Source organism: Bactrocera oleae, chromosome 4, assembly GCF_042242935.1.
Source record: "Bactrocera oleae isolate idBacOlea1 chromosome 4, idBacOlea1, whole genome shotgun sequence".
Taxonomy (NCBI): Eukaryota; Metazoa; Arthropoda; class Insecta; order Diptera; family Tephritidae; genus Bactrocera; species Bactrocera oleae.
Window position 1 is genome coordinate 36,799,510 of NC_091538.1, and position 144,179 is coordinate 36,943,688.

Sequence of the window (144,179 nt, forward strand, 5' to 3'; positions counted from 1 at the left end):
TTTTTTTGAGCAACATTTGTCATCTGTTGCTTTTTAAACGCAATAATGTATATTTTCTGCTTTGTAGTCAAAACACTCGTTTTCACTTTAAATTGACTTATTTGACCAGTTACTCGAAACATAATATTCAATTCAATTATTGTAAATTTTTCCACTCTAACCCCAACAAATATTGAGAAATGAAAATACTTGAAATTTGATAATGGTGTTTTCGAAAAACCCCAGTAAATCACTAAAATGCAAAAACGTTTTCAATTTAATTTTTTATTATCAGGAGTGTACTTACATACTTATGTATCTCACAATCTACAGACTTTGTGGAATCATATCTTTTCCAATTCCAATCAAATTTGGGATATACTTAAGTCGAAAACTTTAATATTTTTATAGGCCTTCTGAAGATTGAGCGTGGGGTTTGTTTGCAGATATTTATAATAAATATCTGTACATGTTATATATTTACATTATCTTGAAGTCAATATTTGTGGTTGAGAAGGAGTTGAAAAAATAATATGTTATAATGAACAAATGTTCATGTGTGTGTGTCGTATTGCTCTCTTCAGTAACTTTAGTAACTTAAACCGTTTAAGTTGATTGGAATGAACTACGCGATCATTTCGGCTATTCACCATTCGCTTCCTAAGTGCTGTCGAGAGAAGTTTGTGTTCGCGCTTATTCGGTTATACAGTTGTATTGCATTTGATTATTCTCAGGTAGATTTGTTTATTTTTACCAGAAGTGCGCTCTTTCTTTTGCCTTGAGATGTAAGTGTGAACGTTTTTAGATTTCATAGTGTGAAAGAAGCATAACGAAACAGATATGTTAGCAGTTTTTATTATGTTTTTTATAATACCAATGATCCACAAAAGTCGCCAGAAAGCAATTAACGCGAATAAAGTCAAACAAACGAGAAAATAAACAAACTTTCTCGCTGTGTAAATAATATCGTTCCTTCGCTCACAAAATGAACCAGTGCCGCTGACTTCGTTTTGCAGTTTTACTTTTCATATTTCCTACTTTTCGGTGGCAAAAAGAGATGAAGTGAAATTGTTAAAAATCAGTTCAAAATGAACTTTGTTCAAATTTAGAAAATCCAATTAAACCACTGTGCCTATTACTACATACATACTTATGTATGTTGTAAAATCCCCACCTAAAAGGACTTACCTTTAGTGAGTTTATGTAAAAAAAGTGAATAAATACTAATATAAATTATAGTGCGTGCATAATAACCAATCAAATTTTATATATAAATAAATACAAACATAATGCTGTATTACAACAGCATTGATGGATCCACATCGCTGTATAATCACTGCCAAAAATGCATACTTATTTTGCGTTTATACGTTGACCTCAAAATAACAGGAGTGAACACAAAAGATGGGAAAAATCAAATAAAAATATTTAGCACATAATAATTCACTGACGGTGCATTTACATATGTACGTTGTTTTTACATAATCCACACAAGCCTAAACAAACGTCTTAACCACTTCCTTAACCATTTTGGGCTTATAAAGTCAAAGAAAAGCACAAAAGTCATTACGTTAAGTATAAGGAAATTTCACCAATTATGTTAATTTTTGACTCAAGTTATACATACATATGTATGTATGTATGTATGTAGGTATAATCTATATCTAGTTTTGGCTATAACGATCAACTCCTGAAGTAAACTATTACATACTTTAGTCTAAGCGGTATTTTATCTAGCGTGAGATAATTGAGAAACTTCAACTCAATATGCTATCAAAGCTAAATAAAACAATACATAAAGTTAGATCTTCGTTTATTCTGTTATCACGACAGTTAGTCCTTAGCTTCACTTTAGGTGCTTTTCTATGCCTGTTATTATTTGCCTTAATGATTTGATGCTAGTCAGTACAAACATGACAATCGATTGGAGTTTTGGCAAATATGGGAAGATATAATTAAATTTTAACAGAGTTTGTGTTGACTTTTGCCCCCCAATTTAAAAATCCCTGCTCTTAAATGTATGGATATGTATGCATATTTGTGTGTTGTTGTGGTAAGTACATGCATAGGTACATAAGTATGTGCGTATAAATGTCCGTAAAGAAAAGCGAATAATATGTAAGTATATATGTATGTATGTATATGAATTCTACTGATCAATTGATGCAGTATAGCATCAAATGTAAACTGAAAACAAATGACAGCCAGAATATTACATTCTTTATAAACGTATGTACATAAGTAAATATTGTACATAGATATGTACCATATGTATGTATGTTATGTATGTATATGAAGACGTTTAGGAAATATGTGGATATAAATATGTTGTAATTTGCCACGTTAACTGCTTCGAAAGAGATACACTGTTAGGGACAAGCAAGAACTTTTCGCGGTTCCGCTGAATTTTCGCGACTCTCTTTTGCATTGGATTTTATGGTCTCCCACATGCTCAAACCGGTCGCTTTCAGGGCATGCACCAAATGTACAATATAATATTCAAGAATATTCGATAATAAATAAGTATACATAAGTATATACATACATACATATACATAAATATGCATAAGATATATATTCACGTTTACATATTTAAAACGAATCATTACTATAGCGCAAAGAACGCTTATTGGTTCTGAGGTACAAATAAATTCAAAAATGAGCAAAAGCAACAGGGAGAACGGTGAAAAATGCAACGATAACCGCGAGAAACGCACAATAGATTTTTGAGACTTTTCACAGTGGTTTTCATAAATTCCTTTAGTTGAGAGAAAATCGTCGCCTAGACAACATCGCCCTCTATGTTCGAAAGAACCGAAATAATTATTTTGATCAAGTCGAATTGACTGAATACAGATAACAATAAAACTATTTGGGACTAAACGGAAATATAGAGCTAAAGGATACAATCGAAAAAGTGTGTAAACGAAAATTATTAGTATATTATACTTTTTTGAGAACAAATCCCATTTGCATAAAAGTTCACAATTACCTTCCAAATTTATCTTTATAAATTTAAGTGTACAAATTGAATATCAAATTAGGGCATGTGATTTGTGGAAATAAGTATTGTCTTAAAAAAATATTAAATCAAGCAAAGCAAATGATTGTATATGATATAATACAAGTACAACGAAAGTAAGAATAATATTTAACGGATTTTTCAGCCGAATATTCAGCGAAGAGTGTGCCAAAAATTTGCAACAAAGCAATATCTTTAAAATTAGATTAATAGAGGCAGCGCGGTATTGTTTAACAAATTGTCCTAGTATCTGTGGCACATTTGAGTATAGAATCTCTGAATCTTCAAATTCTGATAAATTAAAAATATATACAGCCGCAATAGAACAGTGGATATATCGAAAACTTTTCAAGGTGAGCTTATTTTTAGAAATTCGAAATAGCTGCGCAGAAGATTTGTTTTCGAACTGTGGCTGCTATTCATATTTCATTTTGAAGATTATTTGACAGAGGCAACTTTTTAAACATATAAATATATGTACATATGTATGTATGTAAGTGCATGTATGTAGATATTAGATAACATGTAATATATACTATATGTATCTACTTATATACATTTATTCCTAGTATATACATATGTACATATGTATATCTTACAGAAATTCTCACGTATATTTTACAAGCAAATAACTCGTATTTAGCATTATAGACATCATAGATTGTAATATTGGTCACACTGCAGCAGAAAATTTTGGGTGTGTTGTGAATATTTACAACAGATTTATAGTAATATTTTAATATCGAAACATTATAGAGTGACGAATCGATCAAACGCTGTTCAAATACAGTGAAGTTTTGCGATAACAAGCCCTTATGTCTGAGACACGTCAAACGTGCTTTAGAAAGATTATAATACAGTTCAAATCTTAAACTATTAATACAATAAACAAATACCTTGTGTTTATCAAATTTTGTACTGTAATTTTTGTGGTTATACCTGTAGAGAGCTGTAGAGGGCAGCGCTCAAAGAGATCTGACAAATTGAAGATAACTAATAACAACTCGACTATGACTTGTAACGGTACAGCTGAGTACAGTAGAGCATTTAATGACGTACCTAGTAATAGGACCGTAAAATATCTCAATTTTTGAAACAAAAAGTGAAGGGATCTTTGTTTATTTAATTAATGATTTAATAGGGTTTAAATAGGTTAGGTTAGGAGGTCGATCCCAGAAAGGATCCCACTTGGACAGCTTAAGACGCCGGTCCGTTGTGATACCTATAAAACTCCTATAATCTGGATCAAAAGACCCTTACAAGTCGACGAGCTTTGTGCTTACTACAAACTTGTTAAGACGGCCAATTTCCATTTCGGATAAGTATTCAGGTCCGCCAAAAGTGTGATTGCCGAGATATTTCAATCGCAGCCTAGCGAAAGCCGGACATTGGAGGAGAAAGTGCCGGGATGATTCCACCTCGCCCTCCTCCATGCAACTTTGGCAACTAGCATCGGGTAGTACACCAAGCCGTACCGCATAAGTGCCCATTGGACAGTGTCCAGTGAGAACTCCTACCATAGCGGCGAGATGCACTTTGCTCAGGGCGAGAAGTTTCCCCGACCTCCTGCGATCCACTCTTGGCCAGGAGGCTTGGTCGTCGACCAGCGTCTGCTGAGTGCACGCGAGGTCCATTGATCTAAAGCTAGAGCGCAAGACGCTAACGGAGATCCAACCCGATCCCATTCCGATGTGAGCGGGGCAAAGGTGCCCCCCCTGGCTAGCTCATCGGCTTTGCAGTTTCCAGCGATTCCGCTGTGACCAGGCACCCAAAACAGCCTGATGTTGAAATAGCCAAACGCTATCTCTAAAGAGGACAGATACTCCTTGACTAGCTTTGATTGCACGGTACGCGCGCTCAAAGCTAGTATTGCCGCGCTACTAACGGAGTGGATGCTCACTTCTACAAACGAGGCTGCACTACGCAGCAGTACTTCTACCGCCACCTTGATAGCAGCCACTTCCGCCTGAAAAACACTACAGTGATCCGGTAGCCTGAAACTAAGACTGACGGAGAGCTCCTTGCAGAAAGCCCTCCATGTACTTAACAGAGGTTCCGCTGCTAGTGCTGGCGATTCCGCCGCGCACTTCTGCCCTGCCTAAGCTGTCAGTCGGCAGATTCCTGCCCACTCCCCCTCGTTACCGCCCCTAGTGATGGTAAGCCGGGCACCCCCGGAATTTTTCTTCTCACCCTTAGGCGGAGGCGGTTTCGTCCCCATAGGTTAGGATGCCTCCCCAGGGAACTTTCCACTTTTGAAGAGGTCGGTTTCGACCCGCTTCCTCCCTCGTCCTTGGTTATAAAGTTGTTAGCATTCATTGTAATTGGGTCCCCACTCAGAGCCGCTATCCGTCTCCTGGAAAGGTAGTCGCCTTTAAATGGTCCCAAGGTTGTTTCGGCTACGAGGCCAAGACGAGGGTTGAGTTCTAGAAGAGGCCGTGAAGGCCGCAGGTCATTTAGCGTTATCCAGGATGCACCGCGTGGAAGCGAACCTGCTCTACATCCCTTGGTTTAAATAAGAATTACGAATATAATATAATATAATATATTTCTCGGAATTTAATTATATACACATATGCAAACTAGTATCCCTCCCCTATGGGGTACATGGGTATGTTCGTGTACAATTTTTTTCCCCCATATTTTTCTTATGATGCAATATCAATGTGTGTCGTGCCAGTTTGACGGTTAGTTGGTACAAATCAGCAAAAATACTTTAGAATTTTTATTGATGTGCAAGCAAAACGAAAAACAAAGAAAATTTTTCAGACATACAAATATACTCCCATTTGTTCAAGAACAAATGTACATATGTATATTCATACATATGTGCATGTGAGCACATACTTATAAATATTGTATTTATCATATATACTCACATACATATAAATATATATGTACCTACGTACATATGCATTTACGAAGAAAGATTAGGCTAAAGAACGGCGATAGCTTTTAAAGCTGGCTACTATGTTTACATTATATACATATACATATACACACCTATGTATGTAAACGTATATGTACATAAGTAACAAACTGTGTCTATGATTACGAGGCTTTTCTTATGGGACTACACTGTCGAATAAAAGTGAACGCTACAACCATTGGTTTTTTTTGAACCAGTGCAATATCTTTAAGTTATCAAAAGTTATGTCCGTAGTGGCAATGTAGAAATCAGTAGTTCTCTTTTGTTTTCATTTGACCAATGTTGCCATTGCTCAATTTGTATACATGATTTTGTAAAACTCAAACGGAAAGCTCAAAACTAAAATCCAACTATTAAAGATAGTTTACCTATTTATAAACATATGTATTCGACTGTGATTTTGAGTTTTTTTAAGAATATTTAAAATATATATATATTTATATAAGTTTATTTCTTAATTACTACAAAATAGCGATATTGACAACTATGCGTTCCAAGAGTTTGCTTTCTCACTCACGCACGGTATAAGCGGTGGTAAGTGTTCATTAACATTTGGTTCTCATAAGATATGTCGTATCAGCTGATTCGGTCTACGGTTTTACGTCGGTGACTGTTTGCAGCATGCATGTATATGTTATATGTATGCCTGTATACGGTTATCAGCCTGCATATGTTAACATTTACATACATACATATGTATGCATGCATATACTAATATGTTTAAGATAGAGATAATTAAAAATTTGAAACAAGTAAGGAAGGGCTAAGTTCGGATGTAACCGAACATTTTATACTCTCGCAAAGTCAAATAGTATACTCGTTTGAGATTTCTTTGTGGATTGACTGATATTTTCGGTAGAAGGTCAACTATAGGCACTGGGGTCCACATATTTAGTACTTAGGGGCTTAAACAGTTTTGGTTCGATTTAGACAATTTTTGGCCACAAGGTGGCATACTTTAATTGCATTATTCACGCAAAGTTTTATCCCGATACAGTTATTGTTGCCTGATTTACATAGTGGAAAGTGAAAGAATCAGATGGTGTTATATGGGAAGTAGGCGTGGTTGTAATCCGATTTCGCCCATTTTCGCACTATAATATGGAAATATAAGAAGAATGTTATGTAGCGAATTTGGTTGAAATCGGTGAAGCAGATCCCAAGATATGGGTATTCACCTAAAAGTGGGCTGTGCCACGCTCACTGTCTAACTTTGCACGCGGTTCCTATAAAGTCATCTCATACCATCCCAGAGATAAAATTTAATGTCTCTGGCGTGTTTAGTGCTTGATTTATCGCGCTTTTAGTAGTTTTTAACAGTACCGTGATATCGGGAGTGGGCGGAGTTGCCACCCGATTTCAACTATTTTCAGACCGTCAATAGAAGTGCTAAAAAAATTTTCTTCCAGTGAATTTTGTTATTATAGCATTAGCGGTTTAGGAGATATGCACATTAAACCTATTAGAGGCGGGACCACGCCCACTTTAAAAAAAAAATACCAAATAGCAGTGTTGTATCTTATTGCGGAGCTTAGTTATGGCAATTTATTTGTTTTTGATTAATGGCGTTTTGATGGCGTGGCAGTGGTCCGATTACGCCCATCTGCAACACCAACTGTCTCACGGTACCAAGAAACATGTCTACCAAGTTTCATAGAGATATCTCAATTTTTACTCAAGTTACAGCTTGCACGGACGGACAGATGGACGGACGGACAGACGGACAGACGGACAGACAGTCACCCGGATTTCAACTCGTCTCTTCATCCTGATCATTTATATATATAGAACCCTATATCTAACTCGATTAGTTTTAGGTGATACAAACAACCGTTAGGTGAACAAAACTATTATACTCTGTAGCAACAGGTTGCGAGAGTATAACTAGAGAGTTGTAAAAATTGTAAACCTTCTCATTTTTATACTCTCGCAACATGTTGCTACAGAGTATAATAGTTTTATTCACCTAACGGTTGTTTGTATCACCTAAAACTAATCGAGTTAGATATAGGGTTATGTATATATAAATGATCAGGATGAAGAGACGAGTTGAAATCCGGGTGACTGTCTGTCCGTCCGTCCGTCTGTCCGTCCGTGCAAGCTGTAACTTGAGTAAAAATTGAGATATCTGCATGAAACTTGGCACACATGTTTCTTGGTACAGTAAGACGGTTGGTATTGCAGATGGGCGTAATCGGACCACTGCCACGCCCACAAAACGCCACTGATCAAAAACAAATAAATTGTCATAAATAAGCTCCGCAATAAGATACAAGACTGTTATTTGGTACACGAGATCACATTAGGGAGGGGCATCTGCAGTTAAAAAATTTTTTTAAGTAGGCGTGGTCCCGCCCCTAATAGGTTTAATGTGCATATCTCCTAAACTACTAAAGCTATAATAACAAAATTCACTGGGAGCAAATGTTTTTAGCACCTCTACCTACGGTGTGGGTGAAATCGGGTGACAACCCGCCCACTCCCCATGTAAAGGTACTGTTAAAAACTACTAAAAGCGCGATAAATCAAGCACTAAACACGCCAGAGACATTAAATTTTATCTCAGGGATGGTATGAGATGACTTTAGAGGAACCGCATTCAAAATTAGACAGTGGGCGTGATACCGCCCACTTTTAGGTGAAAACCCATATCTTGGGATCTGCTTCACCGATTTCAACCAAATTCGCTACATACCATTCTTCTTATATTTCTATATTATAGTATGAAAATGAGCGAAATCCGATTACAACCACGCCTATTTCGAATATAATACCATTTTTAATCCCATCTGATTCTTTCATTTTCCACTATGCAAATCAAGCAACAATGGTTGTATCGCGGTAAAACTTTGCGTGAATAATACGTTTAAAGTATGCCACCTTGTGACCAAAAATTCTCTAAATCGAACCAAAACTGTTCAAGCCCCTAGGTAATGAATATGTGGACCCCAGTACCTATAGTTGACTTTTTACCGTAAATATCGGCCATTGTGTAAGATATATAATTGAAATTCATATAATAGAATAAATAAATGAAACTATAGATAATAGTATGTCTTTGTTTCAAAAATGGGTTGAATCCGATCAATAGTTCTTGTAGCCCTCATATATCTAATATAAATATTTTTGAACTTCCCCGTGACTTTATACCGCATATGTTAGTTATCTCAATGAAAATGAGAGAGCATGCTTTACTCATAACAAGATCAAATCGGATGAAAATTTTCCTTAGCCCCCATGTAACTAATATCAGGATTTTCGAACATTCGTGTGACTTTACTCCATTTGATTGGTGATGGTATGTGAGGTACCTTAATGAAACAGTGGGAGCATTTTATTAGTCTGTGGCAGGTTAGTAGTATGTGGTATTGGAAAAAATTAATAAAATCGGGTTAATACTACCCTCAAATTCCATATACTACTTATAATGATTTTCGTTATTCTAACCAGTTTTATGCCGAATATGTCGGTCAGTGGGTATTAATATTTTTTTTATATATAAAAATTGCTTCAAAATATGTTCTCGAGTATAGCTGAGCAATGTCAAAATTAATATATTTCTCTATCCCCAATATATATATGATTTTCGTCTTTCCACCTGACTTTACACCGTTCCGGTTGATCAACGTGATATTTTAACGAAATTAAGTGGAAAAGATTTCTTAAAAATAATGTGGTTTGACGATGAATTAGAATGAAATTAGTATATACTAAGTCTAAACATCACACCTTCATATAATGAATTCCGATTCTCTGGTTGACGTTTGCCACCTAAGCTTATAATATAAAATTGAGCCACTTTGGTTGAGTTAATATCACATTCATACTTATGTATATCTCACTTCAAGCAATAAAACTGAGACTAAGAGTATGGCCTTTAATATAAGTCAAGAAGATATCAAATTTGATTGTAATTTAATCACGATATCATTTAATAATGGATGTTTAATTCAACATTTTTTAATATACGGTTTGGAGGAATTTTCTGGTCCTTGATTTTCCCAGCTCACATGTATTACTTATGGTATAATTTTTTTCGTCAATTTGATAATTTAATTAAATTAAATGGACAGCTTTTCGTAAAAATCATGTATATTGCTGCATATGAATGAAATTAGTCTAGACTTTGTTTAAACCTTATAACTCTAATATACTGATTTCCGCTCCTCTGGTACAACAGCAACCTCGTATACCCCACATATTAAGTCTAACCCATTTGGTTCAGTTTATATCACATATACCATGTTTGAGTTAAATAGCTTCTTTTTATAAAAGTTAACATTTCGGATAGTATTGACACAAAATAAATCTATGATCAAAAACATAAGTTAATAAGATCCCAAATAATAATCGAGTAATGAATGTTGAATTCTTTCGCAACATTTTTATACTTTCGCAACATGTTGCAACAGAGTATAGTTTTGTTCACCAAAGAGTTGTTTGCATCACCTAAAGTGATAGATATATACATATATTTCTTCTAATATTTGGTGATAATCAGTGGTTAGGTATATTTTCTCAGCCATCATCTTGAACTTATTATAAAATATACCAGACAACAATGCTCAAAAAGTTTCTTAGAGTGCTGGACTTTGTATAGGGCAAAAAAATTTTTCTAGAAAAAATTGCGTGAAATAAATATTAGTAATGTAGTATCAAAAGGGCTAAAGACCCTTTTTATGTGGTTATAGATAAACTGCGATACCATCAGTTTACATGCTACTATCTATTATTTCAGTTTTGCGACACATTTTAATATGAAGGTCATGAGGTGAGCTGTAAACTCAAGAAAATTACATTTTTACCTAGCGCCGTTGGCAGCTTATGAAAGGTTTAGATATTAAGACAGAAAGAAGAAAATCTACATACCTGTTCTACATATGTGTATACCATACTTAATTATATGTAAGTTATTGTTAATTAAGCCTTCATGAGAGACAGTTCAAAATAGGTACCATAGATCCCTGCTTTAAAAAGCGTTTAACAAAAGTAATTTACGGAGGTATTTTTCGAGAACTTAATTTCAATACAATGAAATAAACTACTAATTTCTAAAATATAAATATAACTAAATATTATGTATTATTATGTTAGTGAATAGCTAAGTAATATATAGGTATACAAAAAGTCTCACGTTGCAAATACTGTTCAACATAGAACAAGGCGGCAAGATCCGCAAATTCGCTCTGAAGAGCATATAAGAGATACTCGAGGTCATAGGTCTCGGCGTGAAGACCCCGAGGTTCGATCTGTTGAGCAAGTTGCAAATACTGAATACAGAAATTTTGAATCAGAGACGTCTTAGACAAGGTCAAGTTCGCCTTCGTAGAGATAACCCACTCAATAGACAAATTGAAAACCAAAGGCAGTCCCAAGGAATCCGATTAACGAGAGAAACACCAAGTTCACAAATTAAATTTCGAAACTATTGCGCAAGGTCACCCGAATGCTGCATCCGCCTTCTTTTTAATGCAAAAATTTCCTTCAGAAGATGGAAATTACAATTTTTGTGCTACATGCAAAAATGCGATTGTTAAAAAGAACGTTCCAAAAATATGTTTAGCTAACGGTCTAGACTTTCCTGAAATACCGGATTGTTTGAAAGATTTAACCCCAATTGGAGAACGTCTCATAATGCCTAGATTGCCTTTTATGACAATCCGTCCGTTAGGCTATCAAGGTCAGAGTTTGCTCAAAGGTGCTGTTGTTAATATACCAATTTCTGTTAACAATATTGTGACATCTCTACCAAGGTCCTTTGATGAGGCTCATGTTATACAAATTCACTTAAGAAGGCGTTTGAAATACAATCATGATTACATGATCGATACCATACGTCCCGCAAAGATTATGGAAGCTTTGCAGTTCTTAGTAAATACCCCTCTCTATCGTGAGCACAATATACATATTAATGAAAACTGGATTTCAGAATTTAATAACCAAGAAGAAGTTCCGTTTGTTGTATCTGCAAAGGATTCCCGATTGATTCAATCTTTTCATGCGGCACAAACTTCTCATGATAATCCCTCAGGTAATAATACTCCCACGGGTCTTTACCTTCAGAACTAAATCCAGGCGGTCAAGAAACTCTTTTGGACAATATTCCTGTAGAAAACTTAGACTATAACCAAACTTGTTCAAAACTTTGTTCAAAACTTGATTCAACACGATGATGGTTACAAGGTTTTGAAAGGTGTTATGTCTTTACCTGCGCACTGGGAAGCTGAGAAGAAAAAGGCAATCGCTATGATTCGCCAATTTGGGCTTCCAACCTTCTTTATCACTTTATCGGCTGCAGAATCTCAGTGGGTTGAGCTTTTGGTCATCCTCTCTAAAACTGTTGATTCTAAAGATATTTCGGAAGAGGAAGCCAACAGTTTAACAACCCAAGATAGATATTGCTTAATTCGGTCAGACGCGGTTACTTGTGCTAGATATTTTGACTACCGCTATCGACAAATTCTTAAGCTTTTTAAAGATAACGCCGGCATTTTTGGAGAGTATTTTGTTACAAATTTCTACTGGAGAGTGGAGTTTCAACAGAGAGGTTCCCCGCATGTACATGTCATGTATTGGCTTAATAATGCTCCCAGGATCAACCTTCAAGATCCTCAGACATTCCCTGATGTCATTAGTTTTATTGACAATTATATTTCTACAGATGGTTCGGTTAGCCACTTAGGAAATTATTTGGGTTATCAAAAGCATAACCACAGTCGGTCTTGTACTAGGGTAATAAGAGGACAACAGTTTTGTCGTTTTGGTATACCATATCCACCAATATCTTCAACGCAAATACTGTTACCTCTTACAGAAACAAGTCAAAATTCAGAAAGACACAAGAAAAACTTTTTCAAAATTCAAAACGTTTTAAATTCAAATATGACTACAGAAGACATTTCTAATTTAAACGATTTTGAACACTTCTTGAATAAATATGTCTTTTGATGACTATTTGTTAGCCCTTAGGTCAAGTTTAACAAAACCCAAAATTTTTCTAAAAAGAAAATTACAGGATCGATTTTTAAACGCTTATAATCCTCTGATTTTGGAACTCCATAGAGCAAATATGGATATCCAATATTTACTGGACTTGCTGTTCATTTATAATTAATTATATTAACAAGTCTAACAGGGGAATTTCTAGGCTCTTAAATAAAGCTATATCAGAGGTAAATGCTAGAAATTATACTATTAAGCAAAAACTTAAACATATAGGTCACAAATTTATATCAGGCACAGATATATCTGCACAAGAAGCAGTATATTGCTGCATTGGGCTCCATCTTTCGGAAGCAAGTAATGCAGAAATATTTATAAATACCTCTCGACCTGAGGAACGTGTTCGAATGGTAAAACCTAGAGCGGAACTTCAGAACCTCTTAAAGACGGTAGCGGTTTTGTGAAAAAACGTACCAAACCTTGTATTATTTGGTATAGAAGGTTTAACCCAGATTTGGCCAGAGTTGAGTATTTCCGCGAAATGTTAATGCTTTACTATCCTTGGCGGAATGAACAGCAAGATCTCATTGAAAACGATAATGAGCAGACTTGCATAACACATCGTATTATAATTGAGGAAAATCAAAGAAAATATGATGGTTTTGAGCAAAGAGAACTTGAAAATGTTCTAGAAAGTCTTTATAATGAAATAGACTTGGACGAAGGTGCTCAAAATGAACTACCTATCGTGGAAAATGAGTTCAGACTGTTGGCACTTCCAGAATTAAATCCAAATATAAATTTGCTGGACTTGCATGGCGAAGATTCAACAGATAATGGCACTGAATCTGATTGCAATATTAGGCTTATTAAATTACCCCCTTTAATTCCAGTTGAGGGATTATTTTCTTTAGTTCAAAGTCTAAATACTAAGCAAAGAACCTATTTGACACATTTGATGCACCACCTAAAAGCAAATCTCCCATTTTATGAGTTTATTGGCGGCGGTGCTGGTGTAGGAAAGAGTCGTTTGATATTTGCAATATATCAAGCTCTTAACCATCGTTACAATTCTACACCTTGATCCAATCCAAGTTCCTTAAAAGTTCTTCTTTGCGCACCTACGGGTAAAGCAGCATTCGGAATAGGTGGAATGACCCTTCATTCAATATTCTCTTTACCTGTTAATCAGTTGAATAGAGAGTTGAGGCCACTCAGCAATGACACAGTAAATTCATTGTATTTCAGACTTATCGATTTAAAATTAATCATAATTGATGAAATATCGATATGTTCAGCTCTGTTGATGCGAGATTAAAACAAATTTTCAAAACAGACAGCCCCTTCGGTGGTATACCGATCATAGTGTTTGGTGATTTGAAGCAACTCTCACCTGTTGGAGATAGGTGGATATTCTCTCCTAATCCCAATGATGCATACAGCACTTTAGTTGGTTCCCCTTTGTGGGAGTTATTTAAACACTTTGAATTAACAGAGATAATGAGACAACGGGAGGATCAGGCCTTTGCAATTGCATTAAATCATATGGCATCTGGTACTATGACAAATGAGGACATATCACTCATTGAAACACGAGTAGTTAATTTCAAAGAAGTTCCCGATGATGCCATACATTTATTTTGGTCCAATGAAGAGACAAATAATTTCAATGCCCTTAAGCTCAGTCGAATCCCAACAGAAGCTTTCCTTTCAACTGCAAAAGACTCAGTTAAAGGAATTGGTATAAATGAAAGTGATAATATTTTGGAAAGAGTTAAACTTTTCAAAACTTCTGAAACGCAGGGACTGCCCTATGAATTGACACTAAAAACCTCCGCCAAATATATGATTACAGTGAACATAAACACGTGTGATGGCTTGGTTAATGGGCAGCTGGACAACTTATGCAAATTGATTTCCATTGTTCTTTTCCAACAATTCTGTGGATTAAATTTTTGGAACCTTCTGTTGGTTTGATAGCACGATCAAAAAAGCCTCATCCTCTAGAAAGTTCTTGGACACCAATTGAAAAAGTTCTAAAATCTTTTCAATATAAAAGAATTGAACAAATTTCAATTGAAACAATTGCCTAGAGCTTCAATATATGTCGCTTGTAGTCGAGCTACTTCTGCAGAAGGTCTATTCATAATAGGAAATGTTTTTCCTCCTAACAAATTTTCTGAATCGGATCCCGTATTTAGGGAACTGAGGGAATTGAACACAAATAAAGCTTTGACAACAAGTTTCAATTTTATGATTTCCCGAACATCAGGACATCAAATTTTATTCCATAATGTTCAGAGTCTTCACGCTCACATTCATGATATGAAAAGCGACTGTTTGATGCTATCTTCAGATATTTTATGTTTTGTAGAATCTTGAAGTTATCCTTGCGAAAGTTTTGATATACCAGGATTTACTCCAATTAACGAGCTGAGGATAGATAGCACTTAAACAACCAACAGAAATAAACGGGGCATTATAATATATGCAAAGCATAGTATTGCTTGCTCTATAGAATCAAAGGCTGTAAAGAAAATTTATTCAGGCCGCAAAGTTTTAGAAGCGGTTGTGTTTATATGTTTCAATATTAATATTCTGGTTCTATATAGAAATTCAGCTTTCTCTGTCAGATAATTAATTGTAGAACTTCAGGAAGTCCTTACTTCTAAGTTAGGCAATCAAAATGTGCTAATTGTTGGAGATTTTGACATTTGTTTAATGTCTACAGGGACTGCAATAAGAAATCTGCTCCAAGAAAAAAACTTTAGTTCCCTGCTTGGTGCAGAATATTCAACTACACCTGCCGGTACACAAATTGATTGGGCATTTTCAAACATGGTATAGGAATTTTGACAGTAGTTTTTAAGACAATTTTAAGAAAAATATGTAAATAATCTAATTAAGAAAATTTAAATTAATATATATATAATTTGTTATTATATATGACATTATTGTATAAATATATGATAGAAATTAAATAGTATAAGGAAAAAAGAAATATAATTTGGATATATGTATAAGAATCTCTATAAAAATTTATGTTTAATTTTGTAAATATTATATACAAACTAATATAATAATATTATATCATTTTTGAAGTTGTTAATATTTATTATTTTTAAGCTAAACATGTATAATAATATCGATATAATAAATAAAAAATGTTATTCATTGTTCAAAAACGATTTCTTTTCATACTTCTCAATACAGTTGTAATTCATTCTATATAAAATCAATTATAAGAGTATACAAAAAGCACAAGAACGATTTCTTATAATTTGAGTAAACTTAGTTTACAAATTGCTCTAATTATTTTCACTGTGAGTGAAAAGTAAATAACTAAGGCAACAGTTCCTACTTCTAATTATTAAAATATATAAAGAAGTCTCAAACGAATATACCATTTAACTTTGCGAGAGTATAAAATGTTCTTTTACATCCGAACATAGCCCTTCCTTACTTGTTTTGAAATTAAAATTATAATATAATATAAGATTAAAGATGTTAAAATAGTACAATTTCCGATATTGCTTCGATCGAAAAAAGAGTTGTGGAAAAATACATATTTTTAACACTAGAACTACGAATATACGAATATATATGGTAAACCTATTTCAAATAGGTGTCTCTCTCTCTAAAAATTAGAATCGTAAGAACAAAACTATCTATAATATTATTCTATACATAAATTTAATAAAAATCATGACATTATCGTAAAATATAATATTAAATAGGAATAAAGAAGAAATGGTATAAATAAATGATGCAACCGGTCATTTTAATCGGTTCGTAGTTCTAGTGTTAATGTTGGATGAAATTAAACTACTATTAACTCACCCTGTATGATATTTGCTTTAGCACCAAATCTATGTCAACCAAACTTGCTGGGAATGAATCCTTTCCGCATTTCCGTAGTTAGTGTGAAAATTTCTGAATTCGGATTATAACGCCCACTTCCAAAATATCGGCTATTGGAAACTAATAAAAGATCGTTATACCCTACGACAGAAATATTAAATTTCACATTCAAGATGTCGCATAAGGCTTTAAAGGAATTTGTATTAAAATTGAACAAAACGAGTGGGATCACCAACCCTTGAATGAAATCCTATAGATTTAAACCAAATTTAGTGCATAAGATTATTTCGACATTTCTACGTTTTATTCCGAAAATGCTCGAAATCGTACTACAACTACGCTTAAACAGCTATTACACACAGACTCTTTTGACCCTCGTTTTCGTCAAATTCTCTTTTGGTGTCGCTCTGTGCATTCACACGAGCAAAAAGAGTCCAGCAACTCGAGTCTAGTTTTTCTGAATTCCTTTTCACAAAATTTTCGTAAAGATTTGTGCGGCTCGACTGCGCAACACTTAGATCGTGTTGCATTTTTCATTTGTATGTTGGGATGATGGTCTCACATTTTGCTTGCAATGAATTACCATGAATATGGTAGAACAATATGCATAATACCTACCTATAGTTTCAAAGAAATACTTAAGACGGGAATTCCCTAATCCACCATAATGTATTGAATATCCGCTTCTAATATTTTCAAGGCCAAATTTATAACAGCAATTTCCTAATCTTAAGTTCTCTGGTGTTACTTAACATATGTACATATGGACATAGATTTAGTGCACTTCCATTGATAATTAGAAATATTACTGTTACTTGTAAGGGAGCGATATTTTTATTAATTTATTACTAGTAGATCAATACTGTTTCTCTCGCCTCTTTAAATGCGTAGGCAAATAACCGTTATCATTTCCATTTAGATGTTGTTCATTTGTTTTTGTTAAATTTTGTCTTAAATTCATTGGACAATGATTTAGCGCAGTTGTAGTTTTCGGTCATTATAGTCCAGTCATTTAAGCTTAAATTAGGTAAGAATCTCGGAATTCAGATACCCAGCTGTAAGTCTGTAAATACTTGTATATTGACACCCTAACAGTTGTCTCAAAACCTATATATGGTAGGGTGTACGCAACTATTAAATTTCAAGGTCAAAGGTCACAAAAATCGGTTTTTTGCGCTTTTTTTGTAAATATCTCATTTCCTATGGGTTTTTTGCTATTGGTATTTATTATCAATTATGTAGAATACAAAATTCTCTACAAATTTTGTTTAAAATTTTTTTCATACGGTGAACCGTTTTCGAGATAGAGGGCTTAGAGCGCGCAGTTACAGCATCACTTCAGGTCAACCGGTGCCTCCGATCAAAAACGCGCCATATATAGTTGATGAACTATCGATAAATCAATGATTATAAATATTTGTCAATTTTTATTAACTATTATATTATATTTTATCATTTTTTCCTAACCTATCCACTTTTTATTCAGTATTAATTTATTTAACAACACTTACCTGCCCATGAAATTGCAGAATTGTTAATGAAAATATAGGAATTATATTTGAATTTAAACCTTATTAATATTAATAACTTCTCACATGATAAAAAAAAATAAAAAAAATGTATTAAAAAATATCATTCAATACATTTATTTTTATTAAAAGTAAAAAAATGGAATAAAGGGTACAAAAACTACAATTTATAATTTTAATCATCTTCTTCCTCTTCATCGCCGTCTTCCGGCTGCTGGTAAATTTCAAACTGGTCTTCATTATCGTCTTCAACGACATTTGTTTCAAGTTCTTCCATGATTTCGGGGTCAAAAGTTCCATCTTAGTTAATGTCGCTCTGATATGGTAGAGCATTGAGACAAGCTTGCCCATTACATTGGCCACAAGCTAAAGAGCATTGCAAGCCCGCTTTCCTGCATCCGCATCGCGAACCACAACCACTCTTGCAGTTGCAAAAAATTGTATTTAGCAAATGTTCTGGAGCAGGTGGTAAAATTGTCATGATAGGCTCCAGAAAATCGTTTCGCATTGCCCAATCCCATACCTGGGGTTCCAAATAATGCCCTAACCAAGTTTGAACTTGATAATATACACGTTCGAAATGTTGATGAGCAGCTGCACTTGTTGGTGGAATATTTGAATGCTGCACAGGTTTATTAAGTTTTGTAGACTTGACGTAATGCATATAACGAAGATGATCGAGACTTTTCACAGATTTCGGAGCATTATAGACTGCCAATAAGGTTTGAGTTCCACTCTCTAATAATCTCTGGGCCGAACAATTTTCTTCCTCAAATGCTGCAGCTAGTTCATCCAAATTGGTCAGTTTCTCAAAAACTTTTAAAAATGTTTTTTTTTCCTTTTTAAAAAGCGCAGAAGTTGTGTTACACCCACTTAATGCGTGCAGAAATAAAATATGTGTTTTGGAATGAGGATAATTATCAAAACTTTTAGTCGAGTATATCTCCGTTTTTACATTGCCTTTCCCAACTTTTTTAAAGAAAATTTCTTGTTCGTAAGACAGTGTACGCCCAATTAAAATGATGAGTAAATCAATATCTTGTCCTATTATTTACAAATTTACAGACTTTAAAGAAGATGCACTTAATTATTTTCTAATTAAAATGTCATTAGTGATAATGGGAATATAATTATAGTAAGATTTAAGTTTTTCCCTTCATTATTTTTTAATTTTAGGAAACGGTGATCAGTATTATTGAAAAGATAAAGATTTAAGGCATGAAGAAAATGATAAAATATAATATAATAGTTAATAAAAATTGACAAATATTTATAATCATTGATTTATCGATAGTTCATCAACTATATATGACGCGTTTTTGATCGGAGGCACCGGTTGACCTGAAGTGATGCTGTAACTGCGCGCTCTAAGCCCTCTATCTCGAAAACGGTTCACCGTATGAAAAAAATTTTTAAACAAAATTTGTAGAGAATTTTGTATTCTACAATATTGATAATAAATACCAATAGCAAAAAACCCATAGGAAATGAGATATTTACAAAAAAAGCGCCAAAAACCGATTTTGTGACTTTTGACCTTGAAATTTAATAGTTGCGTACACCCTACCATATGTAGGTTTTGAGACAACTTTTAGGGTGTCAATATACAAGGGTATCTGAATTCCGAGGTGAACTTACTATAATGACTGGACTATTAGTTGTGTTTGGTCTAACAAACAACTACTCTCGGTTGTGAAGTTGCATTTAATATTTTATATTATTAAAAATTTAAATAAAATGACAAAAGGAAAATGCTGTGCATTTGAAAAAAAGAAGAATTATTTGTGAACTTTACCAAAACGGTACAAACCAAGTAAAACTGCTAATATAGAGAAATTTTCCCAAAAAAATGCTGCACAATGCCATCAAAAATATTAAGAGTGATCCCCATCTGTTAACTCAAAACCAAATTCGTAAGGCGCCGCCTCGCAAAACACCCCCCGCGAGGATAAAATAATTTTCAAAACTTTAAAGCTGATCCTTTTAAACTCTTACGTGCAAAAATGGTCGAAGTGAATGCAGAATTGGCCTTAAACGTGTCAAGTAGACTAGTGCGGAGACGGTTAAATGAACATAATTTGTTTGGGCGTTTGAGCAGGAAAAACCCTCTGTTGTCGAAAAAAAATATTAAAGCGCACTCACAGTCACAGATCAAAAGATTTACATTTTTGAAAAGGACACTGTTTTCGGACGAAACTAAAATAAACCGCATTGGTATAGAAGCCTGATGGGAAAACATTTGTGCATCGGGAGAAAAACCAAGAAACCAATCCAAGATATACAAAAAAGACCGTAAAGCGGTGGAGGAAATTTAAAAGTTATGGGGTCGTTTTCATGGCATGGAGTTGGACCACTAGTAAAGATAGAAGGGAATATAGATAAATTCTCATATCTTGATATACTAAAGAATATACTGGAGTCATATATATATAATGTTATGCCAGTAAGTTGGATCTTTCTGCAAAAATACTTGTATACGAGCAAAAGTGATGTAAAACTGGCTTACACAAGAAAAAATTTCACTTCCCGATTGGCCAGCGCAAAGTCCAGATCTAAACCCGATCGAGGAACTTGTGGAATGATAAAGGAAAGGTTGGGCAAAGAAAATTTAAAAATTTCGACGAGCCTTGGGCAGGAAGAATGGAACTCTATTCCTTTACACAGATGCCATAGGTTGATAGAGACTTGCCACGCAGATGTGAAGCGGTGATTAACAATAACTGTTATTCCACAAAGTATTAATCAGGTTATAATAATATGCTTTACAGATCTTTTACAGTGCACTAAATACATGTCGAAATCAATTTGGACTTTATAATGTCAAGTGAAACAAACGTTGGATTTTTATTATAATAAACTAAGCATTTTGAATTATTTTAGTTGTTAGTGAAGTAATGAATGGTGTTTGTATAATATACCGGTTTTACTTTCTTCAAATGTATCTATATTAAGTATTGTATTTTAGTATAAGAAAGTGCGCTAAGTCTCTGTCCATAGCTGTATACCATACACATAACCAAAAAGGTCTGCGTTCGGCCGACTCTTTTTTGTTTTTGAAGTAAAGTAAAAATACATGTAGCTCTGTGCGTCTGTATATATACGGACTAGTAACTCAGGTTTTGAGATATCGATGAAAAATTTGTCGCCCGCCCTTACCTCACCAATGCGCTGATCATTTGTCGGAACTGTCAATATCGGACCACTTTAGCATATAACTGTCATATAAACTGACCGATCACAATCAATATAAAGATCTTTTTATCCTCCTTTATGGGATAAAACATGTACCTGAGAAGCTATAATATGCTTCAGTGCAGCCGAAAGTTAACGCTGTTTCTTGTTTGAAGTTCAAAATGATAAAACAAAAATATATAAGAGTCAAGTTTAACGTCGAAGATGATTTATGATAATTTATCCTTTGTCGATTCAATGAATTCAAGCTGACCCACACCACCACCGCCAGGCAACCCCACACCATAATTTAACCCCGACCGTGTTTCACTTTACCAACAAAATTTGGTTTTCTGGGGTAGTTCCTGGCTTGCACCATACAATTTGTCGACCTTTTATGCCGAAAATGCAAAATTTGCTTCTTACATCACAACTAGTGCTTTGAAGGTATACCATACAGCAGCTTACCTCTGCATATGAATGAAATCAATCTTGACATTGGTCTAAACCCCATATTACTACCATAATGGTGTCTGATTTTCTAGTTCAGTTTTTTTCTTATGTACCCAATTTATTAAATTTTTAGCATTTTGGTTGCCTTTAATAAATATTATATTATTACATACTTATATGTACGAGTACTTACTATATAATTAATTTCTTGAATATTGCATTAACCTTTTTATACTCTCGCAACCTGTTGCTACAGAGTATAATAGTTTTGTTCACCTAACGGTTGTTTGTATCACCTAAAACTAATCGAGTTAGATATAGGGTTATGTATATATAAATGATCAGGATGAAGAGACGAGTTGAAATCCGAGTGACTGTCTGTCCGTCCGTCCGTCCGTCCGTGCAAGCTCTAACTTGAGTAAAAATTGAGATATCTTTATGAAACTTGGTAGACATATTTCTTGGTACCGTGAGACGGTTGGTATTGCAGATGGGCGTAATCGGACCACTGCCACGCCCACAAAACGCCATTAATCAAAAACAAATAACTTGCCATAACTAAGCTCCGCAATAAGATACAAGACTGTTATTTGGTACACAGGATCACATTAGGGAGGGGCATCTGCAGTTAAAACTTTTTTTAAAAAGTGGGCGTGGTCCCGCCTCTAATAGGTTTAATGTGCATATCTCCTAAACCGCTAACGCTATAATAACAAAATTCACTAGAAGCAAATGTTTTTAGCACTTCTATTGACGATATGAAAATAATTGAAATCGGGTGGCAACTCCGTCCTCTCCCCATATAACGGTACTGTTAAAAACTACTAAAAGCGCGATAAATCAAGCACTAAACACGCCAGAGACATTAAATTTTATTTCTGAGATGGTATAAATTGGCTTTATAGAAACCGCGTTCCAAATTAGTCAGTGGGCGTGGCAGAGCCCACTTTTAGGTGAAAACCCATATCTTGAGATCTGCTCAACCGATTTCAACCAAATTCGGTGAATAACGTTCTTTTCACGTTTTTATGCCATAGTGCGAAAATGGGCGAAATCGGACTACAACCACGCTTACTTCCCATGTAACACCATTTTCAATTCCATCTGATTCTTTCACTTTCCACTATGCAAATCAGGTAACAATGATTATATCGGGGTAAAACTTTGCGTGAATAATGCAATTAAAGTATGCCACCTTGCGGCCAAAAATTGTCTAAATCGAACCAAAACTATTCAAACCCCTAGGTACTAACTATGTGGACCCCAGTGCCTATAGTTGACCTTCTACCGAAAATATCAGTCAATCCACAAAGAAATCTCAAACGAGTATACCATTTGACTTTGCGAGAGTATAAAATGTTCGGTTACATCCGAACTTAGGCCTTCCTTACTTGTTGATTTTATTATTTTACAAGTATGTATGTATATTACTTGTGTCCGATCATGAGACAAACTTAAACTCATGACGACGCAGGTTGACAACTAAAAGTATGTACATACATATGTATGTACGCTTAAACATTCCTGATTTATTGTTTGAAAACTGAAAATACTCTGAAGACGGCCGTAAAGTTGAGTATCTCCACATCAAGAGCACTTACATAAATAAATATTAAATAATTATGCGTCACAGTATGCTTGATTAACTCACATTCCTTTCTAAAGAAATACAACATTATCTTTACTATGTCCGCATGTTTGCAAGTATGCATATAATCGAATTTCGGATACGAACGGGTTTTTTTTGTATATTCATAATATTTCGTATATTGAAAATAAATGTATTAATCAAGGTCAACATAACGGTCGTTACATTGTCGATGAGTCACAAGCAAAAATGTGGCTGCAATGGGTATTCATTGATAAGAAGAGGAGTGAATCATTCAGACTACGACTGTAAATATTCACGTAAGTTTATGTACCTACCCCCTGTCTTTAAATCATCTAGTTATAAGACTGGTATTTTTGCAATGTTTTGTCGTACGAGATGTTAATGGTAAAATTTCAGTTAGAATCGCCGAGTTTAGTACTACTTCAAAATATACTTACATACATAAGTACATATGTAGCATATATGTAAGTGCTTTTAAGTTTTTGCGAGGCTTAAAAGAACTGGAACTTATTTGGTGACTGAGTTATTACACTTTGCGTTCGTTCTTAAAAAGTCCTTTATAGGCGTGATTCGCCGCATATGATATTCTATACCCTTCAGTTCGCATCATTATTCTACTTGTATACCAAGGTTTAGGTGGTACAAATAAGCGTTAGATGTACAAAACTTGTATAATTTATGTACCACTGTCGATCATAAAGAGTACTGAAGCCGACATCGCTTGCACTCTCATAATATTAAAATGTAAAATATATTTCCAGTTCGATTTTAAAACATCTATCTGCGTTCCGCAATGATATTTATTTTCAAATGTCTGCGCAATATCCCCAGTCTGGGATGCCCCAAATATTTCACGTAGGTTGGATTTTAATTGTTATTTCGTGCTTCTAATGTAAGTGGGTGCACATATGTACTTATATGCATACGTACAAATGCATATAGTTATAAATAAATAAGTTTATGTGTGTACATATGCCTGTATACAAATTTACAGTACGTACAAATACATATTGCGATGCTTGACTTCGATTGTGTCAGTCAGATGCAGACGGACAGATTGAGAGGTAAAGCCAAACCTCAACTACAAGTACGCACTAAATAGAGGAAAGTTATTGCGCAACATCTAATTCAATTTTGTAATTAGACCTTGTCAAGCACTAACCTACTTTCGTCGGATTTTGACAACAATACAATAGCATTACTTTTAAAGACCAGCTTAAAATAAATTATCTACACGTGATTTCAGTGTACCATATTATTTTTCTAATAAAAACTAGTAAGGAAGGGCTAAGTTCGGATGTAACCGAACATTTTATACTCTCGCAAAGTCAAATGGTATACTCGTTTGAGATTTCTTTGTGGATTGACTGATATTTTCGGTAGAAGGTCAACTATAGGCACTGGGGTCCACATAGTTAGTACCTAGGCGTTTGAACAGTTTTGGTTCGATTTAGACAATTTTTGGCCGCAAGGTGGCATACTTTAATTACATTATTCACGCAAAGTTTTACCCCGATATAATCATTGTTACCTGATTTGTATAGTGGAAAGTGAAAGAATCAGATGGAATTGAAAATGGTGTTACATGGGAAGTAAGCGTGGTTGTAGTCCGATTTCGCCCATTTTCGCACTATGACATAGAAACATGAAAAGAACGTTATGCACCGAATTTGGTTGAAATCGGTTGAGCAGATCTCAAGATATGGGTATTCACCTAAAAGTCGGCTGTGCCACGCCCACTGACTAATTTTGAACGCGGTTTCTATAAAGCCAATTTATACCATCTCAGAAATAAAATTTAATGTCTCTGGCGTGTTTAGTGCTTGATTTATCGCGCTTTTAGTATTGTAGTGTTAACAGTACCGTTATATGGGGAGTGGGCGGAGTTGCCACCCGATTTCAACTATTTCACACCGTCAATAGAAGTGCTAAAAAAATTTGCTTCTAGTGAATTTTGTTATTATAGCATTAGCGCTTTAGGAGATATGCACATTAAACCTATTAGAGGCGGGACCACGCCCACTTTAAAAAAAAATTCTAAATGCAGATGCCCTCCCTAATGTGATCCTGTGTACCAAATAGCAGTCTTGTATCTTATTGCGGAGCTTAGTTATGGCAATTTATTTGTTTTTGATTAATGGCGTTTTGTAGGCGTGGCAGTGGTCCGATTACGCCCATCGGCAACACCAACCGTCTCACGGTACCAAGAAACATGTCTACCAAGTTTCATAAAGATATCTCAATTTTTACTCACGTTAGAGCTTGCACGGACGGACGGACGGACAGACAGTCACCCGGATTTCAACTCGTCTCTTCATCCTGATCATTTATATATATATAACCCTATATCTAACTCGATTAGTTTTAGGTGATACAAACAACCGTTAGGTGAACAAAACTGTTATACTCTGTAGCAACAGGTTGCGAGAGTATAAAAAAGTAAACTCAGCATAAATGTTGCTATTAATACACTTTTCTTGTACCTTGAGCATTTATGGCGCTCATGTGCTATGTATGTGGGTAAAACATTTGGAATAGTCCATCCTGATGTTTTCACTATGTGCTCTATAGTACCAATGGACGATTTTAGACATTTCTAGAAGAAGTAAATGTAATTCTTTAAAAAAAAACAATGTTACCAATTTTTGTTTTGTATGCCAAAAATGCGCAAACAAAAACAAAATAAAAATTGCGAAAGCTCCGGTTTGAATTAAGAACTATTTACTTTACTATTTTCGAGTTTTGTAGAGAAATTAACAAATATAAAATTTAATAGTTGTAATTTGAGATACGAAACGGCTTGCAGAGATACACAGAGTACAATAAAATAGATAATAAATAACCGAACCAAGATTATCTAATAAAATATATGTAGGTCTATTTTATGCTATCAAATAATTAATTTTTCTTATATTACACGTAGACTTCCAGGGCACGTCTTGCTAACATTTGAATTTTCCAAAATACTTACATGTTTTAAACAACCTAAACATGATCATTACTTCTTTTCCTGGACTAATTATATCTACAATATATTTAATAAATAAAATCAATTTTTTGATATTTTGTTAGATTAGGTTAAAGTTTAAATAATATTTTCGGGTATTCTAATCAATATATGCTTATACGTTGAGATTTGACAGTGCTAAGAAAAATTAAACTCGTTACAAATACCCGCTCTTCCTTAAAAATAGTCATAATAAATCTTTTTAAACAAAAGTTAGAATTACTCGTAAAATTCACTAAAAAATCTCAAAAATAACGCTCGTAGCTCTACGATCTAGTAGTTTTCAACACAACTGTTATATGGGAAGTAGGCGTGGTTATAATCCGATTTCACGTTGTCTAAGGAGGAAATAAGTACGTTAAACCGATTAGGGGTCGGGATCGCGCTCACTTTTTAAAAATTTTCAGCACACAGATGCCTCTAACTATTGCGATCCCCTGTACCAAATTACAGTTATGTATCTTAAGTTATGTATGTAAGGCTTAGTCTTTATAAATTTTAGATTAGTGAAATTTTGTATTCGTAGCAATAGTCCGACCCTGCCCATCTACAATACCACCTTTCTTATAGTACCAAGTCTCATCAAGAATTTTTCCTCAATATATACATACATATGTATACCCTATATCTATCTCGATTATATTTTTAGGTCATATAAACAACCGTTAAGTAAACAAATTATATTATATTTAACTCCCTCGCAAATTGTAAAAATGTAAGAAGTGTGAAATATATATAACGTTGAGGTGTTTTTTCTGGTGCTATTTATAAAAAAAAACTATTTTTACTATCTATTAACAAGGTATTCATTCATATTTTAGCAATACATAAAAGAACTGGAAACTATTACAAGCTGTTGAAGTATGGGCGTGCCAAGTCTGTCACGACTGAGATCTGAAACGAAAAAATAAATAAATAAAATGTTCGCTAAATTGCGGATGATAATTTTTTACACTATATTTTTGGACTTCACTGATTCTTTTAGAATTAGAAAAAAAATGTTATTTGTTGAATTTCAAACTTAAGACTTTTTGAAACTAACTATTTCGAGTAAAACGCATTTAAAGTTTCGGGTAAAGTTACGCCCAGTGTCTACCGGCCAGTTGATATATTGATATCGTGTCATTAAAATTATCAAAAATAAATAATAACGAAATTTCCATATGCATAACCATTATCAAATATATTTTAGACTTGTGCCATATAAGTATGTATGTGTGTTTGAAAATATATATTATATTTATTAGCTTTCTTCGGTTAAAACGCTTGGATTGATTTAATTCATACCGACGCGGCAAATAATTCTTTACAAGATTTTGATCAGTCGGTTTGTATGACAGCCATATGCTATAGTCGATCTAAACAATTTCTCCTGAGATACCACTTATTACCATTTGCTTAAATATATAATCGATGCCAAATTTCGTGAAGATATATCGTCAAATTAAAAGCCTTTCTATACAAGTACTTGATTCCGAACGTTCAGTTTGTATGGCAGCTATATGCTATAGTGGTCCAATATCGGCAGTTCCGACAAATGAACTTATTGAATAACCAAGATTGTATGCAAACTTTCAGATAGATATCTCAAAAACTAAGGGAATAGTTCGCATATATACAGACAGAAGGACATGGCTAAATCAACTCAGTTGGTCATGGTATGTATGTATATATTTTATAGGGTCTCCGACGGTTCCTTTTGGGTGTTACAAACTTCGTAGAAAACCTCATATATCCTGTTCGGCGAATAAAAATGGGAAAATACGTATACGAACTAATATGAAAGTGCTTAAATTTCCTGATATAATAAAATTACTTTAAGTGTATGGCAATGGGGCCAGAAGTATTAAAACACTACACATTGCCCGCATGTATAAAGTTGATTGTATATACATAATTTCTATCTTTATTACTTACGATAATTGAACAATTTTTAAGTTCGATTTGATTTGTTTTTATAACACTTGATGTAACTTGATAAAACTTCCCATCGATCAATATGTTAACGATATTAAATGCCCATGGTCTATAAAATGGCACAAAAAATGAGTTTGCATTTTCTACAATTAAATGTTATGCATTTTTGTATTTTGATTTTAAACATTGACCCTAAAATTAAATGAGGACAAAGTCAGTTTAGTATATATTCCCACAAACATGAACAGAAAACATTCGAATGTTCAGTTTTCCTATTAATTTCTCGTGGGTGTACAGAATTTTTTTATTACTATTAGTTTTTACAATTTTTCGGTGAATTCCTGAATTTTTATTTTAACCTTGGCTAATTTTATTATTTTGTTTTCGAAAAACTCGTCGTTGAATATTTTTGGTTTGTTGTACTATTTATTTCGCTATTGTATTAATTTTTAAGTTCATGAATAAAATTTTCTTTTCTCTTTCATTACAGATAAAACTGCAAGGAAAGAGGAAGAAAAATGGCTCAGCCCCAGTTACTACAAATCAAGTTGTCGCGTTTCGACGCCCAACCTTGGGGCTTTCGATTGCAAGGTGGTGTAGATTTTTCCACACCACTGGTTGTGCAGAAGGTTTGTACAAAAAACGTTTAATTATGTAAATACATATAATATCTCCACGATTTGTACACTTATGTACAAATATAATATTAATGTAGATGTATTAGTATGTTTATTTCTATATTTATTTTTTTTTTGAACATTTTAGCGTATATTTAAATAATAATTTTTCTCCGTCAAGATGGAGGTCGCTGTGAAGACGTAATAGAGTGATTTTGCGCACGTCTCGCTTACGGCTTTTATTAATAGTCTTGACCGCCGATTTGCTGGACCGGCCGTTTATACATATGTACATAAGTATGCATATCTACATTTATAAATCAAATGAGTCTGTTTAAATTTTTCAAAAATATGTTGCATTTTAGCGAGATATTTCGCTTTTAGTATTCGCAAACCAAAAATATCCTGTGTATATACATACATTAGGGTGTCCCAAAAAAAAAAATAAAGTTCCTTGTTTGTGTCGCATACCCTCTTAATTTGTTTCAATCATATCGAAACAATTGGAAACTGAGTTTGGTGTAGGTAGGATTACGATAAACCGTGCCGATTTGCATCGAAACTTGTCAATACTTGCTTATTACAGCTGGCACACGCGAACTACTTGAGTAACGGCGCCTACAACTTAATGAAATCTTATATTATTATCGCAGAACAACAAAATTCTTGTCAAATAATAATGTACATTGGTTTAGCTACGAGAATAAACATAATAGGCAAATAATGGTAATGATAAAAAATCTACACCACACAGGTGATGCACAGTCCATCTTAAACGATTTAAAAGCTCAAGGCTTTACTGTCTTAAATGCAATTAATAAACTTATATGGAAGACTAAAGAACCGCTAGATATGTTTTTAGTAGTATTCAAAGTTACCGAAGACATTAGGAAAATCCATCAGATCAAAATCATTCCTAGTACCGTTGTCAAAGTTGAGCCTATTAAAGCATCTTAATTATTTCCACAGTGCAAAAACTGTTAAGCTTTTGGACATACAAAAAACTTCTGCGGTAAATCACCGAGGTGTGTGAAATGTGGAGACAAACCTTCAACTATTGAATGCAGCAAAGCTGAAAAAGATCCTGCTAATTGTTGTAACTGCGGCGATTCTCATCCTTCAAGCTACAAGATATGGGTTTTCACCCATATAGTGCTAAAAGTAGGCGGTGCCACGGCCACTGTCTAATTTTGAACGCGATTCCTATAAAGTCATCTCATGCCATCTCAGAGATAAGATTTAATGACTGGCGTATTTAGTGCTTGACTTATCACGCTTTTATTAGTTTTTAACAGTACGGTTTTACTGGGAGTGGGCGGTGTTGTCACCCGATTTTACCCATTTTCACACTGTAGGTAGTGCTGAAAACATTTGCTTCCAATGAATTTTGTTATTATAGCTTTAGCGGTTTAGGAGATATGCACATTAAACCTATTATGGGGCGGGACCACTAAATTTAAACTGCAGATGCCCCTCCCTAATGAGGATAATAGGATTAATACTCTAACTTGCAACCGATAGAAGCGAATGCTCCCCAGGGAAGCGTATTGCGGCCAATGCTTTATTTGGTTTTTACCAGTAACATTCCAACTGAAGTTATGTAACAGCGACATTAGAGGATGACACCGCATTATTAGCAGCTGGAGAATTAACCTCAGTATCTACTCCATGAGTGTAGACAGCAGTCAATGCAATTACGAATGGCGCATCTAAATGGCGCATCAAATTAAACGACTCCAAAACAGTTCACGTCGACTTTACATTGAAAAAATCGGCATATCGTTCAATTTATATAAATAATATTCATATACCATATCATAACAGTGCTAAGTACCTAGGTATCACCTTAGATGCTAAGCTTCCCTGGAAAGAGCATGTAAAAAATAAGGAGTGAGCTTGATATGAAATTTGCTGAACTTTACCACCCAAAACAAGTTGTTAATATACAATCAAGCTCTAAAGCTAGTTTGGGCCTACGGAGCCCAACTATGGGATTGTAGAAGTCAAAGCTCTATTGCCTATTGACTTTTGTTAATGCTCCTTGGTACATTGGATTTGCTGACTTACACCTTGATCTAGGCGTGAATTCAGTGGTAAAGGAAATAATCACAATTGCAAAGTCTCAAGAACTTAGGCTTGGACAGCATGTTAATGAGGAGGCTTCCAGACTCATCGAAACAGCAGGGCGAGAAATCCGATTAAAACGCAAGAAACTTTCCGACCTAGCAAGGGAAGAGTAGCAGCAAATAATTAGAAAATAATTGTTTGTTAGTGTTTTGTTTTTATATACCGTCATCTAAGCGTGAATTCGGTGGTTCCCTAGCAAGGGAACAGTAGCAATAAATAATTAGAAAATAATTGTTTGTTAGTATTTTATTGTTATATACTAGGCACAATTTTAAAAACAAATAAATAAACAAAAAATGTTATAATTTGTGTTTCTTATACATTAAACACATATTTTTTGTTCGATAAACATGTCAGTGAAACTGCGCAGTCTTAAAAAATATATATTTTTAATAGGTACTGCGAAACACTAAATAACTGGATTAAAACTTTCTTTTAATAAACAAGTTTTATCACTGTAAATGTCAGTATTCTCGAGTGCATTATATATAAGGAAAAGGATCCTATACTTACAAAAAATTTTCCTAATTGTGTAAAGAAACTTGTGAATTTATATTGAATTTGAAGGGATTGCCCCGCCAATACACTTCAATTAAGTAAAACAAATTCAGATAAGTTTTTTATGCAACTACTACGGGAGCCAGGTCGACCGGGTGAAGTGGACAAAAAAGAAACCGATAAAGAAAAAAGGGCGCTCCTGAGAACTAATGAGGAAAAGAAACGGTGATCTAAATAAATCGCAAGGTCAACTCCATCGACATCATCATAGAAGAAGACTCATCTGATACGGGCACAATATCGTAAAAAGAAGATTGGTCAATTCAAGTCGGGTGCTTGCAACACAAAACAACAAAAATATCAACGCGGAAAGCCTTCATGGTTGCTGGGCAGGTGTCACTTAAGTATGGGGGATACTGTAATTGTTTTAGAAACTACTACTGAATTTCCCATTAGTAAGTCCTCAATTCAAAGAATTCGCACAGAAAAACGGGAATCCATTAAAAATGATTTTCAAAATGCGATGCAAAAGTTTATGACGGTTTATTATGTAATTATTGTCTGCTTTAGCTGTGCAAATATCAGAAAACTCATCAGGAAGACAACAGGCAAAGGCGGTTTGGAACGCGAAGAATTGTTAACTTTTGCCTGCCACTATCAAATGTATAAGTTAATATTAAAAAGCGTATTCGAATCAAATATCAGTCAAGTTCTATAAATTTTATCTTCTGGCAATTGGCTGTTTCCGAAATAGAAAACATGATCAAATTCTACTAATCTGAATTGCTCAAATGTATAGTCCAAGATGACTATGGAGTATTAATTGAGCTGTTAGTGATATAATTTAACAATAGACTTTCAGGTACCATGTACCAAGCCAGATGGACGACGGGGGCGATTTGTATAAGTTAACAATAGTTAATTAAGTCAGTCTCTTGAACTGCCAAAATTGCAACCTATGCAGTTTGGATTTCTGAATGACCGACAGCCGCAATTCAACACCTTGCAGTAGCCACCGACCGTGTGACCGGCGGATGTAACGCAATGCCTTACACAAGCTTAGGCGTCAGCAGAAACTTAGAAAAGCAGCGTCAATGGCAGTAGCGGCGATAGTAATAGTAGATTATAAATAAGAGAAATGTTATTTTAATAAAACAGTTTAAGAACGGAACTCAACTTGTGCTTATTTAAAATAACATCATTCCGTGGTAGTCGACAACACCGTCGCTATCGCATAATCGGAAATATTATTTAAATAGTTAGTGGGTAGTCGACAACACCGTCGCTACCAATCACAACGCACATAAGTATTCAAACTACTTATAGTAAAAGTAGCGATAGTAAATAAATAACTATTATTTAAATAGTTCGTGGTAGTCGACAACACCGTCGCTACCGAATAAAGGAACAATAAAAGTTTAAAGATAATAGAAATATAACTGGCGCCCAACGTGGGGCTCGTGAAAAGTGCTGTCAAAAAAAAATAATAATAATAACAAAACCCCATCGTCATTGTCGCGGTACATGAAATTCGTCGTTACGAGAAAAGTACTGAATTTAATCCGCAAATTGCCATTCCAACGTGGAAGAAAGATTACAAGCAACGTGCAAGAAGGAAGATCGGAACCAAGGAGGAAGAAAGAAGATCACAATCAACGTAGAAGAAAGAAAATCTCAATATAATTATGTAAGTTAAACCCCTTTTCATATCCGCCATATATCGACTCTTTAGTAGTATTTGTATTGACTGTAACTGTATGACTGTGTAACTGTCGACTTAAACTAACGAATCAAACGCGGGCAAGATATGAATGAACAGCAGTTGCAAGGTATTATCTATGCGGCCGTTAGTGCCGCACTGCAGGTTCAAAGAAAAGAATTCGAAGCCAGGATAGAGCAGCTTACAAACCAATTCACAACTGTGACAGCCCCCGAAATCAAGGCCTACGAGCCAATAAAAATTATAGACGGTGTCGAATGTCATGAAGGGCTGGATGCAGTTAAGTCGGTCCCAGAGTTCGATGGCTTACAGGAACTATATGTGTCCTGGCGGGAGGCAGCATCTCAAAGAATGTCTGATTACAGACGCCAGAGCGTAAATTATTTGACACAAGAAAAAAATGATGTATCCCAATACAAAAATCAACACGATCAAGCTGCTTATGATGCAGCGGCAGAAATAGAAGCTGAAAATGTAGCCGGCTATGAAACAGATACTCTTAATTTGTTAGCGGAGAAGGCGATTGGAATCCTCCATGCCAGTTCACATATTTTCCCTAATATTGCTACGAGGCAAATAGATCGGAGCAACGCTTATCGCCAGAATATGGTCTTCGAAGTGGGAGAAAAATCCAACAAGAGGTTGGGCGACAAGGTCATCCCATTGCATATTGAAGAGAAGGTTGACGCTGATTTAGGAACAACCGTTCTTATTAAGGGGAGGGTGGTTCACAAGGACAACCTCAAATGAAAACTTCCGATACAGTTATTTTGATACAGTTATTACAGAGGCGGTTATGAAGGAGGGTTTTAAGAGAGTTACAATAACCCAATTGCTTAGGATAGCTAGAGTTAAGGTTTTAGCGAATAAAGAAATAATAATTTTTGTAATCAGCTTCCCTAGAACTAAGTTACTATGTAAAAATATTACTATTTTTTCCCATATCGCATGCTGGCCGTATATTGCACTTGTTAGATAACATCATAGCTGACTGTGAAGGTAGCATCACCGCTGTTACTTCTTGCGTTGACACGCCAATGATAACGTTCTGTAGAGATGCCGTAAATGGAAGACGACGGTATAGTGGTGGTAAATGATGCGCTGGTCGAGGTTAGCGTAGATGATGGCCCTGAAATTTTTGTGAACGGCCCTTACCTTATTACGTTTAAACGCACCGCCTTTATCAATGGTACAAAACATGTCAACTTCAATGACTATCCGAAGAGACTTCCCCAACTGGCGACTTCAGCGCGACTCAACGTAACCTACCATCATGCCCTGCCAAGCTTACCATTCCTTCACAAGTTGAGTAAAAAGAACTTGCAACGCATCTCCGAACTACGCATACGAACAATTGCTACACCAGTCGTTACCGCCGTAATCTGTGCCATTATCTCCGTAACCACAATCGGATTAATCGTTTTACTGATGCGTCGGCGACGAAATAAAACTTCGGAGGCTGTGCGGCGAGTACTGGAAAAGTTGGGTATGGCCGAGGACGCCCATATTTTGGAAGAGGGAGTAGTTAACAATAGTTAACTAAGTCAGTCTCTTGAACTGCCAAAATTGCAACCTATGCAGTTTGGATTTCTGAATGACCGACAGCCGCAATTCAACACCTTGCAGTAGCCACCGACCGTGTGACCGGCGGATGTAACGCAATGCCTTACAAAGCAGCGTCAATGGCAGTAGCGGCGATAGTAATAGTAGATTATAAATAAGAGAAATGTTATTTTAATAAAACAGTTTAAGAACGGAACTCAACTTGTGCTTATTTAAAATAACATAATTCCGTGGTAGTCGACAACACCGTCGCTATCGCATAATCGGAAATATTATTTAAATAGTTAGTGGGTAGTCGACAACACCGTCGCTACCAATCACAACGCACATAAGTATTCAAACTACTTATAGTAAAAGTAGCGATCATAAATAAATAACTATTATTTAAATAGTTCGTGGTAGTCGACAACACCGTCGCTACCGAATAAAGGAACAATAAAAGTTTAAAGATAATAGAAATATAACTTTTATACTGAAAATAACACTTTCCAGTACTTAACTTAATATTACAAACAAGGATAAGTTCGATATTCGTTCATCGTGACATCGCACTTTAAGCCATGGCTCCAATGTATTTTAGCCCTAAAAACACTTTCTCAGGATATGTGCTTTTTGAAGTCAATGAAGACTTATGAACAAATCGATACAAAGATCTTGAAAGGTGCTTAACAGAAATAAGTCTACCATATATCGTATATAGCAGATGAAATAGCTGTTTGTGAATAAGAAATTAAAATAAAAATTGTTGAAAATTTAACCAAAGAGAATCCGTCAATCAATCTTATCTAAGGAAAAACATTGTTTGGTAAGTTTTATTAATAAATATGGTGCGTTTATATTATTTTTTAATAAATTAATAATTTTTATTTGTGTTTTACAGGAAATAGGCATTTACGTCTTCGTATTGATTTTTTAATTTATACTGACTTAAAAAGAAACTTATAGAATAATGTTTTTTATATATAATATTAAATAGTAATATTTTTTGGGTATATTAGTGTTTTATTAACTAAATATTAAGGCGTAGTTATTTTGGTAATACACACATATGGTATATTCAACTTTAGAACGCGCTAAGGAGTATCGGAACAATGCACATTTACGCGTCATTAACCAATGAGCCCCGAAAAAATAAAAATAAAACTTTGAACTGCAGTCCTTTTTATTTGATATAAGTTATTAACTGTGACCAGTTTGCTGGTAAGCAGTACCATATCTTCAAGTGTACGTAATGCCCCTATGCTGACGGCAATATTTCGTTGGTAGTGGACCTTTATTACATCAATCCACGAAGTTTCATTAATTGTCAGAATAAACACTTGTTGTATATACTCGTCAACATGGTTTGATAATGATTGAATTAACATTTGAATTAATTTGAATTAACATTAAAAAACAGTCTAATCCCACATACCGAATTTAAATTTACTTGTCATTTTTAATCCCAACCACCGTATTGAAAAATAGAAGAGAAAAATTTTAATAATATAAAGAAGAAATAACAAATAGAAATTATTTTTAAATAAATATTTTTTCGCGTTTGAGTACTTCATTCAAATTAAAAAATTTAATTTTTAGTTTATAATCCCAAATTGTTCGGGGTCGTACATAATATCGAATACAACACTTGCGGAAGTTACTAGTTACCTGGAATCGAACGTGCAGGGAGTCCGATTGTTCAGCCATAGCGTGACGATATTAAGAATTGTCTACTTATCTTATATTATCAATATTCTAACATTCAGATCTACAGTTGCAATGTATCTATTTTTACAACAAACTTCAACATTGTGTTGTTTATGTATTCTAAAAAAATTAACTACACAGCAATTTATCGTTTACTTATGCTATTCGGAGAAAACAGCTTCTCCAGATTTTATCATCTGTTTTGTCTTGTTTGCTGCTTATGTGATTTTCCCTTATCTTTTTTTTCGGGGCTAGCAATAAATTTACCAATTAAACATCGTGCTGGTTGTTTCAAGAATTTATTATGAATTAAAATGATATTTATATACTTATGTATACATATATATAGTTAACAGAAAGAAATAAGTGCTTTCCTTAAATATAAAATCGTATGCTCATAATTAGTTTTGTATTAATTTCTACCTTTGTCGATTTTATGCAATAAATGGATCAGCTGCTCAATTGATTAATTTTGCTAATGAACAAAAAAAGGCTTTAACTTTGGTTGCACACAGTACCCTTCTTAAATCAAAAACAGTTTTGCATACAAGAACTTGATTTTGATGGTCGGTTTGTATCGCTGCCATATGCTATAGTGATCCGATATCGGCGATTCCGACAAATAAGCAGCTTCTTGGGAAGAATAGCGAATATGCAAAATTTGAGTTCGTTACTTTAAAAACTGAGGGAATAGTTCGCGTATATACAGAGAGAGGGAGAGACATAACTAAAACAACTCAGCTCGTCACGTCAGCCTCTTAGGCTCTCCGACGCTTTCTTCTGGGTTGTTAGTGCCGTTTCAGACAGGGATGCAAAAGAGTCTGATCTTTTTCAAATTTTCTTTTGGTGTCGCTCTGGGCATTCACACGGTCAAAAAGAGTCCAGCAACTCGAGTCTAGTTTTTCTGCATTCCTTTTCACAAAATGTTCGTAAATATTTGTGCGGTTCGACTGCGCAACACCGCGCAACACTGCATGCTGCGTATTTCATTTGTATGTTGAGATGATGGTCACACATTTTGCTTGCAATGAATTACCATGAATATGGTAGAACAATATGCATAATACAAGTACCTACCCGCTAAATAGTCTCAAAAAAATACTAAAGACGGGAATTCCCTAATCCACAAGAATGTATTGAATATCCGCAACTAATATTTTCAAGGCCAAATTTATAATAGCAATTTCCTAATCTTTAAGTATTAAAAACTCATAATTTCTTTACTGCGTATTAAAAATTCATAATTTCTTTACTCCATAATCTATATCTTAATTTTCTCCTTATTTACAATTTGTCATAATATTTCTATTATTCTATGCATACATATTTGCATATTACATACAAAAATAGATAACAGAACTCAAATTTGCGATCGAATTCATTTGAAACCGAGCGCTCTTGCAACCATTCAAAGGATTTGAAAGTGAAAAGGAATGCTGAAAAGGGTAGCAGCGAGCTGTTACGAACAAGAACACAAAGCGTGCCACCCGAACACGAGTGGCACGGTCCCTTCGTCTTTCCTCGTCGTCCCCTCGCCCACAATAAACTGGTTTGAGACTCTTTTGCGTCCCTGTCTGAAACGGCACTTACAAATTTCCTGGCAAACTTAATATACCCTGTTCAGGCAATAATTACATATAAGTATGCCAGCTAGTTTTGCATGATTTCGATAAATGTTTTACATCCATGCGGCAAAGTAAACTTTTGTACTAAACGATGCTAAGTGAAATATTAATTTATCCAATACCTTTAAAAAAAATGACTCGAGGTCAGAGTTGTCGAGATACTAATTCAAAATTATTTACGGATTGCAAAACTTGATGATCTTCATAAACATTTGGTGCACTTTATAATAAAATTCATTCGATTCAGAATCGAAATGAAACTTTCTAGATTAACGCTTTTGCATGGTTGCCAGAGAAGTGTACAAGTTTTCTGGGACTGAAAAAAACTGACCGAATTAATGTTAAATTGAATTAACCAGTTAATCAAAGGAATTAGTTGTTTTATACTATCGCATCAGGTCAATGGGATAATGGGAATGGATGACATCTTATATAGGAGAAACTTTTCAACAAATTTCAAAGAAATGTATGCGTAACATTACCACAGTGAGATCGTTCTAAAAAAGATATCTTGAGTCCCCTATTTAGATTTTACAAAGGCCGATAAAAAGCAACTAAAAATAATACTATATTTTAACTTAGTCTTCATTGCAAATTTAAAAGAAATCTTAAATTATAATAAAACAAGAAAAAACGTTAACTTCGGTGCAACCTTAATATTAATATCCTTCACAAATACAAACGCCCCTTACAAGAACTTGATTCCGAACGTTCCATTTGTATGGCAGCCATATGATATATTGATCTGATATGACCAAATTCTGCGGAGAATAATTTGTTGCCTTAAGCGATAACCCGTGCCCAATTTCGTGAAGATAACTCGTCAAATAAACAAATTTTCCATGCAAGCGCTTTACTCCGATCGTTTATTTAATATCGCAGCTATATGCCATAGTCATCCGATCTATACAATTTCTTCGGCGATTAGATTATTGCCTTAAATAATAATCCATGCCAAGTTTCGTGAAGATACCTCCGAGTTTGTATGGCAGCTATATGCTATGGTAGCTCGATATCGGCCGTTCCGACAAATGAGCAGCTTCTTTGTGAGAAAAGGACAGGTGCAAAATTTCAGATCGATAGTTTAAAAACTGAGGAACTAGTTTGTATATATACAGACAGACAGACATACAGACACATAGGATCTCCGACGTTTCCTTCTAGGCGTTACAAACCTCTTGGAAAACTTAATATACCTCTTTTGCGGAATCCGGTACAATGTAGACATTACCTTTTCCCATATTCTAGCCTTTGTTTTTTAGTTTTCATTGGATCTTTGCATTCCTTGAATACTTTCCACAAATTTCCTATGGGATTTAAGTCTGAAGATTACGCAGGCCAATCCATAATATCAATTGTCTTGCCACTGTACCCATCTTGAAAGCATTTCCCACTTAGAAATGTGGAATAATTTCTTCAAGTATTTGGACGTTAAGGTGTTTGTTCTTTTTTTCTTAAATATATAGTAAATTAGTTTTGAATGTTTTACAATGGTTTTCTCATCATTTTCCACAAAATTGAATTTGCTTTTGTCTGATTACAATACGTTTTGCCGCTGTCTGAGGGTAGCAAGTTCTCACGTCCGTAACTGTATGTATGTATATGAAATATTTTATATTTAAAAATTGCAGTTATAATTGGGTTTGGGGTCAGGCAGAGTTTATTAATTTTTTAATCAATCGTTTTTATATCCTCTTGCTTGAAACTAAAAAACTCTACATATTTTGGTCATATCGCAAACTAACTGTAAAATAGTCATATCTCAAAAATGTTCAAAAAAATTTTTTTTTCAATATGTATATCATATCTTAATACACATATCTACCTACCCAAGAAATTTCATTATCCTATCTTGTGTTGATTACGTTAACTAAGGAGTGCTATTTGTAGTTGTGTCGTTATTGCTGAAATAAATTGTAAATTTTCTGTTGTATTCTGCGAAGTTGTGTCTCTTTATCTTAAAATAAAGTGAGCTTAATTATCTGTATTATTTGAAATGTATCACTTTCGGTGAAATAATTGTGTTATACGATGTTCTCAAAAATGTCCTTTATTTTCTTTGTTAAACTGGAAAATAAATCAAATCTGAGTTAGACGCTCTTTAAAGAAGATATTTTATATTATGGTCGACGATTTGACCGTAGGGATTTTAACAGCGCGCGAAAAGTCGACTTTCGATTTTAGTGTCGACTTGGAATTTTATGACTCTTAAAGTCGATTAATCAGTGCTAAAAGTCGACTTTTTTAAAAATTAAACAATTATATTTCCGTCAGTTATGTTATACTATGCTTATTTAAACCGGTTACCAAGGATACCAGCGATGATGTTTATTTTTGTCCAATCAAAAAGAGGTTAGTTTAACGATAAGGTATAAAAAAATATAAGAGAGTCGGTGCATGAAAACAACACAAACTGTACTACCATCGAATGCTATAACTGTTGACAGAAAAGTCGAAGTCATCGAGTGAGGATCGATTTTAATCGACTTGAAGCATTCAAACTCGATTCTAAAAAGTCGATTATTTTAAGTTAAAGATCGATTATTGACCAAAGTCAGAGTCGACTTTCCTATCCCTATTTGACCGTACAATTTTAATAAGTTTACTGGAATTGTTTTTTTTTTGAAAATAACATTTCTCGTTTTTATAACAGCGGTGAATATGTACACATACGCTCTCATAACATAACCAACCGGCGAATATTGATGAGAATATAATATGTACGCCAAACTGGGAATACTGATATGCCATTTGAATTATTTCTTCTAAGTTCTCTGGTGACAGTACTAAAGCATTCAGCTATTTCATTCTTACACATGTAAGCAATATAATTCGAATATAGCTCTGTTTAAAAGTCCGTTACGACTGACATCAAAAATGTGAGTGTATTGGTGAACCCATCAGCAGTTTCTTGTAGGGATACCATAGTATATAAATGCATAAGTATGTGTACATAAGGAGTAGCAAACTTAAAATTTTAATAGGATATACATACGTAAAAATTTTAATTCGTTTATATAATATGCAATTATTAATTTAATTCTTATACACTCAAATACTATAATAATGCCTCTCAGGTAAATGGCGGCAGTTTGGCGGAAAAGGCTGGGCTCATCCCGGGAGATGCTGTTTTAAAGATCAACGATGTTGATGTTTTCAATTTGCGGCACAAAGATGCGCAGGACGTGGTTGTACGTTCTGGAAACAACTTTGTTTTGACTGTGCAAAGGTACGAACAAATTGGTTTCAAGATATATGTAATAGAACCTTAATATTATTAATTTAATTTCTTTCATCAGAGGAGGCTCTACTTGGCGCCCACATGTAACACCCACCGGCAACATCCCACAGCCCCAGCAGAATTCTCCATATTTGCAAACGGTGACGAAAACTTCTCTGGCTCACAAACAACAGGATTCGCAACACATTGGCTGTGGTTACAACAACGCTGCTCGACCATTTGTAAGTAATCGGGTATAGGTATACTTATGTCCATGAATATACTATTGTCGTAAATCATAATTTACTTGTCATCACTAATGTGGTTTTTCTCTCTGACATTTCTGACAAAGTTGATTAAAGGCCCATTCACCGACAACTTTCTTCGCTTTGCGCGACAGTTCATACTAAAACAACGAAGCGAAGAAAACAAAGGGTATGCCACAATGAACCCTTGCTTTCAGTGTTTCTCTCTAATAAAAATGGCAACTGTTGCTTAGCGAAGTGTAAAAAGATGAGAGTAGCCCACCATTTTGCTTGGCTTCGTGTCGAAAACTTTTTATGTGAAATTGGCCATAAGTGTTAATTGCGTCTATAACCAACAGGGTTACTCATATGGGATTTGTTTGATGTTTTTTCACATCAGATAACGCTCATGAATGCTCATGTGCAAGCTTTTGGTATATTGTATACATAAAGGGTCTACCACCAAGAACGACGTGATGTTAAAATGGAATGAAACACTCAAATTTGGTCAAAATAGGTTCTGTTTTTTTGTTATGCAGATAATTTTATTCCATTTATAATATGAACCAAATGTCGGCCAAGAGGTCGCCAGAGCTTAGTTTGCATATCTCCACAAGTTTACTTTAATTTTCGACGACCCGGTGCAGCATATTGGTTGGAAATTCGACTATATCCTCGAGCGTTGCTGGTTTATTGGCGTTAACCTTTGATTTAATATCGCTATTTGACTGGGCCATATCTCGAATCGAAAATCGATGATGCCACCATACCACAATCCGCACCAAACGGTAAATTTTTTGGTTTGCGCTTGCGTTGTCTAAACCACACGAGGATTTGACTGATGAGCCAGAAATGAGCCTCATCTAAGAAGATGATTTTTCGATAAACATGAGTTTGTAAATTTTTCCGAGAACGTCAATTTGCGTAATGATCTTGGAGAATTTCCAAGCGTTGTAACAAAGTGAAACGTTACATATTGAAATGACAAACCTTACTGAATACACTGACAAAATGTGCCACAAATCCGTAAACAAACATGGCTGGAACGAGCTGTCAAAATCACGCCATCCCTATTGGTAGACGCTATGTATGTAAAAAATGTACGTGAATCATATATGTACATATGTATCTACTTTGAGAAATACTGATATGTGCATTTGGTCTCCGAATTTTTGTGCTACACGCAGGTGTCAATATATCTTTAAATATTATTATTAAAGTATAGTGTGTATGTATATGGTAACAAATCTAAGACCGTATTGTTTATACCTTAGATACGTCACTAACACCAGATATGTGGTAAAAATAAAAGAAAGAATAAGAGAAGTCGTTTTGTTAGTCACAACTTTTATAACACATTCAAAAAATTGAATAAAAACTAGAAAACTTAAGACAATTATAAAATTAAACAAAATTAAATTAGCTGAGTGCTTAAATTCAGCTCCCACATTATTAACTATCCTCCTATGATTGTATGTAAGACAAATTGACAAAGGACGAATAGAAATACATATTAAAACAAGCATATACTTCTGCAAGCATATAAAGGTATGCATACACGTAAATACATAAATATATACAGAAAAAAAAACTAAAAGTTACCAATAGCTAGTTTCTCACCGCTGTGCCGTACTATCGAGGTATTAAAGTGAAAACTATATGTACATACATAAGGACGTCCACAAGGTGATCTATGATAATGTTTTGGAATTCATGCGGTAAATTAAATTTCATCCTCTCTGGAGAGTTCTTTCACGAAAATTCAATTCTTTGCAAACTAATAAAAAAAATCTTCTCCCTTGTACACCAACATAATAATCGTCTCTGTTGAATCGTTTTTTTATTACCGTCCCGCAATTATCATATCGTGTTTCATTATCACTTTCGCCACGAAATTCTCTATGGAGTTGCACTACATTTCTGTATTCAATTCATATTCAGGTCAATGGCGGAGACGGTAACGTCAAAAGTATCGTCAATAAACAATATAACACGCCAGTTGGCATTTACAGCGATGAATCTATTGCGGAAACTCTTTCGGCTCAAGCTGAGGTCCTGGCAGGCGGCGTCCTTGGGTAAGTATATTCGAGTATTTTCTGAAAATTGCACATTTAAGCTTTGTAAAAGCATAGTGATTAGCACTGCAAAATAAAGTACGACTATGCTGTGCATCGAAAATGTAAATTAAAAGCTTTAAGCATTAGAAAAAGATAGTGAACCCTAGTTGTTGGTACAAGGCCAACTTTTTATAATAAGCACAACGTTTGTTACTTTTTTTTATAAAACACTTATATTATAACAAAAAGAAAGTACAGCAACGGTAGCGCTTACTATAGAAATTAACTATCACCGCAGAATATATAAAACAAGAATAAACTTCGGCTACATCAAATCTTTAATATACCATTAAACCAAATCTAAAAGCGTAATCGGCCAACGGTTTGCATCCGTGTTTTGAAATAAATAATCTATACAGACTTACTCGACTCAGCTTGTCTGGCTCATCATTTATATACATATGTATATCCTTATATAATTTGTATAGATATATGCATACATTTCAAATAAATATTTATATTGCCTTCTACTTCATTTTTCAGTGTCAACTTTAAAAAAAATGAAAAGGAGTACCAACCTGACAAGTCGGAAGTACTAAAGTTCTTGCGCGAAGAAGAAACTGGCGCATCGACTCCAGGTAACGACTCGTTCGCACACTATTTCGCTTTAGCTCACATTCTACACATTTTGAACAACGGTGAACATATATTTTTAGCTGATAGCTTACAGGATTAAATAAAAATATAAAAGTCGTTGGTGTAAAATGTGGAGGATTAATTTTGGTGTGAATAGAGGTTACTTGATATAAATTCCATAATTGAAAGGCTTGTGCCAAAAAAAAATGTTAAGCAAAGTCACATATGTGCACTATTTAATTCTGAATCCATTTTTAAAAACTGATTCGTTCGACCTTGAAACTCTTCTGTACCATGAGCATTACCTTAAAAAGGTACGACTCTATTAGAAACGGGTATTTAAATATATATGTATCTCAATTTCAATACTGATATATGGTATATATTTATACATGGCATATTTTGTATATATGCATATGTATATCTATTTGATAAATATTGTTTTTATCTGATGATATTTTTATTTATTTATAATAAGCAGAACAAAAATACAATTATCCTACTTAGGGTAGGGGAATACGACATTCAGCTTTGCATTCCTTATATTATGTTAGATTATGTAGGTTTCATGAAATATATTCACATAGTAAGACAGCTTTATTTTGCATTGTTTTTTCTGCATTAAATCAATGAAGGGATTTGAGACTGTTTGTGTTTGCTGACCTTTCGGACGTAACTAACTAGAACTCTTTTTATTCGTTGCATCTGTATTATTTATGTTATATTTTATATTTTTTGTTTCACGTTTTTACTTAAACTTGCCTGATTTCAAACTGCCAAACCAACGCCCCATTATCAACCACTATTCGTAAATAAATAAAACAAAAACACAGTGTTTCACCAAGACCACCAACAGCAACACCAACAACACCAACAACAATACCAGCCACAGGCACAGCATCATCAACATTATCAGCAACCATCACAACAACACTATCAGCAGCCATCTGCCACCAGGCACGTAAGCGCTCCGGTAAATTCGCCAAAACCCCCAAGCACTGGTGGTTTACCGACAGGCCAAAATATTTGTCACGAATGTGAACGCCTCATAACGTAAGTCATAGACATATATACTTCAATTCCTTTGCTCTATATACTTACAAGTATGTATGTATGTACATATGTATATTTGTACTTTTCTATATATAATACAGAATATACTTATACACCCATATATTTGATAGTGCTTGAAGCTATTAACGTTACAAGTTATCAGCATCAAAAAAATTTTGTATGTGAAAAACGGATTAAAAAATAAATAAAATAATTACTTTTAAATATTTTTATAACTGGCTCCAAGGCTTGATTTAAAAAATTTTAGATTATAATTGTGATTGATGCATTACATACACATACTTACATATCTCTGTAACAGCTAAATTGCCGGTAAACACAAAACTAAATTTGTATGCTTTTATGCATGCAACTAATATTATTAAAAGTATATATACATATGTATGTGCCAAAAACAAACAAAAACTTTCGACGCATTAAAAATTGAGATATCGTAATGCAACTTGGTACACGTGTTCCTTGGCAAAAAAGCGAGAATAAGTTCGTAGACGGACCACTGTCACGCTCACAAAACGCCATTCACGAAAACCTTTAAAATGCCATAACTAAGCACTTAGTTAAGATATTAACCTGTAATTCGGTATAGGGATAACAATAACAAGGGGAACCTCTGATATAAAAACTTTGGGCGTGGCCCCGTCCCCTAATAGGTTTAATGTATGTTACATATCTCCTAAACCACTAAAGCTACAATAACCGAATTCGCTAAGGACAAATCCTATAAGAACACGACAGTGTAAAACTGGATAGAATCGGATAATAACCCCGTCCTTTCCCCATATAACAGATTTGTTAAAATCTACTAAAAGCGCGAAAAATCAATAACTAAATGGGCCAGTGACATTAAATTCTACACCTAAGTTTATACAAAAGGGCTTTGGAGGAACCAATGTCAAGTTAAGACAACGGGAGTGGCACCGCCCACATATAGGTCAAAACCCATATCTCGGGACCTACTAGACTGATTTCGGCAGGTAGTACCTTCTTACATTACAGTGTGAAAATGAGCTAAATTGGACAAAAACCACGCTTACTTCTTATATAACACAATTATAAATTCCATCTGAATTTTTCACTTTCTAGTATAAAATTCAAGTACTAATCAAAGCATCCGTATAAAACTTTGCACAAATAGTGCTTTTGAGGTGTGCACGTTATGGCTCAAAATTGTCACAATCGAGCTACAACTGGTCAAGCCCCAGCTGCCGAATATATGGATATGTTGCTCAATATGTGAAATACATAATTAAATTCGAAAAAAGTCTTTTCCTGATAATATTATGCTTGTATGTTAAACATGGATTGAACTGGATCAATACTTCCTTTAGCCCCCATATACCTAATATAAAGATTTTCGAACTTCTGGCTGACTTTATTCCGCAAATATCACCAATATGTGAGTTATCTTAATAAAATTGAGTGACCGGTTTTTTCTAATAATGGTGTATCTTTGTTCCTAAAATGGATAAAATTGAGTGAAAACTTGCCTTAACCCCTAAATAACTGATATTTAGAACTTTGAAACATCCGGCCGACCTTTACTCCACATATATTGGATGGTAAGTGAGGTACCTTAATGAAACTCAAAGAGCATATTTTTCTGTTAATAATATGTTGTAAAGCCGAAAATAGATAAAACCAGGTCAATACTTCCCCTATCTTCCATATATACAATACGTAATGTCAGTTACAAGAGTATGAAATGTTCGGTAACACCCGAACCTAGCCCTTCCTAACTTGTTAACAATAACTTTTTTTATTATAATATGCATGAAATCGTATGGTTATAGGTATATACATATGTAAAGTATTTAAATGAATTTACTCAAACCCAAATTTAGTTCCTTTAATTTTTCTTAAGAATGTTTTACTTTAAGTAATTGTTGTGATTGTTAGCATAGCTTGGTTAGATCTATTCAATAGGATACAGATAGGTAGAGCAGAACAAAAATCTGGAATAAAGAAATAGCGTAGTGGACTTCATTGAAAAGAGTCCCTCACTAGTCGACACATACTTACTGTACCTTATATAATAAAAATAGTTGTGTTTTAATAAACAAAATTCGAATGAATTCAAACAGAACCACCGGCTCCGGCAAATTTCTATTGGACTCAAAGCCACGCCATCGGAGGCAATGAGCATCGTACACCACTATCTCACAAACATCAACATCCCATACAAGAGGAGAAACCACAGGATGAGTCCATTGGTACAAACTTGCAAGAAAAAAAGTTATGCTCGAACTCGGCACAGCGGGCCAGCCTCGCACAGTCAGCAAAACCTTCATCGTCTGAGCCCGCCGATCCGCGCGTCATCATTATGCCAGTGTGCCCGGCATTGCAAGGACCGGAATATAAAGCGGAAATGCAAGCAGCCGCCGCTGCCTTGCAGCACGATGACGCTCCGCGGCCATTGTCGGCCAGCGGTCATCCAACATGTGCATTATGTGGTGTTGGCATTGTGTAAGCGATTTGATGTACTTCGAGTGTATAATCGCGTAAATTTTGGTTACATTTGTAGATATATGTATTTGCATAAATTGAATGCGTTGTAATTATAGGCTGCAAATGTTTTTTTAATATTATTCATATTTGTATTAATCGTTTATTAGATTACTAGATATTGTCTAAATTTTTTATGTTTAATTCATCCTGGCATAACTGTGTGTTATTTTACATTTGTATGAATAGAATAACATAGTAGTTATTTGCAAACATAAAAAATGAGTAAGTAAGCGATTAAACTTAAATGTTTAAATTAAGCAGTGTATATGACTCAATTTATATGTATAGATTTACTGTAGTCAAAACCGTCTCACACAATCAAAAATCGCGTTCTTGCGTGGCACTCAAAACTTCGTGCAATTCTAAACAATTTAAGCATAACATGTCATTGTGGTATAACATAATATTTTACATATTAGTCAAGTGGAGGTAGTTTTTAAAATTTTAGGTCATAAAAGCTGTGGGATTAAAGGGAACCAACTTATCAAACCTGATAATATTTCGATTTTTTAAACATATTTAAAATACTTGTTGATGATTTGCCCCATAAGATTGACAAATATAATAACTTTACTTAATATTTGTAATCAAAGAAATCAAAATAAAAAAAACAAGAAAAAATGTTTACTTAGGTTGCAGCGAAGCTATAATACCCATAAAAAATACAAAAGATTTAAGAACTTTGTTCGGTCAGTTTATATGGCAGCTTTATGCTATAGAGACTCGATCTAAATAATTTCTTAGGAGACAATAACCAATGCTAAATTTGGTGAAGCAATTTATTCCGATCGTTCAGTTTGTATGATGGCTATATGATATAGTGGTCTAAAATCGGCCGTTCTGAAAAATTAACAGTTTCTTGGTGAAAAAAGGACTAAGGGACTAGTTAGAATATATATAGACAGACGGATGGACAGGCTAAATTGACTTAGCTCGTCACGCTGATCATTTATATGTGTATATACTTTATAGGGTCTCTGACGTTTCTACTGGTTGTTACAAACATCGTGGCTAACTTAATATACCCTGTTCAGAGTGTAAAAATAGTTTGTTCAAAATCATTTAATTGGACATGTTCTGCTTAAACTTTGTTATTATTTACCGAGTTCCAAGCTGTTGCCACAGAGTCCAACAATGAAATTCAGGTTTTAGGTTTTCTAGTTATTCTTCAATCATAATATGTATTTATGTCGAACTCTGAAGAACTACAACCATAAATATTATGCTTAGCAATTAATTATACTTTTTAAATCAACTAATGTCATAAACTTTTTCTTTTCCAACTCTTTTTTTATTGTCTTACGTTCAATTGAGATTTTGCTGATATTCGTAGACTTAGCCTTAAATAATGTAAAATACCTAATACGATTTATGTGATTTTTGTTCCTTTTACGAAGGGGTGTGTTTGTGCGAATCAAGGATAAGAATTTGCACGTCGAGTGCTTTAAATGTGCTACCTGTGGAACTTCCTTAAAGAATCAAGGGTATTACAACTACAATAACAAACTCTACTGCGATATTCATGCTAAGCTCGCGGCTCTTCAGAACCCACCATCTGGCACTGATGGATATGTTCCTGTACCAATAAAGCCGTAAGTATTTAAAGTTGATTCGTAAAACTCAATTGTTAGTGTTCGCTTTCGATTGTAATATAAGCAACTTCTGTAGTATTATAAATATTTTTACTTTTCGGTCATAGGCCACAAATAATTCATTATGTTTGGCTGCCGAAATATTGTTATTAAAGTATATATCGATAGAGATTAATAAAAGAAGACAAGGTTGAACATAGAGGTATCTAATATATACTAGGTAGAAATTAAGCGTTGACGGATCGAACCATACACTGAAATATAAATGAAATTTAATTACATTTGATTCAGCACATTTATGAGATATATGTTTACATATTTTTTTATTTTTTGTTTAGTAAATATTATATCGAAAACTAAAATAATAAAATAGGAATAAAAAACTTAATGAAATAGAAGTTATTTTCATAAGAATAAAATTATTTATTTACAAACTAATTACTCATCTTGTAATTTTCAAAAAATGTTTACAAATTTCAGCAATACTCCATTTAGGCTTATGAAATATGTGAAATGGCAATCAGTCTTTCTAAATAGAATTCTCACGTTTTCTTCACCTTAAAATATATCCGTTATACGTATAACAAAATAGATATGGGCCATTGGCGGTTACTTCATAGTAATAGTGATAGAAATAAGTGATCTCAGGAAAAAATGTTTATATTCTTGCAACATGTTGCTACAGAGTATAATAGTTTTGATCACCTAACGGTTGTTTGTATAACCTAAAACTAATCGAGATAGCTATGGAGTTATATATTATACATATATTTAAATGATCAGGATAACGTGACGAGTTGAAATCCGAGTGACTGTCTGTTTGTCCGTCTGTCCATCCGTCCATGCAAGCTGTAACTTGAATAAATTGGGGTATCGTACTGAAACTTGGTACTCGTGTTCCTTGGAAAATAAGGGAGGAACATTAATCCCAAACCTATAAAGTGCCATAACTAAGTACTAAATTAAGACTGCAATTTGGCACAATGACTCGTAGTAGCAAGGACCAACTGTGGTCTAAAAAGATTAAAAAATAGGCGTGGCTCCGACCTCTAAGAGGTTTAAAGTACATATCTCCTAAACCACTTAAGATACAATATCCAAATTCAGGACCCTTAAGCACGCCTACCGACTCTGTAAAAGTGGATGAGATCGGATGATAACCCCGCCCACTTCCCATATACCGGTTCTGTTAAAAACTACTAAAAGCGCGATAAATCCATAAATATATACATCAGAGATATTAACCCGAGACGGCACGAAAGAGCTTTATAGGAGCCGGGGTCAAACTAAGACGATGGGCTTGGCACCGTCCACATTTAGGTGAAAACCCATATCTCAGGTAATATTACATTGAAATTCCTATGTTCCAGTGCCACGCCTTCTTCCCATATAACACAATTTAAAAATCCATCTGATTCTTTCACTTTCAAGTATACTAATCAAGCAGCAATCAATGTGTCAGGATAAAACTTTGGTCGAATAGGGGGCTTAAAGTCCTTAGTCCCCATATACCTAATATAAAGCTTTTCGAACTTCCGGCTGACTTAATACCCCATATTTCGGCCAATAAGTGAGTTATTATAATTAAATTGAATGAGAGTGTTTTTCTCCTAACTGTGCATCTCTGCGCCAAAAATGGATAACACTTTTCAAACATTCTGTTGATTTTATTCCTTATAAATTGTTATTAGTATCTAAGGTACCTTAATAAAACTCAGAGAGCATCTGTTTCTGTTAATAATATGTAGTAATGCTACTCCTATCTCCATATACCTAATAAAAGATTTTCAATGTTCCGGTTGGCCTTCTATCGTATATATCGGTCAGTATGTAAGATACCTTAGCAAAATTAACTGAATGTATAATATTGGATATACTTTAGTTTAATGCCGAAAATATGTGAAATTATATTATACTACATTTTAATTTCCGTTATTCTTACAAACCTTATTATATTAGTGGTTTATCGCTGAATAAAAATGGAGTTGGTCTACACCTTGGTCTTAATGTCATATCCCTATTAGGATCTTAAATTTAGCCTCTTCGGTTATGTTTGTGTTAGATATATCTCCTTTGAGGATCATTTTAATATAATTTTTGCTGACAAGAAATAAAATAGTTATAAAACTAATTGAGTCTATGACTTATATTATAACTTAATAAAGTACCAAATTTGATTGTAATTCATTCACGATTTTGTCGAATAATAAATGTTCAATTCTTTCGAACATTTTTTAATATAAGGTTTTGCCGATACCTGAAGGTATTTCCCCGGCTTTGGTACTTGCAAGTTGCAAGAGTTTGAAATGTGCGAATACACCCGAATTTATACTTTCTTACTTGTTATTTTTATTATATTGCAAGTAATATTTTGTAATGATATTTTTATTATTTCCTCTCCTAAGTATGTATGTGTGTTATAAATATGTAAAAATTTGTATATGAAATTTCTCCTATTACTGTTACATTGTAAGCTCTATTTCTCTTAATTTGAGTTAATGTCATTGTATTGTGCATTACATTGGGGGATTTTTCTCACATATGTATGTATGTTCATCAACTCCATTAATTATTTTTTCTTAAGAGGAAATATACATACTGTTTCGTTCTGTTCACAAACCCTACACTATTTTATGGTCGAAAACAGTCATGTACGGATCACGTTTACTTCGAAGATAACTATCAGAAAACGCTCATCTCCGAGACTCGTGAACATATCTGTTCAATAAACATCGCCGAACACATTTGATCATGCAATTTAAAATAAAGAACCTGCGGCGAAACTTATGAATCATTAGCTAATAGTTACATACATACATAATTCTTTATTGGATTGGTTAATTAACTGAATGAATGCCTTTGAACAATCTACTTTTTCAGAAACACAAAGTTAAGTGCCAACACCATCTCGTCAGCCCTAAATGCTCACGGTTTTAGCGACGTCCCTGTGACTAATGGAGGAAGTGTTGCCCCACCTATTGCTCCGGTAAGCATATACTAAGTAAATACATTATTTCTGGCTGTTCATTTTTGTCGTGATTGCTAATACGCGCTAACACATACGAGTACATACATACAACCACACCAAAACAAGTATTGAAAACGAGCGAGGTGCAACTTATCTTCTCTAAGTGTTAGATTTTATTTCCTATACATATAAACGGTGCAATAAAATTATTTCCCGCTTTCATTTTAAATAAACTTAGTTTCCTGCATATGAATATAATTTATAAACTCCAAAATTGCCAAAAAGCTAACTAACACTGTGAAATAAAATGACCGCTTAAGCTTTAAATACTATCGTTTTGGTGGGTAGCCCATTGCGTATACTTTGGGACATATATAAGTAGTATGTATATATTTCTGTAAGTGTTCGTTATTTTATATTTTTCTTTTTCGCTTGGACTTTTGCATGACCGAGTTTCGATTTTGATACGTTATAGGTGAATCATATTCATTTAATTTTTTTGGAATATTCATTTTCTTTAAATGTTTTTGTAGATATCTATGTAGGTAAATCTAGTAAGTACACGTGAATGTAACGATGGTAAGACATGAGACAGTATTGTGCGATTTGAATTACATAATCAGCAAACAAGTGCACTATGTATGTATACTCATATAACAAAGTGGTAAGCCATTAATTAAATTGAGTGTAAATAGTTTTTAATGGCTCACTGACTTCGTTTCGGTTGGCATCTGGTTATATTGAAGCGCTAAATTTAAATTTCTAAAAATACAAAAATCGAAGAAATTCACATAAGGGAAACACAACGATCTTATTCCTCTCTTCCACACTAAATACCGAATAGTCTATTATCTAGTGAGCCAAGTGAAAAGGTACATGCAAATTCACGAAGAGTATGCACATAAGCGCTTTTTAATACACATAAGGGAGGAGCTTGGAGATCTGAGAATACATAAATTAGGAGGAGTTATTTAGAGATTTAACAATAGTACAATGCATAATACCCTAATAGTCTGCATATAATTTTAAAACTGTTTTTCTCATATATGTAATCGTAAATTCTTAAGATAACTTGGTCGTTGGGGTTATTCATACTATGCAGAGACTCTATAGTCCTCCTCCATATAAAGTAAACCTAACACGAACAGAATTTTTTAGTCTAGTTGCATTAATAATATTTATCAGTTTTTATTTACAAATAGACTTTAGATTTTAATCAATTTAATTAATTAAAATTTATTTTAATAAAGTATAGAGATCTTTCGATTTATTTTTAATGTTGATAAAAACTAGTTGTTTAAAAGCTGAGATAGACCAGGATTGACTCACGAACATTCCAGTCAATTAATATAATTATCAACTTATGACCTACTTGACCATGAATGTGTACGTGTATGTAAATACGTACCCATACTGTAATAATCAGAGATACCTCATACGATTTCCTGACATTTAAAAATAAACATTTCGGTTAAGAAGAGGAAATAGCCAGTGAAGAATGTTTTTGTGTCAGCAAAGCAAAAATAGTTTTAAGTTTCGGCGCCCTTCATGTAATATACTCATTATGCCGTCTTTGTACTTTGTGCTTTCGTTGTCACTTACGAGTAGTGACAATTAAATCGTGAACTGTCAGTTGGAAGTATTTCGATACAATTGGCGAACTTTTAGTTTGCTTTTATACAACTCGTCCGAATGGTGGTTCGCACTCCTACGGACTGCTGCCGAGAAAACAATCAATAATCGCAGTCAAATTTTCCTTCAAACGCTAACGATTTAAATTACTTCTAATCGCGACAATTATTTTCTTATTCTCTTCAAACGTAAATCAACGATTTTTGGGCAAGTGCGGTAATAAGTAGCAACCATAGATACATTTTCAGAGAGCTGTAGAAATGCATTACATAACACCACGACTATTACGAACAAAAAATGATTAATTTATACTGTGCGCAACTTTTGGACTACTGCTTCATGCCACTAACTGATTTTTATATGAAGAAGACTATTGAAGCGTCTCCGCCCCATGCCTAACTTCGTAACCTTAACTCAAAATGAATAAAAAAGGAATTCATAATATATAATTTATAATATATATACATATATATATATATATACATTAATACCTATATGATATTAATATTAAAACTTCAGAGTATCTATATCTTGTGAAGAAAAGAGCTGGGACGTATCCAAAATAATAATCAAATTTATTAACAACGTAAAAGGTTTCAAAATTACCTTCACCAAAATGCTAAAATCAGTAAACTAACTTGTGAAAATTTGATAATTCCTCCTGTAGTAGTCTGCAACTATACACGAGATGGATCCGTCACTTAGGGGGTTTAGTGCCCATATCTCTTAAACTGTGACCAAACTTGATAGTGACATTGTATTTCGCCTGAATATCGAGTAATAATATTCGAAAATTTTATTTTATTAACTTTAAATTGCTTAAAGACAAAATTGCTAAATTTCATACCTCATGAACTGCTTGACCGACTTTGATTAGAACATTATTTGAAAGGCATCAATATTACGTCATTTCCCGTATAATTATTTCTACCCCTGTGGTTGATCTTATCTTAAAATGATTGATCGATAATATTTCGCTAGTAAGTCGATATCTTAATAACAAATGTTTAATAAAAAGAGTTTGGCAAAAGTCTCGAAATAGTTCACCCGTCTTTAATTCCTAAAAGTACGAGAAAGATGCGCTCACACAAAGTTATTCCTTAAAGTTCAAAAATACTTAAAATATTTTTTCAAAAGTTTAGTGTATACCGAAGATTTTACTTACTACTGCATACTCAGCCAAAAATAGCATATGCTAGAACAAATCTAAATCGGATTTTACTATATTGTTAGCAAAGACATACTCGTATTTCCTTAATAAAACTATAAAAAAGATGGGGACGATAAACAAAAATGATTTATTTTAAACTTATCCAAATACCCAAAATCTTTCGGTTAGTAAATAAAATTTGGAAAATCGAGCATTGAGAAAAGTTATAAAGATGTACGACTATACCATTATTCGAAAACTCCAGCCATTCTGTTAAACTCATTTCTTTTTATCTATATTTATAACTGGAGCTTTCGACATAGTCTTACATCAGAATGTAAATTTTTAAATATTTAACACAGAATATTCAAATACGTAGTACACGTAAAGTACACCTAATCTCAGTTGTGCTGGATAAAAGCTTCCAGCTCAAATCAAAGATAATCTTATGGACTTCTTTATTTGTTCTTATTTTCAAACAACTTTCATTGCATAGGAAGGTTTAAATTTCTGACGGGATTTCTTCTGAAATTATTAATTTTCCTAACGCACTAATATTCTGCTGTTGCAAATTAACTACAATATATTTTTAAATAGATTTAGAAGAAGTCTTTTACTTAACTTGAATTCAAAATTTTTAAGGAGGGTCAGTAGTAAAGTAGTATATTTTCATCAATGGGCATCACTGTAAGAGGTATACATTTTTTTCACTAAGTAATTTAAGGAAAAAACCATATATATATATTAAATTTACGTATCATATCCTAAAAAGCAATTAAGTAATTCGAATTTGTGTTTTAATTTGTTTGATTTGCATTTTGCATATTTTATCCTGTTGGTTGCCATATGCTTACTAATCAACTAACATTGCTTCCACGCCGCTATTGGTAAAAATAAACAACGCACACAGACGGCCGAATCTCACGATGGCATTAAAGAAATACAAGGGAATAATATTGACTTGCCATTACCGCCACCCACATCATTACAGCAGTTAGGAATGGATAATGGATCTGAAATAACTACTTCGAATAGTTTGTCCGCCTCAACCGCAGGTCATCTGTCACAAATTGAGGATATGATGGAAGGAACTATCAACTCGTGTCAAGCTTTCTCATCACCTTCTTTAATATGTGGCATCAAAACAGATAATAATGCGACTATACTGATTGCAACCACACCCCCACCACCTCCACCACTTCCTTCATCTTGCCAAGTAAATCTGCGCCAACAGAAAGTGCAACAACAAAACGAATATGACATGAACTCTCAAAATCAGTTTGACAGCGGAGTTGGCGGGGTCGGTCTTGGGGGTATTAGTCATGATAGCTCAGTTGGGCAGACTGGCGGTGGTAAATATTCTCTGTCAGGTGGAATTTATAGCAAGTTTTTGAAAGAGTACTCCAACAAGTTGCTCACTCTAAACAAACAGAACAACAACAACACTCTCTCAAATACCAATATAAGGAATGATGTCCTATCCCCAAACATCAATGCTAATAGTTATAAAAAAAACAATCTTATCAATACATACCACAGTCCCAGCAAACAAACGACACAGGCACCAGCACAATCTGCACCACATTCACTTCAATCCTATGGTTCCACTACAGTTGGTTCAACAAAAACACAATCCCCAGAAAATTCGGTCGTTGCTGCTCTATCGCCCACATTCGCTAACCACTTGAAATTTAATTCATGTCAGCAGGTTGCAAAACCAGCAGCAACTTTAGAGCAACCTCCGCCAAGTACACCGGATTCTTTTTCCACCGCTAAAGCAAGTACTTCAATTAGTTCAGCAATCACTGACTCGACGCTCTTGAATACTATCAACAACAGCAATTTAAGCAACAATAATAGAGAAACTACTACAACAACTCAAACTATTCACAACAAAGGTACAAATTTCACATCAGAAATGCTGGCGAATCCATCATTAGCACTGGACACTACGTCGAATGACCAGCCATTTGGTGAATACGTTACCTTAACTGGCAGTATAATCCGCAGTGTTGTGCCACCTGGTAAGGGTGTAAACATCAATTATAAGGTAAGTCTTTTAGTTCATCACGTGCTCAGAGCATTTGTAGGCATTTGCAAGGCTTGGTTTAGAGCTCCTTTCCTTGTTGCTTTTTAACCATCTTATTATTTGTGAATATGAGTCTATCCTACCCCAAATAATTAATAAAAAGTTTAAACATGGATTTATCTTTTAGCCAACTCCTCACATGAATGCTTAATAAATTATTTTTTATAGGTTAATCAGGGCTATACTAGGCCATTTGGAGCTGGTCCAGTCGCTGCCCCGAAGTCTCCAGTTGCGTATCCGCCGCAAAGGCCGGCTGTCAATTCGTATGCTACGTTGCCGCGCACAAATATCGGTCAACAAGGTAAGGGTACTAAAGATTATCAATATTACGACGACGAGGACGATTATTGTTCAGGTGATATGGAATGGATTTAACATGAATACAGTCACCAAGTTTATAAAATTTTGCTAACAACTTTTCTTCGATTGGAATTATAGAGTGCTTAATATCAGACAAACTAAATTGCAAATGTTGTACATAAAAACGACACACAAAAGTGATCTCATTTTAATATTTGTTACATACGGAAATAGAAAAATTGTTAGAAATTGAAATTTTCGTGCAATAACAGAAAATTTGATTACCTTGTTGGTACAGAACCGTGTACATAGTTCAGCTATTTAGAGTATTACTTCGGATACTTTATTTTTGATATTTTTTGTGCAAAGTATCTATTAAATGTAAGCGTTAGAATTTCTAAAATTATCCAGTTTTATAACTGGATTTTCAAATAAATGGCTAAAATTATGATTTGTTCGAAGCTATAATCGCGTGCAGAAATTGTTTCTACGAAATTTCTTTAATATGAATACGAAATGCATTAACACTGCGTAGCAAATTTATTAAAAACTCACCCATTAACCAAAAGAATTTAATTCAACATTTTTTTGGTCAATTAAAATCTGAAAGCCGACTAACAAATTTTTTCAAAAAGACAATTTTCTAATCTTAAAATCACTCATTACTAACGTCACTATTAATTTTATAACAATGGTTTTTTACACAATTGAAAAAAATCTGAAATATACATAATTCTTGCTGGTCATCGATGTGTTCATAGTAAATAATTCCAATTTTGCCCTATTTGAAACCACCACCACCATTAACAACATGTGCCTTCACGTGTACAATTGCAAATTTATTTAAATATATATATATACTCTTACACATATGTATAATTAGGACGACGAGTTAACACATACAACAATTGCACGAATAATTACTCCATACAATATAAAAAACCATTGGCAACAAATTATGGATCCAATAAATATGCTACTATGCCCGCATATAATTCTCAATACGACAGCTATTACAATCAAGGTAAAAACTGATTGTAAGGTAACAATAAAAAGTTCGAAAGCATCACGCTTCGGAGCTTTGAGCTTTCATATACACATAGAGTTGTTAATGCCAACCTTATGTTAATCGTAGTAATTAAATATAGGTTTGCTTACTCAAATATAATATAATCAGCTATTCATGACCCATTTAAAATCGATATCCAAACTCAACTACTCGTTTGGAGCGCTTAATAATTTAGTAGCTGGCTTAATGTTTCTAGGACATAACTGGGGGTCGATAAGCATGTGTCTTTTATTTGACCTTTATCATTCACTCGGTTTTGAATTTAAGAATATTTTAAAGAAATATTGAAAGAAATGAAAATATGCTCTGCTAGATAAAGCTAAATTCGGGAGTCGCCGAATATTGGAACTGAATAACTAGTTAGTAGAATTAGAAGTACGTATTGACTGATTTCGTAGAGACCGACTTTGGTTAGAGTAAACAAGATAAACTGCTTCCACTATAAAAATACTTAAATATTTTTGAAATTTTTCGTGTAAATATATATGTACACACAGCATCTGTAAAACTATTCAAAAATGTTATGACTGAAAAAGTACTATCCAACTTTTATTACTCTTGCAACATGTTGCTACAGAGTATAATAGTTTGGTTCACCCAACGGTTGTTTGTATCACCTAAAACTAATCGAGATAGATATGCTCCTATATATTATATATATAAATGATCAGGATGACGAGGCGATAACTTCAGCAAAAATTAAGATATCTTGATGAAAATTAGTACACTTATTTCTTGGCACCATAAGAAATTTGGTATTGTAGATGGGCGTAATGAAATCACTGCCACACCCACAAAACGCCAACTTTTCTTAGCCCTCATATACCTAATATAATGGTTTTTAAACTTCCGGGTTACTTTATATCGCATATATCCTCCTAAAATGGATAAAATGGGGCGAAAACTTGACTAGCCCCCATATAACTAATATCAGGATTCGAACATCCAGCTAATTATACTCCATATGCTTGGTGATGTTATGTGAGGTAACTTAATGAAACCCTGGGAGCATTTTATTAGTCTGTGGCATGTTAGTAGTATGTAGTATTGTATGTAGCAAAAATTGATAAAATAGGGTCAGTACCCCAACTCCCATGTATTCACTACTTATAAATATTTTATTCTACCAAGTTTTATGCTGGATATGTCGGTCAATGAATATTATTTATATATAAATAAAATTACTTTACAATATATTCTTGAGTGTACCTGAGCAATGTCAAAATTAACATAATCAGCCTGTGCCTTTCTGTTTCTCCAATATATCCCATAAAATGAGATTGGTCAAATTATGTGATATTTTAATGAAATTAAATGGACAAGTCTATACTTTGGTATAAAGCTCATATCCCTAAAATAATGAATTCCGATCCTTTGGTTGATGTTTTCCACATTAACTCAATATATTAAATTTAGCCTCTTCGTTCATGTTAATATCACATACATATATCTTATTTGAAGGTGTTTTCAATATAATTTTAACTGACGCGAAGTTTGTGGCCTCAATATAAGTCAAGAAGATACCAAATTTAATGGTAATTTATTTACGATTTCATCGAACCATAGAAGTTTAATTATTTCGCAACATTTTTTTAAATACAGTTTTGCCAACACCTGAAGGTATTTTTCCGGTTTTGATCCTTGCAAGTCCTTAGCACTCTCTTCCTTTTTTTAATTTTATTTTAACTTCTCAAATGAATATTAAAAATTGAAAAACGCAATTGACTAACTAAATCTCATAAGAATTGTCTAATATATCCTTCGCATACTTTTTCCTTTAATTAAAGATTTTTTTTTTCTAATTCTCCTTTTAGGTTACGTCCATTATTAAACTTTGTTCAATCCAATAAAGTTCAATCCCTCCCTTCTATCAAAACTTAGAAATCTGTTGAGAAGACAACTACCGGCAATCCATGTATCCAGTGTTAAGTGGTGAATTTAAAAATATTAACCTGCATATATACATAATTATATCATATTTTTTCAAAATAATGATGTGAAGTTTCCTATTTACTCTTGTTTATGAAAAATATTGTTATTCCGAAAAACTTTCAATATATATTCAAATTTAAGTTTTTCTCAAGTACAATCTAGTTTGAATCTTCCCACAATCCAAATTTTCAGACTGTACTTTGTACTTATATAATGAATGGCTTAAAGCCTGCAAATTATTCTATATAAATATTTTGATGTTTAAATACATGATTAATACAAGTATATAAAAATTTATAAGATAGTACAATATGCTGGCTCTACTAACCTCTACCGTAAATGTCATTGTTTCGAAAGTTTTTCAATAAATATTTAGATTGATGTTTTCCACAAGTACGATTTAGTTTGAATCTTCCCACAATCCATCTATTCTTGCCAATAAATAGCACTACTAACTGCAACATTACTTTGCATTACACGTCATTCTGTCAATTAATTTTTTGTTTACAAGCCATTTGAAGCTGACGTGTCAGATTATTTTTTTAATATGGAAAAAATTGAATATCGCGCAGTGATTAGTTTTTTTGTTTTGGAATGTTTAAAAGCAAAGGAAATTTATGAACAATTGTTGGAAGTGTATAAGGAGTCCTTACCTTCGAAACGCACCGTTGAATGTTGGGCTGGTGAATTTAAACGTGGTCGTACTAGGCTTGAAAACCAAAAACCGAAACCACACTAGAAATCATTAAGCAAGTTCATAATATTGTTAGTGAAGATCCAAGTTTGGCTAAGCGTGAAATTGCTTATGCTCAGACGAACGAGTACTTCATATTTTACATGAAGATTTACATATGAAAAAGCTGTTAACAATTCAACAAAAACAGGATCGAAAACAAATTTCTCAGCATAATTTGGAGCGTTTTAAGCAGCATAAAACCGATTTCTTGCCTCGTTTTATAACTATAACACCTTGATCCTAAATCAAAACAAAAACGTTTACAGTAGTCTAAAGCTGGTTGTCCAGTTCCAAATCTGGTGAAGTCACAACGATCAGCAAAGAAGGTTATGGCATCAGTTTTTTGGAATGCAAAATTAAATTTGTTAATTTATTATCCGCAGAAAGGTAATACAATTAACTCTGAATATTATTGCAGCCTTTGGATCAGCTGGATTAAAAAATTCGTGATAAAAGACCTGGTTTGCAGCCCAAAAAAATTATTTTTCATCAAGACAATGCACCTGCTCAGAAAGATGTTTTAACAATGACAAAATTCCACGAATTGCTTGAACATCCACCATATTCAACAGATTTTGCTCCCAGCGCTTACAGCCGTACGGGTATTTTGCAGAGCTTCCGAAAATGTCTGAAGAGTATACAATTTTAAATAAGCATTTATATTTTAATAAGTGAATACATACTAAAATAAGTTCAACTTGCAACTTGCAAGGATCAAAACCGAAGAAATGCCTTCGGTGTTGATAACTAAGGAAGGGCTAAATTCGGTTGTAACCGAACATTTTATACTCTTGCAACTTGCAAGAAGCAAAGCCTGGGAAACTCCTTCAGGTGCTGGCAAAACTGTACACTTAACAAGTAAGGAAGCGCTAAGTTCGGGTGTAACCAAACATTTAATACTCTTGTAACTTAATAGGATCAAAGCCAGGAAAATACTTTCAGGTGCATACGATATGTTAGTACAAAGAAATTCAACATATGTAGTATATGATAGTTTGCGTTATTTGTGAACAAATTTCACATATTTTTGGCATTAAACTATAATACAAGTATATTCAATATTATACTTCCAGTAAATTTTGCTAAGGTATCTTACATATTTGCAGAAATATGTGATATAAAGACAGCCGGTAGTTCGAAAATCATTGCATTAGGTATATGAGGCTAAAGGAGTTATTGACCCGATACAATAATTTTTGACATACTAGCATATTATTATCAGAAAAGGATTATCTTCGAATTTCTATAACATATCTCACAGATTGACCGCTATTTTCCATAAAATGTTCGCTGTAGGAACTTGGGTCCACATATTCAATATATAGGGGGTTAAATAGGTTAAGTCCTATTTAGACAATTTTTGGTAATAAGGTCGCCCAACTCAAAGTCACTAAGCATGCAAGTTTTCTCCCTACACATTCATGTGTATTTGATTTGAACATTGGAAAGTGAAAGAATCAGATGGAATTTAAAATTGTATGGGAAGTAGGCGTGGTTGTAGTCCGATATGCGAAGAATGTTATGTACCGAATTTGGTTGAAATCGGTTAAGCAGATCCCAAAATATGGGATTTCACCTAAAAGTGGGTGGTCTCACGCCCACTATCTAATTTAAAACGCGGTTCCTATAAAGTCACCTTACACAATCCCAGAGATAAATTTTATTGTCTCTGGCGTGTATAGTGCTTAATTTAACGCGATTTTAGTAGTTTTTAACTGTACCGTTATATGGGGAGTGAGTTGTTACCCGAATTCACCCATTTTCACATTGTCGATCGAGGTGCAAAAACATTTGTTCTCAGTGAATTTTGTTATTATTGCTGTAGCGGCTTAGGAGATATGCACATTAAACCTATTAGGGACGAGACCACGCCCACTTTTTAAAAAAAATTTTAACTGCAGGTGCCCCTCCCTAATATGATCCTGTAATTTAATATTAATGGCGTTTTGTGGGCGTCGCAGTGGTTCGATTACGCCCGTCTGCAATACCAACCGTCTTACGGTACCAAGAAACATATGTACCCAGTTTCATAAAGATATCTCAATTTTTACTCAAGTTACAGCTTGCACAAAGGGACCGACGGACAGTCACCTGGATTTCAACTGGCCTCTTCATTTTGATCATTTATATATATGTATATATAACCCTATATCTAACTCGATTAGTTTTATTTGATACAAACAACCGTTAGGTGAACAAAACTATTATACTCTGTACCAACATGTTGCAAGAGTATACAAATGTTGCGAAATAATTAAACATCCATTATTCGATGAAATCGTAAATAAATTACAATAAAATTTGGTATCTTCTTGTCTTGTTTTGAAGGCCACAAACTTAGACTTAGTTTTATTGCTATACTTTAGTCCGTGTCAGTTTAAATTATAATAAAAACACCTTCAAATGGGATATAGGTATGTATGTGATCGTGGTTATAATCCGGTTTCACTCATTTTCACACTGTAACACAGATATGTTAGTAAAAAGTTATATAACGACATTTGGTTGTAATCGGTTGAGCAGGTCCCAAGATATGTAATTTCACCGAAAACTGGGCGATGCCACGCCCCTTGTCCAATTTTGACCTTGGATCCTATAAAGTCCTCACATACTATTTTGGGGGGGAAATTTAATGTCTCTGACGAATTTAGTTGTTGATTTATCACGCTTTAAGGAGTTTTTAATAGTACCGTTATGTTGGGGGTGGGGGGCGCTATCATTATATTTCATCCATCCTGAGCGAATGTGGTTAGTTTAGCTTGAAAGGTTTGGAAGATATGGACATTAAACTTTTTGGAGCGGGACCACGCCCATTTTTTAAAAATTATTACCCACAGATGACCCTTGCTACTGCGAGCTCCTGTGCCAAATTACAATTCTATCTCTTAATTTAGTGCTTGGTTATGGCATTTAATAGGTTTCCGTTCAATGGCATTTTGTGAGCGGGGCAGTGGTCCGATTACGCCCATCAAGTAACTCGTCCTCATGCCATTACGTTTCTCAATTATACTCAATATATACAGTTTACACAGACAGACATCCGGATTTAAACTCTTCTCGACATCCTAATAATTTATGTATATATATCCCTATATCTATCTATAAATCTATCTCGATTAGGTTTAGGTGATACAAAGAACTGTTAGGTAAACAAAACAAAACTGTAGCAACATGTTGCAAGAGTATAAAAATGTTGTGAAAGGTTTCAACATTCATTGTTCGACGAAATCGTGAATGCATTACAATCAATTTTATTATATATTAACTTACATTGGGGGCAGAGAGAGAAGGATGGGCGGAGTGAATTAATTTTGCCAACATTTTCCAGAAAATTCACATATTTTCGGCATTTAACTATAGTATAACTTAATATTATACTATTGGCTGTTATATAGGGTGCAAGGCCAACCGGTAGTTTGAAAACCTTATGTTAGGTATATGGGAGATGGGGTATTATTGACCCGATTTTATCTATTTTTGACAATACAACATACTATTAGCAAGATAAAATCCTCTCTGAGTTTTATTAAGGTGCCTCACATACCATCATTATTATATATGGAGTAAAGTCAACCAAACGTTTGAAAATTCTGATATTAGTTACAAATATTAGAAAACCACAACGACTTGGATGTTTTGACCCGACTCAAATCATTTCACTATAGGGTGGCCCACAAACCGAGCTACAAAAATAAATTGTAATAACTTTTGTTTAATCAATGCATTACAATTATTTGTTTTTTTTGTATAGCAAGTTTTATTTTATATAATTAATTATTTTTTAAAATTATGGACCGTATATGACCTTCATGCTCAGCCCCGCATATGCGACACCTAATTAGAAAATTATCCATTTAGGCCTGAAGGGTTGAAGTTGGGATTGCTAATAACGGGTGATCCAAGTAGAGGTATATTTATACTCTCGCAACTTGTTGCTACAGAATATAATAGTTTTGTTTGCCTAACGGTTGTTTGTATAACCTAAAACTAATCGAGTTCGATAACGGGTTATATATATATAAATGATCAGGATAAAGAGACGTGTTGAAATCCGGGTGACTGTCTGTCCGTCCGTCTGTGCTAGCTGTAACATGAGTAAAAATTAAGATATCTTTATGAAACTTGGTACACATGTTTCTTGGTACCGTAAGACGGTTGGTATTGCATATGGGCATAATCGGACCACTGCCACGCCCACAAAACACCAATGATCAAAAACAAATGAATTCCCATAACGAAGATCCACAACAAGATACAAGACTCTTATTTGGAATACAGAATCACATTATGGAGGGGCATATGTAATATAAATTTTTTTCAAGTAGGCGTGGTCTCGCCACCTAATAAGTTTAATGTGCATATTTCCTATACCACTGAAGCTATAATAACAAAATTCCCTTGGAGCAAATGCGTTTAGCACCTCTATCGACGGTGTGAAAATAGGTGAAATCGGCTGACAACCCCACTCCCCATATAACGGTACAGTTAAAAACTACTAAAAGCGCGATAAATCAAGCACTAAACACGCCAGAGACAATAAATTTTATTTCTGGGATGATATGAGATGACTTTATAGGAACCGCGTTCAAAATTAGACAGTGGGCATAGAATCGCCCACTTTTAGGTGAAAAACCATATCTTGGGATCTGCTTAACCGCTTTCCACCAAATTAGGTTCATAACATTCTTTTCATATTTCTATGTTATAATGCGAAAATGGGTGAAATCGGATTACAACCACGCCTATTTCCCATATAACACCATTTTAAGTTCCATCTGATTTTTTTACTTTCCAGTATACAAATCAAGCAACAATGATTATATCGGCGTAAAACTTTGCGTGAATAATACGTTTAAAGTATGCCAAGCCGTCGGCGCCCAAGTGACATCACTTCGCTCAATGGGCTCTTGAAAAGTTCAAGGAAGGTCTGACGTTTTCGAGCCAAATTTTGTTCAGCGATGAGGTCCATTTCTGGGTCAATGGGTATGTTTGTTTTTAAACCTTTAAAAAGATTTTTTTTTTTTTTTAGAAAAAGATTCTTTCTCAATATTGTTTGATTTTTGAATATTTAATCTTCAATTTGGCCTACGTTGGGAAGTCGTTAGTGAAAACTTTGGTTTAGACCAGTGGTCGGCATTCTTTTGGCCAATTTACTTAGAACTTTTGCTTCGCTTTACGTCAGTCATTTGTTTTGACAGAAAAGTTGAATGTACGCTTTTGTATGAGTACATTCACATAAAAAGTTTTCGACGCGAAGCCAAACAAAATGTTGAGCAACTCTCCTCTTTTTACGCTTTGCCAAGCAATCGTCGCCACTTTTATAAGAGGGGAACACTGAAAGCAAAGCGGTTAGTGTCGCATATCCTTTGTTTTCTGCGCCTGTTTGTTGCAGTATGAACTGTCATATAAAGCCAGGAAAGTTGTAGATATGGGAATGGGCCTTTACACATTCAAACGTTATATTTTTTGAGAGACATACGAGTATATGCGTGTGGAGAACGACTCAACTGTCACAGCGGTATATATTCCTGATCTTCTACTTTTTCTGTGGGGAAAAGTCTAAAGTCTATGCGGACAATTCCACTTCAATTCAGGTCTTGGAGTAAAACATCACGCTTGTCATTCGCCAGTTACCAGTCGAAATGCTTGAACGAGTCATCGACAATTGGACTCAATGGATCGACCACCTGAGACGTAACCGCGGCCAATATTTGAAAGAGATAATCTTTAAAAAGCAAAGCAGTCGAATTTAAAAGTAATAAAACAAACTAAAAATTCATGATAACAATCAATTACAGTCTCTGTAGCATTCAAGAAAATAAATAAAGTAGAACTGTCCATTTTGTATAAAAATAATGTACTTTAGAAAGAATTTACGTATTACTTTGTTTTTTTTGAAAAATTCTGCTATTTTAGATTGAATATTCATCGTAATATCTTCAACATCGCGACATTTTATAAATTGAAAATTTCACTGTTTTTCCGATTTTATGGGTTTATTTATTTAATATTTCAGAAACTACTGTATATTAAATAAAGAACGCTGGTGCGTTCTCAGAGGACACTTAGGGTATGAGAAAAAATTTGTTAGACAAAAATTTTGAATTTTTCCAAATCGTAAAAAGTAACCTCAAATTTTTTCCGTTGACAGAGCTTTGTTTTATGATAAGACAAAAATTTCGTAATATTCATTAGAATCGGTGGGGGTCGCGTCCAACCATTTGACATAGAATGACCCACATAGAATCAAATTTTCGCATTTATGTTTCCATAATTAGGTTCCCCATAACAAGACAAGCCGTCGTCAAAATGGGTATAGATTGTAAAAGTTTCGTGAAGAAATATAGAACATATTGTTATTCATCTTAATTTACTATTTCACGGACCATATTTCCTGATATTACAGCGCCTGATGCCCGCATTTGGTTAAACCAAATGGTTATAACACGGTCAATTTCCATTGAATTGCTGCACCGGATGCGTTTTCTATCCAAATTTGGTAACATGGTCTTAGTTGACAATCTTTCCTTTTCGCGAATTGTTCTATTTATAGTGTTCCGCGAACACTTGTACTTAAGGCAAACTTTGAATATGCTGAACTGAGAATATGCCTTAAAGTGATTCGTTTACTCATTTTACCCTTTAATAATATTTATAAATACAGATGTGTCTCAAATAATCAGTAAATATTTAAGTTTTGTTTTCATACAGAATTTTAAGATACCAAATTTTATCGCAATTCATTCATGTCACGTCAAATAATGAATGTTGAATTCTTTCGCAAGATCTTTTAATATGAAGTTTTGCCAAGCTCCTTTTTTCCCGCATTTGATCCATGAAAGTTGAAAGAGTAAGAAATGTTCGGTTACACCCGAACTTAGCTCTTTCTTACTTGTTTGTCTTAATTTGCGGTTTAGTTATGGCAATTTATATGTCTTCGATTAATGGCGTTTTGCTGGCAGTAGCCCTATTACGCCAATCTACGAACTCGTCCTCTTGATTCGACTTAGGATATCTTAATTTTAACTCAAGTTACAGCTTGCACAGACAGACGGAGGGACGGACGAATAGTCAACCGCATTTCAATTTATCTCGTCATCCTGATCATTTATATATATATATAACCCTATATCTCGATTATTTCTAGGTGTTACAAACAGTCGTTAGGTTAACAAAACTATAATATTCTATAGCAACATGTTGCAAAAGTATATCTAGGACACTCAAAGAAAGTAAAAACTCCGAAATAATTCTATTGAACTTGTTGGTGGGAAGGGAACTAATAAAATCCGATATAAACTGTCACATCAGCAATGCAACTAACAGGTGGAGTTGTGTTTGTGGACAAAACATGAACTGTGTATTATATTTATGTCGTATGAAAATTGTGTTTTTTCGGAATAGTAAATACTAGCTGTAGACTTATGAACTCGGATGTGCATATGTATATAAGTCAATGTTAATCCGTTTGGGGCAATAATTGTAACCTAAAAAATATCGAAAAAATGGTTGTATCGTCACATGGGTTATTAAGAAGGTCTTTACGAATGGCTAACGCCATTAACGTTTAACACAGCCTCTCTAATTCTAAAATTTTGCTCCTACATACTCGTATGTATATGCATACACAAATAAATACACACACAAATCCTCTCTAAGTCGCAGATACAAATAATTTTTTATTTTCAAAGCGCCTCATTCATTATCTTAACCTTTAATTCATTTGTCAATTTGTAGTCAGTTTATACTCTTAGGCAAGCCTCTTACGCTTCGAAGTAATTATAACAAATAAATGTATTTTATTTCTTTTTCGATCTCGTACATGTAATCTTATGTTCACACTCTCACGTTGATATATTACTAATTAACCGCTATTTGCAACATTTGCTCGCCATTCACCCTCACTCCTCATCCTTCGTCAAACAATGCGCTAATCATCATTTAAAATTTAATATAAAACACATTATCAATGGTATATCTGAATACTGGTGTCTTACGCCTAATGCCTGTATATTTAAACATAAATATTATGGCGCAAAATGTCAAAATCCGAACATTTCAAATATAAATCTCCACACTTGAAAAAATGAATGAAATGTAAATCCCACCCAATATCCATCCCTAACATACCTTGACATATAGATTCCGATGCTAGCTTGCAACCGCAATATGCGGAAGAGTTAAATTCTAACTCAGCGCCAGTCGGAGTTGATTACTTTGAAGAAGATTTTGAGCTGTCTGAAGTTAACAGACAAAACCGAGGTAACTTCTTTTGGCCTCCAGCAAAAGAAGATAGTCCCATTGTACCGACGGCGGCACCACTTTATATTCCTCCGCCAGAAACCCAACATGTTGTCGCCAAAGCACCGAAAGTTTCACATTTGCAAAAGGACGATGAAGGGGCTAATAAGCAATATTTGAATGTAGATAAAATTAAAGAAAATAAACAGGATCAAAATATAAAGCAAAACCTTCGGTCAAATCGACAGAGCAAGTCGGCACCACATCTAACTGTAGATTTGCAACCGCCTGAAATTGAGTCTAGTTCGGAAAGTTTTACATCAACATCGACAACAACTACGACAACTTCAGAAGAATACCAACGTATGTATGCCTCACAGGTGCAAGCCTATCAAATGCAACAAATTTATGAGCAGCATTCCGGATCCGAGTTAGATTACCATATGGATATGGAAGTTGCTACTATGCAACAACATCCACAAGATTCCTCCTGTATAAGTTCATCCGAATATATATGTGGACGTCGAAGTGCTCAAGAATGCGTTGAGTCTTTAGTTGCACCATTAAATACAAACAAATTAATCGATATGGTCAGGGAGGTAACACCTAGTCCAGTTCCCCCGCCGAATATCCAAGCAAATAGGCATGTCGTGTTTATAGACGAACCTGTGACTAAAGAAATTCAATCATATAGGGACGAAGAATATAAATCTCAAACCCTAGCTAATAGCGACACAGTCTCTTCTAGTTCCACAGTTCCATCTGGTTCACTAGAGGAAAGTGAAACTTTTGTTAAAACTGAGCGCGCTGAAGTTCAACAAAGTCAGCGTATTTTTCAACCCACTTCCGAAATTAAAATTGAAATAGCTCCTGTACGACAAATACCAAAGTCTAAAATACCCAACACTGTGCCGAAGGAATGGATCAACCCCATGGTTAGGGTATTGACTACAGCTCCAGACGTGCCTTTTCACTTAGTAGAGTGCCCATGCCCAAAACCTTGTGACTGTGATTCATTCGAATGTTTGGAGAAAGATCAAACACCCCAAGAAACTGCAATAACTCAAGATACAAAGGATAAGGTGTATACTGAAGAATTATTATCTGTTGAAGAAAGTCCACCCAAAGGTTCGTGGCTTGCGAGTGCTATAACAACAGCACCAGAGTGGGAGGTACGCTTTGAGCCTCCTCCTTCACAAATAATTCCTCTTCCCGAAGAAACTAAACCATATATGCCACCGCCTATTGATATGAGACCATATATGCTGGAGGATTACCGTCCCAAATCACCATTTTTAAGTGCACTTACTACAGCACCAGAACGTCCCTTTGAAGGTCATTTTGAAAGGGATGTGCCTATTCATTTGCTTGACCTTCCCACACCCAAAGAACACTTAACCTTGTCAGATGCATTATGTACGGCACCGGAACGTGCTTATACACCATTAAATCCGGAAAACGCTACAAATATGTTTGAGGAACAAGAAATTGAAAAGCAGAAAAAGAAACAAGAATTTCAAGTTCTTAATCGTGAAGAAGAATTAGGTATTAAGGCTCTCGACAGTGAGTCAATCGAATATTATACAACGGAAAAGCCTGATTTTCCACAGCATAGTAAATCATCCGCATTTGCGGCAATGCAAGCATTCCAACCAAACCAAGAGCCTTTAATTTCCAACACTCCACGCCAATCCATTACGTCCTATACAAAAGAAGATTTTGATCCTGATTATGAAGGATACTATAAAGCTAAAGAACGTAATAAAAAGCGCATTGATTACTATCACAAAAAAGAACAAGAACTTCAGCAACAACATATTGAACCAAGCAGAAGTCAAAAAATATCAGAGACTAATACATGCCAAATGTCCTCATTAAATTCCTATACCAAACGAAATTCTTCCTCTGAATCCTCTTCCGCAGTCCAAGCAATGTCAAACACCACTTCTACTAGCACGTACGACTCCAATTCAACGCATGACTCAAGGTCATCATATCAAAACAATGCTCGCTCCGTTAAGTCTGATACCAAGGTCGACTTGCACGAAGTCATTGAAGAAACAACTGAAGAGCTCGAACATTCTGAAGTACTTTTTCCACCACCATCACCGCTAAGTCATCTTCATGGGAAATCAGCTTCTTCCGGTTTGCACAAGGCTGATACGATACCTAAATATCAACGCAATTGGACAGTATTGCCCACGCAAAGTCCTGCTCGTACTCCAGAACCACCAGAACTTCGTGAAAATATTCCACTTGCTTTTGTAGATGCGCCAGTCACTAGTTCATCAAGTAACCTAATACATAAACCAGTAGCCCAAAGCTGTACAACAACAGCAGTTTCTCAACAGTATCATCAGCAACATGAAAAAACCACAATTGCAAATCGTAGTTCGATCATAACTACAAGTAACAAATTGTCTTCTCAAGAGCAATCGAAATTGTTAACGCAAACCAAAAAACCTATCGTACCTATCATAATCGAAGAAAAAACAGCTCCCCAAGTAACAATGGCTTTTCAATCCTTAGACGAACACTTGCAAACTGACGAGTCACAAACACTAAGTCGCCCTTATACGCCTTCAATTAGCTCAAAACCAGTCCCAGTAATTCCTTACTATCAAACACCAGAAGCGCTGTGCTTTGATGAGTGTCCTGCGACCCATGCTCGTAATTACGAACGTCGGTCAGCTTCGCCATATCCAGATCGTGCACGATCTCCTGCTCCGGGTCCACCACCGAACCCATTAGCTGCTATACGTTCACCAAAACCCAAAGATAATAAGTTGTCTTCCTTGTCTCCGCGTGTCCTTCAAGCCGGCTCAATTACTACTGGACAAAGTTATTTAGGTGCTCAACAACAGCTGCAACAGCAGCAGCAACAAACACAAATATTATCACACTACGATCAAGCAATCAGTAGAGGAAGTCAAAGCTGCATTAATAAACCTGAGATAATTGAAACTTGTGAAATTGGTGATTACAGGGTACAAAGCACTGAAAAAGAAGTCCACAAAGTAGATCAAAAGCAATCAAAATTAGATAGCCAAACAAAAATTAAACTTAGAGATACTCAGATTGAGAGTAGGCGACGAGTAACTGAGGAATATGAACGCACTCAAAGCGCCCGTTCTGTAGAGATTCGCACTGATTCAAAAAGTACCAAATCGACTCCTGCTATTTCTGCAAGCGAACGTCGCCAATCGTACGGGAAAACGGGATATGTCGCTAATCAGGCACGTCGCTTATCTGGTTTAGAGCAGGAGATTACCAATCTGGCTAGTCAATCTCAGGCCATTAGTGCACGAGCAGCCACCCTAACTGAGACATTATTTCCTCAAATAAAGTCGCCCGAACCGTCATCGAAATTTCCGACTAAACCGGTGTTTCCCCCTCACGATGAACCTGAACGTCCAAACTATTTATTTTCTGCGACCCCTTATAACAAAATGGTTGGTCCACCACCAAGATTTAATGAACAACAGCAACAGTTATCACCTGCCATACACTTGTCAACTGCATATGGATCATCTGTGGTTTCGCAACAACAGCAATCATTAAGCACATATTCAAGCAGCAACTTCACTTCGTCCACAAGCAAAATATCATCATTATCATCGCAAGCTAATGTCGCTAATGTTGGCAGTTTAACAAAAGCTTATATTACTAATAACAATATAGCTGGAGCGGCAAGTGCCAGGACCTCCGGCGCCAGTGCCGTTTGCCCCGTAACGGGTACATTCTGTCGTCCGGGTCACACTTGCTGCAGACAGCAACAGTTGCAAGCGCAATCGCCTACAACTGACGTAGTTAATTATAATCAAAATAATAAAGTAACATATCGGACGAACGCTTCCACAGGTTTAACGGATATAAAGACTAATGCGCAAGCTACTGCTATTGCTACCGCTAATGCGGCTAATGCCATTGACACAGTGACATCGCAAGCGCCGTATACCGCTACATCTGCCGCGACTGCTGCAACCGCAACTACATCATTTCCGCCACCTAATACCGTTGATAAAAGCAAATCTAACGTTGGTCTCAATGGCTCCACAGGTGTTGGAGGTAAAGCAGCGTTTAGTGCTACTTCTGCTCCAAAGCGTGGACGTGGAATCTTTAACAAAGCGGTTAGTCCTGGCGTTCGTGTACCCTTGTGTAGCAGCTGCAATATCCAGATCAGGTGAATGCTGCGTACTGAATTGAGAGTTTGGTGTTTTTTTTGGTTTTAATACATAGTTATTTAATAGTTTTTAATAATGATGAGTTGTACGTTGAGCATGAAAATGTATTTTCTGAGTTTTTAAGTATTGTTTGTTAAATTGAATTTGCTTTTTACTATTTCGTAAAATATGTGATTCCCCTTTTCCAGCCCATTTCATTGATCTAACTTATCCCGCCTTATTGATATGTATTTCATATTAACCATTTTCGAATGCATACACTTTTCTTTAATTATATGGATGTGTTGTCTAACCTAGTATAACCCTTGGCTCGATACCGTTGTGTTTCTATTTTGTTCATTTTGCAGAGCTTTCTACTAAACTCACTAATGCTAACGCCACACTTCCACACAAAGTAAACTCGAAAATGAATCGAAATATTTCGGACACTCATCAATCGGATACTGAATTGCAAGCCGATGACAATGCTACTGATATGTTGACAGAATCCATTGGCTTAATAAATGTAGGAGATAAGATAGACAATTTTATGACAGAAGCGGGGAAAATTATTTCAAATATGTTGGAAGCCCGATTGGCAAATAATCGTAGTACGAACCTGACTTCATCTCATGGTGGTAGTACGTCTAGTTTGCGAAGCAATTGTAGCTCCAATCAATCAAGAAGTCCCATGTTAATTCGTAAACGCTTCGATTTAGAGGACTTCAAAAATGTTGATCCAACCGTTCCAGGTGTTTTAAAACCCGTGGTGATTGTTCAGCAGTTGACTGAGCAAAATACACTTATTGAGTGTCAGGTTACTTGTCAAAAGGCGGATCAAGAAATTTTTTCAAAAAATCTAGACAATACACTTCCCGCAGAGTTGCCAACTAGCCATCCTATAGGAAAATTACTTGGTATTTGTGATAACAACAAACAAAATTACACATCAACTCCCCAGTCTGTTAACATTCCACATTATACACATGCGAACGAAACCGACAACTCCATTAAATCAACTGAGGGGGGTGATATTACAAGTTGTCAGTTAATCGATACTCCATCTGCAAGTAAACCACAAAATGTAATATATCGCGAAAAAACTGGTGCTCCACTAAAACAATGTGTAATCCAAAGGGAAGGTGAAATGTCCACTCATGAGCTAGATCGACGGTCATATATTGAACCAACTGATCTCAATGTAAGTGACAGTGCACCAGAAGGACCCGCATTTAGTATACACGTCCGAGCTCTTGGCCCAAAGTCAAACAATGGTGAAGGTATCCCAAACACAATTATGCCGCTGGAAAAAGAAGAAGTTGTAAGTCAGTTACTAAAAGATGGCAAGCGTCCGATCTGCTGCCAGTGTAATTTAGAAATAACAAAGTGAGTAAACGTTTATATATGATTAACAAAATGTGAAATTCGTTTTATGTGTATTAAGATGATTCCATTTATGTATACATACATTACCTATCGTTAACTAAGGTTATATATATATATTTGTTCGAAATATTTTTTAAGGTTTTTGTAATATATTTCTTATTCAGAGGACCTTTCATTACGGCATTGGGACGTATCTGGTGCCCTGAGCACTTCATTTGTGTAAATGCCAACTGTCGTCGTCCATTGCAAGACATTGGATTCGTTGAGGAGAAAGGCGATCTTTATTGTGAATACTGTTTTGAAAAGTACTTAGCTCCTACATGTAGCAAGTGTGGAAGCAAAATAAAGGTTAGTTCGTTATTGTTACTTAAATGAAGTTATACGGTAATTTTTGATCTCTTAGGGTGATTGTTTGAATGCCATCGGTAAGCAATTCCATCCAGAATGCTTCACATGTGGTCACTGCGGTAAACTCTTTGGAAACACCCCTTTCTTCTTGGAAGATGGCAATGCATACTGTGAAGCGGATTGGAATGAACTTTTTACAACCAAATGTTTCGCTTGCGGATTCCCAGTTGAAGCAGGTGACAGATGGGTCGAAGCGTTGAATCACAATTATCACAGTCAATGCTTCAATTGCACTGTAAGTCATTCACAAAATTTAAGTGTTAAGTTTAAAGTCATTAATATTAGCTCTTTTTTTAGTACTGCAAACAAAATTTGGAAGGACAGAGCTTTTACAATAAGGGCGGTCGTCCCTTCTGTAAAAACCATGCGCGCTAAAGTACTATAGTAATGTTATGTAACTGTACTTCAGGGATCACGGATATTACAATACCACCACACTAACAAAATATGCTAAAACCCTCGAAAAATAACAAAAACCTCGAAAAAAACACTCAATATCTCAATATCACGATTTCTGAATTAAAATAATAATTCTGAGTTAAGTCAATAATATTTGGCATTATTTTGGGAAACCAAATTGACAAAATTTTAAATGTAAATGTATAGCTGTATATAACTAAACGAGAACCAAAACGGTGAAATTCTCTCCACCTTTGGATGTTAAATTTCAAACAATTACTTACATTCGCGCATAATGTGGATAACTCCAACTTTCGTGGTTACATGAGGGATCATATGTGCAAAACAGTCACTTGCGATATTATTAATTGTATTGTAATATACAAGTAAATATCTAGAATTGTGATGCCGTTTTATCAAATTGATTTTAAATCGCTTTAAACTAATTGTGTTTTAATTGAATGTATTTTCGTTTAATTTTTTTTTTTTGAGATGAAAGCTTTGTATTCTGCATCCTTAGTGAATATACATACATATGTATATATATAGCTGTTTCTGAAAACAATTTTTTCAACGGCGAATGTAAATTAATAATAAAAGAAAGCTTTTCGAGTTCGATAATTAATCTGGTATGTAATATTACATAAAAGACATTTGTATATATTAAATATATTTATAAACGCACCACGTAAGTACTAAATACTACTGCAATGTACAGATACTTTTAATCATCGAAGCGAATTTATAGATTTAAAGGCTATAGTGTAAATAAATGGAATCGAAATTAATTTAAGCAAAATATTTGTATGCCTTGAATATGGTATATTAGATTTGCCCCGAAGTTTATAACGCCCCAAAAAAAAAAGTCGGAAACTACAAATAAATGGTCAGAATTATGAGCTGAGTCGATTTAGCCATATCCGTCTGTATATACTAATCTAGTCCCTCTTCGAGCTATCAATCTGAAATTTTGCACACGACCTTCTCTCTCCAAGAAGCATTCATTTGTTGGAATCAATATAGGATCACAACAGCATACAACTACCATACAAACTGAACAATCAAAATCAAGTGCTTGTATGAAAAACTATTTTATTTGATATCTTCACGGAATCAGTCCTGTAATATTGTCCAAGGCAACGATGCAATCTCGGAAGAAATTGTTCTATCAAACGGACCACTATAGCATATAGCTACCATAAAAATTGAACGATGGAATTAAAGTTCTTTTAAGAAAACTTGAATCTGTAAAGGGTACTGTAGCTTAGACGCAGCCGAAGTTAGCATTTTTCTTGCTTTTTTTTATAAATTTTGAGTCGAATTAGATAATGGGAAGATTACTCCCCGGGTCCTGATGGCATCATACCGGCGCAACTACAGCGAACGGTTAAGATGTCATGTAGCTGGCTGTCCTCTATCTACGCGAACTGTGTTAGATTGGGCCCCGAAGGCCTGGAGACAGGTTAAGGTTGCATTCATTTCGAAGGCCGGTAAAAGCTCTCATGTCGGTGCAAAAGATTTCAGACCTATCAGCCTATCCTCGTTTCTGTTAAAAACGCTGGAGAGACTTATAGATCTGTACATTAGATGCAGAATACCGAGGGGTAAACTGTTACGGGCGCAGCATGCCTATATCAAGGGCAGGTCGGTCGACACTGCTTTGCATGATGTAGTGTCGTGGCTGGAGACAGTGCTGATGCACAAGGAATTTGCAGTGGGCACCTTTCTCGACATCGAGGGGGCCTTCAATAACGTGCGGCCAGAGGCAGTGGTTAAAGCCCTCGAAAAGTTTGAGGTGGAATCGAACCTCAAACACCTCATTTTCAGTCTTCTTTGCGACAGAACTGTCGTAGCGGAGTGGGGTACTGCCAAGTCAACCAGAAAGGTTAATATGGGAACTCCGCAGGGTGGAGTACTCTCACCACTGCTCTGGATCTTGGTGGTAAACGACCTACTTATAGAACTCGAGGAGCAAGGCTGTCGGGTGATAGCCTATGCTGATGCTGTGGTTCTTATGGTTAAAGGTAAATTCCTGAATACCGTCTATGAGCTCACCGAAGGGTACCTAAACGTGGTATCCAACTGGGCAAACAGAAGCGGCCTAGCCGTCAACCCAAGTAAAACCGAAATGGTTTTATTCACTAGGAGGTATAAGATTCCAAATGTGCCTCTCCCCTCCTTCGGGGGTTCACGTCTTCAACCTGTTGATAAGGTGAAATACCTAGGGCTCATCCTTGATAGAAAGCTTTCTTGGAGCCCGAACATCGAGTAGAGAGTCAAGAAGACATCGGTCGCCTTAAACTGCTGCAGGGGAGCTATAGGGAAAAATTGGGGACTCTCACCAAAGGTGGTGTTCTGGCTCTACGAAACCGTAGTCAAGGCAATACTGTTCTATGGTGTGTTCGTCTGGTGGAAGGCGCTCGAAATGACTACCCTGGCTAAAAAGCTTGAGCGAGTCCAAAGAGCGGCGCTCATCGGAATCTCCGGTGCACTGCGAACCACACCAACGATAGCTCTCAACGCTATATTAAATATAGCACCTGTGGACATTGCCGGTAGGTGCATTGCTGCGAGGTGTGCTATTAGGCTCAGAGAAGCTGGGCTTGTGAAGAGGTCCGAACAAGGACACGCCGCAATTCTCTCCTCCTTCACCTGCATTCCTGAAAATTTGGATCACTGCGTCACAGCGGCCACTTGAGGCGGCTTTTTCTCTGCTCATATCCCGACGAGGGAGATGTGGAGGGGAAGAAGCCGCTGGAGAAGAGGCGCGGTGAGTTTTTTCACGGATGGGTCGAAGCTTGGAGGGAAAATTGGAGGGGGGTTTTCTGTAAAGCGCTCTCCGTCAATCTTTGCTTCAGGCTACCGGACCACTGTAGCGTTTTTCAGGCGGAAGTGGCCGCGATCAAGGTGGCAGTAGAAGTACTGTTACGTAGTGTAGCTTCGTTTAGAGAGGTGAGCATTCACCCCGACAGCAGAGCGGCAATACAAGCCCTGAGTGCGCGTACCGTGCATTCAAAGCTAGTCAAGGAGTGTCTGTCCTCGCTAGAATTAGCATCAGGCTACTTCAATATCAGGCTCGTTTGGGTGCCTGGTCACAGCGGAATCGCTGGGAATTGCAAGGCCGATGAGCTGGCCAGGGGGGGTACCCTTGCCCCGCTCACATCGGAATGGGATCGAGTTGGTTCTCCACTAATGTCTTGCATTCTGGCTCTGGACTAATGGACCTCGCATGCGCTCAGCAGACGCTGGTCGACGACCAGCTACTGCGCGACTGCGCGATCCTTCTGGCCGAGAGTGGATCGCAGGAGGTCGGGGGATCTTCTCGCCTTGAACAAAGTTCACCTCGCCGCCATGGTAGAAGTTCTCACTGGCCACTGTCCAATGGGAACTCATGCGGTGCGGCTTAGAATACTACCTGATGGCAGTTGTCAAAGCTGTATGGAGGAGGGTGAAGTGGAAACATCCCGGCACTTTCTCCTCCATTGTCCGGCTTTTGCTAGGTTGAGATTGAAACATCTCGGCAATCACACTTTTGGCGGACCAGAAGATCTGGCCGAAACAGATATTGGCCGTCTCAACAAGTTTGTCATAGGCACAAAGCGCTTTGTCGACATGTAAGGGTCTATTGATCCGGCTCATAGGAGTTTTGGGTACCACAACGGACCGGCGTTTAAGCTGTCCAAGTGTGATCCTTCTTAGGATCGACCCCCTAACCTAACCTAACCTAGATATTGGGAAACTATTTTTTTGGATTTGAACTTTAAAATTATTCAACAACTACTGATGTCAAAAGATATGTTATTCAGGGGTGTTGTAGAATCTAATAGTTGCCGGAATCAGAATTGAAACCGATAAAAAAATGCACTAGGTATCATGAATTCCGATATTATTGGTTTGACGTTCGAAGAAATTGTATCGGTTTTGGGTGTCACGGAAACCAATTTTATCGGTTTTGTTATCAGAAATAAAGCAAAAGGATTTTTGCTGACAGATTTGAAATGTAAGTTGAGAAAATAGTTTACATTATTGTTACGATTTAATTTATCGTTATTTCTATAGGAGAAAACATAAGAATAAAACAAAAAATGTCATAATTATCGAGTTTATGGAAAAAATCAAGATATTTTAAGAGTGTTTAAATGAGCTAAGCCTCAGTACCACCACTCTCTCCGGGAACAACTGGCGCACCCTAATGCAACACACCACTCCAGAGAACAATCACAGGTTCTGACCACTCGATGAAAACACACCATAACACGGCACCTGTACATCTAACAAAAGGGACGGGATCATCGCTCTCACATCATCACTCGCTTATCGTCTACGGGCCTTAGCGCCACATCAACTTTTCGCGTATACACTTTTCGATGAAACAACGATTCAACGCATTTACCTTGTTTTTTCGCTACGTTACCTCGATGCAGTGACTGGACATTACAAATAATCTTTTTTTCGGTGTCAACTTAATCGGCAGCTCCACCAGTGATTTTTGATACATGCTTGGATCCTCGCCGCCTCGCGCGTTAGCTTTACATTTTTTGATTTGATTGCGAATGTATAGTACATATATATTATATTTTGTAACATAGAGCACGAATAAATAGAACATATAAAAATTACACTTAAACATTAATTGCGAGTTTTGGTGCATTATGAATATCTTGTTTACCGTGTTGAGTGTGTTCCCAGTGGACTGGGTCCCAAAATATTCATGGTCCTTCGAGCCTCACCGAAAGGCACCTTCGGATTTTTATAAAAAAAAAATATAAAAAAACACTTATACAAACAGTGCGGTATGGTGATCAAATATACACAGTGAAAATAAAATACATAATTATGTATACCCATACTTAACACAAAGTTTAGTGACAGAACATATAATAAAAATAAAAAAAACCAACGAAAAGAGTGCAGTGAAACAAAACAGTTAAAAACACAAAGTGCATTTAAAAAACAAAAACTACAAAACTGTAGCAAACAAAAAAAAAACTAAAAGACATATCGGGCGCGAAACCTAAAAGCACTTAAACACGAAACTATAATAAAAACAAAATAATATATAAAAACCGGTCGCGACTAAACAGAAAACATACATATATACAACAAATATGTTCAACAAATCAAGAACAAATAACACACACAAGGAATAAGAAGTAAACTCTCGCGGAGGCGAAGGAAGAATTGGCAACTACAACGCCAACATACACATCAAATTTCCCCTAAAAACCCTTGATGCGTTACAAAGTCAGTCGTATTGATTCCACTTATTGTTATATTTAATATGCACTTATTTATACTGAAAACTACAGTTTATCCTTATTAAAACTATATTAAATATAAATAAAAGAAAAAATTTAATTTTATTAATTTGCGAAAAAAGCCCGAAACTGTTCGATATAAGAATATTTATAAGTATACATTTATACACATTTACATATGTATATAAGGACAAAATAAAAACAATAAAAATCAACCATACATGCACTCACATTATGCATAAAAATACATTATATACATAGTAAACATAATTATTTGCTATATATAAAATTACAAATTTACATACATATGTACATAATGTACATATAAGTGCATATGGAGAATACCCGCACATTATCTATTCTTTTTCGCGCTCTGTTTCTATTGCAAAATATAGAAGCCAGGTTTATACATACATACGGCATACAACCTATATTTTTATACCATAATCAACATTGGATAATATTAATTTATTAAAATTTTAAACATTCACTAAAAAGTGATTTCCAAATTGCGAATGAATAAACAAAGTGAAATAAAATTTCCTCAATTTAATTTTTTATTAAAACGCAAACAAAAAAAAAAAACAAACAAACTCTTAAAAAAAAAAAATATATATATATATATACATATATATATATAAATATATAAAATATTCTTTTAACAAGAACTAAAGTACATGCGCATATGTAGGTACTTCTATTCAAGCAAAACCTCTTGTTCTTGTTAAAACACAAGCAAGCAGGATTGCGAACCACACAATAACGCATTGATCTCTCTAACGAGCTCTCAATTGCACACAAACAAAAATAATATTTAAATATACACATATTAAAACATATACAATTATAGTTGTACATATTTTCAAAGTCCACATTGGCATACACCTCGCAATACCCCTTGTAACAAACAAGCAGGATTGCGTACATAAAAAACTAAAAGCACATTGATCTCTTCAACGAGCTCTCAATTGCATTAGAAAGTATACATATATACGCACAACCAATTGATCTCTTCAACGAGCTCTCAATTTTACGAGCACATAAATATATACTAACAAGTCCGTTTATTAGGGTGTACCTAAATACATCAATATAAGGACATAAAATGTATTATTGAATAAAAAGTGCGATTTTTAAAAATTAAATAAATTAAAGCAATACATTCAAAAGAAAACCACAACAAAATCATATTGCTAGCAAATACAGTTTACACTGAGAAAATTTTAATAAATTTTGACAAATATTTTAACATACAAAAAAAAAATGATGACTGTGGATAAAATTCAAATTACACCTGCAGAAGCTACACGCGCAAGACAGGTTACCACAAAGCAAACAAAAGGCTAAAATATTTGTGCCACCAAATTCATTTCTGAGAGTGACAGATTAACACGATACTGCACTCGATTTTCATCTTCACCGATTCAAGACATCTCTGAATCGTTATTGGAAATAAAAAAACAAAATATTGACAATTTTTGGACTCGTCTCCAAACGGCTCATGACGCCATAGTAGATTATGACAATTCAGATATCGGCTTACGCACTATACGAAAACTGCTTAGACCAGTACGAAGAAACAGAAGCTATGATTTCTGATCAATTAAAGCTAATAAAAGCGATTGCACCTACTCCACATCCGAGAGTAGAGCTGCCACAAATTCAAAGTCAAGAGGCAAGTTCGGGCATCCATCTCGAGGTGCCCGCATGTGACACAGAAATATTTTATGGAGGTTATGAAGAATGGCCGTCCTTCCGGGACATGTTCACTGCCGTATACGTCAACCATCCAAAATTATCAAAAGCGCAAAAATTGTATCACCTGCGATACAAAACTAAAGGTCAAGCAGGCGCAATAGTAAAACAGTTCGCACTAAATGACGACAATTTTAACTTGGCTTGGGAAGCTCTAAAATCCAGATATGAAAATGAAAGAATATTGGTCGATAACCAAGTAACGACACTATTAAACTTGCCTAAGATTCAAAAAGAAACCAGTGAAGAGTTTATAAGACTACAATCCACTGTTTCAAACTGTTTGTCGGTTTTATCGACACAAAATATTCCTACAGACAGCTGGGACCCTATACTGGTAAACATATGCACTGCCGCATTACCAGAAAAATCGTTACTTTTATGGGAGCAATCGCTCTCATCACGAAAGAAATGCCCCACGTGGCAACAAATGAAAGACTTTCTAACTACCCAGTACGAAATCGCTGAAAGGGTAGATAAAAAACTAATTAAAACAAAAATTGTTCAACACGACCTAAAAAGAAGCTTCAATAGACCCCAAGCTAGTAGCAAAAATAAATTAAACAGAAGCTTTTACAAAACGCAATCGTTCACATCCGAACAGAATAAGCATACGTCATGCGAACTATGCACAAGAGGGCATAAACTACAATCTTGCGAGATATTTAAAAAATTAAAAATTCACGAAAGAAACAATTTTATAAGAACAAAAAGATTATGTACAAATTGCTTGTCACATACGCATACTCATAAAAATTGTAAAAGCAAATTCAATTGCATCTACTGTCGAAAAAGACATCACACAATGCTTCACTACAGCACATTTGCCAGCTCACCCCAAAAGAGTGCATATATTAGTATAAAAAGAACCACGGGTTTAGTTTCAACTACAAATCCCGAAAACCACAATACCGAAAATTGCCTAATGACACCATGTTGCTCAAAGGCACAAAACACTCAAACGCTACACAGCGAAATACAAAATAGGGCATTACTACCCACAGCAGTCATCTCCATCGAACACCGAGGAGAACTGTTTAAACTTAGGGCCTTAATAGACCAAGGATCACAACGATCTTTCATAGCGTCTAGGGCACAAAATAGGCTACAACTGCCAACAAAACAAGCCAACTTTGAAATCACGGGAATGGGCGGAAGAGTAGTCCAAAACTCAAATAATATCTGCCCCATTACCCTAATTTCCCCCCAAGCGGATAAGAGAATTAAAGCAGAAGCTATAGTCTTACCGCAGCTAACAAATATGCTTCCAAGCTATCATACAAATAGCAAGCATTGGCAAAAGGTTTCACACCTGAAGCTAGCAGATCCCAACTGCAATACCCCCGCTCAAATAGATATAATAATAGGCAGCGACCTTATACCGCAAATAATGCTTGAAGGTGTTGAAAAAATTTCAACGACCCTTCTAGCCCAAAATACTATATTCGGTTGGATTCTAAGTGGACTAGTTACTGAACCAGTTTCCACATCAACAACTCAAGTTGACGAAAATTCAAAAGAATACCTTAATTCACAATTAAGGAAATTTGAGGAGTTAGAAAAATGCCCCCTCATATCAATTACAACCCCAAAGGATCAGTATTGTGAAGACTTCCACAAAGCCACAACTACTCGATCAAATAATGGCCGGTACGTCATACGACTACCACTAAACTCCCAATGTTCCAACACTCCACTAATTGGCAGAAAAAACCAAGTTAGAGTCCCTTCTGACAAGATGAGGTTTAAAAACACAAATATGTAACTTTTCGACCCCGCAGGATGGCTTCTGCCAATAATGATACAAAAATCCTGCTTCAAAAATCTTGAGTTATGTGGCGCGCTACTACTTGCCAAAAACGCACTTAACATAACATATAACAAAATTGTCCAAAGATTGTCAAAAATCGACACCTCTCTTACTATAGTGCCTGATAGTTGACAACATTTTCATAATCTATAAAACTTCAAAAATAAAGTTAAGGGATCACCATATTTACAATGTGATACAGTGACGCACCCAGACTTACAAAAAGCAAAGGTCGCACTTATCGCAACTATCTAAGCGCTCATCAAACGGGTAGTTTATGGGAAACACTTGTAAAAGTTGTAAGTCTCAGTTCAAAAAAGTGAGCGAAACTCACGAATCTCACTCTCGCCAGATCCCTCTTCAAAAGTTTGAAAGAAGCACCCATTCTGGCCATATCTGAGCCAGGCGTGGAGTCGCTATCCTCATAAGCCGATAATAAAGAGATTGCAAATAATTGCTGATAATACAGAAAAGGCAAATCATAAACAATCGGCATAAAAAATCGATACAAGAAAAAAATCGTAAATACAATCACTCCTTATTGTATTGCCAACTATAAAACCAAAAAAATTGTCAGAATATAGTTGCGTATCTCAAGTCTATACCACAATACAAATCGCAAGCAAAACCACTTGTTCTTGATAAGTTGATTAAAACCAAAATTGCTTCTTACAGCTAATATTCACGCCTCGGCTACTCCATCAATAGTACGCCGAAATACATTCAACAGCACATATGTGTAATACTAGGCAAAATATTCGCCTAGGGGGCCCAGGATGTTTAAATGAGCTAAGCCTCAGTACCACCACTCTCTCCGGTAACAACTGGCGCACCCTAATGCAACACACCACACCAGAGAACAATCACAGGTTCTCACCACTCGATGAAAACACACCATAACACGGCACCTGTACATCTAACAAAAGGGACGGGATCATCGCTCTCACATCATCACTCGCTTATCGTCTACGGGCCTTAGCGCCACATCAACTTTTTGCGTATACACTTTTCGATGAAACAACGATTCAACGCATTTACCTTGTTTTTTCGCTACGTTACCTCGATGCAGTGACTGGACATTACACATAATCTTTTTTTCGGTGTCAACTTAATCGCCCAAATGCGTCTTTATTCAGTCGATAATGTGATATAAATCTGTAAAGTAAGCATGTATACAAACATGCAAGTAAATGCAAGCCAAATTTCACATGCGACTCCCCTGGTGCATGAAGTATATTACTGTAATCTTTGAATATATTCCTTTTAGTTTTTTTGTTGCTTTTTTTCTTCAAATAAAATAAAAGCTAAATAGCGGAACTCATTGTAAACTTTAGTAGACTTCATTCAGCATTTCAAATGTATAAAACGCTTCCTAATTTATTCATTTGAAAGTTTTGTCACATCAGTAGACAGCTGATTCGAATATTGGTTTTGCATATGTTCGAAAACACGCAACTCCAATCAGATTCTGTGACACCATTCAAAATCAGAATTGGTTTGCAATTCTGACAACTACTCTCTCTTGAATTTCACAACACCCTTGATTGTTTTATGTTCGCTATAGTTTTGCATAAGCTGACGAGAAATCAAACAATTTCAAATAAATCTTAAATGCTTTGCCTTCAAAAATTTTCCAGAGGAATGTGAGTTAATTGAATTATTTGATTGGATAGTGAGTTCGGCAATTGTTGATCTATGCAAGGTCAGGCTAGCGTGCGTCTAAAAAGCGTATTTTCAATTCGGCAATGGCAGCAGTTACTTTAGAGCGTTTCGGAAAAAATTTAAATGAAGATGAAATTAAAATTGTTTACTATTTGGGAACATAGGCAAAAAACGCGTTTTTTGCGAAAAAAATTTGATTGAAATATTATTGTAAAATAAAAAATATATATTAATTCGAAAAAACTATCCAGCGTTACCTTGTAAATTATGTATAGAAATATATATATATATATATTAAAAATTTCAAAACGATCGGTTCAGTAGACTTTTAAAACGTGTGTTGTGTGGAATACGCTTTAAAATTTTAAAATCTGATATTCGATTAATTTGCTATTTTAAAATGAAAAATATTAAAAAAATGTTTAATATTCTTCAGCGTTTCCTCTTAAATTATGTATAGAAATAGTTTGGAAGCGTGAGTTTTGAGGGAAACGCAAACAAATTGAGGACCCTACTAAAAACTTTTAAATGTTAATCAACACCATTTTTGTGCACAGTGGACTTAAACTCCTCGCAACACTTCTCATAGTCCCTTAATATATTTCTATTGCTTCCAAGCTGCGGCTTGCCTCGTCCAGTTTTCGGATTTTTATTCACGAACTCAAGAAATTTCAATTTTTTTTCTTGTTGTTTTATATTTATTTGTACAAAATAACTGATTAAATATAGTTCAATATTATTTAGACTAGTTTATTTTTTTGCGGTCCATATTACATTAATATTTTTCCAAAATAAACTGCACGACTATGGACACAACTGATACGAAGCATTGTATTGTAGTTCTTCATATACTTACCGCAATACCACAAAAAAGTTTGACAACTATTCAACTGACATTTTTGACGGATTGAGTTGATATCGATAATACCGAATTTCAAAACATTAAAAGAGTCCAGTATTTGAGATTAAAAATTAAAAATAAATGTTAATCCGGTTTGTGGGATCCGGTATTTGGGATTAAACTTGCATACTCTTGTAACATGTTGCTACCGAGTATCATAGTTTTGTTCACCTAACGGTTGGTTGTTTCACCTAAAACTTATCGAGATATATATAGGGTTATAAGTGTATATATAAATGATCAGGATGACGAGGCGATAACTTGAGTAAAAATCAAAATATCTTAATGAAAATTAGTACACATGTTCCTTGGCACCATAAGAAGTTTGTCGATAGGCGTAATCGGATCACTGCCACGCCCATAAAACGCCAAACCACCTAAACCATTAAATCTATAATATCTAAATTCACTTAGGACAAATCTTTTTAGCGCCGCTACCGACAGTGTGCAATGAGTGACATCGTGTGATAACCCCGCCCACTCCCTATATAACGGTTTTGATTAAAGCTCGTAAAAGGGCGATAACTGAATGAATAAACAAGTCAGAGACTTTAAATTTTTACACATAGTATAGTACAATGAAGCTTTATTGCAGCCAATACAAAAATTGGACAATGTGGGTGGCACCCACTCAGCTTTGGGTGAAAACCCATATCTCGGAATCTACTTAACCGATTTTATTTGGTATGTAATATTATTCTGACATGTCTGTGTTACAGTGTAAAATTCGGCGAAATCGGATTACGATCATGCCTACTTCCCATATAACACAAACTTAAATTCCATCTGATTTTTTTACTTTCCAGTATACAAATCAAGCACTAAGGAATATATCGGAATAAAACTTTGCAAAAATATTGCCTTCAAGATATGCTATATAAGTTTAAAAATTGTAAAAATCGGATCATAACACGTCAACCCCCCATATACCGAAGAGGTGGACCCCAGAGTCGATGGTTGACCTTTTACCGAAACTATCCGTTCAATATATGAGATATATAATTGGAATTCGGAGAGAATCCGTTCCTGATAATATTATACCCCATATACCTAATAGGCAATATGTAAATTGTCTTAATAAAATGGATTGGGCGTGTTTTTTAAATAACGGTGCATCTGTGTGCCTAAAATGGATAAAAGCGGATGAAAACTTGCCTTAGCCCCCATATAACTAATATCAGGATTTTTAAATATCTGGTTGAATTTACTCCTTATATATTGTTGATGGTATGTAAGGTATCTGAACGAAACTTACAGAACATTTTTTTCGTTAGCAGTAATGCCAAAAATAGATAAAATTGGGTAATTACTACCCCTATCTCCAAAATACCTAATATAAGTTTTTCAAGCTTCCGCTTGGTTTTGTACAATGTGTACGATATCGTTAGAAAATTTAACTGAACGTATAATATTGGATATACATATATATACGCCGAAAAATGTGAATTTAGTATACGAAATATCCAATTTCCATATACAACATAACTACATAAAATGATTTCTGTTATTTTTACAAACCGTATGCCGAATACGTCGGTCAGTGTGTGAGTTATTTATTTATATATATGCTTAAAAATATGTTCTAGAATATACCTTAACAATTTCAAATTTTAATGCAACAAGCTTAGCCTTTCTCTGCCCCCAATATACCCTGTATAGTGATTTTAAACTTTCCAGCTGACTATAAGCCGTTTAGGTGGTCCAAATGTGTGATACTTTGATGAAATTAAGTGGACTATTTTTCTTAAAAATTATAAAATTATGTTTCTGTTTTAGCGCTAAATATGTAAGGATTTGGTGTAAACTTTGGTATAAACATCATATCCCTAATATTATGAATTCCTATCCTCTAGTTGACTTTTTCCACATTATCTAAATATATTAAATTTTGCCTCTTAGGTTAAACTTATATCACATATATAAGTAGTATTTGCAACCCTGATTGTGACTGACCAAACACTAAACGAGAGTCATTGCATAGTTACCGCATTCGCCCTTGACTTTTTCCTCGTAAACAAACAGCTGCCAAACACATACAAATTGACAAATGGAGATCAAATTTGACATGAACATAAATAAGGTTATACCAATCTAGGAAAAATTTTTTTATTGATTCGGTTTGCGCGCGCATTTTGTAAGGACCAGTCAGTATGGTCAAATTTGATCCTAGGATATGTGTCATAAATACAGACTTCATACAGATGAAAAAAAAACAAATATATGTTTCAGAACAAACCTTAAACAGTAGCACTTTTCGATTTAATTGAAGTATCAACATTTATAATTACACAAAATTTAGATTTAGTAATATAATATAATATAATATAATATAATATACTATGTATTGTATAAATAAAAATACTTGAACAACCCATTTCATAAGGAAATGGAAAGTAAATCTTTCGTAGTCAAGTAGTACTACGAAATAACATATTATATTTACATATATGGAAAAATGTAAATTACAGGTATCATTTTTGTGAAATAATTTCAAAAATGCAAAACATGTTTTACAAATTTCTTAAATTGTAACCAGATGCTGCAAATACAAAACAACCTCTATATTTATAACTATATCCTTAACCAAGAAAGTATGTTACTCAACATGCTAATTAGTTTTTTACAAATGCGCCAATATTTCGATATGGTCTCTACTATATGAGTCACTTTGTGAGCAACCATCACTTTTAGATATCGTGATAATTGTAATCTGCTCTTTCTGTGCCTTTGAGCTTGCAGCCTTTGCATTTTCCACTTTATTTGCTTCTTGAAAATGTTTGTTATAGTTTTGGCCGTCATGGCTATTCGAGGTCTCTATTTCCACAATCGCTGAGGTCCACAACTGACGAGTTTGTGAATGAGTAGGCTGTTCAGTGTTTTGGGATACCCCACATGCACTCCTGCTGGGTTCTGATAAGGTTAAATGTGTTGAGTTGCATCTGTTGCTGTCCAATTGTTGCGTAGTAGTCGGTTCTGGAATGTCTACGCTGGACAGCGAACGGTCCGATGTGGAAGTGTCAATGCTGCGTTCACTGCATATCGTAGCTGGAGTAGCGTTCCGTGATCTATAGCTTGACGGGAAACTAAATTCGGAAGTACCAGCAATGCTGCTGGTCGGGCCGGCACTTCTAATTGTTGTTGTCAGTGGTGCTCTGGAAGAAATATTTGAGGTTTTTAGACAGAAGAAATGAAGTGTATGCATTCAGTTAAACTAATCAAAAAGCAAAACTATTATACTCCGTAGCAACATGTTGCGAGAATATAAAAATAGCAACATTGTAATTACAGTATTATTAATAATTATTAGATAACAAATTGTTCATGTCCTCACTAAGATTCAGTTCTATATTTTGCTTAATGTCCGAAATATTTTCGCTTGTGTTGATATTGACTGGTTTTGCACTCCAAAGACTAAATTTATTACATTGGGTTTATGACGAATCAGGGAACCAATGAAAAGATTTCATCTAGTTTTGACAAAATCATTATGTTGGGTATACGAGGGGAGGAAAGTTCTAAGTCGTTTTCCCGATCTTAACCATATTTATTTCCATGCGAATTTTTATTTGTGCTTAAAATTTTTTGAATGTATTAGATATATAATATATTAGAAAGTCAAATTGGATTATTTCAAACTGACAACTTGAACTAAGAATTGTGCCAAAATTTGGTTCAAATAAAAAAAGTATGTATGCTGAAATATGAAATCTCATTTAAAAATGGTGTGCGCCATGCCCACTGATAAGTTTGTGAAAAAGTCTACGAAAGGCCTGCTGTGTCAGTCTTGCGGTTAAATTTAACTTCTCTGTTGTTAACTTGTCGTATGTATGTAGTTATCGCCTATAGAAGGTATCTAAATACAAGTTTGCCGTAATTATTGTAGCTCAAGTGGTCAATCGACATAATTTTTCGACATTTAAAAAAGCACGTTCTAGACCCTTGAACTGTCCTATCTAACGAATAGTTCAGATCAGAAAGTTTGTGCTCCCCAGCACTGCCACTATGTGCCAAGAACAACAAGCGAAAGATAAATAAGTTTATTTTATTATAAAAGATTATTTAAAGTGAGTTTTAGTTTTTAAATTCCACTTTATTCCAATACTTCCTTACAGAAAATCTTCCAAAATATTATATACAATATATAAATATAATAAATCCAAAAAGATATTCTGTTATAGGTTGTAAATAAATGTATCTGTATGTGCAATTAAAATTCAGTCAGTCGAATAACGTGCTTAAATATTTATCGTATTCTCGGTAATAATTCGATCATATGTTTCCTTCTTCTCTGTGGCCAGTAATGCATTGTTCTCGCTTATGAGCAGGCAAGTATATAATTATAGATAAGAGAAAGGATTTACATGGATAAACAAACTTTTCTAATTAGAAGTCATTATGCGATCAAAGTGGTAATTATCATTCATAAAGTATCTTGGTTCTGGTTTGATAATGAAAATTAATTTCACAACTATTCACAAGTAAAAATATTTTTCGACAGGCTATAATTTCCAATTCTGATCACAAACTGTAGTTCAATGGATTCTAATCTAGACTTCCAAGCGGCCAAACATCCGCATCCTGATTTCATAATGTTACTTTTAAGCCATTGCTTGATAGTTTTTACCTTGCTCTTCAACCCATTGACAGGTGAATCCCCACCAAACCATTACAGCAGTTTTGGAAGTTTTTACGTGGACTTTGTCGTTTTGCTTATTAAAAACTTCTTCAACAGTTAAAATTACTTCAACTGTAAAAATAATACTTTCATGGCAGTTTACCTCTCCAACAAGTCTTGACATTGATTTGATCGATATATCTATTTTTCATGACATAATTTTCTGTTTTTCGAACCACGCAAACATTCTTGAAATTGAAAATTTTTTTTTTAACATCTATACACTTTTGAATGCGTTTGAACCAATTGTCGAAGCACTTTTGCCACTCTGATTGAGGCGTTCTGAACGCTTCAACCACCTCCACGTGTCAAAAAACGTTAACCTTTTAGTTTATCTTTTACGTACGGGAATAAGAAGAAGCCGTTCGGTGCCAAATCAGGACTATATGGTGGATAACTCATCAAATCAATGTTATGAGTGCTCAAAAATGCAGTTGTTATAGTCGCTGTGTGAAAGCTTGCATTGTCGTGGTGAAGAGTGATCCGTCTTCGGCCGTAGGTTTTTCTGATTTCTGGAAAGACAAATTGTGTACCGCTCAGAATTTACTGTTCTGCGTTGTTCTAGTGGTATGGTTGCGACAAATCCAGTTGTTCTAAAAAAGACAGGGAACTATTTGTTTGGAATTGCTTCGTGCGCGAACAACTTTTGTTGGATTCGGCTCATCTTGAGCTATCCATACAGTCGACTGCTGTTTACTTTCGGGCTCATACCCATAGAAGATCGATGATTCATCAATTGTCATGATTTCATAGACGTGTTTTGAAGCACCACTATCGTATTTTTTGAACATTTCCAATCGACACGATCATTTTTTGAGCTATTGACAAAGTGTGTGGGATCCAACAGTCTTTTTTTAAGGTCAAACGTTCATGCAATATTGAATGTATGCTGGTCCCACTAATACATGTATGGCAGTTGTCTCTATCTCACTATAAGTCACATGACGATCTTGCAATATTAGTTTGCGCATAGCATCAATATTTTCCGGAACAACAATTGATTTTGGACGACCTTCACGAAATTTGTCTTAGAGTGATCTACGACCCCGATTGATTTCATCTAACCATCGATAAACACTGGTCTTTGATGATGAAGTGTATTAGTCTAATAGCCACTTAATAGCAGACAGTATGTATTTTACCAAAGATGATATTTTTCTTAAAGATTCTCCTATTCCAACCTTACATGAAATCGGGAGCCACTGAGCCCAGCGAAGGTAGCTATGACGTCACTAAGGTGATACAGGTACGAAAATTGTGAGAGTTTCGAAAGTATTTTAACAATGCTGCCGTTTGGTCATATTGAAGAGTACAATGAATGCATCGTGCAAAATTAATGGCAGACCATTTTATTGGTTATTACCTCGTTATGAACATAAAAACAAAATTTCAAGCGTATTTTAACAAATCTGATTTTTAGATATATTATTTATTACTTATACTTTATTAGCTTATTCTTGAAATGGCAGACGTTTTCTCCGGCTGTAACAGTCCGGCAGACGACAATATATTACTTACATAAGCATGGTATATGTTACAACTACAATTAATAGGTTTAATGCAGATAGCTTCTAAACCACTTAAGCTAAACAACCAAACTTGATCAGAATTCAATAAATGAAAGCGACACACTCAACTTTAAACTCAAGATGTTATAAAAAACGCTTTATAGGAGCCGGTATCAATACTGGAAAATGGGTGTGGCACTGTCCATATTTAGGTGAAAACCCATATCTCGGGACCTGCTCCACTAAATAGAACCAAATTCGGTGCATAGCATTATCTTGACATTCTTATTAATATAATTAAGCTTTTTGTGAATGATTCGCCGGTTCCACTAAGCATCCAAATATGGGACAACCCATTTTTTAAGTGAAAAAGCATAATGTAGCATAATAGGTAAAATTATGACATTTTCTAACACTTGTCGGAAAAACTTTACTGAAGCTTTACAAAATTTTTTTTTTTTTTTTGGTGATCTAAGTGAAATCAGTGAAGGGAGGTATCAAACAACTCATAATCATAGTGGAACTTCTAGGATCAGTAAATATAATGTGAAATGCTTTCTTAATCTGTACACTTTTTCGTATCCATGGTACTATAACGAAGTAGAAAATGCAACAATGCAAGCTTTCGAAAGAAATTAGATTTTTGGCTCTTTTTTGTTGCTAATTACTTTTTTAAATGAACTATTTTCAATATTTTTGTACAAACTTCTGATGAACATGTCTAAAATTTCATGTTAATTGCTCAATTTTTGCGCCCTGTAAGACTTTCACCAACTCTAATAAGGAGGTTTTGAGAAAAACGGGTTTACGCTAGACCGCGACGGACCAACGCGCTTGACACCGCTTCACTTAATAATAACTTTCGTAATTTAACAGATTTCAAGTCGAAATTTTGCTGAATAATAAAAAGCGGTTTATTATTTCACAATAGAAACACCCTTAAATTATAGTACATCCAATTCGCTCAGTTAATTATGCTATTGGCTTATATGTATATACCGCCAACCGGAACTTTGAAAATCTTATATTAGGTATATGGGAGATAGAGGTAGAATTGGACCGATTTTATCTGTTTTTGGGATTACTACATATTAACAGAAAGAGATGCTATCTGAGTTTCATTAAGGTACCTCACATACCATCACCAATATATATGGAGTAAAGTCAACTAAAGTTTTTTGGTATATTGGTGGCCAATAATGGAAAAGAAATACGCTGTAAGGCATATTGAAAGCATAAAAAGAGCAGCTAGTATTTGCATCAGTGGAGCTCTTAGAACAACGCCAAGTCAGGACTAAACGCCATTTTACATTTACTGCCAACAGACTCGTTCTGTAAGAAACTAGCTGCGAAGTAAGTTTCTATTTCTACTTATTACTACGGGTACCCTTCCAGAGAGGAGTGGGAAAAGGATGAAGTGGTCAGGATTACAGGGATAAGCAACTGTACAGATGGGTCCAAACTAGATAATCGAGTGGGAGATGGTGTCTTTTCAGCCAAATTAGATACCAAAATCGCCTTCCATTTACCAGACTGCTGCAGTGTCTTCAAAGCGGAGGTCACAGCAATCAAAAAAAGTCTTGTTGTTTTGACAAGGAGTGCGAGGGACATGGGCCGCAGATGCCGACAATTATATTTCAAAAGGAATGACATAAGAACTCTAATAGGGGTGCTAACAGGTACTTGTCTAATTGGCAGACATGAAAACAGACTAGGTGCACCATACAATGACTATTGTAGAAGCTGTCAGGAGGTAGAAAAGGAGGAGACGGTAAAACATTTTCTATGCGAATGCAAGACTTTTTGCAAGAAAACAATCGCAACTATCGGTCGAAAGTTTCTTGAGATATTCACAAAGAGAAACACACTCTATAAATTTCATTAGTAGTCCGATTTTCACACTGTAACATAGGAATGACAAGATAATATTATGCACCGTATTTGGTTGGTTTTGGTGGAGCAGGTTCCGAGATATGGGTTTTCACCTAAATATGGGGAGTGCCACGCCCGTTTTCCAATATTGATACCGGCTTCTATAAAGCTTTTTTATATCATCTTGAGTTCATAATTAAGTGTGTCTGACACTTTCATTTATTGAGTTATGACACATTAAACCTATTAATTGTAGTTGTAACATATACCATACTTACACCGTAAGTCATATATTGTGGTCTGCCGGACTGTTGCAACCGGAGAAAACGTCTACCGTTTAAAAAATAAGATAATAAAAGTATTGAAAATAATATATCTAAAAATAAGATTTGTTAAAATACATTTACAATTTTGTTTAATTTTCAAAACGTCTGCCACGAGGTAATAACTAACAAAACGATCTGCCATACTTATACTCATAATTTTCATACCAGTATCACTTTAGTGACGTCATAGCTACCTTCGCTGGGCCCAGTGGCTCCCGATTTCATGTAAGGTAGTGTGGTAGTGCTTCACTGCTGCGCACATATTGGCTGCTGCTTGTGTAGATTTTTAAACAAAATTAGCAAATAACCCTAAAAACTAATTTAATATATTGTATAAAAATTAATAAAGAAAAAAGGGAAATGTATTGATAATTATAATTTAATATGAACTCAATGCGTATGTGTAATTAAAATTGAGACCAAAATAGTACTCACGGGAGGATTTCAGTTCAAATTATGCTGCTTTTCTGGAGGTCCATCTCAAGAAAAAGTGAATTTAAAAAAAAAACAGGCTAGTTATTGTTATTTTGCTGGATATATTTCTAAACCATCATATTTTTATAGCACTCTGTGTGAGAGCCACTACAGAATGTGCGAATACAGGAAAATCAAAAGTACCTATATATGTACATATATTGTGACCAGAAAGAAAAATTGTAAATAAAACGAAAAGTTTTAATCTTCGTCAGTATTTATTTTATCGCCTTCAAAATATGTTGCTTCTGAAGCTATACACATATGCTACCTCTTTTCCAATCATCGAAACATGCCTTGTAGGCGCTGTCCGGGATCGCCTTCAGTTCCGCGAATTTTCTTTTTCGGTCTCAATCGAGTCGAAACGGGTTCCACGGGGTGGTAACTTGAGCTTGATCGATGGTAATGAACGAGTTTTTGGTCTTAAAATCGGTCACAACTACAGCTCGGTACGGTCTTTTTGCAAAAAATTCAGCTCTTTTGGAACAAGAGGGGCATTGACGCGTCTCATGTCCAAATTATCGGTCAAAATTAAACGAGAAACACTACTGTGGTCGACTGATTTCAACAGTTGCTGCAATCAAACTGGTTGACAGATCGCGCTCATTTTTGGCATAGTAATTAAGGACAGTGCTATTAACTTAACAAAAGAAAAGTGCTGAAAAATTTTCAGCGAGGGCAGTTTAAATGACAACTTCAGGAAACTTTCTGGTCACAATGTATATCAAAAATATGCAATCAGAAGTATACAGTCTTCTGTCTGCACCTCTACAGTAAAGTCTCTCCATTGCTAAATCTAACGATTGTAGGTGCTATTTTAGTCAAAGTGTTAATTAACATTATATAGACAACTTTATATTGACATGTTGGGTTTTCACCATCTCATTGGTAGTCTGGTATAATTTTAATTTAGGCTTAAATATCTCTGAAGGGAACTTTGGCTATTAACCAAGTATATACATATATTTATGTCATTAAAAACTCTCACATATTTATAAATACGTACAAAGATTGTTGCCGAAATTATTCATTTATTTTAGATATTTGATAACAGTCGTTTCAATATTACCTTATTAAGCTGCCGGTATATGAGCGATATGTTGGTGGCGGGGAAGTGCCTCGAATATCACTTTGCCTGTCACGATCCAACAGTAAGAGTCTGAAAGGATATATAAAATATGCTTATATTGCAAATAAAACTATTTATTCTTATATGGTATCTCTATTCGATCCATAAGCATGGGTTTATTTGCGGAAAGTTTCGTTGCTCGTTATCAGGAATTTCTCTTTTGGTGTCGCCCATTGCATTGCGCAATATTGGAGACTCTCGAACAAAATTATATCTTCTCTTATTTTACTTTACGGAAGAAATCATACTAAATTGCAGTCTTGAAAGCCGTTGTCCTGTATGAACAGTGTGTCTTTAGTGCTAACAATGGATTCAGAAAAGTTGTTATATAAAAACTAATGTGTTTTTTGAGGGGTCCGTCAATATGCCAGTATCGATGACAGCATCGATTAATATGATTCAATGTTCAGAAAGGCAATATTTGTTTAACTAAAATAATCATGTGTATAATAATAATACTAAACATTAGCTATATTTGGAAACTATGTTAAATATTTTCAAGTATACATTTAATCGCAATCAGTTAAAGTGGTGACTGGGATCATTGCATTATATATTTTAGTCTACAAAAGTACAAATTTTATCAAAATATACAACCGTTAGGTGATCAAAATTAAATCTATCTAAATCAGTAAATACTTAAGATACAGTATCCCCCGGATAATTGCACTTCAGAAATTGTCAATTTATTGGATCAATTAACCGGGGAAACAATTAACTGATACTCGTTTAATTGAACAATTCGTTCAGCGGGATTGCTGCCACTTAATTGGACAAAATAATCCTTTAAAAAGTCATATGTGGACTTTAAGTGTTTATTTAGCTCTTAGTAATAATATTGAAATCATTATTTTAACTTTAAACGGAAAAAATATAAGAAGAAACAAAAACAAGGCAAGGCAATTAGAGATCCTTGTTATAAAAAAAATAAACTTAAGGAACAAAAACAAAACAATTCACATTATTGTTTTATTATATACAAGTATGCAGCACTTGCATTTACGTATTTAGGTATGTATATATATATATTTTTAAAATATCAATTGAAGAAGTCTTTTGTTTTTTGTATATTGTTTAATTTACGTGAAAAACATATGTTTTCAATTGCTAATGCCAGATATTATTTTTTTAAAAAGTACTTTGTGCAATTAACCGGGGGAAATTAATGGTATATTTTTTCAATAACACATATTTATAACCAATTATGCGGGAAAATTTACACGTATTCACCAAAACTTCAAATGCTTGAACATAAATTAGTCTTACCTCAGTCTATATTCTTGCATACTGGCCTGATAGGAAGGTGGTGGTGGGCGATGCTGAAACTCTGGATAAAGTAAACCATGCGCAGTACCTCCTCCACGACCGCATGGTCGTCTGCCACAACGGACAAAGTCAACTGCTGAACCCAAACCCAGACATGGTGGTCCACCCGGTGCCGTCATTCGCCATGCTACACCGCTCACAGTCACTAGGACAACCCCTACACCTAAAAGTTAAAAAATTTAAATATTGCATTATATATGTATAAGTACTACAAAGCTGGTAAAGCAGTACAGATTAAGAGATATAAACAAGTAAGACAGATCGATTAACATCATTTCTCACATATATATATGGACGTAATGAACATTCACTTTTAATTAGATCCCGTTTCCATTCTAAAAGTTTTATAAAAAGCGTACCCCACTTCATAATTCCAATTCTACATTAGTTGTTGTGCATAAACTTCTCAAACATTTCTATCATCTTCACAATGCGAATTTATCCTTGTGAGTAAATAATAAGTTTTCATTCTCTAAATTTAGCAAATAAAGCTAAGCTTGGCTAAAAGGTTAGCGTTTGAATGTGATATAAAAGTATGGCACTTCTACCAAATAGTCTGTACGGCTAAAAAATACATACTACATATACCATTAAAAAACGGTATATTCGTGTAAAGCTTATTATCACCGCGTATTCACTGAATATCTCTTTCATAATTGAATATAATAATCACACAACAGTAAGCCATTAGGTTATTTGCTTTTACATATTATGTACTTGTAATGAAGTAATTATAACACGTAACTATAAAAGCACAGACGCTACCAATTAAGTTTTGAGGTTGCGTCATCTAACGAGCTTTCTCTTTTCTACACATTATCGCGAATGACCAAACTGGCCGGATAAAATTACACACGGTCAATACGAGTATAATTGCCAAGATTTAAGTAATTGATGCCTATATATAGTAAAGTCACAAAACGTAAATGAGATGTTATACGATGTACTTGATCGTTCCGCTTAGAGATGACGACGAAGCTATAAGATATAAAAGATACGCCAAAAAGTATGGCACAAAGCTTTTGTGGTTGTCATATCAAAATATACTTTAAGTACAAATGGGTGTATGAATCTAATTCAAGCAAAATATGCGGACATTTTTAGCTAATTACCACATTACTGCCTTGAATTACGTTTGCTGGATCGCTGACATGGTGGATCGCTGGATTAAGCTGACATGGTGACATAAAATAGTAGTACAGTATAGTCGTCTTTATTCAGTGTACCCTAAATGAACTAACATGTTAAAGTATGTTTTGGTGCTTTTCCAAATGGATTATTATACTCTCGCAACCTGTTGCTACAGAGTATAATAGTTTTGTTCACCTAACGGTTGTTTGTATCACCTAAAACTAATCGAGTTAGATATAGGGTTATATATATATAAATGATCAGGATGAAGAGACGAGTTGAAATCCGGGTGACTGTCTGTCCGTCCGTCCGTCTGTCCGTCCGTCCGTGCAAGCTCTAACTTGAGTAAAAATTGAGATATCTTTATGAAACTTGGTAGACATGTTTCTTGGTACCGTGAGACGGTTGGTATTGCAGATGGGCGTAATCGGACCACTGCCACGCCCACAAAACGCCATTAATCAAAAACAAATAACTTGCCATAACTAAGCTCCGCAATAAGATACAAGACTGTTATTTGGTACACAGGATCACATTAGGGAGGGGCATCTGCAGTTAAAACTTTTTTTTAAAAAGTGGGCGTGGTCCCGCCTCTAATAGGTTTAATGTGCATATCTCCTAAACCGCTAATGCTATAATAACAAAATTCACTGGAAGCAAATGTTTTTAGCACTTCTATTGACAGTGTGAAAATAGTTGAAATCGGGTGGCAACTCCGCCCACTCCCCATATAACGGTACTGTTAAAACTACTAAAAGCGCGATAAATCAAGCACTAAACACGCCAGAGACATTAAATTTTATCTCTGAGATGGTATAAGATGACTTTATAGGAACCGCGTTCAAAATTAGACAGTGGGCGTGGCACAGCCCACTTTTAGGTGAAAACCCATATCTTGAGATCTGCTTAACCGATTTCAACCAAATTCGGTGCGTAACGTTCTTTTCATGTTTCTGTGTCATAGTGCGAAAATGGGCGAAATCGGATTACAACCACGCCTATTTTCCATATGACACCATTTTAAATACCACTTGATTCTTTCACTTTCCACTATGCAAATCAAGCAACAATGATTATATCGGCGTAAAACTTTGCGTGAATAATACGTTTAAAGTATGCCACCTTGTGACCAAAAATTTTCTAAATCGAACCAAAACTGTTCAAACCCCTAAGTACTAAATATGTGGACCCCAGTGCCTATAGTTGACCTTCTACCGAAAATATCAGTCAATCCACAAATAAATCTCAAACGAGTATACCATTTGACTTTGCGAGAGTATAAAATGTTCGGTTACATCCGAACTTAGCCCTTCCTTACTTGTTCAAAATATGATTTTGTATATGTGCCTATTTTAAACAGACATGCAGATGTTTCATTTTGGTGAAAGCAAAGCATTTAGTGTTTGAACACAATTTCGGTAACAGTTTCATCGCGAATGCGTCTTGTGCAATAAAACGAATAAAATCGTATGAGCTACGTAGGCAATTGATCTGATTGTGTTACCAAAGTTTAGGTTTAAGAATCACTTTATGTTTTAATCAGAATAAGTTTTGAATTTGGTATTTCGTACTTACATTGGTGATTGTTATTGACGGGAGAACCAAAAATTGTAGGCATTCCCAATATAGCAATTTTGTTTATTGCGTACCTGTTCAGCGTTGATAAAGTTATATTAATGATCAGAGTGAAGAAACGAGTTTAATTCGAGTGAAAGGAAATCGTAGCAGGGTGAAGCATCTATGGTATAAAAGTTGTGAAAAATAATAGGTTGGAAGTAGATATATCACAAGCAACACTTTTAGGCGAAAGCCTATACCTTAGGAACTACTGGAACAACGTTTATGAGATATGTATATATCATTGAAATTTTAAGATAATGATTTGCTGATAATAATGTGTCTTTGTGTCAAAAATGTGTAAAATGGAGTAAAGATTTCATAACATTCGGTTGCATTCATACCGTATACCATATATTGGCCAATGTGTAGACATCCAAGCGAAATTAGGCCAATTTATTAAAATGGCTTTACTATAGTTTAATGCCGTAAATGTGGTAAATCGGTTCACCAACTACCCCAGCTGCCAAATATTACATATAATGAATTCATTATGCATTGAATATGTCTTCATAAAATTGCTTAAAACCTTTTATGTTGGTCAATACATGTATGTGATATTTTAATGAAATTAAGTGAGCATTGCTTCCTTTGCATAATATAGGTGTTCTTAGCCCTTCCGTACTTGTTTATATACATACATATGTATGTATATGTATATATCTCATACATATTTAAAATTTAAGAGACCAACGACTCTCTTTTGAATTTCTATGTATGTATGTAAGTAAATACATACCTATCATGAGAAGTGCAGCTGTAAGGTGCGAAGACGGAGGTCCGGCAAGACTTGTCGCTCCTAACGCTGCTCCGCTCAAGGCGCAAGCAATTCCGCCTAGTGCCACCACAGCAATCAATGAACGTAGTGGTGGTCCGGGAAACCATTGACCACAGCAACCTTTTCCAGAACGTTCCGAGGGAGATCTGAAGGTAGAGAGCAATTATAATTATTCGAAATAAAGTAATTATAAATTTTTAAATTGAAATGTCAATTGAATTATTGATCAACAATTTGGAAAACCTTATTTAAAAGTATTAGTTTTATTTACTAAGTATATTAAAGCAGTCATCGATTCGCCGATTCTCTGTTCGCTTCTGCTCTTTTGTCTAAAAAATTACATGTAAAAGCTACAACAAAGTTCGAGTTGAATTCGTGCAAAACTGTATGCGAATACCTCATTAACGCATGGGCTGCCAAGCGGTTTTGACGAAATCCTTCACCAGGTGCCAAGTACGTTTTTTCTTAAATCCATTTGGCCTCATAGTTTTTATCATACAAGTAAAACCTGTAAAAATCGTCGTAGTGCCTTTAAAATTGTTCCAAATTTTGTGCATATATAGCGCACCCAGAAAACATTATCAAATTCATGTCGCGTTGACAACCATAACAACGTTGAATGGCGAAAAACCCACACAACCGCACAATTTCTTGCGACACGACACCCCATGAAGTTTCGTGTGTCGTCCGAAAAAGTGTGACATGGCAGCCAATGTGTTAAAGGGGTATACCGCTATCTTCAATGCCACCACGTTTTGTTTTGCATTAACCAAATTGCATATTTTAGGTCAGTTTTACTATTGTGAATGGTACAATTAGCAAATGAATATACAAATTTATATTTTGCTTGATTTTTAAAACTTAAAATCAAAACGGGTTACTACAACGATTTTAACGCGAAAAAAATAATTTCACCACTAAGAAAGAATCATAACACTATGGCGCATGCGTCAGACGACATTTTAGAGCCACAAGTGCTGCTCATTTATTTGAGCATCTGGTATAGTTTGTTCGATTCGCTACTCTCCAACGCTTGGCGAATCAATGACAGCTAATATTATAAATATGAGCGAACAAAAGCCTTGACACCATTTTACTACTGCTACTTGTTTAGAAAAAAAATTAACATTGTTTTCTTACAGCAATATATAAATATAAATATGTTATCTGCATAATTTCCTTAATTAAATATAGGTTTTACATATTGAAAAACAAAGAGAGATGTTACTTACATTTGTGCATATAATTTATTTCATCTGTTTTAATTTCGAAGCTATGCTTAATAACGATAAAAAAATTTTAATTTTTATTCAAAGTCTTATACTTCAAACAATTATCGACGCAAACCCGTAGACGGGGACAGCTGATACGACCTATACCATGAGAGCGCAATGTTAATAAACACTCATCGGGGCTTCTACCGTCCGCTTCTACAGACTGTACGGTCAAAGATGACATGATGCGAGACTCTCTCATTTTCGCTGATTATTCTGTTATTCTCTTTCCCTGATTATTAAAATCAGGGAATTTCGTACAGCTGATGTCAAAAAAGGCGGGATGCCAGAAATAAACCCGCTAAAAATAGCTAACAAAAGCAGTGCGAAACGAAATTTCAAGGAACGACACAAATACTTTTGAATAACGTGCAACTGAATTTTATTTGCTAATTTAATTTAAAATGTTCATCATAAAACCATGATATATTATTATGACTTGTATTGTTTCTTTGTTATAATTTTTTTATTTATATGCTATTTTTTTATGTTATATGATGTTTTAAAAATTTTATAATATGAATACACATATTTAGGGATATATATGCGTTATACAGGCCTACTCGGAAACGGAGCACTTAAAAATAATATCGAAATGCAAAATACCCAAAAAATTTTTTTTATAATTCCTAATCCATTTTCTTTCGACAGGGTTTTGACAGCTCTTTCTCGAATCAAAGAGTTTCGCATCATTTCATCCTTGGTACGGTAGGATATCCGCGAAAATTGGATTTTTCCCGTAGAAACTAGTGAGCTGATTGTTCTCTTGCAACGCAGGGTTGCCAGTCAGTCTCAATATTTTGTAGTAATTAAAAAATAAACTTGAGTAAATATTCTTAAACTTACTCAAAAGGTAAACTATTTTAAATATTTGGATTTTAGTTTTGAGTATTTACATTTTGAAAAATTATAACTAAAAACCTAAATGTGTGCAAAATTATGTATATATAGGCGTTGAGGGGTAAATAATAAAACCACGTTCAACTCGTTACTTATATTTTATTTAAATAAATAAATTTAACTTCCGCTAGAACACGTCTTATCACGTTGGATGATCAATCGAGAAGAAGGAATAAGGAGATGTAACATAATGCAATTAATTTTATTATTAATTACATTCAAAAAATTTTAAGTTTTTAAGAAGAATTTTAACTTTTACAAGTTAGAATGGAATATAGGTGATCTTATTTTAGTTGCTGCATTTGGTGTAACCAGAAAAAATTAAAAACAATATTAAAAATAGTTGTTTACATATGTAGATCTATTACAATTAGGAGTGATGCTAGTCGCTACATATACAAATTGAGTAATGGCAACATTGGTGAAATGGAAACAAAAGATAACAACTGATTTCTACGTTGCCACTATGGGCATAACTTTTGACAAATTTTGTTTAAATCATTTATCTATCCGCTAAACAATTCGAATATTGTTATATGAAAACTTGCCTGATAACTCGTTGTGAATTATTTTATGGATATACTTACTGTATTCATGACAATGACCATGATTTTAGAACAACTACAATTAAAGCAAGTAAGGAAACGCCAAGTTCGGGTGTAACCGAACATTCTATACTCTTGCAATTTGGAAAGATCAATGGCGGGGAAATTTTTTCAGATGTTGCAAAACTTTTTTATTTAATGTTGTGTAAAAATTAAACATTCACTATTCGATATAACCGTGAATGGATTATAATCATATTTGGTATATTATTAACGTATATTACTACTTTTTGTTTCGTGTCCGTGGTATTTATATTTAAGATAACATATTCATTCATATGAGATATATGTGATATAAATTAAACCAAGGAACAGAATTTATATATTGGGCATATGAGGAAAACATCAACCAGAGATAGGCCAATTACATTGATTCCACAGGCTGCTGGAATAACAAAAATATGTGAGCGGGGGAAATTTGTGAACTGATTTTCCACATTTTCGCTTTAGTATATCAAATATTATACGTGCACTCATTTTGCTAAGATATCTTACATCAACATTGACTGATATACCAGGTGTACCGGTGTGAAAATGAAATATTAATTTTGAATGGGAGAGTAAAAAAAAAATTATTCAAAGTATTGACCATTGACAAATGGCAATCGGAAGGTGTCAAGTCTGGTGAATATGGCGGGTGGGGTAGCAGCTCCAAGCCCAGTACTTTGATTGTACGCTGAACCGATTTTGCTTTGTGTGCAGGAGCAATGTCGTGTAATAAAATTACTTTGCCGTGTCTTCTGGTTCATTCTGGTCGTTTTTCGATCAATGCATGGTTAAAATTGATTACTTGTTGTCTGTAGCGATTAGTATTACCAGTTTCACCAAGTTTTAGAAGCTCATGATATACCACACTCTTTTGATCCCACCAAACACAGAGCATTGCCTTCTTACCGAATCGATCTGTTTTTGCAGTCGAAATTGATGGTTGTCCCGGACTAACCCATGTATTTCTCGGTTCAGGATTTTTAAAATAAATAGATTTTTCATCGCCAGTGACAATTCGATGGAAAACTGATTTTCTTTTGTGCCTTTGAAGCAAAATTTCACAAGTATTTTTTCCGGTTTTCCATTTGTCTTTCATTCAATTCATGTCGCCTCTATTTTCCACACTTTCGTATTTTTCCTATAGCTTTCAAACGGTCCAAAATTGTTTATTGAGCAACATTCAACATAGCTTTCATTTGCTATATCATCTTCATACAATATTGCTTGCAGTTCGGCGTCGTCAAACTTTATTGGTGGTTTTCAAAATCATTATCCCTGAACCTTTGAAACCAGCTTTTGCATGTTTCTTCTGATAGAGCATGATCACCATATGCCTCGACAAGCATTCGATGCGACTCTGCAGCACTTTCCTTCAAATGGAAACATAAAATGAATGCTTTTCGCAAATCATCACTTTCCGGTACAAAACTTTACATTTCCAACACAATGAAAAATTATGATGTTGCTTGTTCAATGACTGTAAGGTTACTAAATATGTTTAAGAGATGTCATGCCAACTAAACAGAAAAAAATTAAGGCTCGTTCACAACAAATGTCCCCTACCAACACATTTGTATCTTAACGCTCACTTCATACCGGTACACCATATATATATGGCGTAAGGCCAACCGGAAGTTTGAAATTTTTATATTAGGTTTATGGGAGCTACGCATAGTACTGGCCTAATTATATAAATTTTTGGCATTATAACATATCATTACGAGAAAAATACGGTCTCTATTTTTTTTATGATCCTTCACAGATTAATCAATTTATAAGGTATAAAGTCAACCGGATGTTTGAAAATCTTCATATAAAGTATACCTACGTGGCTAAGGAAAGTATTCACTCGATTCTACACATTTATGATACAAGGGTATGATGTTATCATAAAACGATTCTCTCCGAATCGGGAAATATATATTAGCCGATATTTTCGGTAAAAAGTCAGTCTTGGACACTGGGGTCTATATATTCGGTACCATATATGGTACATCTATACATTCGGTACCTGAGTGCTAAAAAAGTTTTGGTTAGATTTCGACAATTTTTAGACGTGAAATAACTGTATTTGTAAAATTTTTAATACCGATAAGGTCATTAACTTTCGATTTATATACTGTAAAATGAAAGAATCAGATTGAATTAAAACAACACACCACTCACAAGACAACACTGGCACACCCCACACCTGGAAACAGTGGAACACCCACACAACACATACAAATGTATTACACTACTGGAAGCAGCCGCATTCACACACACACAGTAGGATCACTACACAGCTCAACATACAAAACATCTGTCCTCGAGGCGGACAGCCCCTTCTCTCAGCGACGTTTGAGCAACAAGCAACGGAATTTCTTTTGGCGCGCGAGTCACTTCGTTTTCTTCCATCGATTTTTTATATAAATTTACACCGTCTCCACTGGTAGGCGACCAGGGAGGGAGTGCATTGAAATAATCTTTTTTATAATTATTCAAAAATAAATAATTTGTGTGAACTTTTTGAAAAAACAATAACCATTAATTTCGGATATTAATTTAATTTCAGTGTATCATAAGATCGTTGTCATGTCATAATGTAATACCCCAATAGTGGTTGAAATTAGTCGAACAGTTACTGAAATATAGGATTTCACCTAAATGTGGGCGGTGCCACTCTCATTATCTAAATTCAACGCCGGCCTAAGATACCCTTTTTTATCATGTACGATCTGAAATTTAAAACTTCTAACGGAAAAAGGCGACCCTGTCGGGGGAAGTGCTGATATAGCTTTAGTGGTTTGTGATACATTTAAATTATTAGCGGTCGGGGCCAGGACCATTTTTTAAACACTTTCAAACCACAAATGTCACTTTGTACTGCAATTTGCTGTACCAAATTATAGTTTTGTATTTTAATTTGCGGTGACATTTTATAGGTTCTTCATTAACAGAGTTTCGTGGTCGTGGTAGTGGTCCGATTCATTACGTGTACCCAGGTTTACCAAGTTTAGATATATATATATATATATATATATAAAATTAAATGAACAAAATTACTAAACTCTAAAGCAACATGTCGAGAGTATAATACTGTTGCGTTAGAATATGCATGCGTTATTCGAAGAAATCGAATGGATTAAAATCAAAATTTGGATCTTATTGACTAATATATAATATTAAATAATATTGCGAAAAAATTCATCAATCATTATTACACGAACTACTGAATGGATTAGAAATCAATTTTGTTGTTTTATTAAGTTATATTATAGGTCATAGACGCTCTTAGTTTTATTGTTATATTTTACTTCGCATCAGCTAAAATTATATTAAAACAAGTAAGGAAGCGCTAAGTTCGGATGTAACCGAACATTTTATACTCTCGCAAAGTCAAATGGTATACTCGTGTTAGATTTATTTGTGGATATAGGCACTGGGTTCCACATATTCAGAGCCTAGAGGCTTGAACAGTTTTGGTTCAATTTAGACAATTTTTGGTCACAAGTTGGCATACTTTATATGTGTTATGCACGCAAAGTATTATGACGATATAATCATGATTGCTTGATTTGCATACTGGAAAATGAAAAAATCAGATGAAATTTAAAATGGTGTGATATGCGAAATAGGCGTGGTTGTAATCCGATTTCGCCCATTTCCGTACTATAACATAGAAATATGAACAGAATATTATGTATCGAATTTGGTTGAAATCGGTTAAGCAGATCCCAAGATATGGGTTTTCACCTAAAAGTGGGCGGTGCCACGCCCACTTTCTAATTTTGAACGTTATTCCTATAAAATCGCCTAATATCATCCCAGAGATAAAATTTAATGTCTCTGGCTTATTTAGTGCTTGATTTATTGCGCTTTTAGTAGTTTTTAACTGTACCGTTATATGGGGAGTGGGGTTGTCAGCCGATTTCACCTATTTTCACACCGTCGATAGAGGTGCTAAACGCATTTGCTCCAAGTGAATTTTGTTATTATAGCTTCAGTGGTATAGGAAATATGCACATTAAACTTATTAGGGGGCGAGTCCACGCCTACTTGAAAAAAATTTATATTACATATGCCCCTCCCTAATGTGATTCTGTATACCAAATAAGAGTCTTGTATCTTGTTGTGGATCTTAGTTATGGCAATTTATTTGTTTTTGATTATTGGCGTTTTGTGGGCGTGGCAGTGCTCCGATTATGCCCATCTGCAATACCAACCGTCTTACGGTACCAAGAAACATGTGTACCAAGTTTCATAAAGATATCTAAATTTTTACTCATGTTACGGCTAGCACAGACGGACGGACAGACAGTCACCCGGATTTCAACTCGTTTCTTCATCCTGATCATTTATATATATATAACCCGTTATCTAACTCGATTAGTTTTAGGTTATACAAACAACCATTAGGCGAACAAAACTATTATACTCTGTAGCAACAAGTTGCGAGAGTATAAACATATTCAAATGTGATATACATATGTATGTATGTATAAACTCAACCGAAGATGCTAAATTTAATGTATTGAGATGATATGAAAAACGAAAACAAGAAGATGGAAATTCAATTTAAAAGGAAGGTATGAGATTTCCACCAAATCCTTACATACTCAGCCCTAAATGATTAATAGTAATTATTAACAAGTAAGGAAGCGCTAAGTTCGGATGTAACCGAACATTTTATACTCTCGCAAAGTCAAATGGTATACTCGTTTGAGATTTCTTTGTGGATTGACTAATATTTTCGGTAGACGGTCAACTATAGGCACTGGGGTCCACATATTTAGTACTTAGGGGTTTGAACAGTTTTGGTTCGATTTAGACAATTTTTGGCCGCAAGGTGGCATACTTTAATTGCATTATTCACGCAAAGTTTTACCCCGATATAATCATTGTTACCTGATTTGCATAGTGGAAAGTGAAAGAATCAGATGGAATTTAAAATGGTGTTATATGGGAAATAGGCGTGGTTGAAGTCCGATTTTGCCCATTTTCGCACTATGACATAGAAACATGAAAAGAATGTTATGCACCGAATTTGGTTGAAATCGGGTAAGCAGATCTCAAGATATGTGTTTTCACCTAAAAGTGGGCTGTGCCACGCCCACTGACTAATTTTGAACGCGGTTCCTATAAAGCCAATTTATACCATCTCAGAGATAAAATTTAATGTCTCTGGCGTGTTTAGTGCTTGATTTATCGCGCTTTTAGTAGTTTTTAACAGTACCGTTATATGGGGAGTGGGCGGGATTGTCACCCAATTCACGCTGTTAATACAGGTGCTCAAAACATTTGCTTCTAGTGAATTTTGTTATTATAGCATTAGCGGTTTAGGAGATATGCACATTAAACCTATTAGAGGCGGGACCACGCTCACTTTTTAAAAAAAAGTTTTAACTGCAGATGCCCCTCCCTAATGTGATCCTCTGTACCAAATAACAGTCTTGTATCTTATTGCGGAGCTTAGTTATGGCAATTTATTTGTTTTTGATTAATGGCGTTTTGTGGGCGTGGCAGTGGTCCGATTACGCCCATCTGCAATACCAACCGTCTCACGGTACCAAGAAACATGTGTACCAAGTTTCATAAAGATATCTCAATTTTTACTCAAGTTAGAGCTTGCACGGACGGACGGATGGACGGACAGACAGTCACCCGGATTTCAACTCGTCTCTTCATCCTGATCATTTATATATATATAACCCTATATCTAACTCGATTAGTTTTGGGTGATACAAACAACCGTTAGGTGAACAAAACTATTATACTCTGTAGCAACAGGTTGCGAGAGTATAATTATATATAACTTCATATCTATCTTGATTAGTTTTAGGTAATACAAACAACTGTTAGGTGAACAAAACTATTATCATAGATAAAATGATCCGAAACTCCTCTCTTTGCCTTCTGAGGGAGCTCATGAATTTTCAGTGCTGCCAATAAAAATCACGAGTTCATAAGCTACTGAACAGATGACAAGCAAAACAATGAACTACCACTAAGAATCCCGCAGAAATAAATTGCGAAATCAGTGGGTAATTTGTGAGATCAGATTTTTTGGTGACTTTTACGTATATTTTTAGTCTTTATTTAAAGAGATTTAATATAGTTTTGTTTTTAAAAAAGAGCGGTTATTTTGTCGCAGAGTATTGTTTTGCTTAGCAGGACCAACTGTCAACGTATATACATATTTTGGTTAGATTTCCCAGCAAATGTTATGTAAACTTTGACTTCCGAATAAATTATCTAAAGGTATTTATTTATAGGGTGTATAAAAAGAAATAAGGTTCATGTTTAGGTTATTTAAAACTTGTAAGTGTTTTGAAATATTAAATTATTTTGTTAAATTAAGTTTTAAACGATAATTTTGAAAATCTTTTGTGATTAAAATATACATGTACATATCTTTGGACGTCATATAGGATATCTAGCTTGTTAAACTAATTTTAAGTATGCATATTTTTCTGGAAAATGGAAACCGAAAAATACCCAAGAAATACATTAAAAAATCTCAAAACTTATTTCTTTCCTTAGTGGCACCACTGTCAAATGTTATAAAAAATGTGGACGTTGACAGCGCTCTCTCAAATCAAAGAGTTTCGGATCAATTTTATCCATGCTATTATATTCTGTATCAACATGAAGTTTGAAGTCAACTGGAAAGTGGGAAATCACAATAGAGGGCGTATTGGAAGAAGAGAAATTGGGCTTGTTGCATTAACTTTTGACATTGCTAAGGTATACTCGAACATACATACAATTTTATATATAAACAAATAAATAACTAAAATAAAGCCGTCATATTCGTCATAAGGTTTGTTAGAATAACGAAAAATATCTTATGTGTGTTAGTATTTGGCAGTTGTGGTAATTCGTTGATCAAATTCATATATATTCGGCACTACATTATAGTATATCCAATTTTATACGCTCAGTTAATTTGGTTAAGATATCTTACATATTGATCGATATTATTTATATTAAGTGTATGTGGGCTAAGAGAGTATTGATCCGATTCAACCCATTATTATCAGAAAAGAACTCTTCCGAATATCCATACGGCACTTTCCGTAAAAAGTTCGCAATAGGAACTGGGGTCCACATATGCGGTATTTGGAGGCTTAAAGAATTGTAGTCCGATTTTAACAAGTCATCAGTGGGCAACCCTTCTGCGCACTATTCGTGCATAGTTTTGGTTCTGATATATTCATTGGCGCTTGTTTGGATGTAGTGCGATTTTCACACCGTGACATTGTTCGAGTAGCTTCTGAGATATGTAATTTTACTTAAATGTGGGCGGTGTCATTTTGACACGGTTTCTTTAAAGCCCTCTCGTACTATTTCGAATGTGACCCATTTATTAATTGATTTATCGCACTTTTATAAGTTTCAACACAATCATTATATGGGGTGTGGACGACGATCTAATCTGATTTCAAGAAAAATAAATAAATGTATGCTTTGAAACTGTCGTGTTATATATTTCGCTAACTCACTACTAATAGTCTTTTATTCAGTGAGCATTTTAATTATAGACCTGGTGCAAGTAGATATTTTGTATATGTATTATGTTTCGGCATGTAATTGTAATTACCCTTAATAAATATGGCAATATAAGGAAAATAGAATGTTATATATCAAATTTGCGTTGGATCGTACTTAAAACTGGGCGGTGCCAGGCCCATTGTCCATTTTGTAAACCCGCTGTACAATAATGTAATTGCAGTACAGTTAAATTTAATGATTCTGACATTTAGTACTTTTCAATAGGTATGACCTTCATGTGGAATGGGGTCCTATCAGATTTCACCCATATTCACAAAGTGAGGTCAATGTAGTTTTGTTAGTTTTAGAGATACGTTTTACTGAACGATATTAGAGGGCGGAGTCATGCCGACTTTTTTTAATTTAAACCGCATTGGCTCCTATTAACTATGACCCTCTCACTTTATTTTTTTCAGAATGGCGGCAGATGACCAATCTGCAATACTAACATCCTTAGAGTGCTAAGTCTTAACAAGATAATTAAATTTCAATTACTTAATTTACTCAAGATATCGCATGCACATACAAACGGACGAACAGGCAGACTTCAGAATCCAATTCGCCAATATGACGCTATATTTAACTCAAATATCGAGCATATACATATATATCATTATTTAAGTAAAAGAAGTTGATGTCGTTCTAAATTATACCAACATGTACTAAACGGCTCACTAAATTTTTATTCGAGTTATCACTTACATAGACATTTATCTCCATTAGTTGTAGGTGTTAATAACAACAGGGAGATTTTACAAATTCATATGTTTACTAAATATTGTAGATCTTGTATTAAGTGAATGTAAAAGGTGATTCATTCCGAGGTTTCCTACTTTTCAAACTTCAAATTTAACGGTTATAATGTCGCAATAACAGTCGCTATTGACGGTTACGTTCCCACCAGCATCATTTATGAAGAAATTTGGACCGATGATCCCACCGTCCCACAAACCACAACAAGCCCTTATTTTTTCTGTATGAAATGGCAGCTCTTGATTCTCTTCAGCTTGCTCTTCGTTCCAAATGCGCCAATTTTGCTTGTTTCCATACCCATTGAGCCAGAAATGGGACTCATCGCTGAACAAAATTTGGTTCGAAAACGTCGGATCTTCTTGTAACTTTGCAAGAGCCCATAGAGCGAAGCGATGTCGCCTGGGAAGCTCGAGCGACTTCAGTTCTTGCACAAGCTGTATTTTGTACGTTTTCAATTTAAGATCTCAAAGTAAAATGCGCCGATTCGTTTCATACGTCAGTCCGAGTTGCTGCGAAAGGCGCCGAATCGACTCTACACAGTCATCGTGTACACTCTTAGCTACGGCCGTTATATTATATTCTCTTTACTGCGTGCTGGACGTAATCTATTCGGTCCAATTTTAACAATAATGAATGCTGGGTCTCAAGATGGGTGATGATGTTGCGAATAGTACGCTCAGTAGGCCGATTATGTTGACCATAAGTTGAGAGAAGTGCGCGAAACCCATTCTTTACAGAACGTGAATTTTCGTAATAAAATTGAACAATTTGTAAACGTTGGTGAGGCGTAAGATTTGCCATGATGAAATGCCAAACAAGATTGAACAAAAAAAACATGACAGCTCAAAAAAAGGCGTTTGAAAAAAATACCTCTACTTGGATCACCCGTTACAAATAATATTATTTGATCTATCAAAAATTGTAAACTGCTGCGGAGTTTCAAGTTGACATTCAGCTAGTTTAAGTGAAAGAGCGTGCAATTAAATGCTTACTTACGAGTATGTATGTCTGTATATACGCATTTGCACTGGTAGGTAAAAACAAAAAAAAACGTTTACTTCGGCTGCCCCGAAGCTATGATACACTTCACAGGTGCATTTTTTATATCAATGTCATTATGTTTGAGACTACGTTCAAGTCGAATTAAGGTTACTTAATAAGAAAAAAAGATCTTTATTTTGAGTTTGATTGATCAGTTTGTATGGTAGCTTTATTCCAGTAGCTTGATATCGGCGGTTTCGACAAATGAGCAGCTTCTTGTAGAGAAAAGGGCACAAGGACTATACAGACGGACAGACGGGCATGGCTTAATCAACTGAGCAAGTTCCTGTCTCTGATTAGAGACGTGAAGGTTCCTTTGCAAACGAAAAAGTTTTCCATACAGTTCCGAAAATTGACAGCTTCTTGAAGAAAAAAGTTCGTGTTCAAAATTTGAGATAAAAATCTCAAAAACTGAGAGACTATAAACATAGACATAGCTAAATGGGTGTTACAAACTTCGTGGCAAACTTAATACACCCTGTTAATGGTATAAAAATACTAGAAAAAATCTATGGCGCCATCGAAAGGTGTTTCAGTTCTAGTCAAATTTATTCTCAACAAGGTACAAAGAACAATCAGAGTATCTCGAGCTGTTCTCGTTTTGAATATTTTATTACCCACCAAACAATTAAAGGTACTCGTATAACAAATGCCGAGGTCATATCTATTAAACACCTTAGTGTGTATTTTAATGAGAAAGTTGAAATTATACTCGTACAGCTCGGAGCTTAGAATGTCTGAAAATCGCGGTTGATTACGTCTACCAAATTAACTTTACTGATATTATATACTTAAAAGACAAGAGACGGGACGTAATTTATATTATTTGACTTCCTAAAAACGGTTTATTTATTTAATTTAATTTTAGTAATTATTACCCCTGGCGATCAGTTGGAATTGGTGGAAGATTACTTGTTTTTATTAAACGGTATTTGCTTTTTATGGAGATTAAAAGTTGGAAATTGTTTTATTTGACAATCCAAATAGACTTATTTAAGAAATGGGTATCTTATAGTTGACCACTTAACTTTCACTATACGCAGCGTGGGACCTTCAGTACTTGGGCAGGATTGCGTTTACTAAGTATATTAAAATATACTTGTAAGAAAAATTCCAAAAGCATAGAATATTTTAACTACTCTATCAATAAATGTGAAATGTTATTGTGTTTTTTTTTTCAGACAAAAAGAAGATCGTTATTGATTTAAAAATTATTATATAAATATATATATTATTGGATGTTACATATTTTTTTACAAAAAACTGTCTCCTCTGTTGCAGTTGTTGATATTATCAACCCATTCCGCTGCACGCTTTTAAAAGAATTGTATATAAAAACAATTTTACACATTACTGACCCACAAACTGCTTGCGGATTTTATTATTTTTTTGGAACCTCTAGTCTTAATTTGCTTCTCTCTCTTCATATTTTGAAGCCTGAATATTAAGTTGGGCACTACTCGAATGCAAACACTCAGCTACAATGCGAGTAACCGGTTTGGCAGTATTTTTTTGAGGAATAAGGTGACAAAGGCAAAGTGAGAACTCTTTGTGAAGAAAAGAAAAGAGAAACGATGTGTTTTTTTTTGGTTCAGATAAACAAGTTGCAGCTTGGCTTCACATATACACTCAAAATAAAACTCGTTAATTTGTGGGAGTTATGTCGACCTCGGGGTTAGGGGGAAAGTCTTAATGGAAATGTGAATAAACAAGTTCAAAATAAAAAGAAAGCTGGAGCTTTGCAGGTTAAAAAATAGAGAAGTGCTTACCGTCTGCAACTAAAATAGGCAATGCATATATACAAGTTTATTGGGTATTAGTAGAGTCTCAAGAGAAGAACTACATCAGAAGTAATTCATTCTGCGTAGAGGTAGTAGAGGAAAAGCTGGTCAATAAAGCCTACATAACCACTGCAATGAGTGGTTTACTACTAGATACTAAGATAAATTTATTTATTTAGCAAAATTTTGTTTATTAAGACTAGCTATAGTCTAACTAGTAATATTATATATATATATGTATATAAGTATGTATAGCTACGATCTGATCTCTGAAAAATGTTCTGCTTCTACGAGATATTATGGTTTTTACCCAGGTAACCAGCGGCAAAACCTCAGGGCCATTCGTATATTAATTTTATTTTGTATTTCATGCTTTGTGTTTTCTCTTTCTATTCTGTTTTTAAATTCGCTTTCATTTCTGCGTTTATACTTTGCATATAAATAATATACGAGTACATTTATACAAGTGTACGTTTGTCTATAATGTATTATATTCAGCGTTGTTTTCATTTGACTTAATTACTCCTAATAAGTACAACCCATACGATGAATATGAAAGCCAGTTAAAGGCCCACAGACACATTTACTTGCATATTTATATGTGTACCTAAGTATAACAAATATGACTAATGCGAATCGTATCTTTACAAAAGAAAAAGCTTTCTTGCACAATTATTACCACAACTATGAATCCGCGTTGCTTAGGTAAATCAACAGAAATTCGAACAATCGAAAAGTGAAAGATTTGCAAAGTACATAAATTACGAAAACTAGACATTTATGCAACAGCCACCTAAAGCACCAGAGCTTAATATCAAGCTATTATAATATAGTGAGAGGTAAATACGTATAAACTTTTTTAATATCTTGTTGAGTTAATTTTCTTTAAAATCCAGTAAAATACACTTAACCCTTTAACATATTTGGCAAACCATTTACGTAGTGATTACATTGTAATTGGCAATTTTATGTGAAATTTGAATTTATCGAATTGAATCTACAGCTGCAATCTTTTACAATTTCTTAAAAAAGTGAAAGTAATCAATCATAACTTTTTGTAACAATTATATTTTAAACAGATTGTGTTGGATTTCGTAGCAGTAGCCACCTTGAATTAGGATCATTTTTATAACGAAATTCACATATTTGTATAACATTTACCATAAATAAACTGAGTCTATAACACATATTAGCTTTCCGTCAAAACGTTGTTACTTTACATGGACTAGATTTAAGGTTCTGCTAAAAGGCGAAAATCGTAGACGATAATATTTTCTAAACTTCAGATAAGTTCCAAAGGTAAGAAATACGTTTGAATGTATCTGGCGGACCTCACCGATCACAGTTTAAAAATTATATGGATGAGAATATGTTAAGAAATTTACCTTTTTGTTTTACATCATCAACATCTTGAATCTATGTCACACCAAACAAAATCCTAATTTTATGGCAAAGAAAAAATAGAATAGAATAGTTATGGCAATTTGAAAGTTGTCGTTTAATGGCGTTTTGTAGGCGTGGCAATGGTCCGATTGCGTCTATTTACAATATCAACCATCCTTGGGTGCCCAGAAATACGGGTACTCAGTTTCATCAAGATATCTCAATTTGTACTCAAGCTATGGCTTGCACGGACAGACGGACTGGCAGCATTACTCAAATTTTCAACAGATATCGTAAAATGAGCATAAGGAAATGAAAAACAATGACGTCTATTTAAAATAGTTATGTTTAGTAGAATTGAATTGATTTGTACATTCGTCGTGAAATTACTAAATTTCTGCACGTTAGCTGAGATTTTCAAGTTGATTAATTTCAAAGAATCTTAAAATTTATTTACTGACTAACAATTTATAAAAATGCCGCATTAAAGCACAATTATTCCAAATCTATTCTTAAAAAAATATTTCACAACAAAAAAGTGTGAAAGTAAATATTACTTAAAAATTCGTAAAGTGAGTAAAGAGCAAAGATTTTTTTGAAGATCAATTTCGATGAATTATACAGTTATAAATATTCGTAAATAAACAAAAATAAAGTTCACATGGTTTCTTTAAAGATATTCAATGAAGTCAAACTCTAAATTTCGCAAATGTAGGGGTTTATATGTAGTATTCAATATTCTCCGCGAAGTTCAATTTGGTATTCTGTTGTTGAATAGCAGCTGTACCCATGCAATTATAAATGCATAATAGATGGATGTAATTTCCTTCAAGTCGTCTTTTAACTAAAAAATTTTATATAATCTTCTTTCATGGCAAACATGCACTGGGATTATCTTATTTTCTTAACTTAATTACTTTCTCAGTTAGTATACTAGACGGTCGAGTATCAATAAACTTATTATATGGGATTTCGATCAAAAGCTTAGTTACCGAAAATTTTTTATTCTAAATTATTTTTAAAATAATAAAATTGTGTCATATACTTGTTTAAAGATATATGTATGTATGCGTGAAAGTATTAAAGTATTGACTGAACCTATTGTGCATTGAGCGATTAAAACAATACATAAGTATATGTATACAAATTTGGCGATGTACATACATATGTATCCAACTTGCAAGGGAAATTACTTCAGGTGTTGGAAAAATTTTATATTAAAGGAAGTATTGATCCGATACAACCCATTTTTGACCCAAAGATATACTATTATCGAGAGTTTCATTTATTTATTTTATTATGTGAATTTCAATTATATATTTTACACATTAAAAAGCTATATTAACGAAATTCACTGAAAACAAATGCTTTAAGCACTTCTATCGACATTGTGAAAATAGATGAAATCGGGAGGCAGGTCCGTTCACTCACCATATAACAGTGCTGTTAAAAACTACTAAAAGCGCGATAAATCAATCACTAAATACGCCAGAAACTTTAAATTTTATCTCTGGGCTGGTATGAGATGACTTTATAGGAAGCATGTTCAAAAGTCGACAGTGGGCGTGGCACCGCCCACTTTTATGTGAAAACCCGTTGGGATCTGCTTAACCGATTTCAACCAAAAACGGTACATAACATTCTTCTCATATTCTATTTGCGAAACTACACAAGCCCAAGTATGTTTTAAGCTGGGTATTGAACAGATCGGCCAATTTGCCAACAACAGGAAATCGCTACACACTTATTGTACATATGTATTTTCAGATAAGATTTTATTTATTTAACAATGCGGTTGGCAAAGTCTTGATGTAGCTCCGGTTATATCTTACCAAATACACAATGAGTCTTTTTATATATTTTGCCACAGAGAAAGTGAAAGTGTGTGCTGATGTGGTTAAGAGGGCAAGCAACCACCGCAACCATTATCGGCGCATGAGCACGGCCTCATATGACCTTTTCCCACTTATCACACACACTCATATTTCCACAGGGGTCACGGAAACAATAAGTACATGTTTATATGTATAAACTGTTACTGTTTGGCATATAAACTCACCTAAAATTTATCGAAATCGGTAATTATATACATATATGGATATTTTTATACACTATAAGTATATCCGATACATGTACATCAGTATGTGAAAATCTTAATAAAGATAAGTGGACGGACAAAGTGAAACCAAATTTTATAATATTGGCCCAAAATAATAATCGTCGTCCTTTCGGCGGACTTTGCAACGTACAAACATATTTTGAAATTTTGTATAATTACGTTAAAGTACTAAGAACTTGAACCTTGATAAGGTAAAAATACACTATCCTTATTTGATATACAAAGATATGTATGTAAAAGTATATGTACATATACTAACCTTCTTATGATCGGAAGCGGTAGAGTGAACCGTCCATCGCTGACCATAGGCGGAGAACTACCTGGCATAGGAACCGTTGATATCACAGGCGGTAGAAGAGTTGTGCCTGGTGGTGGTGGCACAGGTCCTACTATTGTGGGAGGTGGAAGGGGTGTCGTCGCACAACGATTCAACGGTAGCGCACTATAAGGTGGTGGAAAATGTCTATGCAATAAATTCGGCAACATTGGACGTAATAGTGCAGACATTGCCGCTGGCATTCTTGTTGACGATGAACCTAATGTATGATGAACACCATACTGTAAGTGCGAAGTCGTAATACCCGGAATGGGTGCAGAGCCTGGAGGTATAGAATGTCGATCTTGTGGACGGCGCTGGTGTCCCGATATGTGAAATTGGTGCGGATGCGGTTGCGGATAAGAGGTGGACAATTGCTGATTTAGATGGCGACGTACACGTCTGTCGCGCCGTCTTTGTACGCGAGACAAAATCGGCGAGACGGGAACCCGATCAAGTCGCATTTGCATGGATATTATTTCATCAGTCTGGCATTCGGTTGAGGTAAAAGATCGCGATTGTTCCGAAGCGTTGGGCGACATACACGTAGTTTGTCGGGAGACACCACTAACCTGAGATGGTAATAGGATTGGTGATCCGGATATGGCCAGAGGAATAGGCATGCTTTTGTTTGAATGCTGGCCATTCGTTTGTTCACTCTGAGATTGAGCACTTATGCTAATTATATTGATGCTGTCGGAAGCATTTACTATTTTCATTTCGTTGCCATAACAATCTCTTTGGCCGGAACTAATACTCAAAATATTATTATTATCCACCCTATTCTCTACTTTGCAGATTATATTAGGTAATCCACTCACTTCACTAACACTGCACACTTTATTGAGTGAAGTTGCACTCTTTTCACAGGCACTCTCGTTGTTAACTGGGTAAACACTGTAATAATTACAATTGACCACACTAATGCGATTGTCTTTGACAGGACTTTTCTGTAGTACACCAACCATAACATTTACGGACGCAGTGTCTACGTTGACGATGTTATTATTTATACAGTTATTAGTTGAACTATGAATATGTGTATAGTTTTTGTTAGTTGCGCAATTGCTGTTGTTGTTTTTATCACTGCTTTCTGAATTCACTTGTATTGTCAAGCTCGGCTGAGTGCTAACAGCCGATTTGTCCAGCTCTGTGATTCTTACGCTATTATTGTTCCTTTTATCATTTTCAATCGCACCAACAATAACGACATCATTTTGAATTTCTTCATTTTCCACACTATCGAAGCAATTACTGCTATTATTAACATGCTTCGTTTCATGCAATAGATTGCTGTACCGATCGTCACTGCTAAAGCTACTACTTCTCGGACGGTCATCACTGGTCAGACAACCTGTGGTAGCACATTCGGAGCTGCTTAGAAAAATGCTACTCGTGTTGCTGGTGGGCAATACTTTGAAAATATTTGCTTGCTGCACTTGCAACTCCGATGTGGAAGAGCAAAACAACGCGTTCGTCGCCGCGGGTATGCTGAATCGCATGTTGTTCGGCGTGTCAACGATATCAGCGGTCGCAATGGTATTGACGTTCAAAAGTTCACAATCATGTCCGTTATTTAAATCACTGCCTTCACTACTTGCATCACTTTGACTGCGGCTGAGGCAATGTTGCGAACTTTGAACACTTTTACAACCTTCACCAGCATCCGTATGTCTGGCTGCTAGCGCACTTTCACTCGCTCGAAATTCAGCATACAAACGCTCAAGCTCTGCTAGACATTTATTCGGTGTAAGTGCATCTAACGGTGATATATTCCCGGAACTTGACCGTGTCACCCGTTTAACTTTTGTTCGTACACCCCTTAGTGTTTTTTTCCATAAAAGTGAATATGAAGGCAAACGCGAACGACGCGCAATTAAACGTCTGTAAGAAGAGCCCAACGCAAACTGAGTGATCGCTTGGCCATCAGGCACCGGTGGAATAGCATGGAATTCGTTGTGGTCGCTTTTCAAATGAGCGCAGTTCACTCTCTCAGCTGTTGTAGCTTTGTCGTTCCAAGACGCAGCAAATAAGTTGGCACTTCCATTAGCTCTATCAGCGTTCATTCGTCTTTCATTGTTTGTGCAACCATCATCCATCGATTCTGTGTTGAGTCGGATATCATAATTATTGCTATTGCTGTTCTGATTGTTTACGATAGCAGTGCGTAAACGTGAGTCTGGGAGAGAGTTTTTAATACTATATGTATAGAAAACAGGTTGATTGACCTCCTCTCCCTTGTGGGATATTGTTTTTACTCTTTCCATTTCTTTTGTGGACTTATCCGTATTATCTTCGAATCTTGTAGCTATTGCCTGAGTCATTGCAATTAATTGGGAACTGTTAGGGAGTCGTTCTCCCAATATGTCATCATCATTCTCTTTTTTATTATTATTGTTAATTGTATTGTACTCTTCGGTTTGTTTAGATCGGTTACTCGCTGACCGCGTTTTTCGAAAATACATGATTTCTTCCGCTCGTTGCTCGTTATCGTTGTCGTGTGATGAAAAAACGATATTATCACTATTATTTGCCAATTGCTCGGGCGATTCATTGCCAGCATTTGCAGCCGTTGGAGGTAGCAATCTTCCAAGTCCTAAGTCAAGTTGACTCGATAGATGAACGGGACACTAAAGTAAAAAAATATAAATGATGGTATTAACTAATAACAAATAAAGGAAAATTTTTAACTGGTTCTCAAACCCCTATAGGTGCATTTAGACACATATAAAACTATTTTTATTGAAAGACCTGTAGTATACATGTATATTTTCGTGCACTTATAAGTGAATGTATTTATTATTACTTATATAAGTATATGCATAAGTTTGTAGGTACGTATATATGTAACTATATATTTATATATATGGTATATGCCATTTACTTGTTCACCGTCGTAAATGATGATTGAGTAAATCGTTAATACTTTTATAGGCAAAGAAAAAATTTCACTTATGAAACCACTACGGTGAGAGATGATAACCATTTATGGCCAATTCAGAGAGAACTTTCGCATCGCTTTGCGTCAGACATTTGATTCGAGTTCGATGTACGCTTTTGTATGAGTACGTTTACATAAAAAGTTTGCGATGCGAAGCCAAGCACAATGTTGGGCAACTCTTTTTTTTTTACGCTTTGCCAAGCAACGGTCACGATTTTTATTAGAGAGAAACACTGAGAGCAAACCGTTTATTGTGTTATACCCTTTGTTATTTCAGTATGAACTGTCACGTAAAACAAGGAAAATTGTATGTGAATGGGCCTTTAGTTCAGATGATTTCAATCAGTAATCGGCAGTCCATAGTTCGTGGGCACTTTCTGAGAGAGCTTTGAGTATTCGTGTGTTTCACACAGACTTGCTACAGTTATTATCAAGGATAAAGGGATGCCCAACTTATTTCAGTGTAAAGCGCCTTAAAATTAGCGATTTTTTTTATAACTTTTTGCATTGTAGCCAGATCAGTCAATATAAAAATTGTTGGGCATTTAAATTAAAGTATCCAACATTTATTGAGATTCATAATTATTATTTATATCCGTTTAATACATAGAGAAACCATTTAAATCCTTTTTTGTGATTTTTGATGTATTAAAACAACTGATTTTTGAATATTCAATACTTAATCAAATCAATTAATGAATGCTTTTTATAATTTTCCATTGAAAATTAATACCACTAAGCATGACATCACAAAAATTTCATTGCATACATTTCAATTTCGCGTTTTCTGTAATATTCATTGTTTTTTAATTTTTGTTAGTGATCTTCAACAAGGGCATCAAATCTCTCTGTTCACATATTTTTTTGGTAGAATTTCAATCTGGCCGTTCCTCCTTTTTCAATTGCTAAACATCAGACCTCCTGAACTTTGACAGTTGCGTGAGTTCAGGAGGTTTTTCAATTAAAAAAAACCTTCATTAATTGAGAGCATATTATACATTTATTATTTTGATTAAGTATTGAATATTCAAAAATCAGTGGTTTAAATAAATCACAAAATCAGAAAAAAGGAATTATATAGTTTCTCCATGTGTTAAACGGATGTACAAGTATATAATAATTTTTAATCGCTACATTTAATAAATGGTGGGCGTTTTAATTTAAATGCCCAAAAATTATTATTTTGTCCGATCTGTCTACAAAGGAGAATGTTATAAAAAACGCTAGTTTTTTTTATCCCTGGTTGTACATCTCTTTATATCTGCTACGCATCGAGCAAGATGTGCGCGGAAAGTGCACGTCTATTCCCCATATTCCCCATATTACACTATTTTAAATTCCATCTGATTCTTTCACTTTCCACTATACAAATCAAGCAACAATGATTGTATCGGGGTAAAACTTTGCGTGAATAATGAGTTTAAAGTATGCCACCTTGTAACTAAAAATTGTCTTAATCGAACCAAAACTGTTCAAGCAACTAGGTACTGAATATGTGGACCCCAGTACCTATAGTAGACTTTTTACCAAAAATATCGGTCAATGTGTATGATATATAATTGAAATTCATATAATATAATAAATAAATGAAACTCTCGATAATAATATGTCTTCGTGCGAAAAATGGGTTGAATCTGATCAATACTTCCATTAATATACAATTTGGCAACACCTGACGTAGTTTCCCTTGCAAGTTGGAGAGTATAAAATGTTGGGTTACACCCGAACTTAAAACTACCTTACTTGTTTTCACTTAGTTATGGAAATTTATTTGTTTTTGATTAATGGCGTTTTGTGGGCGTGGCAGTGGTCCGATTATGCCCATCTGCAATACTAACCGTCTTACGGTACCAAAAAGCATGTGTACTAAGTTTCATAAAGGTATCTCAATTTTTACTCAAGTTACCAGATGGACAGACAGTCACCCGGATTTCAACTCGTGTCTTCATTCTGATTATTTATATGAATATAACTCTATATCTAACTCGATTAGTTTTAGGTGATACAAACAACCGTTATGTGAACAAAACTCGTATACTCTTTAGCAACACGTTGCAAGAATATAATAAAAGTGGGCATCGTCACGGCCCCTAATAGGTTTAATGGGCATATCACCTAAACCGCTTAAACTTCAATAACAAAATTCACTGAGAACAAATGTTTTTAGCACCTCTATCAACAGTGTGAAAATGGAATCGGGTGGCAACCCCGTCCACTCCCCGTATAACGGTACGGTTAAAAACTACTTAAAGCGCCATGAATCAAGCACTAAACACGCCATATATAACATTCTTCTCATAATTCTATGTTATAGTGCAAAAAATCGGAATACAACCACACCTATTTCCCATATAACACCATTTTAAATATCATCTAACTCTTTCACTTTCCACTATGCAAATCAAGTAGCAATGATTGTATCGGGGTAAAATTTTGCGTGAATAATGCGTTTAAAGTATGACACCTTGTGACCAAAAATCGTCTAAATCGAACCAAAACTGTTCAAGCCCCTAAGTACTAAATATGTGGACCCCAGTGCCTATAGTTGACCTTCTACCGAAAATATCAGTCAATCCACAAAGAAATCTCAAACGAGTATACCATTTGACTTTGCGAGAGTATAAAATGTTCGGTTACATCCGAACTTAGCCCTTCCTTACTTGTTTCAATTGCTAAACGTCAGACCTCCTGAATTTTGACAGTTTGGAGGTTCGATAATTTCAAGAAATTATGACATTGAATGGCCTCCAAGAAGTTATGATTTAACACCATGAGACTTATTCTTGTGGTTATTTGAAGTCATTGATCTTTAGCTATTAACCAGACCCTTTTCAAGCTTTAGAAGTCAATATTGAACGTGCTATTCATGACATACGACTTGATTTAGTGGAAAAAGTACTCGCAATTTTTTTTTTTTATCCTTAACAATTAGTGAGTGTTTTTTTTAAATCATATCACTCTTATTGGAAAATCCTTTATTTATAGAATTTTCCCCGTTTACGACCTTGCGATGTGAAAACTACAAATTAGTACTTAAAAATATATGATTTAACATTTGCGCCTTCTTTATTCATTAACATTCTTTGGTTTCACTGTTCTGTGTTGCCGACTTGTATGACCAATTCACATAGAACTTTTGCTTCGCTTTACGTCAAGTAAAATGTTGAGCAACTCTCATCTTTTTACGCTTTGCGAAGCAACCATCTCCATTTTTACAAGATAGAAACACTGAAAGCAAAGCGTTCATTTTGACATACCTTCTGTTTTCTGCGCTTCGTTGTTTTAGAATGAACTGTCACGTAAAGCGAGAAAAGTTGTATGTGAATGGGCCTTTAGAATCCGCCAATTAAAATAGGCAATTTGACGCAGTTAGCTTCAAAAATGCAGTTTTCAAAAAATACAGAGAGAATAAAAATAAGTACATATACACTGGTTGCTAAAACTAAAGAACTTAAATTATATAGAGGAAGTATTTTGTTTTATTTTATTTTCATATAAATGAGTGGATAATAAAAAATGTGGTATCTTAATAAATTATACTAAAGTCAAAAGTCAATACTTACATATAATGAGTGGATAATAAAATATGTGGTATCTTATTAAATTATACTATTGTCAAAAGTCAATATATCTAAGACAAATCACTATATACTTCATACTCGCGCTGAGAGAAGATATGCAGCGCGTTCCAAAAAATTTTTTTTTTTTATTAACATACATATGTTCAATTGCAATCACTGACTCGTATAATTAGGTCAGTTTTTTTTCGAGCTTTTTTTCTTTGTGGTAATATATCTCTTAATACTATACAGCTAGCATCAAACGCAGCAGTACTGTAATCAAACATCTAAGTTCACACACATTTCAAAAACATCAACCGTGATTGGCGATCCATGATTGGATTCTGCAAGAAGAGAATGATCCGAAACATGGGAGCAGATTCTGTCCTCAATGAAAACAAGAAAATCATATTGTTCAGATTGACCATCACAGTCACCAGTACAATAGAGAATGTTTGGGCTTTAACGAAAGCCAATATCAAGCAAACATTTTTTTTTTTTTTTCAATAATAACCCAACGATTACCCTCCTCCCGCCCAACCGACGCGAGGGGCGCACTCCGCATACGTGCGGAATTAGCCGAGTCAGAAAAGGCAAGACAGTTTTTTAAGTGTTGAGATCTAAAACTGCTCAGCTACAGAAACAAAAATTTCAACAGCTAAGATTTATAGTTACAATATAATAAATTGTTACATTTTCATTCATTAAGAGAAAACAATAAAGTCTTTTTAATTTTGAAAAGTGAGTCAGATAAGTCAAATGTGCTGGAATGAGAATTAAAACCATGACATTTACGGCGAAATGGCTCGTTTAGTTCAAAATTTGATCAACAAGATTTTAACAGCAAAGGTCTAAACAGCCTCGAAACGCGAATCGGGATATTAAATTTAATTTCAGACAGGAGAAAAGAACTGCAAACTGTTCCATTCAAGATTTTCACTAAGAATATTATGCCAAGCATTTCCCTACGACTAGAAAGTGTAGGTAGATTAATATGTTTTAAACGACTAGTGTATGGAGGTAGACTTACCCTAGAATCCCATCGGAAATGCGCTAAGGCGAAAAGTAAAAATTGTTTTTGAACAGACTCTAACCAGAGAACTTAAAACAATTGTTCTAAGTTCTCTGCTCTAACTTGTCATAATGGATTTGGTAGTTAGGGCAGAGAACTTAAATGAACGAGAAGGTGCAGGTTCGACAGCGAACAATTTGTAGGAATTTATCAAGGAGTTCACCACACATGCACGAGAAACAAATAACATTTCTCGCTTTTATAACAGCGGTGAATCTGTAAACATACGCTCTCTTAACATAACCAAACGGCGAATATTGAAGAGAATATAATGTGTATGCCAAACTGGGAATATTGATATGCTATTTGAAACATATTCCCTTTTATTCAACTATTATTTATTATTATTTTTAAGATATTTTATGTTCATTCATTTTTACTTTATTGTGAGTTATTAATAAAAATATTAGAAATTAAATAGAATTGTGTTTTGCCGTAGGCATTTCACATTCATGCTTCAATTTTTCTTTTCAAATGCATGTGGAAAAGTAATTATGTACGTATTATGTCGTTTGCACATTTGTATGTATATATGTACACTCAATTCTTCATGTGAAATCTTTGTTGACACATTTTTTGCTTTTATGTCAAAGAGTCTATCTGTCGAAGGACTGACGCGACGACAAAGCGTCACAACATTGTGTTATTGGTAGAAAATCCGAGATGTGCCGAAAAATAAACGAACGCTCTACAAATCATTGTAGGTATGTATGTATTTATATGAACATGCATACTTATTGACGAAGATTTTTGCGAGCCACGGAAAAGTATTATATTTTAGAATTGTGAAATATTTTAAATTGACAAAAGCTTTGTTGTCACTTTTGTCATTGATTTCTGTGTTTTCTGTGTTTGCAGGGTTGTCACTTTTCCCTTCTAGAGGGAACATCAGAAAGATGTTCAATTTATGATTTCTAGCTTTTGCCATCGTCGCGAAAAGACGCTTGTTGGCAAACGCATGCTCAGGGAGATGTGTAAGTCGTTTGCTTTTATGAATGAAACGACTTAAGTAGCTTATTGATTGTGCGCCAGCGTTCATGAATGAAAATGTTGTTAGTGTGTGATTTACTACAAATTAAGGATTTGTCAATTTGGCTGCCATATTGATTTCTGGTGGTAATGCTATTTGAGACAATTGTTGTTTTTGTACAACAATGTTTGTATGCAAAACACAATTCTGTACTTTTATGACTCCATAATGGTGTCAAGCCCTTGAATTATTTTAAAAAATATATCAAAATATGTTTAAATTATTATTAATAACTCAGAAGAAAGTAAAAATGAAATAACATAAAATAATTTAAAAATAATAATAAATAATAGTTCAATAAAAGGGAATATGTTTCAAATAGCATATCAATATTCCCAGTTTGGCATACACATTATATTGTCTTCAATATTCGCCGTTTGGTTATGTTAAGAGACAGATTCACCGCTGTTATAAAAGCGGGAAATGTTATTTGTTTCTCGTGCATGTGAGGTGAACTCCTTGATAAAATCCTACAAATTGTTCGCTGTCGAACCTGTACCTTCTCGTTGTTTTAAGTTCTCTGGTTGAAGTGTATGACTTAAAAAGCTTCACGTCGTCAGCGTAAAATAAAATTTTTGAGAATTCAATTACTGAAGAGATATCGTTAATAAATAATAAGAACAGAATCGGGCCAAGATGACTACCTTGCGGAACACCTGAAGAAACATTAATTGTATCTGAAGGTGTATCTTCAAATATCACTCGTTGTGTTCTATTATAATGATAGGAATTGAAGAAATCTTGGCTGAAAGCCTAGTAGATCAAGTTTATGTATGAGAATCGAGAGGTTTACTTTATCGAAAGCTTTACTAAAGTCTGTGTATACCTATAACATCCGTATGCTTATGTTCCCTAAAACCCAATGATACATGGTTTACAAATTCAAGCAAGTTTGTTAGAGTCGATCTCCCTTTACGAAATCCATGCCGCGATAAGGAAATTACGGAGAAATCGAAAAGGTTATATGGTCAGTGATGATAGCTTCAAAAAGTTTAGGTATAACTGATAGTTTTGCGATACCTCTATAGTTTTCAATGCTGGATCTAAATTTTATCTCTATTTCATCGCAGACGGAAATTTGGAAATCCTGCGTTTGGAGTTGACGAAATCATAAAACGATGTTGGATTACATATTCAGATACCCAGCTGTGCTAAAAGTTGTCTCAAAACCTACATATGGTAGGGTGTACGCAACTATTAAATTTCAAGGTCAAAGGTCACAAAAATCGGTTTTTTGAGCTTTTTTTGTAAATATCTCATTTCCTATGGGTTTTTTGCTATTGGTATTTATTATCAATATTGTAGAATACAAAATTCTCTACAAATTTTGTTTAAAAATTTTTTTCATACGGTGAACCGTTTTTGAGATAGAGGGCTTAGAGCGCGCGGTCACAGCATCACTTCAGGTCAACCGGTGCCTCCGATCAAAAACGCGCCATATATAGTTGATGAACTATCGATAAATCAATGATTATAAATATTTGTCAATTTTTATTAACTATTATATTATATTTTATCATTTTCTTGATGCCTTAAATCTTTATCTATTCAATAATACTGATCACCGTTTCCTAAATTAAACAAGTAAGGAAGGGCTAAGTTCGGATGTAACCGAACATTTTATACTCTCGCAAAGTCAAATAGTATACTCGTTTGAGATTTCTTTGTGGATTGGCTGATATTTTCGGTAGAAGGTCAACTATAGGCACTGGGGTCCACATATTTAGTACTTAGGGGCTTAAACAGTTTTGGTTCGATTTAGACAATTTTTGGCCACAAGGTGGCATACTTTAATCGCATTATTCACGCAAAGTTTTATCCCGATACAGTCATTGTTGCCTGATTTGCATAGTGGAAAGTGAGAGAATCAGATGGAATTTAAAATGGTGTTATATGGAAAGTAGGCGTGGTTGTAGTCCGATTTCGCCCATTTTTGCACTGTGACATAGAAACATGAAAAGAACGTTATGCACCGAATTTGGTTGAAATCGGTTAAGCAGATCTCAAGATATGGGTTTTCACCTAACAGTGGGCTGTGCCACGCCCACTGTCTAATTTTGAACGCGGTTCCTATAAAGTCATCTCATACCATCCCAGAGATAAAATTTAATGACTCTGGCGTGTTTAGTGCTTGATTTATCGCGCTTTTAGTAGTTTTTAACAGTACCGTTATATGGGGAGTGGGCGGAGTTGCCACCCGATTTCAACTACTTTCACACCGTCAATAGAAGTGCTAAAAATATTAGCTTCCAGTGAATTTTGTTATTATAGCATTAGCGGTTTAGGAGATATGCACATTAAACCTATTAGAGGCGGGACCACGCCCACTTTTTAAAAAAAAAATTTAACTGCAGAAGCCCCTCCCTAATGTGATCCTGTGTACCAAATAACAGTCTTGTATCTTATTTCGGAGCTTAGTTATGGCAAGTTATTTGTTTTTGATTAATGGCGTTTTGTGGGCGTGGCAGTGGTCCGATTACGCCCATCTGCAATACCAACCGTCTCACGGTACCATGAAACATGTCTACCAAGTTTCATAAAGATATCTCAATTTTTACTCAAGTTAGAGCTTGCACGAACGGACGGACAGACGGACAGACGGACAGACGGACGGACGGACAGACAGTCACCCGGATTTCATCTCGTCTCTTCATCCTGATCATTTATATATATATAACCCTATATCTAACTCGATTAGTTTTAGGTGATACAAACAACCGTTAGGTGAACAAAACTATTATACTCTGTAGCAACAGGTTGCGAGAGTATAAAAATAATGAAGGGAAAACTTAAATCTTACTATAATTATATTCCCATTAACACTAATGACATTTTAATTAGAAAATAATTAAGTGCATCTTCTTTAAAATCTGTAAATTTGTAAATAATAGGACAAGATATTGATTTACTCATCATTTTAATTGGGCGTACACTGTCTTACGAACAAGAAATTTTCTTTAAAAAAGTTGGGAAAGGCAATGTAAAAACGGAGATATACTCGACTAAAAGTTTTGATAATTATCCTCATTCCAAAACACATATTTTATTTCTGCACGCTTTAAGTGGATGTGACACAACTTCTGCGCTTTTTTAAAAAGGAAAAAAAAACATTTTTAAAAGTTTTTGAGAAACTGACCAATTTGGTTGAACCAGCTGCAGCATTTGAGGAAGAAAATTGTTCGGCCCAGAGATTATTAGAGAGTGGAACTCACAACCTTATGGGCAGTCTATAATGCTCCGAAATCTGTGAAAAGTCTCGATCATCTTCGTTATATGCATTACGTCAAGTCTACAAAACTTAATAAACCTGTGCAGCATTCAAATATTCCACCAACAAGTGCAGCTGCTCATCAACATTTCGAACGTGTATATTAGTTCAAATTTGGTTAGGGCATGATTTGAAACCCCAGGTATGGGATTGGGCAATGCGAAACGATTTTCTGGAGCCTATCATGACAATTTTACCACCTGCTCCAGAACATTTGCTAAATACAATTTTTTGCAACTGCAAGAGTGGTTGTGGTTCGCGATGCGGATGCAGGAAAGCGGGCTTGCAATGCTCTTTAGCTTGTGGCCAATGTAATGGGCAAGCTTGTCTCAATGCTATAAATTGTAGTCTTTGTACCCTTTATTCCATTTTTTTACTTTTAATAAAAATAAATGTATTGAATGATATTTTTTAATATATTTTTTATATTTTTTTTTATCATGTAAGAAGTTATTAATATTAATAAGGTTTAAATTCAAATATAATTCCTATATTTTCATTAACAATTCTGCAATTTCATGGGCAGGTAAGTGCTGTTAAATAAATTAATACTGAATAAAAAGTGGATAGGTTAGGAAAAAAGTATAAAATATAATATAATAGTTAATAAAAATTGACAAATATTTATAATCATTGATTTATCGATAGTTCATCAACTATATATGGCGCGTTTTTGATCGGAGGCACCGGTTGACCTGAAGTGATGCTGTGACCGCGCGCTCTAAGCCCTCTATCTCGAAAACGGTTCACCGTATGAAAAAAATTTTTAAACAAAATTTGTAGAGAATTTTGTATTCTACATAATTGATAATAAATACCAATAGCAAAAAACCCATAGGAAATGAGATATTTTCAAAAAAAGCGCAAAAAACCGATTTTTGTGACCTTTGACCTTGAAATTTAATAGTTGCGAACACCCTACCATATGTAGGTTTTGAGACAACTTTTAGGGTGTCAATATACAAGTATTTACAGACTTACAGCTGAGTATCTGAATTCCGAGGTGAACTTACTATAATGACTGGACTAATAGGCCAAGATGTTGTAGAAAGTTCTGTATTTAACTTTTTAAAAATAGCTTTTGCAAAGTTGAACCGAGTACGGAAGCACGAAGTTTGATAATTATTATCGCGTACATTGCTCATGATTTCGACAGATATTTCGAAATGATACGAATCCTCTGGTAGAACAAGAGTATTACTCTGAATAACGGAACACTTTGAAGAGGTATCAACGTATACTAAATCTAAGCATTTACCAAATTTATTCGGAATCAAATTAATTTGGTTCAGACCCAACTCGGACATTTTTTCGAAAAACTCATGAAAACAAGACCGATTGCAAATCGGTAAGATATAGTCAACGAAAGCTTTCCACGAAGCACACAGTATATTGAAATCTCCTAATACGATTATTGAATCGGCATTATTTGCCATCGAAGTAGCACTATTTATTAAAGAAGCATGCTGCATGTATACAGATAAGTCCGAATGGGGTGGTACATAAGACAGGGTTAAATAAATAAAGCAACTATTAACATAAACTCTAATACATTTAAATTCAAATGGGTCGGTTCCTGGAACAAAAACATCTTCAGATGGGATAGAGGAATGTACGGCAAATAGAACACCTTCACCGATTCTGTTTAGTCGATCACATCTAAATATTTGAAATTCGCTATTTAAAATCTCATTATCAAAAATGTGAGGTTTTAACCATGTTTCTGTAAGTCCAATTATATGGAAATTAAAATTGGAACTGTTTATTACAAGTCGGTTAATTTTGTATTAAGACCTCTAACATTTTGATAATAAATGCTTAGCGAATTTTTACCAATCATTTTTTTAGATCGGTGGTTGCTTTTGGTAATTTAGAAATGTTTTCCTCAGTTTGACTTCTAAATTTAGGCTTAAATTCGCGTACAAAAGCCCCAGGTGGCCAGAATGAACTACATATCTAAGATCTTTTTGAATGTTTCAAGAGATACGTCTATTTTAAACGATGATATACTTCTATCATAATTGAAGTTAAATTTACGGATATTGATATCATCAATTTTTAAACGTGACGAAATGTAAGACTTAATGTCCTCCACCAAGGTATCTTTGGCAAGTCTAGAAATAAATATAGACTTTTTAAGTGGAATAACTATCAAATTTTTAATAGATGTTACTAAGTTATTAGGGGGAGCCTCTGGAATTGTTAGATACTTATTACTATTAGATAGAGCTTTTGGAGAATTGAGCTCTTGATTTTAATTAATATAGTTACTTTTGTCTGTTTTAGAAGGGTCACGATCTCTTGAATTCATATTATAAATAATTTGGTATATTTATGTGTGACTACTTTTATTAAAAGTAGTTAAGTTATGTTTAAAAGACGGAAAAAATCAGGACAAGCTAAATTAATTTGCTTTTTTATATAAGATAATCATTTAGCGCAGAAATATAAGTTACGAATGTATCTGCTCCTATTGAAATTATTGATTAAGTGTGGCTAATCCCAAAACTCCCAAGCATACCTAAGTTAAATTTTAAGGACGAGAAGAATTATATCTGCACACAAACGCATTAATTCGAATCGTAATTATAGCGTGTTTTTATTCTGCCAATATAGTAACAAATAATTAACAAGAAGTTCTTTAACGTACCTCAATTTCTAACGAGTCCTTCAAATTATTTTTACAGCTCCGCTTCTCGATCACTTCATTGTTGAGTGCAGCAATTGCATCTGCTTTACTAACCTCGAAGCTTGGGCTTAAAGCATCCGTTGCTGGTCGATCTGTTGTAACCGAAATTTTCGTGTAAAGGGATTCATATGAAGGCGGCTCTGTTGAATTGTTCAATGGGGCCCTAGATTTGTTTAAGTTAGGAATGGAGCCATAATAAGAATATGAAAACCGGAAACTGTGATCTCTCAATGAGTCCGTAATCTTATGATGTGAGCTAATTATTATAGAATTGCATTCATGACTACCACTTGCACTATTGTTGTTCATATTCTTGTAAAGAATATGGGAAAAAGGCACATAAGGTGTTGATTGCATGGTGTTAGCTACATTTTCTGGCAATGATGATTTGGTGATCGCAACAGGCGGGCACAATTGGTATTTTCCACGTTCGTACGTACTGGTTTGTGGTTCATATGCAGTTCCATGATCATAGGTGCTATAAGATTTACGTAGTCGATTTGCTTGATCCCGTCGATCATCTTCATCCGAGGAACTATCGGTCCATGAACGTTCGTATGGCGTCCATAGCATAGATGAGAGCGCCTCCTCGGCGTCAGGTGGTCTTCGTTGATGCGGAAAAGTTCGATCTGTGCTCATAATGTCGTCGCTTTAGATGAATAAAATATTTGCTTTCAAATAGCATTTCATTGATGGAGATTGCTGTTTTAAGTAACAGGGACTATTTTTTATGTTCCTGGGTTATCAACTGTAGATAACTACAGAAACACTCTATCGTAAAACCTATAAGTACATAAAAAATACACATTATTACAATAATGTATATATATTTTTTGTATACTCGTAATATCCAGTTTTATTTAGAATCTGTATAGTTATTAAGATGACAATAACTAACTTTACTGGTAGAACCATGATGTTGAAATACAATAAAAAATATCTTACATAAATGATGGTGAGATCAATCAAAAGAGGAGATCTAATGGATGATATATGTACATATTTTTAGTCTCCTAAATTGTCGACATTTATCCAGCAGTTCACACTACTATTACCAGCAGATCACAAGGACGTTATCATGGTTTTCGAGGAAATTAATGACTACTAAATTATTCTATAGTTTCTTTTACAGTGAGCATTTTTAAGTCTTGATGAACTTTATTTTAAAAGAATCAAATAACTTTAAAATTTGAATCAGCTGAGCTTCCTCAGATTGGAACTCCATACAAGCAGATCGGCCTGAGTATTGCCTTATATATGAGTAGCTTGTTCTTTAGACTGAGGCGGGACTTTGACTTTAGGAGTCAGTACTTCTGCGCAAACATTAATCTGAGCTGGGCTCTCTTGATTTTCACGTAATCGTTTTGCTTGATCCCGTCGATCATCTTTATCCGAGGAACTATCGGTCCATGAACGTTCGTATGGCGTCCATAGCATAGATGAGAGCGCCTCCTTGACGTCAGGTGGTCTTCGTTGATGCGGAAAAGTTCGTTCTGTGATCATAATGTCGTCGCTTTAGATAAATGAAATATTTGTTTTTGGACCTCATTAGTTTTGTTATAAATAAAGCATGTTATTTTGCATTGTGTCATATTTTCTGCTTTAAATACAAAATGTATAATAATAACGTGAATTAGGTATGAGATATTTTGATGATACTCAAAAAAAATGTTATTTGCTTTTGTATTGTTTTTTTGCGTAATACAGTACAAAAGAAAGACTATAATTATATGGTCTAATTATTACAAATATACTCTGAAGGTATGGGATAGTTTGAAAGACCGTTGGGTTTGAGGCGTTCAACTTGTGTTGGTGATCCATCTCTAGAAGTTAACATTGCTACTTCTGCATTCCAATGTTTTAGCATTAGAATGGCTTGATGTGCTGAAAATGTTTAATATTTCTGTGTTTATCGAGATTACGCTCTATATCAGCATTTCTACAATACTAAGGCGCTTTAACAATTAGTCTTAGTGTTTTGTTTTGGAATTGTTGGGTGACTGTCTTTTTACTTGCGTTAGCACATCTCTACAGTCGTGCAGCATAGCTCTATATCGGTCTAAGTACTTGTTTATAGATTATTAGCTTGTTTTCCATATATAAGATATGAACTCTGCACCGTAGCTTAGTGCCACGGGTCATTCCTAAATATTTAACAGAGTAATAGTCTGAAAGATTGTTGTTAACGATTCATCATAAGTTCCATTAACTTGAGAGATTTATGCTATACAATTTGGCAGCACTATTCTCTAGGTGCAATCTGGCATCATCATTATCAGCTGACGCACTTTAGGTTCGGCATTTCTACCGTTGTTTGGGTCAGACCATTGTGAAGCACACAAGAACAACAGGAATCACCATTATCAGGTGATGCGTTTGGCTTTGGCATATCATACCATTCTACAGTTGTTTAGTCAGGCCATTTTGCCGTATACAATAACAACTTTGTTATTTTTGTCAGTTCTCTTACATACTAATTTTCTATATAAGCATAAGTTAAGCATAAGATTGAGTTCAGTTGTTTGTCAATGGAATTGGATGGTACTTGGAGCGTACCAAATAAATAGTGGAAATAACGATAATAATAAAATAATCAAATCGTGTTTTATTGTACTGCAATCCGCCATTAGAACATTGAGTGTTTAGTGCATTCCTAAACATTTTTGGTGCCTCCTGTGAGGTGATATATACCAATCACAGTGTTAAGTGAATTTTGGAGTAATATGTCGGCATTAAACTTGCGTACATAAGCGCGCACCTCTATTTTGCGCATCTGGACGCAAGTTCAAGCGGAAAACTACCATCCAGACTGTGTCGAAGGTGAACAGCTCTTGGGTAGTGCCCGACAGCATTTCTCCCGTTTTATGGACAACCATTTTGCACTCGTTTCCAGCGCACATGGAGGCGAGTTGACAGAGCATGACGATTTGCTCGCTTCAACGGAGGAGATTTTCAACAACATTTGCATCAAATTAAAACGTAAAATGTCATCATCAGTCGAGATCCCCAACCAGGAGTACAGTCAGGCTCCAGACATGCGGTTGGATCCCGTTTCTATTCCAAGCTTTGACGGACAGCCGTCAAACTGGTTAGCGTTCAAGGATATGTTTGAGACACTAGTTCACAACAGAAGTGACTTACAACCCACCTATAAACTGGGAAAACTGCGACAGTATGTGAAGGCAGAAAATGTTCCATTAGTAGGTGGCTTGTACACAGGTGGGTATGAAGAAGTTTGGGCTGAATTGAAACAACGTTATGACAACCCCCGTACTCTTTCGGAGCACCATGTTCAGTATCTACTAGACTTGCCGACCCATCCACCAGAATCTCGAGCTACGCTACTAAATTTTGTAGATACTGTTCGTAATGCCTTTAGAGCGCTCGAAATGATGAATGTGCCAGTAAAACAATGGGATGCTATAGCCGTACCACTGCTATTACCCAAACTACCGGTTGTGACCCGAACCGAGTGGGGAATGAGCCTAAAATCCAAAGACATCCCGAAGATGGAAGACGTTATAATGTTCGTGGAACGGCGTGCAGCTAACCTGCCGACATCTTCGCCCATTACTCCACAGTTTTCAAGCGGACGCACATCAAGTCGTGTCGTGAAGACGCATCTGGCTATAAATTCTGGAAAAATTACTAATCCATTAGCAGCACCTGACAGGGCAACTAATTGCCCATCTTGTAATGAATTTCATCGCATTACGAAATGCCAAAAGTTTCGTAATCTTCAACTGGATGAACGCTGGAATCTGGTGAAACAGGCATCATTATGTTTCAATTGCCTCAAGGCCGGTCATCGTAATCGTGACTGTCCATCTGGGTTGTGTCTCAACTGCCAGCAGAAACACAATACTCTCCTATGTAGCAGGCCCCAGCAGAGAAGCGTTGAAGGCACTTCTACCAGATATACTCCTGGACCGGCGGCTACAGCGTCATTGGTGGCGCCCAAGGTACTTCCCCGACAACAATGACAAAGGAGCGACGTCCAGTCATTCCTCTTGCAGGGTGACCGGACTATACTCTTAGCAACGGCAAACGTGCTTCCTGCTGATTGGAAAGGTCATTTAAGGGAATGTCGCGCACTTTGTGATATTGGTTCTCAGGTGAGCTTCATTTGCGAATCATTAGTAACTGTTTGAATCTTCCTAGAAGCCCGTACGAGTGTCAAGTCGAAGGTATTGATCAAAGTCTTTCAACCCGTACAAAAGGCATTGTGCGAGTTAGTATGCGGTCCCGTGCGGATGAAAAGTTCAAGATCAGTTTTAATGCGTACATCATTGATTCAATCACGTCTATGACTCCTGCCACTACTATAGACATCAGGACCAGTCATCATTTAAATGGTCTTCATTTGGCAGATCCGGCGTTCGGTATACCAGGTCAAGTAGAACTACTTATTGGCGCAGATATTTGGCCTGCCCTAGTATTAAACGATGTTGTTGTCGGTTCTCATAACGAACCATGCGCATTACACACTCGTCTCGAATGGGTAGTGCTTGGTCCAGTAGCACCGAACGAGTCGAAACCAGTCTTACTTTCCTCTCTTGTGGACGTTCAAGATGATTCTACCACCGATAAACTTCTACGAAAATTTTGGGAAATCGAAGAACCTTCTGATAACACCAAGGCAGAGGTGGACAAATGTGAAGAGATTTTCGCCAGAACGGTTACGCGACTTCCAAATGGTCAGTATATTGTACAGATCCCGTTTCGATCTGATGCACCTGCCCTTGGAAACTCACATCCGGCGGCACTTCGACAATTTTTGAAACTAGAGCGGATATTGGCAAACGACTACGCACTGAGGGAGAAATACGTGGAATTCATGAGGGAATACATCAAGTTGGGACACATGGAGGCGATAGATGGTTCTCCAGATGGCATGGGAAGCTGTTATTACATCCCTCACCATGCTGTTACGACTAAATTCAGAGTAGTGTTTAACGCATCGTGTAAAACAACCAACGGCGTATCTCTTAACGATACGCAACTAAGTGGACCCCAGCTACAGGAAAACCTGGTTGACATACTTCATCGATTTCGGCGGTATTCAGTTGCTCTCACAGCTGATATCAGAAAGATGTTCCGACAAGTAATGGTTGATTCACGGCATCGAAAATGGCAACAGATACTTTGGAGGGAGTGCCCTAATGAACTCTTGCGTACCTATCAACTTTCTACAGTGACGTACGGTATGGCAAGCAGTCCTTTTAATGCTATTAGAACATTGAGGCAGTGTGCCTATGATAATTGGGAAGTGATCGCTGACGTCAGCCGGGCAGCCGCAGCACGGGACAGCATCCTTCATAGCTTTTATGTCGATGATTATTTGGAAAGTGTTCACACGACAGAACTGGCCATCAACCGGGCAAGCGACGTTGATGCCATTCTTCAACAAGGTAAATTTGAATTAGATAAGTGGAACTCCAACTGCGTCCAGACCCTGGAAGGAATCAGTGGCTCTAAGGCGTCTGCATCGGAGATAAATTTTAGCGATTCCAGCACAACGGTATTGGGCCTACACTGGAATCCTATTACTGATACCTTATTTTTCAAGGTTAAGGTATGTAACTTTGACACAATTCCTACTAAACGGATTGTTTTGAGTGATATTGCAAGGTTGTATGATCCATTGGGGATGCTGGCACCAGTTGTCGTGACGGCCAAGATATTTGTTCAAAATCTATGGTTGGCGAAGTTAAGTTGGGATACGCCTCTCCCATCTGATCTTCGTGAGACTTGGATGAAATACCGGAACAGTCTACAGGGTCTTGAAAATATCAAAATACCACGATGGCTGGGAATCAAGGAAAATTCTGTATCGACGCTGCATGGGTTTTGCGATGCGAGTACCAAAGCTTACGCAGCAGTTATTTACTTGCGCAATACCAGTGCTGACGGAGCATGCCATACATCCTTGATTGCCGCAAAAACAAGAGTTGCCCCATTGAAGGAAATGACGATCCCTCGTCTAGAGCTTTCTGCAGCTCAACTACTGGTTACAACTATGAACAAAATACGTCGTGCTTTGCAGTTTGAGGATGCTGCTTACACATTATGGAGCGACTCGACAATTGTTCTCCATTGGATTCGGCGACAACCCTCTTCATTGAAACAGTATGTAGCGAATAGGATAGCTTTCATACAATCAAAATCGGATATAAACGCGTGGCGACACATTCGATCAGAATACAACCCCGCCGACTGCGCGAGCCGCGGAATTACACCGGTCGCTATCAAGGGGAATGAACTCTGGTGGAAGGGACCACCTCTCATCCACGCGGTTAATGAATCGTCATCACCGTTACCAAGTCTCACGACTGAAGAAAACCAATTTTTGATTGGAGAAAGCCGACCGTTTAGGGTGCATCTTGGCCTTGGCATTGGGAATGGTTTATTGATGACATCCTTTCGAACATATCGAATACCTTTGGTAGCAAGGTTTAGCCGTTTGAATGCCTTACTTAATACAACTGCGCGAATTCGTCGAATTATGCCGGCATTTAGGAGTCAGAGATCAAATGAGTTGATTACTGCTGAAGAGAAGGAGTGGGCACTGATCACGCATATTCGTCAAAGTCAAGGTTATATGTATCATTCTGAAATTAAAGCACTCAAATCCCGTTCCAGCATCGACTCGTCCAGTAAATTGCTTCCATTAAATCCGATTTTGGATGAAGAAGGCATACTCCGCGTAGGAGGTCGGTTGACAAACTCGGAATTACCGTATGAGCAAAAACATCCAATCATTCTTGCTTATACTTGCCCACTAGCAAAACTCCTCGTAGCTGATGCTCACAAGTGCTGTCTCCATGGTGGGATACAGGAAATGCTGCAATACTTGCGCATGCGATTTTGGATTCTCCATGCACGTCGGATTGTAAAGTCATATCTACATCAGTGTGTCGTATGCCGTCGACACTCCCGGATAACGCATCAGCAACAGATGTCGTCACTTCCGAAATCACGCGTTATGGTTGCCCCACCGTTTACCCATACCAGGTTGGACTATTGCGGTCCATTCAACGTTCGTCATGGAGGAAAGCGATCCACTACCATGACTAAAACATACGGCGCAATTTTCATTTGTATGGCTACAAAGGCCGTACATATCGAACTTGCGGAAGATTTGTCAAGTCAGGCGTTTATCGATGTGTTTGATCGCTTCATAAGCCGACGCGGCATATGTTCGGTTCTTTATAGCGACAATAGAACGCAATTTGTAGGTGCTAGTCGGGTTATGAATCAAGACCTACAAAGTTGGAGAAATATATACGCAACTCAGTATATAGCATCTTCCGGAACGCAATGGAAATTCATCACTCCAGCCGCACCCCATCATGGAGGTCTTTGGGAGGCAGCTGTACGTTCAGCAAAAAACATCTCTATCGCACAATTGGTCGCCAAATCTTACGCTTCAATCAACTAAGTACTCTACTAGTTAGGATTGAAGCCTGTTTGAATTCCAGGCCTCTCGTTCCTCTTCACGATGATCCCAGTGGGAGTTACGCTCTCACACCTGGCGACTTTCTCATTGGTCGACCGCTCAATTCGAGACCAGAACCACCTGTTGTGGATGTTCCAAAAAATCGTCTTTTATATTCTCAGCAATTACAACAAATGTTCGAACACTTCTGGAAGCGTTGGAACTATGAATATTTATCCACCCTTCAAGCGCGCCGCAAGTGGGAAAGTCGACGTCAGAATCTACAAGAAGGAGATGTAGTACTGATTTTAAACGAGAATCTACCCCCTACGCATTGGCGCATTGGACGCATCACGGAAGTTCACCCAGGCAGTGACGGATTGGTACGAATAGTAACTGTTGAATATAACAGTGACAAACGTACAACTGAAGGACTTTTTGTAAAACACTACTGCCAACGTCCAGTGCAAAAGATTTGCCGTCTTATTGACCCAAATCAAGAAGTTCTGAACCTAGAAGGTTCAGCCGGGGAGGAATGTTAACGATTCATCATAAGTTCCATTAACTTGAGAGATTTATGCTATACAATTTGGCAGCACCATTCTCTAGGTGCAATCTGGCATCATCATTATCAGCTGATGCACTTTAGGTTCGGCATTTCTACCGTTGTTTGGGTCAGACCATTGTGAAGCACACAAGAACAACAGGAATCACCATTATCAGGTGATGCGTTTGGCTTTGGCATATCATACCATTCTACAGTTGTTTAGTCAGGCCATTTTGCCGTATACAATAACAACTTTGTTATTTTTGTCAGTTCTCTTACATACTAATTTTCTATATAAGCATAAGTTAAGCATAAGATTGAGTTCAGTTGTTTGTCAAAGGAATTGGATGGTACTTGGAGCGTACCAAATAAATAGTGGAAATAACGATAATAATAAAATAATCAAATCGTGTTTTATTGTAATGCAATCCGCCATTAGAACATTGAGTGTTTAGTGCATTCCTAAACAATTATGGTTGCCTGATGGTGAACCCGTCGAGAATGCATAACTTCCGGTTGACTGCGGTGCTTTATAGAGTTCTCTGCCTTTTGTAGTTGTAAGCCTTGAACCCGAATGAGGATTTTCTGGCGTTAAAGTCTCCATCCATTAATAATTATATATATTGGGTGTATGCATCAATTCGTGCGGTTTTTTATCGAAAATTAAGACTTTATTGTGAACAAATTGTTATACATTTAATGTTCAAAGTATTGCCCATCGGAAGCTACGATGTTTGCCCATCTTTCTGGTAGTTTATGAATCCCATCCCAAAAGAACTTCTCCGGCTTGGAGGTCAAGAAAGAATCGAGCCAATTTCTGATACCCTGTTCTGAAGGGAAGCGTACCCCGGTGAGGGCATTCTGCATTGATCTGAACAAGTGGTAATCGGAAGGTACTATGTATGGGCTATAAGGCGGGTGAGGTAGAACTTCCCACCCACAGTTTTCCAAATATTTTTTAACTGGCCTTGCAACATGTGGCCGAGCGTTGTCATGATATTTATGTTTGTTTATTAATTTTGGATACAGCTTGGTAACTGTATTTGATTTCTTGGACGACTATGCTCAGATATAAATAAGAGTGAACTTTTAACTTCTATTCACTGTTGTAGCTTAAAACTTATTAGTTGCAATTACTTCTTCCTGAAAATGTTTAATTGAACTTTTAATGATTATTGCATTTCGCCACGAGTAGAATTACTTGGATGAATTGTATGGTAGGATTCCTAGTTTTAAATTTTAAAATAGTTTTGTGACGTTAATGTGTCTCTGATATCATGCATAATCAAGATTTTCCGAGTTCAATATAATTTCTATTCCATATTTATGTTTTATCGGCCCATTCGAGTTTCATACTTGTAGTAGATATTTTTCAACCTTGCATACGCGATTTCGCAAGTAGTTCGTCTAGCTTTTAGAGTTTCTGTAAGATCTGTACTGAAATGCTATTACCGGATATTTTATCATTACTATTAGTTTTTAAAACACGAGCAAAATAGGTTTCAGCAATAGATTTAGGAAATTTTTGTTAATAAGTTAATATTCAGTATTTTTAGTTTTGAAATCTACATGACCTTCTTCCTTATTACACCATAACATTTTTATGGCCGATTATTTTAGCCCGTATTTTCTATAACTCTTTTGTGACAAGGCACTTTCCAC

At 35.2% G+C, this 144,179-nt stretch overlaps 3 protein-coding genes and 1 long non-coding RNA gene across 25 annotated transcripts in view; 3 read left to right on the top strand and 1 right to left on the bottom strand.

The window, feature by feature from the left end:
- Nucleotides 1-628: 628 nt before the first annotated feature.
- Zasp52 (Z band alternatively spliced PDZ-motif protein 52) lies at nt 629-76,678 on the top strand. 20 transcript variants are annotated; one of them, XM_036372041.2, is made up of 17 exons: nt 2,730-2,896; nt 3,147-3,354; nt 28,910-29,048; nt 41,333-41,484; nt 41,555-41,717; nt 43,662-43,795; nt 44,321-44,415; nt 47,569-47,950; nt 49,390-49,584; nt 52,465-52,570; nt 56,245-57,384; nt 57,592-57,724; nt 58,607-58,747; nt 73,563-73,884; nt 75,415-75,598; nt 75,654-75,893; nt 75,956-76,678. In XM_036372041.2, the coding sequence occupies exons 3-17, from the start codon at nt 28,938-28,940 to the stop codon at nt 76,031-76,033; spliced, it is 3,576 nt and encodes a 1,191-aa protein (XP_036227934.2). In that variant the 5' UTR covers nt 2,730-2,896; nt 3,147-3,354; nt 28,910-28,937; the 3' UTR covers nt 76,034-76,678. The 20 variants fall into 20 exon arrangements, with proteins under 20 accessions (XP_036227875.2, XP_036227876.2, XP_069964253.1 ...); XM_036372049.2 differs by having other exon boundaries at nt 73,761-73,884; XM_036371994.2 differs by lacking the exons at nt 47,569-47,950; nt 58,607-58,747 and adding an exon at nt 45,247-45,466 and having other exon boundaries at nt 2,729-2,896; nt 69,603-73,884.
- Nucleotides 29,196-35,140, top strand: LOC138856977 (uncharacterized). The gene is made up of 2 exons (XR_011395954.1): nt 29,196-33,348; nt 34,357-35,140. It is a non-coding gene; the product is annotated as an uncharacterized lncRNA (long non-coding RNA).
- A 12,988-nt stretch (nt 76,679-89,666) lies between the features above and the next one.
- Nucleotides 89,667-144,179, bottom strand: part of LOC106624217 (uncharacterized) — a 64,910-nt gene continuing 10,397 nt past the window's right edge. For 2 of the 3 annotated variants that reach the window (XM_070107850.1, XM_070107849.1), the window contains exons 2-7: nt 134,494-135,315; nt 119,916-122,602; nt 102,241-102,425; nt 98,694-98,916; nt 97,368-97,457; nt 89,667-90,595 (exon numbers count right to left, since the gene is read on the bottom strand). In XM_070107850.1, the coding sequence (XP_069963951.1) occupies nt 90,064-90,595; nt 97,368-97,457; nt 98,694-98,916; nt 102,241-102,425; nt 119,916-122,602; nt 134,494-135,171 (4,395 nt within the window). In that variant the 5' untranslated portion in view covers nt 135,172-135,315 and the 3' untranslated portion in view covers nt 89,667-90,063. The remainder of the gene's footprint in view (nt 90,596-97,367; nt 97,458-98,693; nt 98,917-102,240; nt 102,426-119,915; nt 122,603-134,493; nt 135,316-144,179) is intronic. The other variant, XM_070107851.1, reaches the window with a different exon arrangement.
- Nucleotides 137,517-142,512, top strand: LOC118682328 (uncharacterized). The gene is made up of 3 exons (XM_036370721.2): nt 137,517-138,364; nt 138,694-140,107; nt 142,153-142,512. The coding sequence occupies exons 1-3, from the start codon at nt 137,517-137,519 to the stop codon at nt 142,510-142,512; spliced, it is 2,622 nt and encodes an 873-aa protein (XP_036226614.2).

Coding starts and splice junctions, on each gene's coding strand:
- Zasp52 (XM_036371982.2), top strand. CDS start 28,938: ATGGCTCAGCCCCAGTTACTACAAATCAAGTTGTCGCGTTTCGACGCC. Junction 41,485..41,554: donor TTTGTTTTGACTGTGCAAAG/GTACGAACAAAT, acceptor TTCTTTCATCAG/AGGAGGCTCTACTTGGCGCC. Junction 75,599..75,653: donor AGTGTGGAAGCAAAATAAAG/GTTAGTTCGTTA, acceptor TTGATCTCTTAG/GGTGATTGTTTGAATGCCAT.
- LOC118682328 (XM_036370721.2), top strand. CDS start 137,517: ATGTCATCATCAGTCGAGATCCCCAACCAGGAGTACAGTCAGGCTCCA. Junction 138,365..138,693: donor AATCGTGACTGTCCATCTGG/GTTGTGTCTCAA, acceptor GAATCTTCCTAG/AAGCCCGTACGAGTGTCAAG. Junction 140,108..142,152: donor CCTTATTTTTCAAGGTTAAG/GTATGTAACTTT, acceptor TTATATTCTCAG/CAATTACAACAAATGTTCGA.